The following is a 144179-nucleotide window of genomic DNA, read 5'->3' on the forward strand; positions in this document are numbered from 1 at the left end:
GCAATGGAAAGAACCTGATTCATGCCAGAGGCAAACTACCTTCCTGAAAATGCCTTGCTTGCCTTGATTCCACTTACTGTCAGGTAGGATAAAGCACCCTTTGGGAAGAGGATGCTGGTGCTAGAAGCAATGAGATAAGTGTGTATTTACCAATAATTTAGGATTTATATAGGATGAGAACCCTCTTGTCTGAGAATCTTCAAAAACATGAAGCTGAGAAACAGTCAAAGTTTTCCAATTACAGAAAACAAGACAGCGTTTGAAATGGATTGGTTTTTAACAAGAACACTTACAAATCTAGAATATAGAGACAAGGCAGACTGTGGGAACTCAGAAACCTCCTTCACTTCAGCTGAATTTATCTTTCTTTATAGAATTAGCTGCTTTTCTTTCCTCCTTGGCTTCTACATCCTTTGTCTCTTCAGGACTCTTCAGAAACATTTTGAGAGCCCAACTCACAGTCTGTGAACCACATAGCACAGTGAGCCCTCTTCTTGGTTCACCTATAGATGTTACTGGAAGGAAACAAAATATAGGCTCCTCATTAGCATATGAGTTATTCCTGGAAGGCTCAAAGATTTTCCCATCAAGCTTGGACTGTTTTGGTTTAAAAGGTTTCAGCAATGTTCTGCCAGCTTTTCTCCAGCCCAGTCACAACTTATTAAATGAAACTGCAAATCTACTTTAATTGCTGTTCCTTCCCCTCATTTCCTCCTCCTTAAGGGGTTTCAGAAAAATCATAAATTTGCTTTATTCTTGCTTAAAGCCTTAGAGCTGTTCTCTACCTTCCTGACATCAGAAATTCAGGTAAGCACAGTCAGCCTTCAGGAAACCATCTGAGATGGACACAGCTCTGTTTCCTCATCTTGGAAGATGCACAGAGCAGAGTAGGCAGGTTACCTCCACAGGACAGAGCTGCCCATGGTGTATAGCCTACAAGTCCTTGGCACACTGACCTCAGCAAATGCCAAACCCTGCCTCAGATTTAAAAAAAAAAAAAAAGAAAAAATCACCTCATTTATCAAGGAGATGCCTTGCAAACCCTGTGGTAAGGAGCAGGGGTGGCTGAAACCTTCCTCCCCCCTCAAATAAAGATCAATCCTGCAACAGGGTGCACACGTGGCATAGCTCTGTTGAGAGACCTGTGACAGAACTTGGGAAACAATTATCATGCAGGAGGAAATAGCTCTAGGAATATCATGCAGCTGTGAATACAGCAGCAGTCCTGACAGCCTGGGGAAGTGCTGCCATCCCTGCCTGTCCCAGTGCTCTGGAAGAGTTCCAGCCAAAACACACCCTGGTTGTTGTGCCTGCTGTGAGAGGACACCCAGGCACAGCTGCTTGTGACACCACTGCCACTACACCTAAATCAGGGTGGAAATTTCAGAAGATGGGACTGTTTTTAGACTTGCATTGTGTCTGGACTGTCCTAGGAGAAAGCCTTCACTCCTGTGGTAGACTTCCACATGAAGGTTCCATCCAATCTTTGGGTTCCCTGTGCTCAGGAAAATTCAGCTGCTGCGGCTGGGCTGGAGCTCAGTTGGCTGCAGCCAGACCTGGTTGTCAGAAACCACAAAAGGAGAGTTCTGGCCAGGGCCACTGTGCTTGAAAACACACAAACAGAGCCAAATTCTGGCACTCACACAAGTCTGTATTGTAAATGCAGGGTCACCTATGTGGGGAGAGAATGATGCATCTGACTCCATCTTATCAGAAAGATAATTTATTACTTTATTATACTATACTATATTAAAGAATACTATAAAGAATACAGAAAAGATACTCACTGAATGCTAAACAGATAATAATGAAAACTCCTGACTCTTTCCAGAGTCTGGACACAGCTTGGCCCTGATTGGCCAAAGAGTCAAAGCAACTCACAGCAGAATCCACTGAAACCATCACCTGTGGGTAAACAATCTTCAAACACATTCCACATGAGCAAAACACAGGAGAAACAAATGAGATTAGAATTGTTTTTCTTTTCTCTGAGGCCTCGCTGCCTTTCAGCTTCCCAGGAGAAAAATCCTGGGTGAAGAAATCGTGTTGGGAGAATGTGAATGCCACAGTCTGAAATTTGGTACACTGGCAAACCTGGCCTTGGAAACAATCATGGCTAATTAAAAATGAAGACACACTCCTGAGCCAGGTACTGAGGTGGGGAGACATTTCCATTGGATGTCTTACCCCTTCCTGCACCCAAAATAATTCCAAATTATTGGTTTAAAAGAAAAAAAAAAATCATCCATTTTCTCTCAGTTTACCATTAATTCTTCAATTTGTTTACAAGGCAGCAAGTGAAAGACTCTTTCTACAAGGAGCTAAAATGCTTACAGATCACTGTGAGTTCAAAGGATGTGTCATGGAAATACATTGGGGAGAATTACTATTTCTCATCAGTGGGATAATTGCAGGCAATCCATCTGAAGGTTAGAACACAATATTTGGAAGAAGTTATTGCTTCTACATTTCTTTATAGTCTGACATGAAAGATCTGAAACTTCTTCTGCATGTGACTCAAATATGAATAAAGCTCATAACAAAACATAATAGAGGAAAATGAAAAATTCCTGGCTGATATAAAGGCATCTGTGCTGTGGTTAAATTATATTTCAATTTTCAGCTCATTTGTTTATTCCTCCAGACAGCTACTGACCGTGTTCTAGAGAATCTTAACTTTGTTGAGGACCCCTTGACTTTGCTGACTTTTAATCACACATCAGGGAGACTTTATTTAAAGTAGCCATTGCTATTGGCCAGCAATGAAAAAACATTAAAAGAAGGTGCAAGCAGAACCCACAGATTACTAAGGATAAATACAGAGAGTTGTATCCCCCATCCATGGTGCAGGCAATTCCTCTGCAAAGTCAAAGCCTGTTGTCTTAGCTAGCACGAGTTCTAACATCATTATAGTGCAAGGATTTCATACCACCAGAGCTTCCTACCTCCTCGCTGTTCCTCGATGTTTCTCACAGGCAGCTCCTCTAAGCACTGCCTGTTCCTGATCCTTGCAGCAATCATCTGACTCCTGATTCACCAATCCACTCTTTTATACCCCTTGTTCTTATTGGCTACAGGTGTGGCTTGTTAGGATCAGGGCTGCTTCTAATCTTTAGTAACTGGTCCAGCTGCAACTCATTGGGGGATAAGATTGCCTTCTATACCACCTTCATTTACCCATACTGTATCCCCCTACAAAAGCCTCCCCAAGGGTCTTGGGCTACTTAGACCAGGTTTGCCAGAAGATCCCACAGCTTTTTCTGTGTGGGAGCTCCTGTGGTGACTGAGCCAGCAGAAACATGAGCAGATTGTTGTTTTGCCAGGGCACAAACTGAATTTACCTGGGAAGAAGAGTTAGACAGATTTTCCTTCTCACCCCCAAGATTTCACCCCTTACAGTTCAGGTCTAAAAGTCCCTCTCTGGAATCCACTAAAAACATTACTGGTACACATCTGAGCTTTTCTTCCTTCCTGCTTGGAGTATGTGTAAGAGATCTCTTCATCTTCAAGCCCAGAGTGATTTTTTTGCTCAGACCTGGTCTCTGAGCACAGAAGTCCTCTGGAGTTCAAGGTGTCTAGGAGCCAAAAAGCCAGGCCATGGGGAAAGAGCTCTCTTTCACTGTCCTATGTCCTGCTGAAGCCAGGATGGCAAACAACAGTCAATCACCTCAGAAATGCTGACCAAGGTTTTGTCGATCTCAAGGAATGCACGTCCAACACAAGTGTGTTGGAAGAGACTTAAACAATCTGACATCCTCCCCAGCCTTCATTCCTCAGCATTTACTGCTGGTAATTGGTGCAGATTCTTGCCTTCAGCAATTTCTCACCCAAGCACTGCAGCTGAAGACACTGACTCCCACCACGCTGGGGGAGCAGGAACAGCCTTGGGCACCAAACACTTCCCAAGAACACCCCCCAGCAGATGGCATAAATTTAGTGAACCCTGGATGGGAAAGGGAATCCCCAGGAGATGCAGTGACAGCACAGACACTGCAGAGAAGATCTTTCTTCTGTGTCCTCACAATCCATTTCCATACAGCCCTCAACTTCTCTCCACATAGTGTTTAGGACTTGAGCATCTCTAGGGAATCACACTTATTAGAGGCAGGGATGAGGAAGAGAGGAATAAACAGCATTTTCTGCTCTTGAAGAGAGATCACTGAGACACCAAAGGCCTCTCTCTACCACGTGGGGTGAGAGATGCTGCTTTGTGTCAGAGTGTAGGAGCACCAGCAGGGTTATATTAGCAGCAGCAGTGAAAAGCCCTGACTTCTGCTGCCTCCAGGCCTCAGTTGTTCCCTTGCTTAGCTCCAAGCTCTGCATCAGATACACAGCTGTCTCCTAACTCCTCTGGGCTGCTCCAAGGGCTGAGACACCTCCGGCAAACATCATGAAGTAACTCTCAAGTGCAGGATCACAGAGCAGGATCACAGCCATGGAAGAAAACAGCTTTCTGTGCCCAGCTGGAGTACATCAAACAACCTAGCTACATTTAAAAGGTGTTTTCTGCCCCTTTTCTGGAAAGCCATCTTCTCATACCTCCATGCTCATGGGCACAAAAAGCTTCAGGGTTTACAGACATGCAAGTTAGCTGCTGGACAGCAGAGCTCCAGTGCTGCAAGGTCTGCAAAGCTCTGCCCATCCTGGAGATGCACATCACCAGCACACCTTGGGTTATCACAGAACACACCTGGGCAGGTGTGACAGAGCAGGAAGAAACCTAACAGAAAACAATACAGCCCTCAGGAGTGAGAGGAGGAATCCTTTCTCTGTTGGAAATGTTCATGGCTTGGTTGCCAGACCAGCTTGGTGAGTCATGCCTTTAGGGAGCCTTTCACCTGAACCAAATGCTTCAGCATCCCACAGCACCAATAGCTCCATCCAGAGTGAAACCTGGAAAAATGACCAAAAGAGTGCTGGCATTAGAGGGGGCACACTGAAGTGAGCCACCCAATTATCAGCCTCTGTGCAGTGTTTAGTGGCCAGAGAAGGGCTGTCCTGTCTCCTAAGTGACTCACAACGTGAGAGAACTTCACACTGTAGTGATCAGTCACAAAGGTGAATAAGCAGCAGTGGTTTTGTCCAGAGGCTGAGTAACAACCCCAGCTACACACCAATGTGATCCATGCTCCTTTCCACTTCATTAAATGAGCACTACTGAGTGTAAGCCCATTGTACCAGGCAGGGTCTTGTGTAAAATGGGGAGATCAAAGAGCAGCAGAGGGAGAGGTTTTCACATACTCCTCTTAGCTTTACTATTGCCAAACCCCCATTGCAACACTTGTCTGACTCCAGACACACTTCAGAAGATCAGAGGAAAGGAACTGCACAAATTCCACCTGAACAGAGACTTGGATCAACTGGGAAAAGGTAACAAAATATTATTTTAATTCAATATAGCATTTTTTTACCATCTTTTCTGTAAATGAAGTCTGTCCTTTCTCCTACCCCTCTATGATAAATCCTGTTATAGAATAATAGGACAGTTTGGGTTAGAATGGACATTAAACACCATTTATTTCCAAGCCCCCTGCCATGGTCAAAGTGTCTTTTCACCAGACCAGGCTGCCCAGACCACATTTAGATGGGACTTGAACATTTCCACAGATGGGGCATCCACAGCTTCTCTGGTCAACCTGTGCCAGTGCCTCACCACCCTCACTGTCAAGAATTCCTATTTAACATCTCATCAAACTCTACCCACCTTCAGTTTAAAGCCATTGCTCCTTGCCTCTCAAACCTGCCCATGTCAAATTCTCTCTCCAGCTTTCTCCCCATGACCTCTTACTGTAACTCAAGAGCTGAGCAGCAGCAGGGACTTCAGAACAGCATAACCAGGGTGAGCAGGGAAAGCAGTAGAGTTTTTTCTCTTAAAAAGATAAAGCTGCCACACACCCTCCCACACTGCAGTTCTCTCAGAGGTCCTGAGAGCTGAGGAAGAGCTGGGTCTGCACAGCATCAGACAGGAACTCACCTGGCAGAGGGAGAGTTTGTGCTGTCAAGGCACCCTCCAGCTAAGCCATAAAATCCTCCTTTTTCTCTCATTATGAAGAGCAGAATGGCTTTAAGAAGCACCCAGCATAATGGAAAGGAGAGGGGTGTCTGGGCAGGTGGGCACTGCCTTGAGCAGAAACAAACTCCTTCTGTGGTGCTGCACGTGTTTGATGACTCCATGCAACATAGGAAGGCAGATATGGGCTCAGTGTGATGTCAGATCTCTGCTTTCTTGGTAAAGGAAAACTCAGAATTTCATACCACAGGCAATCAAATTCAGGAAAAAAACAAAAAGGGAAAAAGAAAAAAGAAAAGAAAAGCAGAACCCAGAGCCAAGTCCTTTAGCGCTGAAAGTTTTGACTCTACAACCTTAGTACCTTTACTTCCCCCTGTAAAGACATGCAAATACAGATAAAAATACTGCAGTGATGCTGATAGAACCTTTACAATGCTGTATCTGGGGTGATCACATTATTCAGAGGTTAGCAAGCTTTACATGAATAGTGCAACTCATTTGGTTGATTTTTTTATTCAACTTTTATACAGCAGCAGATAATGGCACAGCGTGTTATAAACCCTTTAGAATTCTATTTTAATGTCTTCCCCAAATATTTCTGACTTAGCATTACAACAGTTGCTTTCAACTCCAGAGACAAATTCTTTGGAATGCATGAAGGCAAATGGGCAGAACTCAGAAACAGCCTCAAGATAAACTAAGAAGCAAGAAAAATCCTTTTTTCACACTTACAGACTTAGAATTCACTCAGAATTTCCAAGGATAATGATGTTTTCTCCCCTTCAATGGCACACAAGAGCCAGATCCATCTGCAGAGATGCTATAATCCAAACCAGCTGATGTTGCAGTCTGGGGTTCAGGGGAAGACACCTCAAGGTCTCTTTTCCACTGACCCATCCTCATCTTATACATCCATTGAGAAGTGAAGGCACAAGATAAGGGCTTATTAGGCTTTTTTAATCAACACTTGAGGTGAATGAGAGTCTGTAAATCCCATTGTTTTGTTTTTAATGCAGGAGTATTTTCACATCCAGCACTATGTTAGATTGGAATTTAGCCTGAACTCTTCCATTCTACATCAGTGCCTTCAATCTATTAATTAGACAGGAAAGACCCTAACTATTCTCCTTTATCCAGACAAGCTCTCACTTTGATAGATTTCTGAGCTGACTTTAAAGAGGTGCACAAAAGGCAGCTCCAAGGAAGGCTTCCTGTCTGTCTCACCAGCAGCTCCCAGTGTGTGCTCCAGACAACACCTCACACAAAAATACAGGCAAAAGACTGAATTCCAAAGAGCTGCCATGACCTAGTTTCATGTCAACCTTCAAAAGACCCCAATGTGTGCGTGATTTCTACATTTTTACTTGATTCAGAGAAAACCAGCACTTTGTTTCTAACCCCAGCAGAGAGGGCAAGGCAGTTTTGGGTTACTACAATATGATCTCCCTATTAAGTGATGATCTGGGTTATTGATTTTAGGGCAGTCTATCCTTTGGCTGAGTGCAGAAGGAATCATGTCTACAACACTACAAACTCTCCTGTGCCTGTTCTGCTCAAACCCAGATTGCCCTCAGCCTTTGCATAAATCAAGTTCTCTTCCAGCTTTTCTCAGTGTAATGGAATCAAGCCCCAGAGATTTTCAGCAGACCATGCCTTATTGTATTCATGGGGTTCCCAGATGAAGGAAGGAATGATGGATGTGACTCCATGTTCTCAGAAGGCTAATTTATTATTTTATGGTACTATATTATATCAAAGAATACTATACTAAACTGTACAAAAGTATACAGAAAGGATACTTACAGAAGGCTAAAAAGATAATAATGAAAACTTGTGACTCTCCCCAGAGTCCTGACACAGCTTGGCCCTGAGTGGCCAATGAGCCAAAACAATTCACATGAAACAATCACCTGTTGGAAAAACAATCTCCAAACACATTCCACATGTGGGCACAACACAGGAGAAGCAATGAGATAATATTGTTTTCCTTTTACTCCGAGGCTTCTCAGCTTCTCAGGAGAAGAATCCCAGGCAAAGGGATTTTTCCAGAAAATATGACTGTGACAATGCCTGAAGACCACTTGTGTTAAAGCAGGATCTCCAGAGTCACACCATCCAAATTGTGTTTTGCCAGTTCTTATCCAGCACCATGTCAACTCTTCTGCATAACAAAACACAGGAGCACTTTCCATATTGCAGGATAATAAGGCAGATGAACAGAAAGTATATTTAAGCAGATTATCCTCAGATAGGAAGAGTTGCTCTGTTTTCAGGTTTTGTTGGCAAAAGCAACACTGTTCAGTTATGAAGCACACTCTTCCAATTCTTTCAACCAGAAACAAGATCATTTGGACCCCACATACCATTAGTCAGAGTATTAACAATCCCAAAAGAAGTCAAAGGGAGTGTAACACTTGTGAAACAGCAGTCAGGACCATAATGCACCAATTGCTCATTCAGCATGAGACAAAAGTATTTGAGTCTTTAATGATTTGGTTATGTTAATTCCACCTTCAAAAGATTCTTAAGCTACAAGGAGGAACACAGGGTACTCACATAATGCTGCAGCTTGAATCTTTAATCTCTTCCTTAACACAGGCCACATATTTACCAAAATGCAGTGCCAAGTTCAAAAAAAAAAAAAAAAAACAGTTTTGAGAAAAACCTTTTCAGAAAATGTTACTGACTTTACCATAAATATATACATTTTATAGGAAAAGGTTTGATTTAACAATTTTTTGTTTAACTAGTCCCAAGTATCTCAAATTTACACGTCCACTTAAACAGCTTCAGTCCTTATATCCTTTTATCTCAGATCTAACAATAACCTTTCATAATTGCTTTTCCTTTTTTAAAGATTCAAATAGGGAAAATAAGTGTCAAAGTCTGAAGACTAGTGTGAATGTATTTTTTGCAGTGGATGAAGCACAGAGAGAACCACGAGTTTGTGCATCACAAAAATAACCTGCCTCTTTAAAAGCCTTCATTACCTTGGCCACAGACTTCTTGAAGTTCCCACCATATTTTGAGTTGTTGCTTTGCCCAACTAATGTTCATTAGCTGGGAGGAGATCTCTGAGTCAGCTGAGAAAAAGAAAGAAAGAAAAAGGAAAGGAAAAGGAAAAGGAAAGAAAAGAAAGAAAATGCGAGTTTCAGCTTTCTGCAAATCTGATTGTTGAACATTTTCAGCTGATTGCATTATCCCCTGGCCTAAGCCAACTAATTGCTTTGGTTCAATTGAATGATAATTGGATTGTTCCCTACAGTTGTGGTTCAATGCCATGGCATTGTGCTGTCCATAATGCAGTAAAAGCCTATTAAATCCATGGCCTTGCTGTGGAGAATGGTACCTTTAAAACAGACATTTGCTTCTATTGCACATATCAATGCTAATTTTCTTCTTATTTAAATCATAGGAATAGGGCATTAAAAATGCTGCAGCAGAGTGAAAGAGCAGAAACTGTGCTCGAGTTTCCTTCCAGACAACAATTATAGAAGATCCTTTTGTAAAGCTTCAAAAGGCCTCAAAATCCCAAAGAGTTTCATAGTTGTAATTTAGACCCTTTGCCTGGAAAACTTGTATTTAAGGAATTGCATCTAATTTTTTTCCTGTTTCTTGTGACAACAGTCAAAAAATCCAAGGCAGAAAGGTCTCCACAGCTTTAACTCCTGCTCTCTCTTGAATGTTTACCATGAAAACACGAGTTTCCCTGAGTGCTCTGTAAAATGCAGCACACCCAGAGGGTAAACTATACTCCAGGTGAGCATTGATAATGGGGAGTTTTCCATTACAAAGGTGGAAAAACTGACTTTTTCCATATGGCAGTGATCCCAGCCATTGCAGAGCCCAGGTCCCCACCGAGGTGTGAGCAGGGGAGCTCTCAGGTGGGTGAGGGTGAAGCACCCCTTGGGAAGATGAGCTGTAACTCAAATGGAAGAGCCACAACTGTAGGTGGAAATTCACAGCCCAGATTCTGCAGAAATCCCCCCGTGGCCTTTCCAGCCTCCTCCCACAGGCTGCTTCTCCTTATCAAGACACTGAAAATTGGGGCTGAAGCACAAGCTCACAGCACCTGGTCCTGACAAAGCAATATTGATTCTGGCAAAAAAAGTTCTCAAATGCAGATCATTTGAATCAGAAATTGTTATAGATATCTGTGAGACAGCAGGCAGCCTGGTACAGCCTTTGTCATAAAGTTTAATATAAGTTCACCTCAGAAAAAGTCTCTAATGTTTTACCATTTTCAGGAATCCTCTCAGGGCAAACTGGGTTCATTTCGTGGTTGAGAAGTGTTTGCCTCTTTAATAAATGAGAACTTCAAACCCTCCTGCACCACCTGAGATGAAAACTACCTCCTCTCTGAATTTCTCTTGCCTCTTGTTAGCACGCTGCAGCACAACTGCACTTAAGCCTACACCTCTTCCAAGAGCAGACATTGAAGGTCTCTAAAACCCCTGCATGAGGTGATTAATTAGATGATTATCCACACACAGAGCTTAATCCCAAACCCAGGGAGACCTGTGGGAGTTTACTGACTAACGACCTGCAAGTTGCTACCTGGAGACTCCCCAGAGATTAATTATGTGCCAGATCTGCTCAGATTATGGGCCTGATTTACAACACTGCTTGGTATTAAGCTTGCCCAATTCTTTCTGGTTTTCAGTTTAAGACTAAATGTTTGTGCTGAAGGGTTCACGTTGTTGCTTCAAGGAGCACTTTTGGAGAATGTTCAAAGCCAACTAGCTTAGTGGTTTCCAAGGAGAAAAAAAAAAATTAAAACAAGAAAACAATGTGAAGATGATGGCTTGGTCCCTGGTGCCAGACCTTGGGGAAAGGAAGGGATTTTTATTTGAAAACCTTGAGTTGCAGAATGTCAGCGAATAGAAAGGGGGCTAAGAGACCAACACCTGTTCTTTCCTTCAAGATCCACAATTGTGATTTTTGGCATTTCAGCCCCTACAATACTGAAAGACCCTGTTCTCAGCTCCCATGGAAGGTGACACTTTCCCTGCCACTCCAAGTGGACAGCACTGTGGGCAGTTCCTGGTGTGGATGGGAGTGATGGACCTCTCAAACAACAACCTGCATCAGTATTTTCCTTCTGCCTGCATGGTGTGGCAGGACAGGAGGTAAAGCTACCTCTGAAGGCTCTCAATGGCACCTGGTGTCACACAGATACAGAAAGGACACAGAGGGATGGCCTGGAGCAGCAAAACTCCTCTGCATGAGCTATCTTCTCCTGTATAAACCACTTGAAGAGCTGTCATTAGAATATTTCTGAGGGTGTTTAACTTTCTGACTAGCCTTAATTGGGTAGGTACACCAGGAGCAGGATCAAAGCATTTGCTCATTTGGAACAGAATGGGTTCATGGTCCAGAGGTTTCTGTTTCAGCCTGTGCTTGGCTTCAGTCCACCAGCTGGACCATCAAATCCTTGCAGAGGGAGGATTCTGTTTCAGCAGTCCCTTGGGCTGGAATTTGTAAGTGAAGGTTGCCATAAGACCATTGGGAAAGGTAAAAGAGCATCTCTAGAACAGAGCCTGCTTCACAGCTGGCACAGATTACAGCCTGTGAGGCAGCCCTTCATCTCTTGGGAGTCTGCAGTAGGGAGAAGTCTGGAAAGGCAGAAATAAGTGTCAGGGATTTCCCTAATAATAGGGTTACTCATCAAAACAAAGGGCCCGAGCTGGCTTCCTCTCCCAGGCAGGAAAAGAGAAAAAGAAGGAGGTAGGGAGCACAGATAGGTACAAAACTGGGGCTCCACCAAAGCTGCTCTTTCCAGTTTCTGGAGGACTTGGATTTCATCAAGCATGCACTTGCACTCTTTAGCTCATGTCTGCAGAGCTAAGGGAGGCAAGGGGAGAACATCCAGGAGACAGATCTGTCCTTATCCCCAGGCAAGCCATTGTCCACCTCTGGTGCAAGGCAGAAGGAAAGGTCTTCCTGTAGAGCACCACTTACACTGGGGACAGGATTTATTTTGTTGTACAAGACAGTCATATTGGGTCTACATCCTCCCACCAGCCCCAGAAGGCACAAGACAAAATACTGAAATTATTAAATAGAAGATGCTGGAGCTGTACAGTTCACATCAGATACAGCAGAAAAATACAAGGATCTGAGTGTCCTTGCTCTTCCTTTGCTCTTCAGCCTAAATTGTCCACAAAGCCCTTTGGTGAGAAAGGATGGTTTCCCAGAAATATGCTGCAGCATTACCCACACAAGTGCCCTGCATTTTCTCACACCATTTTTCAGCCTCTGTTGAAGGCAGGCCACAGGCCTGGGCAGATTGTCCTTACCCAAGAAACAGGCATCCAGCCCTGCACAGGCTTCAAGTCCACAAATTAGAAACTGAATTGGGGGAAAGTGTCTTTCCTAGATTGTCTTGCTGCTCATCTCCCCGACTTCAAAGCTCACATCTGTCTCGTGAGGTGAGGATGGTTTCTAACTTTAGTTGACCCAAATTACTCCCAGCCTTCCTCTGCAGTCACACAGCAACACTGAGTCTCTGTATCATGCCTTTGATCACTGCATCTGGGAAATAAACTGGTGTCTCTGCAAAGGAAGCTTTACAGGCAAAGGCACAGAGGTGAAGCCCATGGTTGAGTCAGCTGTCATTAACAAAATGATTCTGCTTTGGAGAGGCAGCAGCACAAAACACAATTTACCTGGAAGGTGTTGAGCTTTTGGGCACTCCTATGACACCCAAGGGCAGATCCTCACTTTAGGGAAGAGTCATGCTCTGGTTTTCCATAAGGTGGTCCTGCAGGTAGCAGAGACAAGCTTTCCTGAAGTTCTAATTAGTAAAAAATGATGCAAAGACCTACAGCTGTTCTCAGTCCTGGAATAGCTTTTAACTTCCTCAGGGATGGAAAGCTGGGACATTCTTTCTTTGTATCCTGAAATCTTTCCCATCCCTCCTTGTTACAGTCCCCTCAACAAACACAAACACTATAAATACTGAATTAACATACCATTAATTCACTGTTCTGAAAGCCACATGGTGTCTGGTTCAGAACAGATCTATGAAAATGGTGCTTAGAATTAAAGAATTTATCATTAAATTTCATCATTACCTATGAAAATGATGCTTATAATCAAAGAATTTATGACAGTTTATCTATCATTCATTTTTTCCCTCTCAAATTATTTTCTAGTGTACTTTGCAGTTGTATTCCTGCTGAGCAGGGTGATTGTGGTGGTTGTCCTTCAGTATAAGGATGATTTTTGGTCATCCTCCACACTTAGAACTTTGCTGACTTAGCCACAATACCGAGAAAGTAGCTCAAATTCTCAGGGATACTTGTAAATTTCACTTCTGTTATTTCAAAGAAAAATTAAACTCAAGCTAAAAAAACACAGCATCTCGCAAAAGGGCAAGGCCATTTTTAAACACCACAGATTAGCAGAACATAGCACAATTCAAGCTTTTGCCTATTCATAGCCATGACCCTTCTAAAAAGTGAGAAAAGGAAGGAAAGAAATTTTTTGTTTTTAAAAAAAGTTTGAACTCTTAAACAGCAGGATATTATGTACCTGCTATTAAGCTCCATCTGGCACTAACCATGCAGGCAAGTGACAAGCAAAGACAACTTTTTTGGGGGGGAGTGGGGGGACAGACTGATTTTAGCAAAAGCTGTAGAACAAAAATTTGTTTGAAGTGCTTCTGCACAGCTTTTTGTCATGCACTTGCAATTCTTAAAACTATTTTAAGAGATGGTGGTAAATGTGTTAAATAGGTCACTGTCTGTGTCCAGCACAGAGATAAGAGGCTGTTTATAACTCCAACTGCAGAACTTTGGCTTTTGAGCTCAACTGGTAACTGCTTACATGGCAGGTCCCCAGTGCTTGTCCAGAAGGCAAAAGTTACAGTCAGAGAAAATAAATAAATCTGACTGCTGTCATGTTCAGCCTTGCTCCAGCTCACCAATATTTCTATATATGGCAGCCCTGGAGCTCTGGTGCACAGACACCACTGAGGAGCACATGATAGTGGGAAAAGCACTCCAAAAATGTTAAAAATCATTAGGCAAGGAGGCAAACTGGATGGTTTTCCAAAAAGATGATGAGAGAAAGTGGGTGACATTTCTGTCAAAGAGGACTCGGGGTCTGCAGCTGCTCCCAGAAGTGACACTTTTTGTTTGATTCAAACAGGAGCTGCAGGAGGGGCTCTGAAGGAGACAGACACCCAAGAGAAGGGTGAAGCAGCATCAGCATTGATCCAGCACTGCCTAGGCCAGGAGAAAACTGAAAGCAAGAGCAATGTGACCCATTGAACTGGTGCATTTCGGGGTGGGCACAGCCTTGGTATCCACCAAGGAAAATATTCTGGCCAAAGCAAACGATGGAGGAGCTGGCAGAGTGTAAATGTGTTAAATGGCCCAGCACAGAGATAAAAGTGTCAGGGATTTCCTGATTATAACCCCATCTGCAGAGCTCTAGAGCCCAGAGCCACATTTCAGAGGGTCCACTGTCCTGCCCAAGTGCTTTACATCCCACTGAGATTACTGCTAAAGCCTCACAGACTGTGAATGAGACATGTGGAGGGAGAATTATAAAACAAGCTCTCTACTTTCTCTCCCCTTCTGCCTCCCAGAGGATCCCTAAGTCCTGGTCTGGCCATGAGGAATCCATGACTCTCATGGCTTTACAAACTTCCAAGGCTTCACTGTGCTTGCTACCATCAGGCCAGTGGTGGACCATCAGCCCATCTGTGGGCTGCACTGCACCTTGTTTGCCATTCAAGAGCAGGGGTTTAATCACCTCTCTGATTGCACAGGAATTAGCTAAACCACTACCTGCCTCCTGTGTGGGCCAGGTGTAGCCACAAATGAAAGGAATCCAGGAGGTTGTGTTGCACCAAGGTTCTGAAAGCAACGTGGTGTCTGGTCCAGCAATGCCTCATTTAACAAATAAATCCTGTGGGAGTTATCAGGGAGCATGGCCAGAAACACTTCAGGCACTGAAACTGAAAAGTTGCAGCTGATGGCTGAAATAAGCTTGTGAGATGCTCCAGAGAAGTAGGAGACCAAAGGATGTGGTGACTATGCTGGAACAAGGAATTAGAGCCATAAATCCACTCATCACATGCAGCCCTCCCTGACATAAAAATATTACAAAAAAATACCCAAAAGTAAGGCCTGTGGGTGGTGAATGCTGTTCTGGGTCTTCACATTTCTGCTGCTCCTCTGCCCTTTTGTTCCTGCTTTTGGGCACAGCAAAAGAAGCGTGGAAACAAATCAAGAATCAGTCATACACAGGAGGAGAAAAATCTCTGACAGCAGCTAACAGGAAGCAGAACATATGTTTACTGTCATCTTCCTCCCCACATTTGAAAGGCCACCTCACTTCCAAGGGGGAGAAAAATCCTTTTGCTGAGTCCCTTGGAAGAGAGAGGAGCGCCTCATCAGCTGGCTGCTGGCTCAGCTCTCAGCAGTGGCTCGTTTTCCTTCTGTGCCACCCTCCCCAGGGCTCTGATGGAGCCTGTGATTAATTCAGCTCTTTACTCGAGTTTAATGCTGCTCCACAGCCATTTTGTGCCAGTCGTTTCTCTCCCGTGGCAGAAAGCATCCCCTTCTCATGCACGCCTGTGGGTTGTTGTTTCAGATTGATGGCTCGTTGTGCTGTCAGCGCTGAAACATCCCTTGCAGAATCCACATCCTGCCCCTGGCCAGGGGATGGCTCAGTCCCTGCTGCACAGGAGGGCCAAGAGCCCAGCAGAGGGGTGGCACTGATCCAGGCTGGTGCAGGGATATGGGACTGTTGGAACCCTGGATGCTGAGAATTTTAAACTTTCTGTGCTGAAAGGCACAGACCCCTCAGGAGAACACTGCTTTTGTTCTGGGGGTGTGGAGAGGGCTTCCAAAATTGATTAATAGCACTGAGATTACAGCTGTGTAGCTGCTCAGAAGTGTGTGATCTCACAGGGTGAAAAAAACTTAGATTTGGAGTTTTAGTAGATGGTGATATATGGGAGCTAAGATGGAGAATTTTAGGTGTGGGTTAGATGTCTTTTTTGCACATTCTTCACAAATTTGGGTGGTTTTCTCTAATTGGATGAAAGATGTCCACATTGCAGGTTTTGGGTGATCATAATTGGGTTAGAAGCATAAATAACATAGATCTCAACTGTTTATTGGGTAATTGGGACTTAAATAGCCTTGAACTTAAATAGGCACCATTTTAGGGCACTGTCTCAACTTGTTAGGGAGAGCTCACATCTCATGAGTTTGTAAAAGATAAGGATAATAAACTCAGAGTGAGACTTCAAAAACATTTCCTGAGTATTATTCACCCTGACCTTGGAGCAAGAAAGAGCCTGAAATTCCAACATGGGACAACCCAGCAGCCTAACCCCAGAGCCCACAGACCAGAGCACAGCTTGCAGTCACAAATCCACCTGCACATCACTGCCTGGGGAGGCAGAGGGAGGAAAAGGAGGAGTGAAGAGCAGAAGTTACAATTTTCACTTCTGACACTCTCATTTGAGCACAGACTGCTGTGTAATCTCTTTATTCCACAATCAAACACTATCAACAACCCCCAATTTACCCCACAGGGGTGAGCTCTCCTACCCAAGCACAGGGCATGCAGCCAGGTCATTGGCACAACCACCTTACTGGGGCACCATGAGGTTGTCCAGCTGTGGAACTGGACCCAGCTGGAATTCATTACAGGCTGCAGGACCAGGAGGATTAAAACTGGACCATGCACAAACCTCAAGCAAATGAAAAATTGCAGTTCTGGGGCTCCTGTGTATAACACAGCACCAGGCACACAAAGCAAGAAGCACTTTTATGTACTTAATTCTATCACCAAAAGTATAATAAACAGACCATGTATGCTCCCACCACTTGTTTCTCTGGTTTGTTTCAATTTTTCCCAAAAATTCCTTTGGCCACAAGATGAAGTTATCTGTGGAATTAATTATCCTGAGACAGCAGCACTGAGAAACAGAAGTGTAAAGCTCTAAAGTGCTTCAAAAATAGAAAAATATTAGGTCAATTTAAAAAGAAATATCAAACTTAAAATATTACATTTTAAGACAAGAGCTACCCTGTTCACTGTCACACACCAGTCACTTTGGAGAAGAACTCACTCCCACAAATGAAAGGAGACAATCTTTCTGAGGAGCCAACCTTTCCCAAATGTAGTCCATCCATGTTTTCTCCTGTCTGCTCCTAAGAGAATGAAGGCTTCCATTTTTTTACTTCATATTCTGGATACTGTTGTCTCCTGGACAGTCCCATTTAGCAGCTCCACAGCATTGCCCCAGTAATTTCTGTGTGAAATCAGAGCAGAAGGCACAAGGGACATTTGGCATCATCAGGATTATACAAAATTTCACACCTGAAAATTTATCTCAGCTGGGATAGGAACAACAGGATCATCAGGACATCTTTCTGTTGTTGCAGGAAGATTTAATGGCATTTCTTTTATTACAAGCTCAAATTGAACAGGTGCCTACAAGATTTTCAGAGAGAGTAAGAATACAGGATTAAAGGAAAAAAAAATCCCACCTTGAGCTGACAAATTAATGAAAGTATATGGAAACACAAAGCAAACCAATATTTAATGAGTTGTTATGGGACATTGTGTTTTGCAAATCATCCCTGGCCATGTGGTAACCATGAGATGTCACAGCCAACTCATTCACTTGTTATGGATGTTTGGCTTCAGCTGCTCACCAGAAAGATGGAAGGTGTTCTCATTGCTAGGAAATGGAAGCATGCTAACTATTACAACTCACCAAGAGAGCCTTTTTAGTAGTTTAAGGTGGTATTTATACATTTATTTCTGAACTGTTCACTTTCACCTCATCATTTCTATTGTTTCCATAGTATCCAGAAGGAAATATTTCTATTTGATTGACTTTCTACTAACAAACCACACATGCTTCCTTTACCCTCAGAAAAGCAATCACAGTGGCCAGGAGCACAGCTCTACCTTTGGTATCATAGATAGCCTTTATATATCTGGGGTTTGTTTTCAGTCCTTGACCTCTCCATAATTTGGAATTAAAAAAATAAGTTGGCAGTCACAGATTGTTTGATGGCTTTTCTCTCCCACACAAGTTTGGAGAGTTTATCTTTTTTTTTTTTTTTTTTCCCTAGTGGAAGGCAGGAGAGTTACCAGGAAAAAGGAAAAGGCTTTGTTTGTTATGTTTTTGCTGTGGTTATTAGAAATCTTGGAGCTTTATTGTTACTATATTTGATAAAAGATAAACAGGAACATAAACCAGTAACCATCTGGAATGAAAAGAACCCTACTGCTTCTCAGAGGGAACATTATATTCTTCCTTGCATCCTTAGATACTCTCTAGAGCATAACTAGACACACACCACATCTGTGTTATGTGCCACCATAATTCTTATTTTGGATGGAGCTTTTTCTCCCTCCCTGCATTTCTCCTTCATCCCCAGGAGGGAATCAGCCAGTGATGCCTTGTGAAGGCTGACCTAGAACAGAGGCTAGACTGAGTTAAAGAATGAAGAAGGGATTTATTAGAATAGTAGGGAGCTAAAGAAAAAAGTAGGGATTTATTAGGCTGTCACTGTCATATTAGCTGAAAAATCCCTTGGGCAGGATTTCTTCTCCTGGGAAGCTGAGAAGCCTCAGAGAAAAATGAAAATAATAATTATCTGATTGGTTCTCCTATGTTTTCCTGCTCTGGAAAGTGGTTGGAGATTGTTTATCCAACAGGTGGTTGTTTGGTTCCATGTGAATTGTTTTTACTTAATGACCAATCACCATCAGGCTGTGTTGGACTCTGAGGAGTCAGTCACAGGTTTTTCATTAGTATCTTGTTAAGCCTTCTGTCTGTATCCTTTCTCTATTCTTTAGTATAGTTTAGTATAGCACTCTTTAATAAAATATAATATCATGAAATAATAAATCAGCCTTCTAAGAACATGGAGTCAGATTCTCAATTCCTCCTTCATGCTGGGGACCCAGCAAATACCACAAAAGGCCTCAATGGATGCACCTTGGGCAGCACAAGAGCCCAGCCAGGGCTGCACCCAAGATGAACCAAAATAGTCACAAAATGGACAACCAGTCACGAGTTCTCTGACTTTTGGAAGTTCTGCTCCATTTGCATATTGGAGTTAATTGTCCAGTTACAGCTTTAATGTATGAAGTCCCATCCTGCTTGTTTTTCTCTCTTCAGTCCACATTGTTTGTTCTTGGGCCTGAGATTTGGATCATTTGTCCTTGGTCTCTGGCTAGAGAAGAAATTGTTTTGTCTCCCTACTCTGTGAAGAGAGCTCAGCATCCCCTCCTATGAAGCCCAGACCCACACACTAAAGCAGCACAGCATCTGAAAAATACAAAAGCTAAAACCTGAGGCATCACCAGCAGCAAACCCACCTGCACAAACCCATCCATCTGACAAGTCACCACTAAAATGGTTTCTGGCCCTCCCCTTGCATTCCCACCACACATCCCAGACCCCATCCCACCAGTTGCACTGTAAGTCTGCACTGCATCAGTGGAAGTTTGCTTGACAAAAAGGATCTAGCATGCCTTGACAGCTACTTGAAGTCATCTGGGCTTTACACACACCAGATTTTCCATACAGACATGTTCTGGACAGCATTAGTGCAATAAAGGGCATTCCAGGGGGAGCACAGCCAGCTCCTGCAGCAGGAATCAGGATGAATTTTAAGTATCAGCGTGAAGGCAGATTGTCTCCTCATCAGTCATAGCACTATAAATATTAATCTAATGTTGATTTAACAGGAATTTCTCCCAGTCTTGATCTGCAGTAGCAGCTCCTAGCATGCAGCTTCCAGCTACAGAAGCACTCAGGAGCTTCTGAAGTTCATATTACAGGGACAGAGTGTGATTTCCCAGGTTTGAGATTCCCTGATTTACACTGATCTGTACCACTTGGGTGGCCTCAGAGAGCTCTGCATTCCCTGTGAGGATGAGGTTTTTGGGACTTGCATGATCCCCTGAGCTCCAACACTACCACAACACTGGGGGTAGGATTACAGACAACAGCTGGAGCAACACTCAAGGGGACAACATAAACTATTTCATCTGCCTCTTTTCCTTCCTGTGTTGTCCATCCTTTTATATTTTTTCCCTTTTTATCTTTCAACATGCAGGTGTTTTTTTAATACCTTTGTGGTAGAGGGAAAACCAGATCTCTTATCTGTGAAGAATTTCATGTCAGAAATTCTATGCTAGGGTAACATCATGTAAGGCAATGAGGAGCTGTTATGAACCCCAACATTGGACCAGTATAACCTCAGCACCTCCTGTAGCCACCACACTAGCACTTGCAGCAGCCAGAAGGAGCATGAGGCTCTCCTGAGCCCAAAGTTGCACTTTGTCTCCCTGACCCTTTCAGGCAGATGTGTGTCCTTTCACCTCCTCTCTCCAAAATAACCTGGAATTAACCAGAACAGGAAATATTCTGGGTTTGACAAAGGGATCTGCACCTCAAGCCAACAACCTATCTCCTGGCACTGTGGGCTGGTATATCCAGAATCAATTTTGCATCATAGAATCCAAACCACTGAAACAAACATAAAAAGGCAAGAGTCAAGAAACTGGATTAAAAACAAAGACTACACTCCATTCAGGCCAAGAAATCCTTAATGCTTCATGTTATACTTTAGAAAATCACTTTAGCCCAGGACTCACTTAGTGATTACAGCCCCATTTCAGGCCCAGATACCCAAGTGAAGCTCTGATGGAAGGTTTAGAAAAGGCCTTTTAGCCACAGACAGGGAGATCAATCTGTTTAGTTTCAAAAGGGAGAGAGTGGGAGGCAACCTGATTACACTGTCTTCACATGGTGAAGATAACAGGCTCTTAAAAGGGATTTTTAATCTAGGAGAGCAGCTTAACAAAATGCTCCTGGCTAGGAGCTGAATCCAGACCATTCCCAATTAGAAACGAGACATTTAAAAAAACTAAATTTAAAAAAAAGTCACCTTTTTAAGTGTTTGTGACCACTGGGACAGTCCACTTGGAAAGGACAGTCTCCAGACAAAGACTGGATACTTTCTGGCAGTTGCCCTTCTGTCACCCCTTAAGGAGCTCAAAAGGGAAAGCCAGCTAAAATTTACCAAAATTTCACCTACCAACTCCTTCTGAGCTTATCTAAGCCCCTCAAAATAGCTCAATCTAAAAAAAAAAAAAAAAAAATAAAAATAAAAAAAAATATTAAATAATCCTTGCTAACAATGACAGTGCAGTGCCATCTAGGTTCACATTTACCTGGGCTTTAGCAGCATTTGTGCCGCCATCACAGCTGTCCTTGAAATGAAGAGACCACCCAAAAGAGCCAGCCCAATGCCTTTTCACTCTGTTAATACCTTATCCCAGCTGGTTCTTGCCTGCTGTCATCCCTTTTGGTCTATGTTTGAACTGGAAAAGAAGCTGCCTCTTGCAAAAAAACCACATTTACAGCCTGCTGCAATTCTGTCCTGCTCCCACCATGCCATGGGCAGGAAGGGCAGGAGGGGGTTAAATAAATGCATGCAACGTGGACAGACTTGTATTTCACTCCATTTATGTCCATTCATTGAACCATGGCTTGGAAAAAACCTCTTAGATCATTGACTGACACGTTCACCACTAAACCTTGACCCTAGACACCACCACCACACATTTTTTTGAGCACTTCCAGGGATGCTGATTCCTTGAACAGCCTGTTCCAATGCCTGCCTACCCTTTCAGTGAAAATCTTTCCTAATACACAGTCTAAATCTGCCCTGGCACAACTTGAGGCTGTTTCCTCTTGTCCTGTCACTTGTTACCTGGGAGCAGAGACTGACCCCCACCCTGGCTACAACCTCCTTTCAGGGAGCTGTAGGGAGTGATGAGGTCTCTTCTCAGCCTCCTTTACTCCAGGCTGAGCCCACCCCTCTCGGGCTCTCTAGCTGCTCAGAGTGACCCTGAGATGTGTTAGAAAGTCTCTTTTCCCAGCCTGGCACTTGATGAAGGAGTCAGAGCTCTTCATTTCTTGGTCTCAAGGTTGTTTATTGTATCTCATCTATAAAATTCTGTCTCCTGGCCTGCCAAGGTCTGCTCAGCAAGACAGCCCAGGACACTCTGCCTGCCCCTGGGGTGGTGTTATCTTTTTATACTAAAAATTACATTTACAATTACTTTTCAATACCTATCACCTATGTTAGACAGTGAGCTTCTACTCTAAACCAATCTAAAAGTGCCACCATCACAGCAGAAGATGGAGGCCAAGAAGAAGAAGGAGAAAGGCTGGACATGCCCAGATTCCTCCATCTTGCCCCCTGAACCCTCATTCTAAAAACCCTGAAAATCTATTTTTCACCCCCTGATAAATTCACTATCATTCTGCCTAATTTGTTGTGGCCTGCAGATCTTCATGAAAGGTTGGTAACTTGTTCCATGAGTCATGATCAAAACCACAAGCATCTTGGGCTCTGTGCCAGGGTCTCTGAGCCCCCTGGCAGAGGTCTTGGCCATCCAGGACAGCCAGAGGGATGTCCTGAGTTCCAACACACTCCCAGTTCCCTCAGCTCTTCCTCATGGACCTTGTGCTCCAGAACCTTCACCGCTCGTTTCTGCTGTTCAGCAGTGAGCACTGCTGGCATTCCTCACACCAGCACCACTTGGGATAGAGAGATGACAGCACCACTCACAGCTCTGTAAAGCTCTGTGTGACCCTCTGTGAAGGGGTTCAGCAGGAACCAACAGGGCTGCATGGCTGTTTCTCCTGGCACATTCCTCCTGTATGCCAAAAAGAAAATTATGCCATGGGTTCCCAGAGAAATGAGGCATCTCAAAGAATCACAGAATTGTTTCAGCTGTAAGGAATTTAAAGACCACCTGGTTCCAACCCCACTGCCATCAACAGGGACACCTTCCACTATTCCAGGCTGCTCAGAGCCCCATCCAACCTGGCCTGGAACACTCCCAGGGATGGGGCAGCTTCACTGGGCACCCTGGGCAAACAACTGAAAATACAAATGACAGAGGACACAAGATATCAGATACAACTGTCCCCCTTTCTGCAAGGGTTTCAAAGGGAGCCCTTGGGTGGCCAAGCAGTGTCAGATCCCATTAGAGATTCTGAAGCACAATGCTCTTTGATTTATTTATCAAAGCTTTTATTTTCAAAGGAATTTAAAGGGAACCCAGTCATCTGGGAGGGGAGGGAGAGAGACACAGAAAGGCGAGTTCACATCTAGAAAGGCCTTTCAGAATTTGAAGTTGCATGAAAGATTTCTCTAAGACATCCCCAAAAGCTTTCATTGAAGCAGTTACACACTTCCCTGCCCACTCTTAGCAAGGAGCACAAACACCAAGGTGTGGAGGGATTTGTGTGCACATGCAACACCTGCAATCAATGCAGAAAACTTTATCCATGGAGAACTTTGCTGTGGTTTTAACCTGGCAGCCCTTCCTTGCTTGCTCTTCTGTCTTTTCAGGGGAGAGCCCATAGCTACATGGGGGAAAAAACAACTTTAAATATCACACCATAGTCTGGAAAACATAAAGCACTATTTCCCACCCCCAGGGAGCTTCTACTGGCAAACACTTCCTCAGGAGTTTGTGGAGAAGAGCCACAGGCACAGCAGCCACCCTCGGCAAGGAAGGGACCCTGCTGTCACTTGGTCCCTTCGCTGGAGCCCCATTCCTCATCTCAGCTGCAGGGAACTTCTCCAGCAGAGTTGCAGCTGCAAAAAAAAGAAAACAAAAAAAAAAAAACAAACAAACAAACAAAAAAAAAAAACCCCTGGGATGAAGCCTTTTGTATTCTGACGATTTGCTGCCCTCTGTAGTCCAGGCAAAGGCTTTATTCAATCCACAGCAGGAACACTACTGCTTTTAGCTGAATTTCTCCAGCAGCCCTTGGAAGTGAGAGCCCAAAGTGGCAGGAGAAAAAGGTGATGGGACCAACTGGACGAGCAACAAAGTCACCCTGCCAAGAGTGAATCTTCACCAAGGCAGTCATCCCAAGGGTTTCCCATCCCCAAGGAAGCCCTGCCTGAGAATCAATCATCCAACTTCACCACCCTGCAGAGTGAGAAAGGGGACAGGCATTGCTTCAGGCCATGCCTGCCTTGCTGCTCCTCGTGCTGGGTCTCCAAGCTACAGCAGATCAAAGCTAGAATAGAAATCCACAAAATCTCTGTGAAGCTGAAAAAAAACCCCACAACAGTCTGAGCAGAGAGCCCTGGAAAGGCACAACTCTTCAGCACACTGTAACACACCTGCAGATAAAACAATTCACTCGTCAAGCTCCTGCTGCCCAGCTGCACCTTTCAGTCCTGGGAGTGAAGCAGGAAAAGGGAGCCCAGCCCATTGCCAGCCTCTGCAGAAAGCTGATCCCAAGGGGACTGAGAAGGGCTTGGGTTTGGAGACCAGAGGGGCTGAGCCTCAGGGAACCACTGACCAGCTCAGAAATAGATGGCTGGGAGTAAATTCAGGAGATCAAGGACCTCTTCATCTCCAATGGCACTAGTATTTAATTTATGAAAGAAGGAACACAGCACAAAACAAGCTAAAGCTTTATTTTCACAGCCCTGCTATCCTGAAAAAAATTCCCCCCCCCCCCCCCCCCAACTCACTGCCTTTATTAGAACTAACCACAAAGCTTCCAACAGGGAGAAAAAGCTTTCACTGCAAACCAGTGAAGTTTCCAGCAGATTTTTCCCAAAAGAAAACAGATTCTGCTGTTCAGCCTTCCCCAATTACGCTGGCACAACACATCTCAGGAAGTGACAGGTGCTCTGGGTTTAGTGTCACCCAAATAGAGCCTGCAGGTAGATGCAGCCCTCCAGTGGTGAAGAGAAAGACACACAGATATGCATTTTGTGTGTGTGTGGCTAGAGACAGAGGTACTGTAATGAGCAAAGAATTCTTCTCTCTCTTGGTGGCCTTTGGGGCTGCCAGTGCACAGAAAACTGCAAATCCAGACCCAGCTCAAGACAGCACTGCCAATTCACCCTAATTGCAGATGGTCTCCCATCACCTTTTTAATGTAACAGCCAAAGTTGATGGTCAGACAACGGGTCTGGGACACCTTGGCCATCCAGGAGTCAGGAAATTTCATCATTCCCCTACTGCAGGGTGTGATTCTTACCTGCACAATTTAGAGATCGTTTGCTGCTTCTTCGGGTCCTTCAAGAAGTGAAGGGTAAGGGGAGCAACAGCTCAGAAAAGACAATCAGACAACTTCATTCACACCTTTTGGCTCTGGCCACTGATGTTTTACTTGATGTGAGCACCTGGGCAGAGCCTGGGTCACACTCCATTCCATCTTCCAACCACCAGAGCAAGAAGAAGTTAACCCTTGTAAGTTAGAGCAGCTCCTTGCACTTTGTCCTGCTCACACAGGATCTCTGCAGAGCTCAGCCAACAAGACACGAGTTACAGCTTCTTAAGAGTGCAGAGGAGAGAGTTTGGTGTAAACTAGCAGGATTTGGACACTCTCTGGGGCCAAAAGCTAAGGAAAAACTCAGGATGATGTTGTAAAGAGGTACAGAGACAGCCTTGTTTGGGGGTGGCCTGTCAGTGGGCAACAGAGTCCTTGGAGCCCGACCCAGCCAGGACCCACCACGGCATCCTCACCTGAGCTCCCCTCACCTGCTCTGCCCGCCTGCTCTCCACGCGGCTCCACGACAGCAATTTTCCGGCAATCCTCCAATGTAGCAGTGCCATCTTCAGGCCCAAAACCTGCCCTGCACCACTGCGGGAACAGCGACCTGCCTGGGAAGGAGGGGACGAGGTGTCCTGGAGGGCAGGCTCAGTCCCCAGGGTAGCACCATTCGATTTACTACAGCCCTGTGCTGTCTGCAGCTTGCCCTCACTTTCCAGGTGATCCCAGCCCTGAGAACTGCAAATGCAAGATCCATGTGGGCTTTTCCAGCCTCATGACAAAGTCTCCCTTCCACCACTGATTTTTTATCCCACATGGAATGAGAGCAGACGCCTCTGAGCCAGTCTATGAGCCCCTGGTCATGTCTTCACTCAGACCCATCTCCCAGAACACAAACTGCCAGGTAAAACAGCCCCAGGAGAAGAGGAACTCCTCGGTAGCAAGTGCAAGACTTTTGGGAATTGAGAACTTCCAGACCAGGTTTTTTGTCCTATTTCAGGGGCTCCCAAACCTCTGCATTCTGCAAACCACCTGTCTGAGCAGAGCCAGACAATCTCTGGCTCTCCTCCAGGGCAGACTTGTCTTCCCCACAGCTATCTGCAGCTAGACCTGTCCTCCCAAAGGTACTAAGAGGCTCATTAGCCTTAAAAAAAAGCTATTTACACTAATGCTGTAAGCCAGTGACCCATCTCATTGGGACCCTCAGGGACAGCACTCTGATTCCATTATCAAAAGGTTGGTGGGATATCTTTGTGGGATATCACACTCTGCACCTGGCCATGCAGGACCTGCATTAATGCCTGCTAACACAGTGCAGGACCTTATGGCACTGTCACACTGGGTGCATTCACAGAATCCCACCCTGCACTTCCATCTACCTACCAAATCCCAATGTTTCTCTGGATAATATCACATTGAGATGCTTCCCCTGCCTTCACTAGAGAGCTCTGGGAGAGACCCTGTCTGCCTGGGGCATGGTGCATCCAGCCTTTTGGAATGCTTTCTGGGTGTGGGATTGATGATCCCAAAACTCCTGTGGCTCCCCCCAGCACGGGCTGTGGGCTTGTCAGGTGCCCAGGCTGTGCTGGGCTGCCCTACCCTGGCACTGCCAGCCCAGATTCATGGAGCAGCTGGCACAGAACCCAGGGAACCCTGAAATGGGATGGTCTCAGCAGACCTGAAATGCCTGCATGGTCCTCAGCCTCAAACACAGGAGGGCAATTACAGCTTCCCCACTAAGAACAGGGGATTCTGGCACCTTACAGGGAGAAGCCACCTTTTCCTTTCCAGCCATCCTTCCCCTCCCCTGACAGCAGGTGTCACACACAAACCTCCTTGCAGCAAATTGGCATTGATTTCCACTGAGCAGTTTATGTCACAAAAAAAAAAGACTCCTTCAGCCAGTAAGAGCCACAATTTGGCACCACTCAGCCTAACTGGGGACAATTTCCCAGCAGTGGCATATCAGCCTGTGGGCAGCAAGGCAGAGCAGAGCCCTGCACTGGACTGGGAGAGCTGGGAGGCTTCAGGGCTCTGCTCAGCATTCTGCAGCCAGAGGCTCAAAGCATCACCTGGTTTGGCCATCAGCACTGCTTATCTTGGGGCCTGGATTAATTAAGCCCTGAAATGCACCTAGGGTGGATGTAATGATGAGTTACAGCTCTCAGCTGGGCTCCCTGGGCCCTGTGCCAGCTGCTCCATGGGCTGGCAGTGCCAGGGTAGGGCAGCCCAGCAGCTACTTCAACTCAAAATTGCTGTAAAGAGCTAAAAAGAAAATACAGCTGAGTGCAGGGCAAGCCCACAATGGTCAGGCCATGGTATTTTCATCAGCTCCTTAAGCAGCAGAGGAACTGGCATAGAGGACCCTTCCTTAAGTCTGCAGCTGAATTTGCTTTGTGGCAGGATGAGCCACACGACCCTGAAAGGATCCATAGGGGGAAAGACTCTGCCTGTGTTGGACAGTGCCTCTGTTCTGGGAGGTGGGAAGCTGCTCCAGTGCCTTTGGCTTCCACACTAAGGCAGCTCTGCCCACAACTGGGCCAAGGAAGCCTCAGCACACCTTACCTGTGAGGTGAACCCTCAGAGGTGGCAGCTCCAACCAAGGTGCCCAGGTGTCACAGTTTGGACAGCCACAATACACAGAGCATCACCCTACAACTTCAGAAAGCTTCAACCCATACAGAACACAACTTCTTGAAGCAGAAGGCTTCAAGCATCTGCTCTTCTTGTTTCTTCGCCCCAACCTTTTATCCCCCTCCTGTTGATGCAGTGCACCTGTGTGCCCTCTGCTCCCTTTGGTGGTTGGTCAGTGCTCCTGGGCACTCCATGGCTCATTGCTGTCAGTGCTGCTCACCTGCTGCTCACAGCTGTGCCCACTGGGCATGAGGCTGGGCCACAGCCCCACTCCCAATCACCACAAACTGCATGCCTACATCCAGGAGGAATTTTGGGCATTTGGATCTATTTCTCTATGCCAGAGACCCTTGGTCAGTCACACAAAAGCAGGTTCAAACTGCAGACATGCAGCAAGCCCATTCCTCTAAGTCATGGACATCCCCAGGCCAAGGTCTAGGTATTGATTTTGGTTAGAAAGAAGAGTGGTTCAGAGACAGGTGAAGGACTGTGCCTGATAAGGAACACCCCAGGATCTGAGTGGTGGCTGCTAATCCTGGCAATGCCACATTCACATGAGGCATGTAGGGGACTCAGGATCAGTAGTTTCAGAGCTGCCCTCAGGTTGAAGCATCCAGGTCTTGTCTCCTGATGCAACAGCTTCAGAGGAGGTACTGGTGTGCTGCTGTGCCTATGGCACCTGGTTGGGTTGCTCAGTCTTTACAAAACTTGGACCTGCAGCCCAGGTGGTACCCAAGTCCTGGCTGACATGGGGCTGAAGCACCTAGCCCGAGAGGAAGTTTCCTTGTGACTGCCTCAAGAGGCTCTTGCCCACAGGGGAAATCCCATCCTTTGTAAAAATTTCTCCTTTTCAGTGTCTCTTTAATATGTTCAGTGTTTCATTTCAGCTTCTTCAAGAAAAGAATCCTAAAGAAAATTCCTGAGGATAAGGATGGTGGTGATATTTCCATGATAATCAGGATTTTTAGTAAAAAATCCCATTTTTCTGAAAGGCTTCAGAAGCTACCTATTTTAGCTTTGACCCTTTGGCAGCATCTGGAACATGCTCTGCAGAACATCATTAGGAAAATGGTTCCTTGGAGATTTTGAAATAAAATACATAAACAAGGAAAAGAAGAAGGGTCTTGCAAGTCCAGAGGCAAGTTGGGGTGCAGACAGGATCAGGGCAGAACAAGTGAATGACAGAGGAGTTACCCCAGGTTTGCTCTCTGATCCAAGTCCTGCAAAGAATTTGTGGTTATAAGTTTTTTAGGGGATTGGTGGAGTCAGAAACTTTTCTTTGGAAACATCACATGTTAACTTGTAAACCAAACATACAATCAACAAGAGTCCATCTGGTTCAATAGAAATAGATCTTTATTAATAACATGCACATCATACGTATATTTAAAATACATATACATTTTTTCTACTATTCACTTTAGAAAACAATTTCATAAAAACCTTAGTCAGGTCCCAGGTAATTTTAAACATTAAAAAGCTTTTTTTTTTTTTTGTTACAGAACCAGTAGGTATTATTCCAATTATTTGGTGTATAATCACCATGTATTTAACATAATGCAGGCTCATGCATTTCAATAGAAATAGGTGTTCCCTTCTCTGCTTTGTCAGTCGTGTCAAATATATGATGATATACTTGACAACACCTGCCACAGTTGCTATATGCAGCTGTGATTCCCTCCTGGGAGCATTCTACAGGTGGTGTTTAAAATCTGGAGACAACTTTTTTACAACTTTCTGAGTTCCTACGAGGGGCTCCTGGTGCTGCAGGTGGCCCAGAGCCCAGCTGTGGCAGAAACCAGAAAAACAGAATTTCATGAATGTCGGAGAGGAAAGCAATCTGAAAAAAGAAACGAGGGAATTGGCAAATCCCCTCTTGTGTCCATGGCAAACTGAGGTCAGGGCTGGGTTTCCCAAGGTCCTGCCAAGTACCAAATTAGATCTGGAGAGAGTGCACAGAGATACCAGCGATAGATGGTTTGCAGATTTACAGAACATTTACAGAGGCTCGTACGAGGGTGGGACTTTAAGGCACAATAGTCCATATACTCAACACATTCATTGGAAAACAGAATTCAATTTACAGTGCAAGAGAGATGTGTTGGAGAGCTGAAGCAGCAGCTCGGGGGTCACGGTCACCGATACCGCAGCGATTGAGGCGGGTGTGGCAGCCCCAGCCCCGCACAAGCTCATGCACATGCTGAGCATCAAGCACACAAGGAGCCTCTCAGGCTCCAGCAACAGGCTCTGAGTGAGGAAATCGGGTGATAACCCAAGCATTTACAGGATCAGGGCCCTAATGTCACAGAATCATGGAATCATGGAATGGTTTGAGTTGGAAGAGACCTCACAGACAGTCTGGTTCCAACCCTCCTGCCATGGGTGGGGACACCTGCACTAGAGCAGGCTGCTCAAACTCAGCCTTGGAGTTCTGCACCAGACCCCACCCACACCCACACCCACACTGTGGACCCCACCCATGTCCAGCCAGAAAAGCAGCACAAAGAAAACTCAACTCATAGAAACACTAATTACAGCCAAGTGTGCTGCTGTTCCCAGGTGAAAATGAAATGTCCTAGGCCAGTCATTTTCGAAATGATCAGCTCTCCTCACCAAGTCTGTCCTTGTTACCCAGCTCATCTATATTCTCTCTGATGAATATTCTATCTCCAAGGCAACTGAGTCAAAGGGAAGCAAGGACTTTCTTTACATCCAGTGCAAACATAGCCCATATGTAGGAGTTCCTAATGCAGTCACAATAGAACATATATATATATAAAAATCTATCTCACTGAAAGTTGACCACCTACAGACAGATTCTCACATCAGAAGCCAGAAGAGCTGAACTGTAGCTACAAACCCAAAAAAGAAAAATCACTGCATGTAGCTGTATTAAAATGCTGGTACCCAGTAACTTGGCAACTAAATGTTAAATTCAATATAAGTATATAATTCAAAACGTGTCAAATATTTCGGGAGTCACTTGCAATGTTATTGCACATTTGTACTTCTTTATCACCCCATAAACTATTTTTAAGCACTCAAACCAAAATTTTCAGACCCACTTTTCAGCAGCACCAATCACTGGGCAAAGCAGAAGGCAGTAAAAACTGAAGCAGACTTAAAGCATATAGAATAGTCAACCTTTGATTCAATTCCATATCAAAAAGTCAGCCATAAAATCTCAATTTGTTCTCTAGAAAGAAATAATCTATTTTAACAGCTCCTGGAGCAAGAGAAAATTAAAAAAAAAAAAGAGAGAATGTGTTTTCTCCAAGAAAACAGCACATGAGAAAAACATGAGTAAAATATCATTCTCTTTCCTAGGTAGCCCAAGGAGTTTTGTGACCTGATGCAGATTTTTGTCTTTTTTATCTGTTCAGCTATCACAATGCCTTCACAGAGAAGCTTTCAATAGGCAAGAAAGTATCTGCCTCTTTCAGCACCTCTTCAAAGGTGAATCTGACAGGGCCAATGTTTCTTGTTCAGGTGAGGTTAAAGACTTTGATCCTACTGAGCTTTTCTCATTTCATTGAAAGGTTTCTAATTTTAAGTTAAAAGATTTGTTTATTCAAGCCAGAGCCATCCTATGACTATAAAAAGTCAGTCAGCAAGAGAAAAAAAGCATTTAAGCATTTTCCTGTACATGCTAGATCGTTATGAAACCAAGTGAAAATGGACACGAAGAGAAAAAAAAAAAAGCATAAATCAAACCACTTCAGAGTGGAAAATTACATGGTTTGAAAAATCAGAAGACAGGAGCAATTTTCCTTCACCATTCCCCCAGCCCTGGGGTGGCACGAGGCGTTCCCGGTGCCACGGAGGCCAGGGAGCTCCTGGGGGATAATGCCACCTCTGACAAGAGCAAATGGGCTTCTCTGCCAGCTCTTACTGGTCATACTGGGGCTGTCCTACACCCCTGATCAGCAAACTGGGCTCTCCCAGCCCCCTGTTGAAGTGGGCATGGCCACTTCCCACTGGAAATTTCTCAAACCACATTGAAACCATTTCTCAAATCATGCAACTGCACCAGCTGCCTGATTTTGGGCTGGTGCAAGCCCAGGGACAGCAGGAATCAAACCATGCACAGCCAGGAAGCTCTGAGGCTGAACTGCACTGGCTGAGGATTGAAAGACATCCTTTTCTAGGAGATAGGCAAATATGACTTGTCTCAAAGCAAAAACAGATCTGAACATTCATCATGACTAGCAGCACCTCCCAAACAGTACTGCCCTGTTTTTTCAGCCTTCCCACAGTATCTGAGATGTTTATATTCTCCAGTTTGCAGGTTATCCTTGTTTTGAATTACACTGCTGACGTTATTTTTTTTTAATTAAAAAAAAAAAAATCTGGTTTTTACTGCTTCCTTCTGTCTCCTAAACCTGTACTGACTTCTAACTACTGATACCAGAGTCAACTTTGTTCTTCACACCTTTCTGCTTTTGCCTTTTCTCCAGCACTAACACGTGCCTGGGAGCTGTGATGATATGTGTGACACACGACCAGGGTGCTCTGAGCAGGGTGACAGGAGGAATCTGACACAAAAAGCACATTCCTGGCAAGCCACAGTATTTGTTCACACTATATAATGCTTCAGAAATAGCATCAGCCACATCTGCGAGAGCAAAGCCTTTCAAAACAAATAAAAAGTTTGGTTCTTAGATATATATGTATATATATATGTATATATATATATATCTGCCTCCAGCTGAGTGTGCACTATTATTTACTTTGTTTTAAAGCTTTAAAGTGGTGATAGCCAGCGAGGCAAAGCCAACAGACCTGTAGGACTTTGACAGGCTTTGAACCATCTTGTGTATTTGTTCAGCAGTTCTGGGATGCAAGTCCCTGACAGCTAATTTACAGGCTCATTAATCACATTCCCCCAAATTATAGTGCAATCTCTGCTTCTGACCCCATTGCTGGAGCTTCATCTTTTCCCCAATGTTACTCTTTGGTATTTTCATGACGTAGCTTTGGCAGCTGTGAAACTTTCCACTTGTAGTCATTCCATTTGCTGAACATCCCACATGCCATAGCTTGTGAAATATATATATTTACATATTTTAAAGTTAATTCCCAGATTGAAGTTAGACATTTCACTTAACCTGAAACACTTTTACTAATGCTGAGCAGTTTTATCAGGAGAGCCTCTGAGGTCTTACCATCATCTGTCAGATACATTCATTCTCTATCTATGAGAGTTATCATTGTTTTCTGCCTTTTATAGTCCACATAAAAAGAAATTGCTGTCTATTCCCTAGCACCAGTGTGAACCTCGGGCCAAACAGCGAATTAGCATGCAAAGAAGTATTCAGGGAAACAGCTAGGGAAAGAGGCAAATGAAGTTAAGGGAACACTGATGATGGGCTGAAGAAACAATCTTTCCTGTGAGTCATTCTGGTTTGTATTAAAGTAGCAAAGTAGATACCAGCTAAGAGATAATATAAGTAAAAAGTGAATGCAATTATTTTTTTAAAAAACCAACCCACAAACCCTTGCAAATCTCAGTACAGAGTGTCTGTAAGTAGCAAGCGAGTTCAGTCTCTGAAAATCCTAAGCTAAAGACTGATTCCTTTGGCACTGACTCCTTCATGGTCAAAGCAATTCTCAAAGAAACTTTCTGTCTATACCTTTACAGCAGATAACTTGTGTTCTACTCCTCACTGTTAGACTACTCCACTGCTTCGGGGGCTCCCCTTGCACCGGGGATGGCGGAATTTAACTGTGAAAGGGATTCGGAGCATCCGTATCTACACACAGGTAACTTTAAGTGCAGCTTTGTTTCTACAAACCGCCTTGCACGCAGTCTCTGCAGGTTTAGGACCTCTGTATTGCACCTCTCTGTGTGTACAGCAAGCTGCTTCACACCGGGGGGGTTAACAGAGCATTATCCAAAGCACCTTCCACTCAGCTCCCTCTCCGCCTCCCGATGGCAAACACATCTGCAATTAGTGCCTCACCTCAACACCTCAACAAGCAGTCCAAGCATTCAGAAACAAACATCAGTGGGTCTAACAGCTACTTTTAATTCATTTTATAAATAAGCAACTGAGAATTTTGCTCCAGGTGGCTGCCCGTGTAGCCCATGCCGTAGACGGCGCTCTCTGCGGAGTAAGGCACGATGCGATACGAGTGCAGCTCTTCATAATAGAGCGACTGGGAACAGCACTCCTGCACCATCAGCTTCAGCCGTTTTCGTGCGTCAGAGTAGGCAGTCCTATAGCACGGAGCCTCCTTAAAGTATTCATAGCTCTCCCTCTCTGTCTCTAGGTGGATCTTCCTCAACAGATTGTTAATTAATACAGACCTACGGAGATAGGCTTCGGGGTCGTCCAGGAAGCGGAGTTTCTGGAGAGACAGTTTTAGGATACAAGTCCGGTCCTCTGGTAGTATCAGGTGCTGGGGAGTAAATGGGTGGGTCTTTAGCATCAAGGAATGAAATTAGGGGGAGGGTGGGGGTCTGGAGTTAGGGAGATACTCTGTTTTGGACAATACTCATGGTATTCTTTCAAGGAATGAAATTAGGGGAAGGGTTGGGGTCTGGAGTGAGGGAGATACTCACTTTTGGACAATACTCATGGTAATCTTGATGTAAATGTTCTTCTTCTGCATATTTTCTCTTAAAGTAAGCTACTTTCGACGTCGTTAATGTCTTTGGTAGGCCCCGATCAGATCAGCTCTGCACAAAAGAGGAAAAGGAAAGTCAGTAATGGCCAAGGTGGCTGCAGCATCACAGTCTGGGGTGTGCAGGGCAAGGAGGGGTCCAGAGGGGGACAACACTCAGCCTGCAGCCCTCAACCAGCTGGAAAAACAGTTGAGAGGTTGGCAAATGTGAAGCTGCCTCTGAAACAGCCACCCTGAGGCTTGCCAGCACAGCCAGCCCCTCTCCCCTCTCTGGAGTGACCACCACAGCACTGGGCACAGGCTGGTCCTACAGCTGAGTGGGTGTCGGGGCCAGCCACAGCCCCACAGAGCAGGCAGGAGATGCCCGAGATGGGAATGTCACCGTGCACTGCAGGAGGGACCAGGATGGGGCCACCTGTGTGCAGGACAGGGGAGCCTGTGCCCTGCTGTGGGGTTTGTGGGCCGGGGATTGGGGTTTGATTTCCATTCAGAACGCACAGAGCTCTGTGGCTTCCCTGGAAAACCAATGCAGAGTGCATGCACTAGATGGTGGTGTTGGCTCAGAAGAGCAGGAGAGCCCCAGTTCAGTGGGAGGGTGATGGAGTGGGCTTGTTCTCCGGGGGGCTTCAGTTTTGCAGGGCACAGAGGACGGAGGGTCAACATTTGGGATAAGAAAAGGAATTATTGGGCTTTTGTCCTGTGGCAAGAGCCCAGGAGAGGTCTGTTCCTCCAGAGCTGAGCCCTGCAGAGGGCCAGGGCTCTCTGGGCTGCCTCATCTGAACCTGCTCATCTCCTTGGAAAGGTGACATGGTGCTAATTCAGCATCTTAATGAGGTCCATAATGGCAGTGGTACTCAGCCTGGAGAGCACTGGGTCCCTGTGAGAGCCAGGACTGGGCTTTGCTTGGCCATTCACCAGAAAACACTAGGAGCCCTGTGCATTTCTGGGAGGCACAATCTCCTCCCAAGCCCTGCTTTTTATAAGAAATATCTGTTATTTGCTTTTTAATGTACTTTAAAAAAACAAACAAACAAAAAGAAACAAAACAAAAAAACCCCACCAAAACTTTATTACACTGATATCTAAAGGCAATCCAGGAGAAGAAAGTATCCAGAGACACTTCACACAATAACTCAAAGTCAGGTGCTATGGAAAATATTTTCTTCCCCATATTGGCATCTCTTTATGGGAGCATTTGAAACTTAGATTTTCTGAAGAAATGAAGGGTTTGGTTCCCTGGCACAATAGAAAAGCAATAATGTATTGCACAGCCAGAACACAGACCTCATGTTGCTGGAAGGATCCTTCCATGTGGCATGAGGGGCTCCTTGATTCTCAGCTGCTGCTGGGGGTGCTGAGATACCCAGCATCATTCAACATACAACCATTCCAGGCACTGACAGCATCTCTCCTTCACTGGCAGGAAGGAGCAATGTGTCCTTCCTTCCTTCCTCTACATCAAAAACCCACAAGAAGGGGCTGAAGAAGAAATCCCTTCAGTGAGAGGATTCTTGCATTTTCTCACTGAATTTTAAGTCTGTGAGGATGGAGGTTTTCCATGAAGAATTCTGCAGGTCTGTGCAGAAAACTGACTGGTGGAGTAACACCCCATTTGGAGTCAAAGCCCCTCAGCCCTGCTCTGGGACCCATCAGCACATGGGCTGCACTTCAGAGCAGCATTTCTCCAGGAGAGGGATTATTGCTCTTACAGTGGGACCACACTGCCAAGGTTGTCAAGGTTCTATTTGCCCTGGACCATCACACACGTCAGAGATGCTCCCAGCACCCACCTCAGCTCTCAAGGGCAAGGGCAGGGCTGTGGTCTTCACCACTCCACTGGCATTGAGCAGCTGCAAACACAGGTTTGAATTCATGTGCAGCAACCTTCTCTGCTTGCAGGTTTCATTCCAATATTTGAGTTACACCAGAGCCTGGGCAGCCTGGATATTTAATTACTCTGATATCATGTTCTCCTAGGTGAAACCCCACTGTGCTGTGTTATCTGAGCACAACAACAAATGCTTTTATCTCCCAGTGCCACGGGATGGGAGAACATGACAGCTTTCCTCACACTGCTCTGAGGAAGACAAAGGTACAGACAGATGAAGTGACATTCCCTTAGCCACCCAGGCTGTCAGGGCTGGGAAAGGAGCCAAAGCCAGCCCACAGGTAGGTCCCTTCCCTCAAACCAAACCTCTAAATGCTAAAACACACTCCCTAGTGCTTTTCAGGGAAAAGGCTGGAAGCACAGCCCTACCACTGCCTGTATGCAGAGGAAGCAAAAAATCACCCTGAGTACAGACAACCACGGCATGCAGAGCATCTCAGCTGAGTTCTGCAGCTCCCCCAGCTCCATGCAAAACTCTCTCTTGCTGCTCCAGGCCACGGGAATTCTGCTCCCTGCCCCAGAGATGGAAAGTGACTGAAATTCAGCATCCCCTGAGCACAGCTGGTACAGGAGACATCAGGGAGCTGGGACAAGGGAAGGAGCTCTGGCAGCCTGTGGCTGGGAGGGAAGGAGAGCTGTGGGTTTGCACATGCCACAGGCTGGAGGCTGGTTCTGGCTGGCAGGAGCAGACAGAAAAATTGTATTTTGCTGAGGGACACATATGACCATCCTGGCAGAGGGTTCATTGAGCACCCAGCTGGCATCCCCTTTCTGGGGTTAGGTTCAGCACCAGCCTGGGACACGCCCTTGGTTGGCTGAATTTAAATTCCTAAAGATCTTTCATCAGCTAAAGCAGCAAAGTTGTCACAATCCCCTCACCCCAACACCCACAACTTAGTTTAGGAGCAAGGAAGGGAAACAACAACCAAGCAAACACTATGGGCATCTCTAGGCCATAAGTTTGGCTTGAAATGTGTTCCCAGTTTTAAATGAAAAACTACATTTGAGGAGCAAAGTCGCCCCAAGCTGCTCAACACCACACCATCTGTCAGCAAATCCCGGCAGCAGCTCCAAATCTGCAGAGCTTGGAGCACCCACTTCCCCAGCTCAGCAGCTCCCGGGGCTGTCGCAGGTGGCTCAGCTCCCCGGGAGGGAAGGGGTGCTGCCTGCACACCTGCAGGGTGAGACAGTGAGATGGAGGCACTCAAATCCCACCCCAGGGCTGCTCAAGAGAAGTTCAGGGTCTGCTCTTGTGGTCAGCGCAGCTGCCATCCCACCACTGCTCATTTCATCACCATCATGCTGCTGGTGCCCACAGATGTCTCTGCAGGTTCAGGGGAACGAGAGCACCAACTGCACCCTTGCACCATGCCCTCAACACCAGCAGCGATGCTGAAGCCCTCCAGGGACCCTTCTCCATGCAGGAGGCTCTCAAGGACCCAGCCTTTCTCTAACCCTCGTTGGAAGTCAGGCTCTGTGCGTGCCTGGGAGCTGCTTGGCTGGGGTTACAGCCACCCGAGGCTGTAGTAATGCCGCAGTGAATCAGACCCTTCGTGTTTTGTTTAAATATAAACATATTGAATCAGTGCTTTTCGTGTAGAAGGCTATTCTCGCGAGCCAAGTGTTTTGACAGCTCCAGCAAGGTGCTATGAGTCACTGCCTCTGCCTCACTCAAGCTCAGAGACAGATACATCTTAATCACATTACGTTTTCTCCAGCGCTACACCACAAGTCAAGGCACGGGGCCAAACCTCCCCACGGGGACCAACCAGCACAGCGCTGAGTCCCGAGCCTGAGCTTTGTCCTTCCAGCCTGGATGAGCGTCGGGAACGCTCACCCAGCACCCCGGCAGCGCTCAGCCCCCCGCCCTCCGCTGCTCCCCGAGGGCTCGCTGCAATTTGCACCGGCGGGCGGTGCTGGGGGGCTCGGCAGCCCCGGGGCGGGCTCTGCCGCTGCCCGATGTTTGCATCCCGCCGGTGCCTGCTCGGAATGCACAGCGCATCGGCTGGAGCTGCCATTAGCGCTAATGGAAGTTCGGAATAGAAATCCCACGCGCGGCAGTGGGGGAATAGACGCCTCTGTCTCAGGCTGGGAGCTCTCAGGGTCAGCTTCGCAAGGGTTTTAATTGTACTTTCAACAGAGCAAAATGGGTCCGTTCCTGTTTATTTCTCCGGGAATAATTATGGTGCTCTGTGGTGTGGTACTCGCAGAGTTATTAGGCGTGTTTGGACAGAGGGCTGTCTTATCTAAATTGGATTGGAAATAGATTTATATCATGGCAACTTCACATTTGAACTGCAAATTGCAGCAAAGTCGCTTCACCTGCGCTCCTGCATCGCCCCAGTGACAGCAGCCCCTCCTCGGTATGAAATAATGCCGGGCGATTTCCACCGGGCTGCAGCCTAGCCGAGACAGGAGCTAAGACGGAGTTTAAAAAATGATTGAACATCCAGGGAAAAAACCACCTAAGCTTGGGCTTTTGCATTTCAAACAACAGAGAAGGGTCTGCAAGCCCCGGCTCTGCGCAGCAGCCCCGTCACAGAACTTGCTACGTGAGCCCTTGGGAGCATCCCCTCACCTGCCTGCTCCCGCACCTCCCCTGCCTTTCCTCGGGAAGAAAATTCCTCCCTGCCTGCTCAGCGCTGCAGAGAAAGGGCTCGTGCGAATCGATGCTGTTTTGTTGTTGGTGCAGACATCTGCAGGGGGTGAGCGCGGAGCCGGCTGGCCGAGCCAGCCCCGCCGAGCTGCGCCCCGAGCTGGTGACTCAAATGTGCCGCTGCCCTGCAGGGCTCCTATCGCAGCCTGAAGGAGAGAGATCAATATGCGAGCTACAGCTGCCTGAGACGGAGACCTTCGCTGAGCATCCCTTGCGTGCTCAAACACAAAACCTGAGGCTTCTGAGCGCACAGAAACCGGCCTTTATTATCAGCGGGAGACGTGACTTTGACATGGCAGGACGTATCATCACGTCCTTGCTTCTGCTGTCAAAGTGCGGTGATAAACTCCCCCGTCTCAACCTTCAGTGCACTCGCAATTAGGGGGTGCTCAGCTGAAACGTGCTCCTGGTTTCACATGCTCTTCTGCTGCTTTTCTCCTCTCCTAGGGCAGCATCAGCAGCTGGTCCCACTGTGGGATTCCCAACTGATAATGCAAAGCTACCAGACCACAGGCAGATGAACATGTGGATCGAAAACACATGCCAGCCCCAGGATTTCATGCGGCTGCCAATCGATGGCAGCCCTTCTAGCACATCGAGCCTTATCAGCCAGAGCAAGCCCCCTTTCATTGCCTCACGGGGAGCTGGGGACCCCCAGCCGCACTCCTGTCTGCTGGCTTTGCACTTTAAAACCGCCTTTTAGTTTGCTGATTGCTCTGCAGACCTCCCTAATTGCAGATTCTCCCTGGGCACACATGTGTACAAGGCACAAGCATCTAAATAGCTCTCGTGAGGGCATGAAGGCATGAGATTAATGGCTGAGTGACTATTCCTGTCTCCCTCCTCAGAGTCCCGCTGCTTTCCCCAGTAGAATGCAATAATAATTCCAGGTACACCCCCTTTCGACATTAATCCCGGTAATTTCCCTCACTCAGCCCAACCAGCTGAAGTTTGCAAACTTGTTAGTTACCTGAGGATGCGGAGTCAGTCTGCAAAGGGTCGTTCTGGGGTAATCTCAGCAGTTCTGGTAAGATTTCCCCCTCGCACGGGCTCAGCGAGCATTTCTGGCAGCACGGCACTGCTGAACGGTCACCTGCCGTGGTGGATCAAGGAGAAACACACATGGCTCAGGTGGCAAAATCAGGACAAGCACGGCGAGCAGCTGGACCACAAGAGGACAAAGTGCTATTTCAGCATCCCCACAGGGCTTACTAACAGGGATAAATAAGACTTCTGATGTTACACCCAATTCTCTAACTTTGACCTTGCTTTCTGGAGTCCCTTTCACACACCAGGGAAACAGATAAAACATTAAGAAAAAAACCCCACATTTCAGTCTCTCAGTGGTGTAGCTCTAATCCACTCAGAGCAAATGCTGCAAAAATACAGCTTGCTCCTCTAAAATAAATATCCGGATGTTTCTGGAGCTAGAACATTAATTCTGTCCCAATCACCTCTTAAAATGGCACATTATTTTCTCCATTAATTCTTGTCAACCTCAGAGGAAAGCTAAAGGGCTACTATTAAAACCATGCCATTATTTTGAGTAGCAGCATTAATTTTCTATCATAGACACTCAACAGTGCCTGCAGAGCAGTACGGGTCTGGGGAAAGTCAGATTCCCATTTCTCTTTAACAGGGTACACATTTCAGTTTGCCTGACATACATTTTCCAGGCTGATGCCTTGCCTTCCGGGTGAAGTATTTGGCACGCTGTAGTAAGAACATCTCCCACTCTCATGGGGGAAAAAACCCATAACAGATACATGTATACCTAAACTCTGCACTTTTACACTTGTGTGCCAGAGACATTCAGACTTTTTGAATACATGAACGAAATTAGACATGTCTAAATCCTGCAAGAGAGAAAGGAAGGGAGAGCTGGTATGTGTGTGTACTCGTGTCTCGCAGCTATAAGACAACTAAATTTAGACAGCTGTGTCATCCCAGAGGATGACAGCATTAACAGGCGATGGAAAGAGGAGCTATGGTTACTTTTCAGAGTCCAGCTCTGACTGTAAAAAGAGGACTCTGATCAAAATGACCTTTTCTAGAGTCCGGCAGAGCAGCAGCACCTCTGCCCGTGGCACTGCGGGACGCGCGGAGCCTCCCTCTTGGCTCTTCCCTCTCCCACGCTGCAGCAAAGCCACGAGAGCTCCCAAACAAACGCAAAACTTACTCCACGCCGGCAGCCGCCTGCTCAACCCTTTGGAGCAGATCCCACCAGCAAAGCCCCGCACCACCTCGCTGACACGGGCAACCCCGCCGCTCGCTGGCCCCGGGCACCGCCGGCTCAGTGGCACTCACCCAGCGAGCCCCGGCTCCAGAGGGAGGGCTGCTCCGTCCTTCCCTCGCTGCTCCTGGAGGAGGTGGCGGCGGTGCTGCTGGCGGCGGCGGCGGCGGTGGTGGCAGCTCCTGCGGGTCCCTGCAGCCACTGAGGAGCGCATCACCTCCCGGCCGCAGCCCGCGGAGGTGGGTGCCCAGATGTTCCCCGCGCGGATTGGTCCAGCGGGAGCAGATGTTGCCCGGTTGCTAGGAGCGTTGCTAGGAGCGTTGCTAGGAGACGGTGACGCTCTCTCCATCACTGGCGCGACTCGAGGCCGCGGGGAGGAAGGGAGGGAGAGAGGGAGGAGGAAGAGGGGAGGAGGGAGGAGCGGGTCCCGCCACCGGGACGCTCCGCGCCGGGCCGCGCCGGGCCGGGCTGCGGGGTGAGCCGGAGGATGGAGCGGGCGCCGCTGCTCAGAGCTGGACAGGCGGTGAGGAGCTGCAGAGGATGGGGACGTGAAAGGGCAGAACCGGGAGGGGGGAGCAGCCCGGGGAGGGGGCGGGCAAGGGGGACCATAAAACCTCCCGTCAGGGCGGGCTGAGGGATGCGCGGAGCGGGCCGGCAGCCGTGGAGGTGCCCGGCGCTCGTTGCGGCGCTGAGAGGGAGAGAGCTCTGCTCGCTTCTGAGCAAGACCGGGAGAAATACAACCGAATGCCTGGAAGGGCTGGAGGGAGAGGAGTCCAGTTTGGTTCTTCTGGCAGAGAGCCGAGCTCTTCTGCTCTCTTACTGGGTCATGTTCCTCTTCCCTCCTTATTTATGATTCTCCCTTTTCCCTCCATCAGATCCTGGCCCACTTTTTCCCCTGAGCTTTTGGGATGTTCCACCACGGTGCCCTGGGTCCCACCCTGGCACTTACACCCATGATCCCATGGCCAGAAATTGGATTGCTTTGGAATAAAAAGCTGCACAGCAATACAGCCCAGACTTCTTCTCAAATGAAAGAGCAGGTCACTGTGGGGTAGGATAGCTCCTGCATCTCAGACAGATTTTACTGCTGAGCACACTCCTTAGGGCAGTGGGTGGGATACCAGGCTCTGTCTTTCCTCACAACCAAGGGTCCACCCAGAAAAAGATTAAAAGGAGTCAGCAAAATCTTACCTGTATAATACAGTGTGCAGAAAGAGGGGAAATCCCTTTTACTGAAAGCCTAGTTCTGTATGTAAATACTGGCAGACAGGAAAGTAAAAAAAAATAAAAAGAATTATTTTTTAAAACATACACCAGCTATGTGTAGTGACCTTCCCTGGAAGAAGTGGGTCACTCCCAGAATGAAAAGGAGTTGCACAAGACAAGCTTTTCTGGACAGCCAGATTGGTGCCAATGGCTGCACTGGCACAACACTGGCTTAGGTCAGCCCCAGCACCAAGCCTGGGCTTTGATCAGGGCTTTTCTGCAAGAAGAAACGTCTCTAGACAATAAATTTTCCTCTGCACCTGTCAGCTGTGCCTATTTCCTCACAACTACCACGGAGGACACTGCTGCTCCTGACAGACTCACGTTCATGCCACAGCCTCCCTATCCAAGCAGTCACTCAGTCCAGCCCAGAGAATCTCAGAATGGTTTGGGTTGGAAGGGACCTTAAAGATCCTCTTGTTCCACCCCCTGCCATGGGCAGGGACACTTCTCACTACACCAAGTTGCTCCAAGCCCCATCCAGCCTTACCTTGAACACTTCCAAAACAACTACTGCCACCTCCCATCCTGGTACTAAAGGTGACTCAAAGGCTTAAACAGTGCCAAAAACAAGGCAAGGTGCAATGGAACATATTAATTTTGACATATTCATGGAGCCTTTGGAGCTCCTGAGCAATTCCCTGTTCCCCTGTGATCTGTAAGATGTCTAATGCATATTCTATCAGGTCATGTCACTGCTGGAAGGACACAGGGAGTTCCCCTCCCTCTGATTGCACCATGAAGGTTCTGCGGAGGATTTTGCAGCAGGCTTTGTCCTCTTCCATCTTAGACAGTGGGAATAGAGGCACACTGCATTTGGCATCCACCTGGATCAATATCTCACCCAAACTTTAACAAACTGGGTCTTGGCAAGCCTGAGACTCAGCTAGCACATGTCAGTGCAGCAGCCTCAGATCAGTTATTCCCTTGACTTGGATCCTCTGGCTGCATTTGGTACTCAGTGTGCACAAACATGGGCACACATGGTTCCCCTGGTCTTTGCAGCTTGAGGAAAGATCACTCAGGGCCACATATTTACTTCAAATTATCTCTGAAGCTCTGCTTCTTTTATTGAGAAGTCAAATGAAACTCCAACCAATTTCAAATTTGAATTTTCTAGGACAATAGGAAGGCACTAGAATTTAATTGATTTTGATTACCTGCCTTATTATTATGCTGTCAGTAGCAGTAGTTCAGGTTGGTGTAATGTTAAATTTACTGTGAGGTGAATCTGACATTTCTCTACTGCTGAATGGAGGACTTGAGCAATTCTTCAGCTCTTCACAAAGATGTTGTAATTAATTCAGTAACATCCCTTCTGTAGCAGAGATAGAAAAGGAAGACACAGAAGCACCTACTCCATGCCTAAGAGCTGAATGAACGACAGCATCACTCACTCCAATCTCTGTGGAATTTACTGCATTTTTTTCTAACTATCAAGACAATTTCTACTGCAAAGACACATCTTCCCCTCTCCTGTCAGCACAAAAGCAGGACTTGCTAGCAGGCAGTACACAGCCAAAAGGGCAGCTGTGTTTCCTCAGCTGGATCCAAGCAGTGTTTCCATCCCCTGATCAGCCCTGAGGAAATTCTTCCACAATCCAAGTGTAGCTGCTTTTCTTTGCCCACTTCCCAAGGGGGCAGAGAGTGCAGGGAAGCAGATCCCCTGCCAGTGTAGACCAGCTCTGTTCCGCTGGCTCAAAGGGACCTCCATCAGGAAGAAGAGAAGATGCTCCATCTCACCCTGTCCCAGCTCCTTCCTCCTGCCATGGAAGCTCAAGAAATCACCCCCTCTCCTTGTCTGGAGAGTTTTCCCCTCTGCCAGGGATTCCTGGTCACTGCCCAGCTGACTCACACAGTGTTTTAGTGCAGCAGAAATTAAACAGACCCATGAACTGGGACCAAAGTCTCTATTGACAGGGATAATATTTGAGAAGATAAGATTTTAAATGTGTGCTGCACAAGATAAAGCCTGGACAGGCAGACAATAGAAGTGCAGCTTTTTCCTTTCATTTTAGTTTTTCGAAAGCAGGATTGCCTGACATATTCAGTGCTATAACAAATACATGTTTTTAAATGGTTTAGAGCAGTTGGAAATATAAAACCCTAGAACATTTGCATTTACTTTAACTGTCTCACAGAATTAGAAAAAAAAAAAAATCAGTTCCTTCATTTCAAAGCAGTTATGTCTTCTCAAGTCAAGTGTTTAAAAAACTGAAATGAATTAAATTAATGTGCACTTTTGAATTCAAGCACCAAACATTCAAAAGATGTGTGTAGAAAAGCACCAGCCCTCCCAGGCTGCATATACCTACACAGGTGCTGCATTTCTAAACACAGCATGCAGAAGGTATTTTCAAAAGATAAAATGCACCCAAAATGTTCTTCATTTGTACCTGAGAAGTTTTCAGGTGTGAGGAGCTGCATCCTGGGCTAGGTTTTATCCTTGGCCTGGCCCACTCAGACACAGGCCCTCAAAAGCTCTCCCAGCCATTGGCTTGTCACAGCAAATGAAGATGAGTAGCTCCAGTTTCTGGACCCTGTTCAAGCCTCCCAGTGGTTGGCCAGCCTCAGAAGGACCAGATGCCTTCAGAGGCTAATCCTGCCTCCATCTAAAATGCAGACAGCTCTTTCTCTTTCTGTTCTTTCTATACTAGAACACTATTTTTCACCTCTCTTTTCCAAATCATTGTACAAGAAAATTTGTTGTTATTTTAATTTTTTTCTTTTACCTTTTAACATTTGAGAAAAAACTTTTTTAAACCTTCCGAAACAAGCCGGGGAAGAGCAGGAAAAATGAAATTCATTTTCCTACATATCTGTCTTCTTTACCCCTATACTCTCCCCACATCCCCAACCAAATTCCACCATGTTCCCTTGGACACCCCCAGCTCGACCAGAGGCAGCACATGCTGGAGCTGTCACAATGAGCCAGCTCACTGACCCTTGGCCATCAAACCCACTCCTTTCTGCTTCTCTGGAAATGATCCTCTGCCAGCTGACAAAATCTGTGGAAGCATAACTGCCTTTGAGACAGTTACCCTGCTCTCAAATGTGATTGAAATTGGCCAACCTGTTAAAAAGTGATGGTGGTGGAAGAGAGGCTGGCGAGGAGACAGATGGCAGACAGCTCAGCTTTAGCCTCCACTGAGCTGATTGAGAAGTGGGAATGCTTTCACCCTCTCGTGAAAAATGATATCACTCTTTCGCTGAAATTCAAAACTTAGTTTCCTGACATTAAAAATGTGACTTTGCCAAGTGGTCAAAATTGGGATGAAAAAAAAAAAAAAAAGAAAAAAAGATGTCTTGACAAAACAGCACTTGGTGCTTTGCCAAGGGGTGAAGTCATTCTAAAGAATTAAAATGCAGCTGGAGGAAAGACAGGATAATCAGAGCGATAAAACACAACACAGCCGGGGCCCACACGTGCTCGTGCTGAGCAGTGCTGTCCCAGCAGGAGCAGCAAGTGGAGTGCTGAGCCCCTGCATTTGCATGGTGGTGCTGTACACAGAGCACAAACCTGAGGTTTTACTCCCAAATTCATGGGCAGCCTCATTTGGGCCAAGCTGACCAAGTGCTGGCACCAAGCCGCCTCTCCCTGAGCTCAGTGCCAGCAGCTCCATCCTGGTGTGTGCTGGGCTCACACAGGGTCACAGGCAAGTCTGCCTGCAGGAATGAAACCAGGCCTGGGCTGGTTAGCCCTGAACTGGGAATCAGCCTGGGAAAACCCTCCTGAGGCTGAGGACACTCCCACAAGGACAGGGTGAGGCTGTAGGAGCAGCAATGTGAGCATGGTGTTCCCAGCAGTGCCCGAGCCCTCCAGAGCCATCACTGGCATCCCTCAGCACTGGGGTGTGGGATTGACATTCTCTGAACCTGAGAGAAGCAGTGAGAGAAGCAGAGAAAAGAATGATCAAAACAATTCTCACCTCATTTACTGCTCCTGTGTTTTGGAACACGTGGTATGTGTTGGAAGATTATTTACCTGAAGGAATTTGCTTGATTAGAATCTGGTGTGAGTGTTTTGTTTTCTTGACCAGTCTCTGCAAACTGTGTCCTGATGGTCAGTCAGGAGATTTGTTTGAGTTGAGTGCTTGTGCAGTTTCAGTTTAGATGCAGTGTAATATAGTATAGAATAATATAGCATAATAAAGTAATTAATTATCCTTCTGATATCAATGGAGTCAGATGCATCATTTCTTCCTGCCACAGGGGTCACCTTGAATCCCATCCTGGGGTTACTGGGGAGGAAGGAGTAGGGTGAGATGGTGGGAGAGCTGAGGCTGGTTGATTGGGCAGGGAGAATTTTAAGTGGTTTTTCAGAAGATGCATGGGGTGAAGCAGTGTTAGCACACCCAAGCCAGGAAAACGCTGTCCTGGTACTGGCTCAGACCCTGGCAGCAGCACCCACCTGAGCTCCCAAACCCCAGGGCAACCTGCAGACAGTGCCTGGCTCTGTGGATCCCCCTCTGTGCCTGGAGGAGCTGCTAGGGGACTGCTGCAGCCCAGAGCAGACCCCAGCCCACCCTGCAAACCCCACCAGCCCTCTCAGCTGAGCCTGGTCACCCACAAACATCAGCCCTTAGCAAAACATGTATTTCATCCCCAGCTCACACCAAGGAGGGTGAGTTTTTCCAAACTCTCTAGTTTCTCTGAGCCTCCCAGCATATCCCATTTCTCCCATGTCTTTAAGATGAAGGGCCCTGGGCTGGGTTTTCTGTGTCCTCAGACATGTCTTGTATCAGCTGCTTTTGCTAAGATTTCCAAGCTACCAACTGTTGCCAGAAAAAGAAACTCTATTTCAGGGCTGGTCCTGGAAAGCCAACCCTGTGGGTGCCAGCAGGGCTGCAGAAATCGTGGTTTCTCATGTCTCCCTCAAATCTGGCACTGCTATTCTGAGAGGAACAAACTAACCCCAGTTCAAAGTCATCAATCTGGGAATTTTTCAGCTTCTATCGCTCTCCATCTTAGTGTGGGCAGGGATTACAACTGCAACCTGCAGAAGTAAACCAGGCACAAACACATCCTGACCAAAGGGAGATGCAAACAAAAGCAGCCACCAGACCCTAACACACCCTCTGTTGGCCCAGTTTCACCTCTCCAGCTCATCATTTGAACTCTTACCTTCTTTTCCACCAAGTGGCCACCCCAGCTTCCATGGGGACATCCCTCCACGCCCCAGGCACACAGCCAGGATGGCAGCAAGGCTGGTGCCTACACACAGCAGGGACACTGGGGACACTGACTCCCTGTGCCCACACATCCCTGGTGTGCAGCAGAAATGCTGAGCCCAGGGTGCCACCACAGAGGGGGCTGGAGGGGCATCTCCCCCAACTCCTGCCAGGGCTGGATGGGACAGCAGGGAAGAGCAGATGTCAAAGGCACAGCCAGCACTTCTCCTTCCCCACACAGAGCTGGCTGAATGGTTCTATGCAGAGGGAAGCAGAGACATGATGGTGATGCCTTAGGATTTAAGTTTTATATGTTTCAGGTCCTGTACTCCTTTAGTGTGTAACTCTAAAATCCACAGCCTGTCAGCTGCTGTTCTCCCCTTTTATTCAGACAAAACAATTCCTCTCTGGGCCTGGAACCCAAGGACACCTCATTGTCCCAGGCCCCAAGAGATGCAAACAACAGTGAGTGGGGGGGCAAACTTGGAGTAAATTACTTCATTACCTGAAACTGTAATTGGAGGATTAACCCCTGATATGGAAATGCACCAAACTTGTAACTGTATGAAAAACTTGTGACTGTTGTCCACCTTGGGTGTGGCCCCTCAGAGGCTTTGACTGCCCAAGGTGTCCCTAGTGAAGGCCTTCAACAAATACCCACTTTATTCTCTTAATTTGGTCTAGCCTCTGTTTCAGACAGCCACTCCAAGTCATCAGTGGGACATGGGAATCTCTTCAGCCCCTGAAATGCCACAGAGCCCCTGTGTCCATGTGGAGGGACAGGGGGACCAGGGGCAGGGCAGACACTTCCCATTCCTGCCAGTCCTGCATTATGCACCAGGCACCTGCATCCCTGCTCTGAACCAAGCACATCTCCCTCTCCTGGATGCATATTCACTCCTTTCTGCCACAGAGAGAACAAAAAGGAAGAGAGGCTGGGTTTGCATGTCTACATGAGCCATCTGCTTCTATTTTATTGATAAAACCTGTAACAGCAGCATTCTCCATAACAAAATAAGACTGTTTCTAAGGTGTGGACAGCTGTGTGTGTGCAGGGGTAGTTTCAGCCCAGAATTCTGCAGAAGCTGGGTTTAATGCTGATTTTTTTTTCCCAGTCAGACATCATCCAGGCATTAATATTCCTAACACAGCATATAATTAGCAAGAGGCAATATATTGTATGATCATGCACGTTAGCACTTAAGTAAAATAAGAAATGTTTCATTGTCAAATACATGAAAAGCTAAGAATAAACCCACACCAGTTTTCCAGTTGAATATCTAAACATCTTTTCCTTGTACTTTCCAGCTCTTTCAATCACATACCTAGCAGGTGAACAATGCTCACACCATCCCAGTGGCCCCTCACCAGTCAATGCCAACCATTAACTAGATTCAAGGTACAATTTTCAGTGCAAATCTTTGAGCTTTACAAAAGTGAAAAGGACATATAAATTTGTTTCTTATAACTTTCACAGTAGGAAAAGTTTTCCCTTTGTAGATTTATTTACCATAAAAATAATTCATCAATAAATGCAAGCTCTAGAAGCCATTCCTTTGCACCAACAGAAGTTAAGGATGTGGAGTTTTTATTAATTTGTCTGTATTTTTGTTTTTTAAAGTAAACAATTTATAGATAAATTTTGTGCTTTTCCAGAGTGGTTGTGGATGTGGAAGTGCTCAGGGTTGAATTGGGCTCTGAGGAACCTGGTCTAGTGGGAGATTGCACATGGCAGGGGTTGGATGAGATGGTCTTTAAGGTCCCTTCCAACCCAAAGCATTCAGTGGTTCTGTGATCTCAGGCTGGGAAAGGGGAGCTGAGATCTCCATGGTGCTCCTGGTGCTCCCTCAGCCACGGGGCTGAATCACTCCAAACACCAAGCAGCTCTCTGTGCTGAGGAGATGGCAGCAGAGAAAGGAGAAATATGAAATGTTCTACTGAACACCGGGGAGAGGTGCAGCAGGAGGCTCACAACTCTGGCCTGTGGCAACAAACCCCAGGAGGGACATCTGTCCACCCACAAAGCTCCTGAAGGGAATGACTCCCACCTCATGGAAAACAAGGAGGAAACAGGACAAGGACACATTTCAGTGTCCAGCTGTGCCCACAACAGAGACAACAAAACCCTGCCAGACATGGTATATTGTTCCAATATAGAAAGAAGTCAAAAAATACACACTAAAAATAACTTATTACATACTGTGTATTTAAATCAACAGTCAAATATACATTGAGATGTGCTTCATGCAAATGCCCCGTGGCACTCTGCCATAAAAACCATTTTTTATATATACACACACATATAAATGTCACACAGTATTTAAATCCTAAGTCTACCAAATGATTACTTCATTTACTCTTCTTGACAAACAAAACTCTCTGCTGGGAAAAGTCAATGAAGTTACAGCTGAGAACAAAGCCCAGCAAGACACAAACCACAGCAATGCCAGCAGAGGAACACAGCAGAGATGTGATACCAGTTTAATTGGAAAACTTGTGCTTGAGGTGCCACAAAGTGACAAGGGATTGGAGGACAGGTTTTATCCTGAGCACCATGAACATAAAATATTGCTACCAGGCACTGACCTGCCTTGGACCAGACCTCTGTAGATACTAATGAGAGGATGGGAGATGCAGTGATGGAGACAGCATGAAGGAAAAACACCTGGAAAGTGCTAACAAGACATAACAGGGATGAGGAAAGCTGGCAAATTTATATGATTTTTTTCCTGGTTGTTAATGAAGAGAGAAATTTGCAATGTTACCCTAAGAGAAATGAAGGGAGAGGAAGTATTTGGCATGATGAAGTGCCTTCCCTGGAGGTCACAGCTAATTAATGGTTGTGGGGCTTAGGAAGACTCCTGCTTTTGTGTGAACCCTGAATCCTTGTTCCTCACCCATGGCCAATATCAGCTTTTTGTCTCTTGTTTCTCAGTAAGATCAGCTCACACTGGGAATGACACAAACACCTCCAGAGTATTTGGTGTCTATTGGATGTCCCCCACCACAGCCAGAGGAAATACAAAAGCAAGGAGGAAACATCCTTAGCTCCTCACACCTGCAGCTGCCAAAGCAGCTGTGATTTCTGTTACAGCAAAAAAAAAAATTGCTTTCCAATTTCCTTGAGAGATGAGCAAGTAACAATTCTGAATGGAGTTTCACAGCTCCCATTTGGCTTTTGTGTTTCTTCCTTAACTATTTCCAACCCCAGCTGCCCAAAACTGACTGTGACCCAATGACCATACAGGTTTTTGGTGTGAGATCAGACTCTTGCAGCCTACCTCCATCACTGTCTGCAGTTTCCTTCTGCTCCACCAGTGATTCCTCAGAGGATTCAGGGGTTTATGCCCCTGTGATAGGCAACACCCTAATCCTATGCAGGTTCCCAAATTAAGACCAAAAAAAAGTCCCATCACTGGAATTTTGCCTGCCTTCTGCCAGAATTAGGTTTTCCCTGCTCTAGGTGTAAAGACCTGCCTAGTGACAGAGCTTTGCTAAGCTTGTTCAGCTTTGCAGAGAGACCTCAAAATTCATCCACCCAGGACAAACTCAGGAGCAGAGAAAAGGGGGGGAACTCTCACCTTCAGCCTTCTGTTTTGGGGGAGCAGCACAGGGAGAGCCCAGCCCAGAGCTGTCCTCTTACCCCTTCATTTGTTTAGAGGGTTTGTGTGGAGAAGAGAGGGATTGTAATGCCCAAAGAGATGAATGGCATCTACCAAGTTTTTTATTGAGGCTACAATATTGACCTATATCTGCTTTACAAAGGTGAAAAAACATGGATAGCTGTGTGGGTTGAGCAGGAGCATCTTCCTGCTGCCAGCTGGCAAACAGCTTGGGGATTACAGCATGAGGATTAATAGCCTTTGTCATTTGTAAGTGCAGATGCTAACCTTACTCATATGACAGACTGATCTTCTTTGGATTCTGTGCCTGTTTGCTGTTCCAGAAAGATGACCTTGGGCTGCTGTGAGAGACAAAATATTTACACATTCATTTCTTAGGGCCCACAGCGTAGGCTGCAGGGAGACACAAGCTCACTCTGCACTGAATAAAAAAGCTGTGTGCCTTCAGCAGAGCTGGAGCTCAAGAGTCATGCAGAGAAACTGGGTTTCAGCTCAGGCTTGATGCCACTGCAGCCTGGCTGTGCTGCTTTCTGGAGTAAGGAGTGAGCAAATTCCCAGCTCTAAGCAGCACAAGCACACCAAGAACCTTCCCCTCCTGCCTCTCTCCCCCGCCACCACCTTCCCACCACTGCCTGGGGTTTTCATTTCTTGCATGACAGCTTGTTAAATCCTCACCAGATCCCAAATAAACACCCAGACCAGCTCTGTGGAATTATCTTGGATGCCTTTCCAAGCTTTAGGATCTGTCATCTTCTGGCTGCTTGTATCACAGAAGCAGATGAGCTCAGAGCCAGCACTGCTTCCTGGGATATGAGAATGTATTTGTTGGGGTATCACATGCTGGAGGGAAAAACCTGCCTCGTTCAAAGTGTGAGCTTCTCTACAAACCCTGGCTGCTTTGTTTCTTCCCCTCAAACCATAGCTGCAAACATCACACTTAGCACATTTTAAATGGAAAGAGGATGTTCCTGCATACTAATTCCTGCAGGCTCCCTTGTCCTTTTGCAGAGCACAATGCCCATGAGAAAAGGAAGAAAGCAAACACAAACCAGGATCTTTCTTCTGTCATTAACTTGGTCCACATGGAGGTGAACAGGTGTCACTCTGTAAATATTTAAGGGTCACAGCCCAACCAACAAACTTCAAACTCCACAAGTGGACAAGAGGGCAGGGAGGCAAGGTCTTGATCAGGAACGTCACAGCTTTGGGATGAGCCCTCTGGGGGGGGATAATATGATGGAGAAGGCCATATTCTTTGCTCAGCCTTTCAGTCCACCTTTCATGCTGAAGGGCAGAAGGCAGGAGAGATGAGAGAGAGAGGCAGAGAGATGAAGTGCTGTGATCACACAGATTAAAAATGATGATAAATATGGGAGTGGAAAGCAAGCACTGCAGGCACGCCAGCTCCAAGGTCACTGCCAGCTCCAGCTGAAGGGGAAAACGAAATGCCACCAGAGGAAAAGCCTGCTCCTCTGCCAAGCTGCCACCTTCAGCTTTATGCTGGGAAAATGATCAATAGCAGCTGGCAGCCTTTGGATCTGTGCATCCAGGAACTTCTAAGGCCATCCATGACTGAAGATCAGTCAGCTGTGTAAAGCACCAAATAACTCCTCGGGATCTGCAGCTGCTAAAAATACACCCAAGCATTGTCCACCTACCCAGGAGCTGCACAGCCCTCACTGCCCCTGGAGGGAAAGGAGACAAGGCAGAGCAACAGGAACAGGCAGGCCACAGCAGGGTCCAGCTAATTAAAGACACTGGCAAAAAGGAAACCCAGACAAATCAAAGGATGTGGAAGATCATCCAGATAAAGCCTTTGCAAATGGGCACTTCACAAAGTGAGCCACTGCTGCAGCTCAGTGGGCTAAAAAAGGAGCTCATTTCTGTGGGCATCAGCTGAAGATCACCGTTATCATGGGGAGTAGAAACACGGTGAGATCACTCTGTTCTGTTGTCAATAAACATTAAAAAGGAAAAAATAAAATAGCAGCAGAGAGCTGGGCAGGATGAGGGCATGGTGGCTGGGGAGAGAACAGGGAAAGAACAGGCTGCAATCAGCTGAACAATGCTGCTCAAGATACAGAGATGTATCCAGGGCACTTGCCCATAATACTCTGGGCCAATGCAGTTAATCCCTTTCCACATTTTCAGGCCTCTTTTTTTTTAAGAAAATTCAAATTAACTATAAAGGGATTACAAACAGTGGTGTCAAAAGGGAACAAATTATCTTGGAAAACATGCATGCATTAGGAAACATCCATAATCTAGACCTGTAAGTTCCCAAGCATCCCAGAACCACCCCAGAAGGGTTATCCATTCCTATCCTGCTGCCTGAAATCCCCATGGCCTTCTCAGAGCTGTTCTCCCCACCTGGAGCCCCACAGGAGCAGAGAGCACCAGCCTCCACATGGAGAAGGCCAGGGGAGCACAGGGTCCACCAGCCTATCTGCAAGTCACATGAGAGGCAGGATTCCCAAGGAATGGAAAACCTCCTGGAAATTCAGTCTTGTCAGCCACTTCCAAAGGAAACAAGGGGTTAAAGCAGTGACTAAAAGGGCAGTGGTGCTTACATAAGAAAGACCATGAGCACAAGCCCAGCCTGTATCAATATTAGCAATGACTAATTCAATCTGTCAATGGGAAGAATTTACAGGAGCTTTGGAATATGCCAGAGCTGCTGCAAAGCCTCCATTTCACAGACAGTCAATAATGGCAGGAAAAATAAACCACAAAAGCAATAAAAAAGCCAAAATATAGCTAGCAAACACAAGTACCCTACAAGCACCTTGTTTATCCCAAGATTCCTAAATTTCTGCATTGCTTTAGTAGCAACATAAAGGACCCCACAAAAGCACTTCTCAAGGCAGGGATGTGCCAAGAGTTTTGGCAGTAGCTCTAAAAACCCAGTGGTCCCCCTGCCACAGCCCTTGCCTCCTCCCTCCAACATTTTCTGACAAAATAGAAGGGTAAAATGTGGCAGCAAGGATGCATCACCTTCTTCCCTTGGACAGTAAAGTTTTAACACGTGCTTAGGTATTGACTTACTTAGAGTAAACCATTTTCACTTGCTTTTCTCTGCCTCCAAAAAACTCTACAATTGAAATTATATATTAAAATTCAATTCCCTTAATGCCATATCTTCAGAAAAGATCTTAATGTGAAAACAGCATGGAAGTCCAAACCCAGTGTACTTCATTTTTTTTTTTTAAATTATCTTTTTCATTAGATTTTTTTTTTTTTAATCATGCTGTTATAAATCTGGGTTATCTCCAGTTCACTGCTGAAATGTATTATGAACTTACACTTTTTCCTTAGCTAATCATGAAGCATAGGCAGGGCTTTGCAGGTTCAAGAAGTTCTGAAGAAAATCTCAGTAAGTTTATTACACCCACACATTCCAGGTAATACAAATTAATTATAAACACTTGCATATACATTTTGTGTAGTTCAGAACAAAAGATGGAGAGATTGGAAAACAACTAGAGTCAGCAAATGCACCTTTTGAATTGGGCTGTTTCCTCTACTTTTTTATTTTTCCCCAGCAGAAAAGTGTGTGATAAATGAAATTCTACTCTGCTGGTTATCACTCAGATGTTCACATTTTCTTGCATTGATAACACAGCAGCTTTAACAGTGCAGTCAAGAACACATTTGCTGGATGAGCTGCATTTGGGTTACACCCTGTTTTGTGTTTCAAAGCCCCAGTAGTGCAAAGCAGACATGCCAGCTTATCTAGACAGTGGAGGAAAACCCTCCTGCATAGGATACCCACCAGTCTCCCTGGAAAAATGATGCTCAGACAGGTGATAAGAAGATACAAGAGCGTGGTCTGTAGAATAGCTTGTATCACCTGTACCAGAAGTGCTTTTCTGTGCAGATTATTCTGTCTGCCTCCTGAGGCCAGACAGAGCCTCTGTGACACCAAGTGATAACCTGTGAGTGTCACAGCAGTGCCCTCAGGGCCTGCCTAGCCTGGATGTGACAAAAACCAGCACCAAGGACCAATTTTGGTCAAACAGCCAGTGCCAAAATTTGCATTAGTTAGATTTGCACAGCACCATTGAAGCAAAGGAAGTGGCTGTGGTGCAGGAGGAGGCAGAATTTGGTGCCAGGTCTCTGTAAATGGCAAAAACAAACCATGAAGTGACTCAGTACAGACAAACCTCTTCAGCAAAATATTTGCAGTGTCTTGCTGTCATCAGCAGGAATGGAGAAAAGACAGTCCTCTCCTAGAGAGTGTGGGGAATGGGAGATTGGGCAGCTGATAGCATTTGGAGACCTCAGCAGCTCACTGCCTACGTTCCACTGAGGAGGAACACACTCCTTTGTGTCACACACAGCACTGCAACAGCAGCCACTTAGCCAAGAAGCAGACTGAGACACATCCTCCATCCATCATCTCCATGACTTCAGCTCCCAGAGACAGGAAAAGAGATTAAAATGGAAAAGGACAGTGTAGTCTGAAAAGGAACCATGTGACAGTGTCATCACCTCATCCAGCAAGGCTGCTCCTTGCATTGCTTTCAGCTGGAGGCAGGAAGCACAATTCTTTTCTCCAGGGATAGTTCAGCAGAGCCAGCAGCCCCTCTGGATCCTATTCCTGGCCTGCAAGAGAGCTCCTTCCCCAGGTTAGGTGACATGGTCTGGCCTCCTCTACTGCTCAGCATGCCAAAACCAGTCCCCATCCATATCCCAAGGAGATATTACAGGAGATTTGAAGAAGAGCCCTCAGCAAACTGAGAAGTGCTTTGCTGAATCACAGAAAAACCACGGGTCTGAAGGCCTCTCCTGTAATGCTCACAGGAATGCTTTCCTGAATGAACCTCACTTCTGAAAATCACATTAACACATGGGCAAAACAATGCAGAGAGGACTGATTCAGGCACAAAGGTGGCTGTGCAGTTTGTACTGGTCTTTTTTTGGTATTTGTGATGACAGAAGCCATAACTTCAAGTAAACATCCAAACATGCATTGTATAATGCAATATAAAACTGATGTTTGTTATCTCTTGTGCAAAGCTATGTCAATGCAGGCTAACAAGTGCACAGGGTGCCTAATTAAAAATACCAGTAGCATTTAGTCCTTATATCAATTGTTAGTAGAGGAGAACAGTAGGAATGTCTAGGCACTTAAAAGTTGACAGAGAATTCAAGAGTGCTTTCTCATGCTGCCTGAAAAATATATCATCCAGTCTACAGTGGTATCAAATGCTTTTTTCTAGGACTTAGAAACACGATAATAGAAGGGAGAGGATGTGATCTGCATGCAGGTTAGCTTTTCTGTGAGCTATCTGCGTGGCAAGAATATTTGCAAACTTCATTAATACAAATAAGGGAGAAGAGGGAAGTGAGAGTTTACCCCAGAAGAAAACAGCATCACATCAGAATCAGTCTGTAGTGATTAAGTCTATGGAAAAGTGAGCAAGGCAATGTCCAAGGAAAGGATTTTCCAAGAATTCCCACTGCTTCTCACTAGGGTTGATTATGTGGATGCAGAAAATGCAGGGCAAGCTGGTAGGGCAAGAACTAAACTTGCTTCCCAGGCCTTGCCACCTTTGATACCCACGGCTCCAGCCACTGAGGGGCAGGTTAAGCTGTGTGCCCTGCTGGCAGAGAACCAGGGGAGACAGCCCTTTGTGCCCACTAGGACTCCAGCAGCATGTGCCACCTGCAGACCTGTGTCCCCTGGGACTCCCTCATCTCCTGCCAGTGGCTCTGCTCCTCCTCCCCGCTGCTGCTGTGGCCCATGGAGATCCAGCCCAGCATCTCCTTGCGCTTCAGGCTGCGCCTGCTGTAGATGGAGATCAGCAGGGTGACCTCAGAGAGCTGGAAAAGGGCGACCTGTGTTGGGGGAGATGAAACAGGAAAGCCTTATAAATATGATTGTCTGGCAAAAGATTTTGAGAATATGGAAACTGTAAGCGAGATTGAAATGAAAGCAAGCTTTGAGATACCTTAGTTACTGAACAACTGGAAAACAATGGTGTGGCTGGACTGAAGGTAATCCCCTTTGGATGAAACAATGCTCTCTGCTTGCAGACAGCTCCAAGGGTCAGAGCAGACCCTACTAGCTTGTCAGAAGGGCTCCAAAGAGTAGTTTTTAAGGTTTAAAATGTAGCACAGTATGGTAATGTAATGATTCTTATAGGCTGGATGTAAATGCTATAGGTTTGTATCTTGTACTAGATTGGTTAGCGAGAATTAGAATATTCAACACAGAAGATTTATTGCATTGTAATGGGAACCTCAGTCTCTGATCCTCTCTTTTACTCTCTCATCCTCTTTACCACACTCTTGCCTTCTCTCTCTGTACCACTGCTCCAGATTGCAAGTCAAGACTATTCTATTACCATCTGTATGGCAGTTGTCTTTTGTCAGGTGGGCAGTTTGCCTTATCTCTCTCTCTGAGTGATCACAACCACTCCTCCCTGGCAGGGGACATCTGCTGATAACAGGCTAGTGAATGTCACTGCATGGCTGAGAAGAACTACGGCATCCCATTGGGAGATGTGAGCCCAGAGGGAGGAGCCAAGCATTCCTACCTGGATATAATCTGAAAATTCTGGGAAAACTGCATGGCTTCCCACTGGATTTCCCAGAGGAACAGCAGCTGCCTCTTCTTCCACTGAATCTTCAGAGGAAGACTCACCCTTCTACAGGATCCCTGCTCCATCAGAACTACCCCTGACACTGCAGGAGGGCTGCAGCCACAATTCCAATTGGACTGCTACCAGCACCCTGACCAACAGGGTGTCAGGTTGAGTTCTGACTGTCAGTGTTGTTCTACTGTACTGCATTGTTTATTTTATCCTTTTATTTTTCTTCCCTATTAAAGAACTGTTATTTCCTGCTCCCATATTTTGTGCCCGAGAGCCCCCTAATTTAACATTTACAGCAATTCAGAGGGGTGGGGAGGGTTTACATTCTCCATTTCAGGGGAGGACTCCTGTCTTTTTAAACCAAGACAACCACTCTCTTAACTTCTCTTGGGCCTGCCCAGAGCTGTGGCTGCAGCTCCCAGCAGGGCCCTGCACCCCGGCCCTTTGCAATAAACCCCAAGTTCCACCACCTGGCTTCAGAGATCTCTCATCTCCATCTGTCCTGACTGTCCTACCCCCCGTGACTCCTACAGACCTGGAAGATGAAAGTCTCCTTGTAGACAGGGTTGGGCTGTGCCCGGCGGAGGGAGGTCTTGCAGCGAGACATCTCCTGACCCACCGAGTTGCGCAGGCAGAGCTTCCCATAGGTGTCTAAGACAAAAAAAAAAGAGGAAATTACATATTTGGGACAGAGTGAGAGGCTGAATGAAAGTCCCAGGCAGTCAAAAAACACCCCCAAAAACCATCCAACCACAGCAGTTTAGTCTGCATTGAACAGCAGATGAGGGCTGGATGGTGCTCATGGTAAAATCCATGGAATGAGAAGCAGAAGATGAAAGCACCTCTTGGATTTTCTCATCTTCAGCTGGGAAGATAAGAAAACTGATGCATGTTTCAGCCCCACTCTGTTGCAATATATATCACAGTTGAGACAGCCACCATACACAGAGCATTCCCATACAGTTTCAGAAGGCTTTAAGCATTCCCCCCAAACAGAATAACACCAAACCACATCAGAAGGCTTCAAGCATCTGCCCATACAGAATAACATCATATCACTTCAGAAGGCTGCAAGGGTCTGCCCTTTCTTGTTCTTCAGCCCAACCTTTTATCCCCCTCCTGTTCATGCAGTGCACCTGTGTGCCCTCTGTTCCCTTTGGTGCTTGGTCAGTGCCCCTGGGCACTCCATGGCTCATTGCTGTCAGTGCTGCTCACCTGCTGCTCACAGCTGTACCCATTGGGGATGGGGCTGGGCCACAGCCCCACTCCCAATTATCACAAACTGTGTGCCTACACCACTCTCTTGGAAAGAACAGGATATCAGGTATCCAGTCCTAGCAAACCTGTCTAACCAAGACTATGAGCATCTCTATGAATTCAAATGGTATCTCCACCTTCCCTTTCTCTCCCTCACAGTCAAGCTTCATTGGGGCTGTCTTACCCAGGCTTCCCTCAGTTGCCCTTGCCTCTCCACCACTCTATGATCTATTGCTTGAGATACCAAAAAATAAGGGTCTGGAAAAGGAGGGGAAAAAATCCTGCATAAACAGTGAAATTATTTGATCTCCCATAATAGTTTCATATTTTTTTCCAAATTCTCATAATTCTTTTCTGGTGGGTCAATTTTATTTACAATTTAAGCCCATACAAGGAGCAAAACATGCTTAGCAAATGCAAGGAAGGGATGGTCCAATTTAGTGCTCCTGTAAATCTACTCTTTAAATTCCTGCTGCCTCCTGTATTAATCAGTTCTCCCCTGCTACATGGTTGCTAATACTGTGGTGTCAGAGCTCCCAGTGCTCCACAGACCCAGCTCAGTGTAAGTTTTCACCTCGCTCCGCACATGACAGTGACAGATTGCTTGGCTAGACAAGTCCTCTGCTAACCTCTTCATAATCTGTGCCTGGGTTCCTGCAAGTGAGTATTATTTCAGAGTGTGCTGAAGATAGGAAATAAATAACAAGCCTCCATCTCTTGTCTGCAGCATTTCTATCCTCTCCTGTTCCCGTTTGATGTGCTATTTTACGCACTTATCTACTGAGCAACACAAGGTGTGAAATTGCACTTCAGGTGTGAAAACACTTCCACGTCTCCAAAGAAGGGCTTCCCGCTCCTCTCAAACTGTTCCACTGAAAAAGCTGTCAGGAGGCTGACAATCAAGGAGCAAATTGTGAGCCTGCACAGCTGTACAGCTATCAAGTTACTGCGGGGAAAGTTCAGCCCAGTCATTAGCTGGGGGTGCCAGCTTGGCTCCCAGCACAGCACTGGGGATGGAGAGGATCTTGCTAGCAAAGACCAACTTGTCACACAGAAAGGGAAAGCTTTAATTCCATTTCCTGATTGTGTCTGGGAAGGAAAAAACCCACTTTATTGAAAGGTGTAATTTCCACTACTTTCCACTGTAATATTCAGTGTTGAGGGACAGAAATCTGTAACAACTTCAGGCTCATCAGGAACACAAAGCCCAAGAAAGGACCCTCTGTTCCAGCTTGACTCAATGTGAAAGCAGACACAACTCCTACAGTATTTGTAGGGGTGTCACTGTACTTGGCACTGACAAACCACAATGTGCACTGAAGCATTCCTCATGTGTAAGTCCTGGCTGCTGGTCTAGACTGCAGGCATCTCCCTGAAAATAAAGATAAGTAGGGGTTTTATGGATTTTTTTAAATGTATTCGTCGTGGGGTTTTTTTGTTTTTTCTGAGAAGGGGATTTCGAAATTTTGGAAGGACTCCACCAGGCTGATTTTTAAATATAAACAAGCAGGTAATTAGTACAATTCTCTGTTTGAACTTCAAAATTTTTTCTTTCTTTTCTCAACCAACCCAGCGTTACCTTCCCATGCTACTTTAGGAAAAGATGTCCCACACATGCCTGTGTCTCTTTTTCTAAGAAGACAGGGAAAGCACTGAGGTCTAGATTTTACTTCTAGTATTCCTTGCTGTCATACTTCCTTATGACTTTCACCAGTACTGGCAGCTCAGGTGGGATTCATCACACCTAACTGCAGGCACATCCATATGAACAGTGCCCAAAGGAGTCAACCAATTCATAATCCAAAAAGCAGATGCCATAATTCAGCACTGATCTAGCTGACAGTGATACCAGTACAGATGATTTAGGTGTTAACACAAAAGCAAGTGCCACAGCTAAAGCACCTCATGGGATATGGTTTCAGCATGTCCCAGTTAATTTTGTAAGCAATGAATGAATGAGAGTCTTACAGCATAAATTCCAGGATGTCACATCCCTGACTGAGGCCTCAGCTTCTGCAAGTGTGGGATAACACAGCTGGCTTTGAGGGAAAATGACCAGCACACCACCAATGAGTTAAAGTCAGAAAAGTTGGCTTTTTCTTTAATAAATGTCAGATTTCTACATAATTCTACACCAAGACCCTGTCTGTTCAGTACCAAAGTGGGTGGGGATTCTGCATGTATCCTCTGGATCAGGCTGGAAGGAGGCTGTGCTTGAGGCAGAGCTAATACCAGGAGCCCTATTCACCCCCAAGAAAACACAGGCACAAAGCCAGTGCAAGTCACAACTAAATCAGGCTGCTAATTCTCCTCAGGTTTATTCCACTGGGTGTATTTTACCAGCCAAACGAATCAAGCTTGCCTGAACAGAAATAAAAGAGTAGGTGTGGATCATATATTTAGCATCTGAAATTTGCTTTGCAGAGTTGGTACATACGAGGCTGAGCTGTTTTTCTGCTTCACTAAATTTTAAGATTGTAGTTTTGCCTTCCTGCATTGTGCTCTTTGCAGATTCTTTTTAGGTCTCTCATCAGAAAACACAGCTTTTCTTGTGATCCAGTCTGGTCCTCTGGGATGGAAAGTTCTCCCCTCCTGTTGACTTTGCCAAAGAAAATCCATCCCCAGTTACACAGTGAAATTAGTGTAGCTACAGCAAGGATGAACTTGACGATTTACTGAGGAATGTATGTGTAAGAGCATCTATTCATTATGAAAGCAAACATTTTCCACCTAATTACATGCTCAGGTTCAGTAATGGCCTCATTACCGTGTGTCTCAGCACTCTGTGCTCTTCAGAGTGTTTACTTTTGTGCCACCTCCATCAAGCACAAAAGGAAAAGAGATTAGGGCTGACACTCTTTAAAATGCCTAAGTGCTCACCTTCTGCTTAGGCACCCATCTCACTGACACGAGGAAGAGTGAGACCTCTAAATATCTGGGAGTGTCTGAGACTGCAGCTTGCCCACGGTTACACAGAAGTCTGTGAAGATTCAAGAACAAAGTCTAATTTTGCCAAGACCAATTTTAGCACAGCATCTACCAGGCTCTCCTTTCCATACAGGTTTTGGAAGAGTTCTTGCTGCATTCAGAGCATTTTTACTCTGAACTCATCTTGCCTCTCTGGTGTGAGTGGACAGCACAATGTCCACGTATTCATAAAATACCAACATCTCAGCATTTAATACCAGACTGAAAAGCACTAAATCAAGGAATGCTGTAATAAGCCAGACACATTTTGGGCTAGTGCTGCATCTTCTTACTCCAGAGGATTGGGCAAACCTCTCCTCGTGCAGACTGCTCTGTCTCCATCAACCATCAAACACCTCTGGAGAGCTCATCTGCAAAGGCAATCAGTTTTTCCAGGATTCTTCTAATGACCCATTTCTGTCATGATTCTTCTGAGGGAACTAACTGATAATGACAACTCTGGGGAATAATCAACTGTAATTTATGCATTCCTGTTTTTGGAGCAGGGACCATGGCGAGCAGCGTTCTGCTTTCACTTACACTAAGCACCACCATTATTAGTAAAGCTGACCCGTGAGCAACAGCACTGCAAACACAAAAGCATCCAACCCCCCTGCTTGAATTTATATTTAGAAAGGAAGTAAACAACCAAAGACTCCTGACCCCTCACGTCTGAGGACTGCAGGGTACCGCACAGCGCCGCGCGGACTTTCCCACCCGCGCTCCAGGCAAGCTAGCTCATTTCCAAAAGCAGGATAACCATGTCAGCATGCTGCAATCCAGACTAATAACAGCCACAGCAGAAGAAAGCCTTGGGCCTGGAGCTTAATTTCCCCCAGCTGGCAAGCCCACGCTCCCAGCCTACATAATAGATGGCAGCGCCGTGTGGCAGAGCAGCCCCAGAGCTCCACTCTGAGCTGCTCTGTACAGGCAGCCTGACGTGAGGTCTCAGTCTGAGGCCCAGAAGACCATTAGTGCTGGCTTTGCCTCCCCTTTCAACCAGCAGTGGGGCAGAACACTCAACATTCACACTCTGAGCCGGGCTCACTGCAGCTGGATCCGTCAAATAGCAGGGAGGAGGATTAGACCCAAGCTTTTGATCCCAACCCCACGCCATGAAAGTCTGGATTAAGGCAGTTTATGGCCTACTGTATAAATCATACAGGAGCTGGGAGCTGCCTACTACATTGCTGAGAAGCCAACTTTCCTTTCCCTCTTCCACCAAGCCTCTTCCCAGGTTCCCTCTCCTGAGGCTGGCAGCTCTCTCACAAGGGAGAAGCTGGGATCTGGCAACCTTCACAACATGTGAGTCATCAGAGAACAGACCAGCAGTGCCTTTAATTTCAAATGCAGCAGAAAAGAATGCCCTGGTCCCTGGAAGCACTGTTCCAGAGGAGGGAATTGCTGGCATCAGTGACATGCAAGAGGGGCAGGAGATGAGGGCTCCCTGGAAGAAACTGCACAGGTCTCTCAGGAAGGGATGCTGCTTCTGGAGCACCTAGGAGCTCAGTTCTTCAGTGATCCTCCTCTGCTGCCTCAACACCCCATGTCCACTCCATTTCACAGCTCCTGCCCTCTCCTCGGACAGGCGGCAGGCTGCAGAGCCAGTTCACCACCTGCCTGCACTCCCCAGCCCTGAGGAGGTGCAGCTCCAGCCCGGGCTGACACAGCTGAAGCAGAGCACAGACATCTCTCGGGATGCACGGCGTGACTCTCCTCTAATAAGGGCATTTCTACTCCTTCCCACATTAGTGCATTGCTGCTGCCTCAGAGAGGGGTTGGGGCTTTACCAGAGAAAGCAGGGATGCACAGCCGAGCAGATCAGGAAGGATACACACCTGCCCAGCAACGGCAGCGGGATGTAAGGATGCTTAAGCCCGGCTTTTGTCACCTCCAGCAGCAGTGCCCAGGGGCATGGCTGGATTACACAGCCTGTGATCAGATCTCCTGCAAACGCTGCTGCTGCTCGGCAGCGCCACTGCAGATTCCCACTAAACACTCAGCTCCAGATGAAATTTGGAATTAGGATGGTTCCACTCTGGTAGAAATGGCTTTTTTTTCTGCCTGTTTTGGGAAGGGAAGAATTTTCTTGTTCACAACCACGGGAGTGAGAGAGCATCACCATCCATCCCCTTTGTCCTTTGATTCAGAAAGATCTTGATTTCAATACCCAGCAACTGTATCAAGGACTCTGCTTTTCACAGACCTTTTTGAAACCTAAAGCTATTGAAAACATTACTGGATAACCACACACTATCCCAGGATGCCTAATTATTATGGAATATCCCCCTCAAAACTCTCACAGTTGCTCCTTGAAAGTCCCTTTTTCACTTGTTTTGACTGTGACACCTGTTCTCCCAAGCCTAACCAGTCCCAGGTCCCACATGTGGTGGGGAGAGCTGTACCCAGCCAGCCCATCCACCCAACAGCCCCCAGGACCACACACAGAGAAATCCATGAAAATATGGCATGTGCTGGTTCTCTCACAAATACTCTCAAATCTCCAGAGATTTGTGACTCAGGAACTTCCTCAGCCAGAGGCTTTGTATTTAACAATCCTCTGTGGATTTCTCCTGTGCTGCACAGAACTGGAGCAGGCTTCCAGCATCCATGGCATTCTCTAGTGAAGAATTTGACAGCTCAGGTGAAGAGCTGTCTCCTCTTCAGAACCTGCTCCCTCCTCACTTCCTTTTACCATCCTTTGGTTTTGTATTCGGAGAAGACAGCGAATTTCTGCTGTTAATTCACTTTCTCAATGACACTTAGAGACCTCTGTGAGTCCTCCCCCACCTCCTTTTGTTGAAGCATTGTAGGAGGCACAGTCTATTCAGCTGGAAGCTGTTCTCATTCCCCTGATTGTCTCCAACACTCCTCACCCCATCTTTCCATCCTGCCATATTCTGTTTGAACAGAGGAAGACAAAACTGTGCATGGTGTTCATTACACCAGTGAATGTGTATTTACAATCAAACACCAATTTTCCATTTTGTCCACCTTAACTTGGGGGTTTTTTTCACTACTATTGGTGACCCTTGAGTTGACATTTTCCTGCAGCTATTTACCATAAGCCTAATATTTCACTCCCAAGTGGCTCTGAGTCCATCCAGATCACATTTGAATTCCACCTGTGTCCCCATGCAATATCTTACACTCATCCACACTTCCTCTTCCACCTCACTGCCCAGCTGCTCATTACTGGGACATCCTCCTGGGGCTCCTTGCATCTGGCCTCATCTTTTTCACCCAGAACAAAGCTTCCTCAGCTGTTCTTATTATAAGCTTATTCCAGCTATATTCATGGATGGGCAACAAGAATGTGCAGAAAGAGAGGTGCTTTTCTACAATCTTACAGTCACTGACTGGCAAGCACTCAGCAGCAAGAAGCTTCCCAGCACATCTACTGCTCTGTTATCCAGAGTCTGGAGGACTGAATCCATCCCAGCTTGCCCTGGCGCAGATCCCTCTTCTTTTACTGATGACATGGGAACATGAATCACTAAGCTTTAGGAGCTCAAGCAAGTTCCCTGTTCAGAGCAAGATATGCAGGTTAAAAGTTAATTTATTTTATTCAGCTTCCTGGCCTGCTTTGAAGTAATTAAAGGAATTAACCTGTGCCTTTGTTCTCCAGGAATGTAACAGGGATAATAACTTTTCTTCCCTCAAAAATAAGCTGATAAAATAAAATCCACTACTGGCTTTCAAGCACTCTGATCCCAGAGCAAAATATGATCCTAATTTAAAGATCCTAATTTTCCTATGGGAACGTTTTCTGTACTTGTTGGCTTTGTTACCTGTGGCTCAGGTAGAAGTTTGTTTTCAGACAAGTCTTTACTTCAAGAATTTCTCCTGTTCCCCACAGAAATCCTGATAGCTTGTTCTCTCCCCTCCTGTCTTTTCCAGCATCAGTGCATTGTATTTGTTTAATGGGGTTAATATTCTGCTGGTATAAAAATGATCATGCACGGATGCAATTATTATGTGTGATTAGTTCTGCAGCTGCCAAAAAGCTTGGAGGACTTTTCTTAGGCGAGGGAATAACTTCACAATAGTTCTTCTCACACTGCATTACACACAGATATAAACCCCAAAAGAAGTGCAGAAGGGAACACAAGGAAGGCTGGATTAGAGGAGACAGAGCTGCCCCCAGCAGAGCAGCTGATGAAGGTTTAGCATCACATGGGCAGACACATTTCTATGCTTTGTGTTTGTGCACTGGCTAGCTCAAATGATTCCTGGTCCATCACTGTGATCCCAAGGTATTACTCCCATGCACATAGTATGTAACTGGTTATAAATTTTTAAAGACATTTCTGCCAGTGGTGTAGCCTTCCCTTGCTATTTTTTTTAATAATAAACACCCTTTAAACGAACACACTGCATTTTGTTCTAAGAAGATACAAGACCACAGACCAAAATATGAACTCCTACAAAATGCCAGCCCAGGTTAATGATTTTTACAAGAAGCAAGGAGAATGAGGTGCACAGCACACAAACCATTAGCACTAAAACACCAACACTGTCCACATCTGACAAAGCTGTGGATGCTTTTCTGCACGAGGCTTTTTGGCACACCCAGATAATTTACGGTCCGATGCTGGAGCCACACTCTTGAGTGCTCTTAAGTGCTCTGAGTGATAATGGATCTATTTCTGTGATCAGGGAATGTAAGCATAGGCCTGTAACTCAGCATGCTCCCCAGAACAATACCTGGACACTTATCTTTGACCAAACTATTCTTAAATCCCACATATGTGTCCTGAAGAGAAGACACTGCCTGCACAATTCAAGTTTCTGTAAGCTGCCCAGTTGTTTTCTACTCCATTTATTACCCACATAAGCACCCATGACTTTGACATTTACCTGACTCAGTGAAAAGGTTTAAGTGAAGGAGAAAATATGCCCAGGAAACACTGAGACATGCACCATCTCCTTTTTCTTCTCTATAAAAACATCTGTTTCAGCCTCTGCAGTCTTCAACACCTAAAATCACCAATGCCCCAGTCCAGTTCCTTGTTCTACACACAGAAAAATCCCTCTGCTTGTATGCCAAGAAGGCAGCACACACGGTGTGGGTCTACAGGAGGCAGAGAAGAGGGTCAAGGTGGGCAAAAAGCACAGCTGGAGACTTTGCTGTTGTTCAAAACTCATTTGCCACTCCTAAAAGCTGACAGGACCACATATGGGTCCTGCACAGGGTCTGTGTATCCAGGGCTGGGAATGGTGAGGAATTCTGCCCCTTCAGTCTCACCATAAATGGCTGCCCTGAACAGCAGTTTAGGCTGGTTAAGTGTTCCACAGTGCTATTATATCCAAAATTTCCATGATGCTTTAAAGAAATCACTCCCTTTGAGCCTTGAACAGCAGAACTCCAAATAGCACCTATTTAAGAAAACACAAGGGCTCTTTGCTCACCCTCCAGAAAGGGGCTCAGCAGTTTTAGCTTCACTTTGTGAAGGACTTATTGAGCATCTCATCCAGCCAGCAGCATGTTTGAGACAGCAACAAACTGCTCTGCAGTGCCTGGGGGGTTATCAGTGAAGTGCTGCTCCAGCACCGAGACAAGGGCTGGTTTCCTTCCTTCTTTTTAATTTCTTTCAGTTTCTGCTTCACTGGGTTTTCTTTTTCTCACCACACTACTGGGGGCTTTACAGGCACAGAAGAACAATTCAGAAGGCAGAAGCAACAATGTGACTTGGAATAAAAGAAGCAGATTTTTATAGGTTCAGAGTTTGCCTATAATAATTTATGGATTTCCATGTTTCACCTAAAAGTGAATCTAGCACTGAGAGACATTGGTCTGACACCAGTCTGTATCATCTGGATACAAAAAGGATGAAATTTCCTTTATGGGAAAAAGAAGTGGGCATTACAGTTGCCTGAAAATTAATTTGGACCTATATTGGGACTACTTTAATTTCATTTCTGAGAGTAAAACTTTAGGATGCATCTATTCTGCAGCACATATAAACAGGAGAGTTTTCTGCAGGGGCATGATTGCCTTAGTCTACCTTTTTATTCCTTCCAAAAACCTTTTATTAAAACAGGTACATGCAAACAAGAACATGCCTTGAAGTAACCCATGTGGAGAGGTATCCTGTCACAGCTAATAAAAGACAGTGAGGGCTGCACAGGCTGGGGTCAGGGGTTTTACTGTTGCACAGAATTGCCCTTAATTCAAAAGGGACTGACTGATGACAGACTATTTCTGTAATCTACTTAAGTATAGTTTAGTGTAAAACCTGAGTTTTCACATCCATGTACTGAAATATTTCATAAATATTTTGCTAGATCTGAACCAAAGAGCAGAGCATCTTGCAAAAGCCATTTCAGTGTTTTGCAGCTCAGGATACTCTGTCAAATCCAGAGAAGGCAAGGAACTGCCAAAGGTTTACCTACTTTGACAAGCAGGCACACATCACAGACAGCAAACAAAAAGGTTGTTTCACAGTGCCATTAGCTGCTGGTTTCAGACAGGAGGCAAAAGGACAGCAGGAGATGAATGAAGCCCTGCTGTTCAACCCCTGAATGAGGCAACCAGCAGCAAACTCTGGCTGTGACTCCATCTCTATCATGGGCATTACCAGCACCATCCTTCTCCAGGACTTATGCAGCTCAGGCACCAACTAAACCTACTTTAGGTAATTTCCATTTTTTCCTTTGGGAGTGGAGGAAGAGAACTCAGCTGTTGCAACAACTTTTAAATCTTCTTTCTGCAGAAGATTTCCTAGTGCAGCAATGGGGAATTCACAGCAGGAGGGTCCCCAAAGGGCCCAGAGCACCAGCTCACCCAGCACTCAGCAGCACAGCAAGGGAACTAAACCAAGTGCAGCCTTGGGAAACACTTAATGGCACCAGGCAGGGCCTCTGTGGGTCACATGGTAACATTCAAACACTTGGAAAGTGGTTTTTTATGGAAAAACACTTGGAAAGTGGGTTTTTATTCACTTTTTTTAATGGATCTGCCGAGAATTCTGTGCTTTGGGTACAGCAGCACTTTTGCCATGATCAGATGCTGTAAAGGTATGAGGAATAAAGAAGATATTCAGGTATTCTTGTCCCATCAGCTGAGCCTTCAGATGATTCCCTCCAATTGCCCTGTACTATTTATAAGCACATGGATCTGAAATAATACTTAATTTTCAATCAGGTTCTCTGCAAGGGAGCCCGGCTCTAGTTGAGTACCTTGAGGAAGAAAATAAAAAAGCAAATTTTGGCTCAAGGGTGCTATTGAATAGCAGTGAAAGTACTTACCAGGTGGCCTATTAATTGCAAGGTTTCTGAAATGGCTGCCTTTGATCATCTCCACTGCCAGCCTCCCTGTAGTGGCATTGTATGACAGTCCCACGAGCAGCTCTGGCACCCCTCCATGCGACAGGGACTGTGTTGAGGAAGCACTATCACTGTGAGAGATTGCTGACAGACTCAGCTGAGAATCTGCACTCTGCAGGGAAAGAGCACGGAGAGAATCATCAGGACATTCACCACACCTCCCCCCCCTTAATTTGTGTCTTGTGGCCTTGTTTAGTAAGATCTCTCTTAAGAAATTACAATAACTGAGAATTAATTATGCTGGGGCACCAGAAGAATCAGGGTGTCACTTTTACAAACACACAGCTCTGAACTTTCTCTTTAAAGATGAGGAACTCTGAGTGAAGTGTTATCACAAGTGTAAATCAAAGACTCTGAGATAGGCAAACATCCTGCTACACTCACCCTCTGTACATCTCCTTTATAATGGCTTTTGGATGGAATACACTTTTCAGTTTGGCAGTTTCTGGCCATGTACTGTGCATTTTCTTACTTTCCTTGCTACCACAATGTGGTGGTTCTTTCCTCACTTGGGGTCACTATTTGTGACAGTGATTGCAGGGGTCCCAGGACCAGGGAAGAGATGAGAATCTTGACTCCATGTTCAGAAGGCTTGATTTATTATTTTATGATATATATCATACTAAAACTATACTAAAAGAATAGAAGAAAGGATTTCATCAGAAGGCTTGCTAAGAATAGAAAAGGAATTAATAACAAAGGTTTATCTCTGACTGAGACAGTCTGGACAGCTGGACTGTAGTTGACCATTAATTAGAAACAACAAGATGAGACCAACCCCAGATCCACCTGCTGCATTCCACAGCAGCAGATAATTGTTGCTTATATTTTGTTCCTGAGGCCTCTCAGCTTCTCAGGAGAAAAAAATCCTAAGGAAAGGATTTTTCATAAAACATGTTGGTGACACCACAACTCTTTCACTATTCTCCACTTCATCAGAAGTAGGATGTTTTATTCATCTCACGTGCACAACCTCTCTCCAAGCTTTTGTAGACAATGAATCATGACAGAGCTCATCTACACCAATTGATTGGCATAGCCAGAGCTGGATACAACTGTGATGTGCATGGAAAATTAAGAAGCAGCACAGCCAGTTCCTCTTCACATGACCCAGCTCTCCACTTCCATCTGTCATGTAGAAGAACATTACTAAGCATTTCTGGCAAGATGGAAACTGCACTGAGGAGATCCACAAGCTGGTATCTAGGGCCAAATGAGGTAACTTCTGCACTCTGGCAGTACCCACACAGTGGTGCACAAGAACCACTGCCCTTATTGGAATTAAGCCTAATTATGCCTTGGTGGTTCCCAGACCAACCTGCTGTATCTGAGTGGCACAGCATGTGGTGACTCGTGCAGATGCAGTAGATCCACACAATTCTGTGTAAGCTTGCTAGCTGAGCTGTTAATAAAACACAGCTTTGCACAGGGAAGAAATGCCCTGAGCTTCCCCTTCCTGATAATTTTTTAAGTGACAGCAGGTCAGATCCACCAGTCACACACTGACAGCCCTGAATGAATTAAAGACTCCAGGAACACCATATTCACCAAAAACCAAACAGTTTTAGGGACTCCACCTGTCCTTCATCAAACTTACACTCAGGTTACTCCGTGGCTCCAAGAGCAGTGTCACCTTCACCTCCCCTTCCTGGCTGATGCCTCTCAGGTAGAACAGCTGCTCCCCCATCATCTTCTCCCCAACCACCTTGTGCACGGCGTAGAGGCGGAAGCGAACAGCGTGGCTGCTCAGCTCCTGTGGTTCCAGCTTGCTGAAGGTGATTTTGTCCTGGAAGGTGGGGATGGGTCCTCTCTGCACACTTGTCTTGCCCCTCTGCTTCTTGCCCGGCATCAGAACCGCGTGCACCTGCCAGGTGCTCACTCCGCTGCGGTCCTTGTCTGGGATGTCCCTGGCCTCCAGGACAGTGGCTATCAGCTTTTGGCTTGAGGATTTGTAGGTGAAGATGACATCCAGGTCACCACATTTGCAGATGGGCTCGTGGGCACCATGGTGAGCTGGCACACTGTTCACTTCATTGTGCTCCTGCAAAGGGAAGGAAGAAGGAAAACCTCCAGTGGAGTTCAACTGCCTCTATGATTCCAATTCCAATTAAGAAGAAATTGTTCTCCTCACTTGTGCCTGCAAGTATAGGCAATTGCTGTGTGAAATATGGATCCAAACTGTTTCTGGAAAGGCCAATGATAGTTAATTGCCTGATTTTGTGTAATAGTCCCCGTACGCTCTAGTAAGCAACAGCACTTGTTGAAACATTTCCAACAAAAAGTTTCATCAATATTTAAGTGTTTTGCAGGAGATGGTTAACTTGGCAAACATTCTACATAGAGAAAAACTAAACAAAGGGATTTTTACATTTCATTCATATCAATATTGAGGCACTAGCAAAACAATTTGACCTACATAACCTGTTACTTTGAACATACACTGGAATTGCTTTTCAAGGTGGATTTCTTTTTTACATTATTAAAATCAAACAGTTCAGCCAAACCTGCTGCCTTTTTTGATATATTGTTCTGCTAGAAATTAAAAAAAAATTAGGCACTATGTTTAATATGAAGAGGAAATCACATGTCAGAATTTCTTGTGGAATGGAAATTCCCTTTCTAGATGCTAACCCATAATTCAATACTTTTCCTACAGATAAAGCAATGATAATGGGGATAAGCAGTCTGATTAAATACAAATTGATTCTTTATACCCTTCTAAAATCTCCCAAGAGAAGCATCTGTTCCTTCTGTTCAGTTTGGGTACTAATAAATTCAGAATAAAAATTCAAAATAAACAATCACAGCATGTGCAGACCAGTTCATACACAATCTTTTACCTACTTTTAAAACAAAAACCATCTTGATAAAGCAAGATAAAACCATGGATGCTCACCTTACCTTTTGCTGAGTGGGTGTGTGGGTTTCTGTTCAACAGTGCTTTTTTATCTTAGAGCTAGAATGTGCTTCATATGATAAAGGGGTTGCTATAGTGATCAATGGTTTGTATTTAAACACGAGTATACACTGTACTAGGGAAAGATTTTCAGTTAATAGCCAGAAGGTGAATTAAGGCCTGTCACCAGCATCTGAGTCACCCTCCTCCTCAAACATTTATCTTCTTTTCACATTTCAAGTAACACTTCTCTCCAGCACAGGAGTCTTTTTGTTCAGAGAACAGATGATGGGCCACGGGACGTCTGGTGTTAGGTCCCTTCAGAAGTGTCTGGGTGTCTCAAACAGAGCCTCAGATAAACATCAAAATTTTTGTTTACTTCCTGTCAATCTACTTTTGAAGTGCCCAGATTCATCTGCCATGACATGCAAAGCTCCAGATTTTCACATTTTCAGAGGTGTTTAAGTCTTGTGCACATGAAAACAAAAGTCCAAGGGTGCAGATTATGGATCTGTGTTGCATGTCTTGCAGAAGTAATGTCAAAGGGAGAACAACACACAAAATTACTTGCTTGGCTACAGAAACACCTTTCTGTATGAACAGCAGGCTGCTAAAAACAAAAATGCAAGGCAGGTCAGGTTGCCTGGAGAGAGCATGGTGTTACAAAAATGTTAAGTGCTCCTGTGTAGCAGTCAAGTTATTTCTGTCTGGTTGATGAAATAATATTCAATACGTGATGGGGTTGTGCTTGACTCATGTTTCCCTCCACACTTTTACCTGTGCATTTTCTGTTGAAGAGATGGAATCAAGGCACATTTAAGGGCTGCTGCTAAGGTCTGGAGACAACCATGCTTGAGGCCAAACTTGGCTTTCATCTACATGTCTGAGCTGGAAAATATGAACTCCAGTGCATCAGGAAAAACCCACAGGAATGAAAATCCAAGAGACACTTTCCTGCCCCAGCAGGGCTGATATCATCACCTTCTGGCAGCGTGTAAGGCAGACTGAAGGTCAGATATCTGCATTTTGAATGAACAGCTAGAGAAGATTTGGATTTCAGGAAAGCTCAAATTGTGCTACTGGAGCAGTGGCCAGACCCACTGCAGAGAAAACTGCATGAACTGGAGGCAAAGAGGGAAAGAGAAATGCCAAACTCCTTGGCAGTAAGCTTTCCATGGGAAACCAAGCTTTGGAGACATGGAGCCTGGCCCTTTCTGAGAGCATTGTGCTATCCAGGACTCACCCCCACACAGGTTTGCTACCCACCTACAAATCTCCTTCTGTGGAAGTCATTGACAGAATTTCCCCCTGCTTTCGGAGCCCAGCTGGGCTGCAAGTGATTTGTGAATGTGTTGGTTATACAGACCCTTGAACAGAAATCCAAGGAAAGACTGGGGTTTGGGTACTTCATCTGAATTTCTTTCTTTCTTTCCCTCTTCCCAGCACAGTTATTGAGAGGCTAAGCCAAGAACCCTGATTGATACTGCACGTCTAACCCGGTCATTCAGGACAGCCAACATCCACTTCACTAAGTAAAATGAGTCCATTTCTGCCAGAGAAACCTGAAAGAGCAGCTAATTATGGACAAGGCTTGAAATGGTACTTGTGGTTCCACTGCAGGGGCATAAAATTACCATTTCTGTCTGTAAAGAGAGGTCCTTTGAGCGGAGCATAATAACACTTGGACATTTCTGGCATGTCAGAACATTTAGTTCCTGCAATAAAAAGTCTTTCATTAATCCACACAATACCTTTGAATGAGAAGCTGCTTGTAAGAGATAAACTGTGTCTTGGGCATTTCTGCTCCAGTATGCTGGAACCCTTCTTTGCATTTTTAAAATGTAGACACCAGGAATAAAATGAAAATTCCAAAGAAACACAAGAGGACACTGGAGACACTGCAGCACACGTGAACCGTGGCAAGGCAAATCAAACACGGAAAAGGAGAAACGAGCCTCAGATGGGCAGACAAACAATGTGTGTCAGAAACACAGCAAAGAGTGGGCAGGGCTGCTGCCACACACAGCTCCCATGTGGTGTGTAGTGTTTTGTGAGATTGGGTTGTGCAGAAAGCCAAAATGCTGCTCCAGACACCCCTTAGGGCTGGAGCATCTGCACCAAGGAGCTGCCCTCCAGCTTTGAAGTGGCTGCAGGCAGCCTGCTCCAAGGATAGGGACCTTCCCTCAAAGCCTTGTTGCTCACAGTCTGATGGAGGTATGGATTTCCACAGCTGTCTTTGAACTCAGGCAGAAGATATGACCTTTGTGCTGTTCTTTTAATATGTCTGATGCAAGCTGATATTTTTCCAGAAATTTAATCCTGTGGTAAGATAATGAAAATCAACACATCATGCAGAGAGATTAGGAGAGAAAAGGGGGATGTGAAGTCATCAGGTGTTCATAATGCCTTAAAATCTGAAATGTTTCCTTGAGGATTCAAAATAAAAGTGCAGAACTAAGGGAAAGCAGACTCAGGTTCTCTCCTTCCCTAAAAGTTTGCCTGGTATCAATGGGGACATGATTATGGTCACTTGGACAGGTCACAGGCCACCCCCACCAGCTGCCTCCAGCTTTTCAGATTATTCCCATTGTCTAAGTCACAGAAAATACCTGGAAACAGACACAGCTCTGGCCCAGTGACCACATACCCTGTCCTGGCACACACACACCTGCACGTACAGCCAGTGACCAAACCCTGGGCCACCACAGATTGCTCCTTGCTAAATGTCAGTAAATGCTGCTGGGTAGCTAAAGTTCCAATTTCAGTTCAGAGACTGCAGTCAGAAATCAAGCAAGGAAAGCCTTTCTGTGAATTAGTGTTAGCAGCAAGAGCTAGAATACCAGAAAAAAGGGGAAGCACAAAGAAGTGGTGTATGGTCATGCACACAAGCATGTTGGAGAACCATTATCTTGTGCTGTGCTGATCAATTTTTCACTTCATTTCTCCTCTAACCTTTTTTGGCCCCCAGTATCCTTCAAAAGCTTTCAGTGGGTGTAATAAATGACAATCCACCATACCTCAGGGCTCCAAGCCGATGAGCTGTCAGTAGCATCATTTACTTCCAATCCCTGGCTGGCAAATGCTGTCTCCATTTCCAGGCATCCTTCCTTGTGTGAGTGGCTGACACCATCCCCAGTTCTGGGCTCCATCCTGGGCCCTTTCTGCTGCCCAGTGCCCCTACTCCTGGTTGTTGTTCTTGAATCAACCGATGCATGGTCATCTTCACGACAGGAGAGGTTGTCTTGGCAACTCAGTTGGCTTAGTCCATCCAGATCTAACAATTTTCAGCAAGAAAATAATTTCAGAGGGATTAGAACAAATTCCTCCCCCTTCCAAAATGTGCCTTTCTCTCCATTCTTCTATTTTTTTTTTAACTTTTCTCTAATCCCCAGTGTTTACAATAGACAGTCTCTGTTTTCTGCAGCACTGAACCTTTAAAGAAACCAATCCTGTTTAAATCAGCATTTGATGGAGGGGACATGGCTGTTTCTCACCCCTTATTGAACTGAGAAACCCATTGCCTTTACTTGAAAGAGTTATCTACAAAATTCAAGTGGCGTGTTTGGGACATGCAAATGCAGCCCCATAGCAATCTCTTCTATGAAAACACAAATCAAACCACAGAAAGGCACAGCAGAGGCCTGATGAACAGGTATCACAATTTCCTCCTGAGCAGGAGGAGGAGATGACAGGAGTTAGCATTGTCCTCAAGAGCATGGTGCTGGTGAGGAAGGCAGCTTCACAGACAGAGCAGAGGGCCAGCATTATCCTCCCACCCATCCCTGAGAGCTCAGGTGAGCAGCTCCAAAAACCAACTAGGGATCTCTAAATCCCATGCTTGGGCTGAATTTTCCTCCCAAGGACAGCAGAGGGGAGATGTGTTACCTAATTTCCTAACTGCTTCTATTAGTTTTAATTCATCTTGTCCTACACACACGTGCTCCATGGGCTAGAGGAAGCTTCATTAATTAGAATAAAATAATTCACACCACAGATTCCTTTTCTACACCATTGAAATCTCTGTTGTGAACACAGGGCATTTTTCTCTACTTGAAAGCACCAGTGAGAGGTCTCTGGATAGAGAAGCACAGATAATTACATGTCCAGGGATACAGATGAAAATAACATCATGATTTGGCCTTGGATGTGTTCTGCAAGCACTTTCAGAAGACCAGGGACATTCTTCCTCCTAATGCACCTCATGATGAGCCTTGCTTCAGGAGCAGGGAAAGAAAATTCTGCCTCCATCTTTTTCAAATAAGCAAAAAGCAGTGAAAGCAGTGAAAGAATCAATTGTGCTTCTGGACAGCTGATGACAGCTATGAAAACATAACAATTTCCTCTGCAAACAGAGCTATTTGAGGTTTGAAGGCTTCACAGAAGGAGGAGCCTCTGGAAATCATCTTGTCCACTCCCTTGCTCAAGAAGGGCCATGTCTTTGTTCCTATGAAGGTCACTACTAAAGAACAATAATTTGTTCCAAATTTGGTCTCAAATTCAAATTTTAAAAGATAGTATTAATTACAGTGTTTAATAGGAGAGTATTAGTTTGCTTTTGTTAAATGAATCAATGCTTTTATTCCCTTTCTGATAATTGAGACCAAGAATCTGGTGGCAACTGACATGGAGGAGACTGAGGTGCCCAACAACTTTTTCTGTCTCAGTTTTCACTGTCAGCTGCTTGTCTCACATCTCTCAAGTCCATGAATCTCCAGGCAGGGGCAGGAGGAATGAAGTCCCACCCATCTTAGGAGAAGATCAGGTTTGAGACCCTCTGAAGGACTTGAACATCCACAAATCTGTGGAACCTGAAGAGATGCATTCCAGGATCTTGAGGGAGCTCACTCATGCAGGAGAGACATGGACCTGTTAGAGCAGGTCCAAAACCAAAAAAAATTGTCTGAGGGCTGAAACACCTTTTGCATGAAGACAGGCTGAGAGACTTGGGGTTGTTCATCCTGGAGAACAGAAGGTGTCAAGAAGACCTTATTGCTGCTTTTCAGTACTTGAAGAGAGATTACAAGAAAGATGGAGAGACACTTTTTGCCAAGGCCTGTAGTGACAGGATGAGGGTAATGTTTTGAACTGAAACAGATGAATTTAAACTGGATATAAGGCAGAAATTCTTTACTGTGAGGTGGTGAGACCACTGGCCCAGGCTGATCAGAGGAGCTGTGGGTACCCCAGCCTTGGATATGTTCAAAGCCAGGCTGGATGGGGCTCTGAATAACTTAATCAAGATAGGGGGGATTGGACTAGATAAATTTCAAAAGTCCCTTCCAGCCTGAGCCTATGATCCTCTACACATCCCTCTGTCTTAGAACAAAAAGCCCAAATCTTTCTGAGTAGAAGAAATTCTATGTTTGGCCTTAGCAGCAAATGTACTGTTTCTGATGCTTATCTGCTCCACACACACAAAATTCCAAAGAGAGGAGTGGGGATTATACTCAGGAAACATTTCCTGCAGGTGAACAGAAGTCCTTGTTCCTGTCCTTGCCTGCTCTTTATCAATTTAAGAACTCAGAAATTAGGAGAATAACTTTATCCCCTCTCTTCAGCTATGAATGATCTCCACTCTCCCTCCCAGTAAAATGCTTCAAGCACAGGCACTTCAACCAACAAGTCTGAGAGCATCTCACAGCTTCATAATTATGGTCCTCTTCCTCATGGGAGATGGTCCTTCAGGGGCAAAGAGGGATCCAAATTCATCTCTCTCAAATTCCAGGTGAGTGCTCTTCTCACTTCCTTCTGAAATGCAGAACCCATCTCTTCTCCTCCTCCTCATCCTCCCATCTGCAGACCTAGTTCTGAACTGAGAGCCCTCATTGTCTCACCTCTGCCCTGAGCAAAAAGTCTTGAGTGAGGGTAGAAAGTAATTTTATTTTTTTTGCCATTACTCCCTTCTTCTCTACAAAGTCAGAGAACAGAAAGAACTCAACATAGGAGCATGAGCAAGAAATAAAATAACAGAAATTCCATGCATTTACTGAGACTGAATGGATACAGGCACTCCTTAAGGCATTTAATTAGCAAGCCAATGTCTAATACACATTTAAACAGTGGGTCATCCATCAAAGCACACACCACACAGCAGGCTTTCAGAATAAAATGCTTCTGTAGTAAGAAATCATCCTCACACAATTGTCTTGTGGGTTTGACTCCTGCTGGGATAATATCTAGATCAATAATAGAGGAATTTTCAAAAACTACATTAAAGCCATAAAAGTCTACCCGTAACAGGAGAACTCCAGAAATATATTAATAGAGCAAGCCATCTCCCTGAGACTCAGGCACAAAATGAATGTGTTAGGAAAGCAAAAAATGTAGTATTCAGGGGAAGTAAAGAAAAAGGTGATTCACCCAAACCAATCAGTGAAACAGTCTGGCTTTTTCTTTAAATTTAAAGCAGTTTTGGTAAAAGATAATCACGTATAAATACCAGTATTAGATGATCATTACAGGTAATAGACCAACTATACAGACTAGAACAACTACACCTCTCCAATTACATCCCTTCCAACATTATATTCACAAAATAAACGTCGAAAACAAAAGTTCCTCCCGTAAAGGAAAAGGTCAGAGCAGTAAAATGCCTGTAATTTACCTGAGAGATCTTTAAGGAAGAAAATGTCAACCGTCTTATGAATACCTGACGTGAATAAACAGCACAGCATCAGGGACAGAGGTTGAGACAGCATTATCTGAACTTTAATTAGCCAAGAGTCCCTGCAGAGCAATAGCAGACAGTTCTGAGATTAAGGGCAGATAGTCCTGCACAATGGAAAAGTGTGATTTTTCTTAAGAACCCCGCCTCCCAAACTTTCCCTTTCAGGTCCCACGTTCACAATCCAGGAAGGAGGCAAGGGGGATACTGGGTAGCAGAAATCACCAATAAATCAGAAAAATCTGTGCTCAGGGTTGGAGAACTGGCTGTGAAAAAACTGTCAGATGGAAGGATGAGCATGACCTCCCAGTAGAACCCAAACAGGAACTGGGGTATAGAAGCCTCTCTCCAAAGATACAAGGAATGCTTGGCACATCAAACACTGAAAACCAGGCTGGGAAAATATTGTGCAGTGTCTCCTCACACTGCCAGGCAAACGTTCTGGCAAATTGACTGTGTCTTTCTTTTTTTTTTTTTTTTCAATGACACACAATCTCTCAGTTCTATGAATCATTGTAATGTGCCAAAGGAATGTCCTGAGAGGTCTCATCACTTCCTAAAGCCCACTGCCAGAGTTAAAAGATGGGGACTAGTAGGTCTTGCTAAATTAACACCACATAGTTCATTAACCAGCAAGAAACACAGATGTAGAATTTATGTGTGCCTGTTACCTGTGCTGACCAAGGGAGTGTTTGCTATACAAACTCTAAGGAATGACTTTGCTTCCATGCCAAAAAAAAAAAAAAATTAAAATTACAAAAAAAAAGCATGTCTTTTCTTTGAAAGAAATTAGAACCCTTCTTTAAACTGTATAAAAACTCATTATAAAAATTAAGAACCTGTTTAAATTTAGTCCAGAGGAAGAAAGGATTTCAGTATTGACCAGGGTACCTCTGGACTTGAAATCCTCCAAGCTACAAGCAGTGATTTTTCAAATTCCTCTTCCCATAAGACAGCAGAGCTATGGCTAAGTAAGCCTGAGGAATATTTGCCCTCCCACAGCAGCAATTCTCTTGCCTGGCCCCTGCAACTGCCCCAGTTCCAAACCACTCTGCAGTACCTCTGCACCCCTTGCACTGAGACAACCCCACAGGGAGACCAAGCAGGGCTCCTGCCCCTGGTAATTTGGAGATTAGCCACCAAAAGAGTGCTAAAAAACTTCCTAGAAGAGCCTCAAAGGAGCAGAATCATTATGTAATTACAATAAATCTAAACAAAAATGGCCTGTAAATTTTAGGGGTTAAGGAGAAAAAGGATCTTAAATTTCAAGTGACATTATGCAATCAGGCCAAGATTGTTTAATTTACCACATGCTGGGTAATAGCCTGAGAAGGCTCCATGTTTCCAGAGCTGAAATAGGCTCTTTATTAACAGGGTGATTTGCAGAGAGGCTGTGGGCAGAGCTGGCATTGCAGCCTGTTCCACTCCCCAGAGCATCCTCCAGACACTTCCTTCATGCTGTGTGCACTCCAGGATCTATTCAGGTTACCACAAAGATTTTTCAACAGGTGAAAAGTTAAAGCTAAATGAGTCCTAAGTGCAGACTGTCACAACAGTGAAAACAGAACCAGAGGGTCAAGGAAACTTTCCTGTAAGAACACAGGGTGAGAAGACTCTGCCCTATGCCAAGTCTGAGAGGGAGAGAAGTTCAGGGCTCTCCAAGATGCTCAGCTTTGCTCTGTGCCCGAGTTTGCTAGAGATTTTGGATTATGTAAGAAAACTACCAGCATTATGTGTAAAAGGTCTGTCAAGAGTACACAAGGAGAAGAGAAGCCTCAGGCAAAGTCTGAACATGCCATGATCCCTTCCTAAAGGTTCTTCATCCTTCCCACCCACTGAGAGGATCTGCTCAGCTGGAGCAGTGTGTGATACACCCTTGGGGCACAGGGATGGCTTTACATCCACAGATCTTTGTTTTGTGGTCGTGGCACCAGCTAGGTTTCTCTGAAAATAAAAGTAAGAGCAACTCTGCACCATGTTGTACCAGAAGAGGTAGATGGAGAGATCTTCAAATGATCTAATTGGAGGGTGCATTAAATTCAAGCAATTATATTTCAGAATTAAAACACTCCATTGAAGTAAAAACAAAGGGCACTTTTATGACTCTTCCCTCTAATGAACTTCTCTGGATTTTAGAATGTGTTCAGGCCAATTTTCTAAATAGCTATGTTTTTAAATGCATTTCATCTCTGTTTGTATAAAAGAGTCATTACATTAGTCCATGGAAGATCATAAAATTCTTCCCTTCTGTGCCATAAATTTTTAGTTTCTGTCATTGCCTGACATTTGGCGTATGTGCTGGCAAATGATCCAGCATAATTCATTCAATGTTCACCTTGTGTTTGTGAAGTTGTTACAAAAGGAGACATTCAGCTTCTGCTAAAAGGCTTGCTAAAGAGATGACTTATGTGGCACAGAAAAAAAATAATTACAACCAAGTCCTGCAGTCTTTACTCTGGAAAAATTTCCAATAAAAATCCATGAGAATGGGTTAAGGAAACAGAATTCAATAACAATTTGCAATTAACGGAAAGATCTTAATGGACTTCAGTAAGTCTTGGACCTGGATGCTTCTCTCTAAGTATTTTAGCTGCAGGTAACATCAGGAGATCAAGTTTAGTAAGAGAGAATGGAAGAACTAGGACTTGTTCTCCCCAGCAAAAGAACCTCTCTGTGTTGAGACAACAGATCTCAGACTCCAGCTCTTGAACCTTTTTCCATGCAAGCAGCACCTCTGCATCCAGACACCTCTGTCCTGTGCTCCTCGTGGCTGGAGGGCAGGGGGCTGAATTTGGGTCTACACTCCACACCTACTTTTTATTCAGACACTTCTGATCAATAACTATGTGACCACGACACAGAGGTCTCAAACTGCCTAACCACATCGTGGTTACTGCCTGAAGATGCTGCCTGCTCATCCTCCTCCCTGTATCTGCTCACAGGGAGAAAAACACAGCTCAGGCTTTAGCCAGCCTGCTGCTCCTGGCCAAGAAGCCAGAGGACACTTCTGCCTCTCAGGTGCATCCTCTGGGGAGAAAAAGTGACCAAGGATTTAGGGAGGACTGGGACATGAACATGAGAATCACCTGCTTCTTCAAACCTCTGGAAAGCTTGATGGTGTCATATTGTCTCCGCAACATATACATGTTATTAGACCCTGCTCAACTCTGTTAACCTTTTTTTTTTTAATGAAGATACTTAACAGAGCAAAACACAAAGTCACAACACACAAAGAACCTTGTAAAATCATTTGCATGTGCTAAAACGAAGAAGAAAACAAATGACTTGAAAACTTTTTCCTGCTTCCATGCCCCTGCAGCCCCTGCTAAGGTGGGGAGAGAACTTTTGTGCAAAAAAAGCAGCCCAGATGTAACCTGCTCATGGTAGCACCACCAACACATAAATATGGCATGTGGCTAACAGGCACTGCTGGCTCCAAATGCCAGCAGCAGACATGCTCTGGAGACCAATGTAAATTACAACCTTTAAAAGTGAAGATTACATAGTTGAGCACATCCCCATGCTGCCATCATGTGCATGGGGCATGGGTGTATGCTCAGCAGTGCTCAGCACCCTGCAGGTGGGAGGAGTGTGGTGTTTGTGAGGGTCCCCAGGACGAGGCAAGAGATGAATCTGACTCCATGTCTCAGAAGGCTGATTGTTATTATATTATTATATTATATTATATTATATTATATTATATTATATTATATTATATTATATTATATTATATTATATTATATTATATTATATTATATTATATTATATTATATTATATTATATTATATTATATTATATTATATTATATTATATTATATTATATTATATTATATTATATTAATACTATACTAAAGAAAGAGAAAGGATACATCAGAAGGCTTTAACAAGAATGAATAATAAAAACCTGTGACTGCCTCAGAGAGTCCCACACAGCTGGCCATGATTGGTCATCAAGTAAAAACAATTCACATGGAACCAATCAAAGATGCACCTGTTGGTAAACAATCTCCAGACCACATTCCAAAGCAATCAGACAATTATTGCTTTTATTCTTTTCTGGGGCTTCTCATCTTCCCAGGAGAAGAAATCCTGGCGAAGAGACTTTTCAGAGAATATGACAGTGACAAAGGAGGGCTCAGGACATGCTCTGTGTTCTTGGCCTGGCTTGGTCAGGATGGAAACACAGAGACATTTTGCTGATGTCCCTGCCAGCAGCACCAGGGGAGCACAGCAGGATGCTGGGAGCAGTGGGACACAGCAGTCACTGTGCACACTTGGGTTTGTGTGTGAAGAGCCCAGCTGGGAGTGGGGTCAGGGCACAGCTCCTTCTGCAGCACCAAGGGCATGATTTGGTTGCCAAGACTCGCTCTGATAATCTCCATGGCAAACCCCAGCAGCTGAGCAAACAGGTGGACAGGGAGACTCTCCTGTTTTGGGAGGGAAAGCACCTTCCTCCACCTCAAACCTGACATCAGCCTCAGGTGAGGAAACAGGGACCTGCTTTTACACACTCTGCTTGGTCTATTAAAAATCTGCAGGATAAACCTAATGGCCAGTGCTGTCAGAGCTCCATAAATGTGCCTGCTGCTGCACAGGAGGCAGCACTCCCCTCCCAGGACACAGCACCAAGCAGGAGCCAGCTCCTTTCATGCCACCCCACGGGTAGGTTTGACCCTCTGGTGTGCCACAGTTTGACTACAAGCCTGCTCTTCCTGCTGGGAAACTGCTCTCAACTGGAGAAAAAAAAGCTGTGCTCCTACTCTGATAGAAGTGAAAAACTTTTAAACATTAGTTAGTAAATGGTCGGTGAACAGCTGACATAAAATTTGATTACTTTTATGTAAGATATTAAAAATAACCTTCTTTGAAATTTTCTTGGATAAAAATTATTTCAAGCTGTAACAACACCATGGCCTAAATGTGATCCAGTCAAATAATCAAAACACATAAAAATAAACATTCCTTTTCAGCCTAATACCTGCATTTCTGCCCACAGCTCATGTAAGCTCTACCAAATGTATCTAATTGCTCAGCAAATATTATAAAATCCTATTAATATGTGTATGTCTTTTGGGTGATTAGGATAAAAATAAAAAGTTATCCCAGTTTAACCAAAGGTCCACATTTCAACTTTCATTCTCACATTTCAACACATTCTCAACTTTTCTAAAAATGCTGAGTAAAATAACATCTTTAGTAATTAAACCACACCTTTCACCATTTCCTCAAACAAATGTAGCATTAAAATCCTGCATCCATGGGCATGACCCAGTCAAATAATCAAAACACATAAAAATAAATATTCCTTTTCAGCCTAATACCTGCATTTCTACCTGCAGCTCTACCAAATGTAGCTAATTGCTCAGCAAATGCTATAAAATCCTTTTAATATGTGTATATCTTTTAGATGATTAGGATAAAAAAAAAAAATTATCCCAGCTTAACCAGAAGTCCACATTTACTCAACTATCTAAAAATCCTAAATAAAATAACACCTTTAGTAATTAATCCACACCTTTCACCATTTTCTCAAAAACTGTACCATTAAAATCCTGCCTCCATGGGCATGAGGCTGCAAACTCAGATAAACGTGCCTTAACATAATGTGAAATTCTGAATATTACAGGAAATTGTGCAAAGGCCACGTGGATGCAGGACTCCTGGACAGCTCCTGCCAGGGCACTGAGCCACCTGCAGCAGCCCCCTACAAAACACAGCAGAGCCCTTTTTCCAAGAGAGGAGGAGAAGGGTGCAGGGATGGAGGAGAGAAACTTGGCATGGGGTGATATTTTATTGGCTGCTTGACTTTGATTTCAACTTCCCCAGTCCCCAAGGCACGAGAGCATCACTTGTTATGACAGAGGCTGCTATTCCTCACAAACATTTGGAAGCACACAGGCTAATTAAACTGTGGCACTGGGGAATCTGCAGCAAATGCCTGATGTGCCTGCTGCTGCTGAATCGCTGCCTGAGCAGCGACAGCTCCCTGTCAACTTAATATCTCTGTATTAATAACAGTAACTTAACCCAGGGGAGAGGAAAAGGAACACCATTCAAACACACAAGTGGCCTGATTAGCAAAGGACAAGGGGGAAGCATTTTCTACATCACCATGGAAACTTAAATAAAAGGCCTGTAATTGCAATCTAAATTCTGGAAAGATAATGAATACATCTTGAGATCTGCAGATGTTGTGTAGCATATACATATTTCTAGCAACTTCAACTCAATTACTTCTATGCAGCATCTGTTTTACAAATCAACTTCCCACTGCTCATAACGAGGCATGTGGGATTTTTAATTTTTTTTTTCTCCCAGAGGAGACAGTGGGGGAAGAAGAAGGGTGACCTCTTTTTTCTCCAAGGTATTTCAAACCACCACTACTTATTTAGACATTTCAAACACCCAGTCAGTTACAAAGTTAGCTTACAGGCATCCAAATACACCAAGCTAAAATGCATGAAATAAATAATTCAAGAATTTGCTGCAGTGTTACCAAGTAGAAAGAATAACTTATAATTTGCTCCAAGCTTACCCAAGGAAAAAAAAAATTACAGAATAAAATACATCATGTAGGTGTGAAATATAGAGGTACTGCACACATCCTGTCTGCCTGCTTGTTAAAAAACAACAACAACAAACAAGAATCATTTTGTCTGAACAATAGAAACTTCCCAAATGCCAAATTTCTGGTTTTCCTCTACATTTCATGCTGCCTTTGTGCACCCACTTTTTCTTAGAGATTTTTGATTCTGCTCTATGGAAGTCAGTGAGAGTTTCAATGGGAACATCACCAAGCCCTGAAAGGAGCAGGGGTAGTAACAAAAAAATGCATTTGATCTCATAACCAAGACAATATCAGTACATCTATGCATAATGCAAACACTCAGAGCATCCCAGGAGCACTCACTGCTGTGTTCTTTGCTTCTACAGAAGCAGTCACACAGGCCTGGCCTTAAAATTTTCATGATCAGGATGACAGAGAGGAACAGTGATCTGCAGCAGCTCCTACCTCAGCAAAAACCCAGAACTGTGCACAGAAAGAAAAGCTTTTCTTTGGAAAACTGGAAAGGTCTGTGGCAAACAAGGGACTTGTTAAAGCTTCTCAGAAAAAGGAGGAACATTGTGTGCAGGGAACACCCAGCAGCACACATGGAGCTGCTCCTACCAATTCCTGGGTGGCTGCAGCTCTGTAGGAGTTGTCAGTCTGGAGCCTTCATCCTGCTCTTGCTGTCAGCCACTTGAACTGGGAATTCAAGAGCACAAAGTACCAACCTGCCTGATTTAGGCTTGACTAAGGAGCAGGGCACCCAATCCAAGCCATTCCCTTAGATCCCAAATGTGTTAAAAAATGCTGGAGCAGACCCAAGCTCCTACACACTGGCAGGACACCCCTGACCAGCACCCAGTGGTCATTTACTGCTGAGCAGGATTTCTCCTGGCACCATCCCTGTGTGTTTTCACCCCTTCCTGCAGGTCTAACAGCCAGGGAATATTTGGTGTCCAGTGCTGAAGGTGAGGATTTCCCCTCTCTGCTGAGTGCCAACAGTCAGTGCCCTGCTTCTGCCTCTCCATCTGTCCTCACTCCATGACCAAACCAACTAGCAAGCTCCCCAAGGTGGGTTTATTGGGGTGTTTGCATGTGATACAGCTGGAGAGAATCACAACTTGGGAGCCTTTGCTCTAGGGGATATTTACAACAAAAATAATTTTCAAGAAAAGAGAACAAAACAGCAAAAAAGAGAGTAATCAGGAAAAATAAGGACATTTTTTGTCTCTAACCACCTCTACAGTGAAACAATACAGCAGTCAGAGCACTACACCTCATTCTGTGCACACAGCTGTGCAAAGAAACAGAGGACTGCCCACAGAAAATTGCATGAAAAACAGCATATTTTCCTGTTGTTTCTTTCCTACTCCCAAAATTGGATTTTAAAAATAGGAACATGGGATTCCACGTCAAACTGGCTCTCACTGTGCTGCCTGAGGTTCTTTCAGAGCTGTAAGAAATGGCAGCCAAGAGACTGAACCACAATCATCCCTGATTTTCCCAATCACCTACTTTACATCTTACATGTGGAGCAAAAATGAGTCAGTCTTCATTTATTCTACTGGGTTCTATTAGCACAGGCCCAGGATTTGTGCAGAAATGGAAGAAAAAAAGAGATTAGACACTGTAGGAGACAGTGCTAAGCCAGGAAAACCCCTGGTGTGGATGCAGTTACATCCATGAGTCAGCCTGCGCCTCCCTGACAGCTCAGGTTGGGTTGTGTGCAGGAAACTTGCAGCTGCAGAGGCAGAGAAGCACCTTCTGTCAGCAGATGTGCTACACTGGGGACTCTGCAGGGCTCTGAGTGTGCTCTGGGGTGTGGGGCTGGAAACTCAACAAACTGCTGGATGACAATGGCTGGGGAAGTAGAAAGCACTGTCCTTTCCTTCCAACCAGAAAAAAAAAAACCTTTCCCCTCACTATTATTATTTCCATAAGCATTTTCCTGGTGGTTTTCATACCACAATGGGTTGAATTCCTTCAAGTTACCCATCAATCATTTCTTCATTTTGTTTGTTTGGCTTGGATGTGAACTGCCTCTAATGCATGGCAGTCAGTTCCTAAACCCCCTCCAGTATGTTTAAGGAAGTTTCTCTGCATTAGGACTCATTGCTTTCAGCTAGCAGAAATCAAACTGGCCAAAGAAACATCCAGAAAACTCAGGCCACTGACCTTGCTCCTCTTTAAAGCAGTTTCACCACTCCACACGAGACCCAGGGTATGCACACACCATTTGAACCATCAGCTTCACACCCACAGGGCTTTGTTTGCTGATCAACAGTGTGGAAATGAACTCCCTCCAAAAGATATTTGTTTGGATTTGATGCAGAAAACAACTGCACTGCAACAAGGCAGATCTTTATTTTCCCACTGATTTGTCTAATTGAAACTTTGTTTGCTGCCAGAGGGTTGATTCACCACAGTCCCCCCTTTACTGTAACACCACAGCACTCCTGGGAAAATCACCAGCTTTGGGAGCAGCAGTGGGTGGGGATGTGGTGCAGCAAGGCTCACATGGCTCAGGACTGAAGCTGCCACCCAGAAGGGACATCCCTGTCCTCCTGCCCTTCCCCTCTTCCCTTTGTTTTGGTTTTAGCAATCACATGGCCAACTCACCTGGCTCAGAAGTAACAGGAAAGGAGCTGCTGGCTCCTGTAGGAAGCAAGAGGCTGGGCTGAGTCATGGCAAACAGCTCAGCTGTGTGATAGGGGAAGGATGCTGTATTTCAGCTGCAGTTTTACTTCAGTAAGTGGCAATTGCAAAACTCAGGCCCAAGGGGTTTGTAGCTACATTATTTATGGCAGTGATTCTAACCCCCAAACTGACCTTGAGACACAGAACTCTAGCAAACCACAGGGCTCTCATTAATCCAAACTCAGGGCTCTCTCTCCAGCACCACCAGTCTCATTATTTGTTAGAGAATACTCCCACAACAATTATGCTGTATAGACTGTACAAGTTTAAATCCCTCTCAGCCTGAGGAGGTAAATTCCTCCAAACACCCAGCCTGGGGGGGCAAGTCCTCATGAGTCCCTCCAGGGATGCTTCACCTCACAGGGGTTCTGAGTTCTTGAGTCAGAGAAGCACCTGCCTGGACATGAGGGAACTTTCAGGTGGTGCAGTGATGCCATGAGAGCATTTTCATGGTCATGGGAAGGGATTTTCTACAGATTTTCCTATGGACTGATTTGAGATTCAACCCAAGCCATTCTTGGTGGTCTGCAAATAGGTACTGATGAAGTGTCCCTAAGTCCATCTGTGGAAACTGCATGAGAATCACACAAACAGCATTGTGGAGGTACAGCCCAACCACACCTTCCCCATCACCTGCCAGATCCCCAAAGCCCAGCAGGGACATTCCCTGTCTTTAAAACTACATAGTTTTACCTCCATGACTGTAATCTCCATATTTGCTTTCATTGCAGAAAATTAAGTTTCCTCTTGGTTACTAAAGCTACTTGAGGAGTCTGGGAGGCCACTCAAAATGATGGCTGCTGCCACCAGGTCATTGCAGCAGCCAAAAATTACCTGGGCACAGGGAAGTGATATCCACACCCCTGTGCCCAGGTAATTTGTCTGGCAAAGGGTGAAGATCAACACCAGCTCACCTTCTGGCAGAGTGATCCCATCTTATATAAGCTTACATTAGTGGGTTTTGTGCTGTTAAGCATTGCAAGGAGGGAACAGGGACAGATTACTTGTGCTTCCACCCAGCCCCTGTGTGGCATTCACATTCTCTGAAAAAATCCCTTCGCCCAGGATTTTTCTCCTGGGAAGCTGAGAAGCCTCAGAGAAAAGGAAAACAGTTCTTATCTCATTTGCTTCTGCTGTGTTTTGCTCATGTGGAATGTGTTTGGAGATTGTTTACCCACAGGTGATTGTTCCATTGGGCTCTGGTGTGAGTTGTTTTGACTCTTTGGCCAACTGGGGCCAAGCTGTGTCAGGACTCTGGAAAGAGTCACGAGTTTTCATTGTTATCTTTTTAGCATTGAGTGAGTATCCTTTCTGTATTCTTTAGTATAGTATAGCATTCTTTAATAAAATATAATATAATATAATAACATGAAGTAATAAATTAGCCTTCTGAGAACATGGAGTCAGATTCATCATTCCTCCCTGAAAACACAACACCCCTGCAGGCCAAGCTGGCAACAACTGCAACAGAAAAGAAAAACCACACACACACACACACAAAAAGAAGGACAAACAGTAGTACTGTTTGTGTCAGCACACAGAAATACTATGTTCCAGCTCTGCACAGTGCTGCTAGTATTGCCTGCATGTCACCTCCACCACAACACAATGAGATCATTCACACCTGCCTCGCCTGTAGTAGGAGAGGGAAGGTGAGGAGGCAGGGTTTCTAGGAGAAAGGCAGCATTTCCCAGATGCTGCCAAGATGCTGTTTATTGGTAAATGAAGTCTCTTGAGTCCTAAACAACCTTCCCAGAGGAAGATAGAGTCGCAACTGCCATATGGAGAGTGGGAAGAGGATGTCACTTAGCGAAATGGATCAGAAAATACATGCACAAACACACACGCTCACACACAATTTGTTCTGTAACTGCACAGAATGGCAAAAGCCATTTCATCCTCTCAAATAAATCCTTCTCTATACAGCTTATGCAACCTTCTAGATGACAAGAGCAGATGACAAGTGCTCCTGAACACAGCATCCTTCCCCATGCCCCAAGGGAGATGGGCACGAGGAAGCTCTGCCCACCAGACAAGGAACTTGGTAAAAACCCAAACCCCTGATCTACTGTGGCCTGACAAAGACACTGTGTCTAAAATCACTGACTGAGGATGAACAGCAATGCTGACAGGCCCAAGACAGAGCTGGCAGTGGTACCACCTTTGAGAAACTGTGGTTTGAAGCACTGTTTGGCTTCACTTCCCCAGCTGTAAAGCTGACATGCCACAATCCACCCTCCTTCTGGGGCTGTTGTGTTCTTTCATCCCCACTCACATGTGACATCCTGCAAGAAGATCCCTCATAATCTGAAAATTTGAAGAGACAGAACTGCAAAGGAATACTCTAAATCCAAGTAGGAACATTGCACCACCTTCTCAAGGACAAAAGTCTGTGCACAAACACTTGGAGTGGTTCTGAATTTCCCAGAGAGAAAGAATTCAATGCAAACTCACGTCTGCACTTCACTTCAGAAAGCCACGGGCTGGCATCACATTCTTCAGAGACCAGATGCTGTCCCCAGTCACGTTTGTGCTTCATCCCTCTTGAGCTGCCAAGGAGCATTTTCTCTGAAGTGTTTTTGTCCACTGTCTGCCTTTGCTTTCACCCCCTTTGTCTTCCTGGTGGTATTGATTCACTGTAGCCTCTTTGAATGTCCTTCTTGGAGTACAGGCAGTGATTTTTATAGGGTTACATCCTGGCTAGAACACTGGCTGGCTCCATACCCAGACAGGTGATAAAATTCATAAACACTTCACTTCTCAACGTGGAGACTGGCCATCTATCTATTTTAGTCTCAAGTTCAAGCAAAAATTTAATTTATCACATAATCAACATCTTCTTCTTAAGGGTATTCTTTGCTATATGGGTTTAGAGAACCTAATGAAAAACTCACTTCTTGCCTAGGATTTCCTGCCTCTATGAAGGGTCATTTACTGAGGTCAGGAGTATTCATATAGAGCAGAAAGAATAATTTCCTTTACTACCGAAATTACTGGCAGAAATCAATGACCCCTGTTAAGCTGGAGGCCAAGGTAAGTAAATGCAATAGTGCTCTGTAGATTTAAAAACTCCCAGAGCCTCAGAGGTGTGCTTCCCCTCACACACGTGCTGAGGAACACCAGCCAGCCATCCAGACAGGGCTGTCACACTTCCTAGCATGCCAAGGCCACGAAAATTATTTAAGTGCAACTGGAATGCAGCCTTCAGCTGGCACTGAGGTGTTCCAGTTGATGGAGGAGAAGAAATCTCGAAGGACTTTTTGCAGTGGGAGTGCTGTGCTCACCTATCCATTACAGCAGCGCTGTGAGCAGTGCCAGACAGCCTGGGAGACTTCCACCCCAGCACTCACTCCTGCAAAAATAGTTCAGCTCTCACTCAGAAGGCTCAGCTCTGCTGCTGTGCCTGTCCCTGTGCCTCTTCAGGGCAGTGTCTGGTGAAAATGAGAGCTTCATGGTAATTTGGTTTTTTGTTTGCAAAGGACAGCAGCCCAGGGGAAGTGGGCTAAAGCCCTTTCACTGCACACTCACTGCTGTTCTTCACTTTTCTCATTATTGCTGGTTTTCCCCTTTAGATTCATGCTGGGAAGCAGAAGCACTGGCCACCTCTACCCTTCCACTTGCAGTGCACTTCTTTCTTTCAGATGTGGTTTCTTGCTCCTCTGTTTGTCGGTCTGGAATTTTTTTTCAATTCTCAAGCCAACTGTGCAATGATGGATCTGGCAGCCACCCCCAGTCAGCTGAGCAGCAGCATCCCAGCCATGGGGGGATGCAAAGGCTGCTCTCTCCCTGCTCTGTGCTGGAAGACAGCTCCTCTGCCACAAACACTGAGGTTAAACAATGGACATGGCTCTGAGAGAGCGAGTTCATCTGTTTCTGCAAAAATCACAAATACACCATTTGCCACTGGTGGCAGCAATCTGTACACACAGAAGGCTCTGCTTTGCCATCTTTAACTTCTTAAGCCAAACACCTGGCACTGCAATAACTCCTGCTGAGCTACCTTCCCAGTATTAAACTGTGGATCAAAAGCATACAAAGTAAAACAACAAAAAAAACCCCACCAACTTTTCCTTGCATTTGTTTGAAAACTTGCTACAACTTCACTACCATCATTTAATTCCAGAGCAGCACTGGCCAGCAGCCAAACCTGCACCCTGTGATTAACCTGCCTCATGGTTTCTGATGGACATCTGACTAAAAACCCAAGAATTTCCTTGCTCAAACAATTTATTAGATTTCTAAGCCTAAAATAGGTTTTCAGTAATATGTGTGCTGCTTCAGAGCCTAAGAAAATCTACTCTGGGAGCCAGGAAACATTTCCTAAGAGGCAAAAATGGGATCAAAAACATATTTGATAAAAAGGAGAAGGAGTAATGATGGTTTTTAACTACAGTGTTATTTTATTTCCTCTCAGAAGCATGCTGTCAGTTTAAGAGAAGGGAACATCTATTGGATTTTGTTTGCATCCTTTTTAACACAAAATTATTCTCACCTAGGGTTGCAGGGCTTTCCCCCCCTAAACTAAATAAACTATATATTGGAATGACCTTGTAACAGGTTTCTGTGGCTCTTTAATCACCAGTGGCTGCTAAATGAAGCATATCTATTTTCTCTGCTACATTACTATTGGCAACCAGGTCTTCAGTAAGTGCCCAGAAATATTTCCATGGCAACAAAAAGCATTCAGCATTGCTACTGTTTTGTGCCAATTTAACTTTAAAATATTCTATTGTGGAGAGAAATATGGAACATTAAGTGAAATGAAGTCAAGATGCAATGTTCTGAAAAGAATACCAGGATAAACAGGAAATACGTATTTTGCAGAAATGGGGGGGGGGAGAAACCTGCCAAATGGAAGGAAAAATGTTCAAACCACATTTTGGTGCTACTGACCAGCTTTGCTGAATGTCAGCAAGTCCATGTGTCACTTACATTGTCACTTAGGGTTAGGTAAAAAGCTAACAGAAATAAGGATACCTCAAACATCTTCTCTTGATCATTTTAGTCCATGACTGAAATTTTAAGTTGCCAGGGTATTACAGCCTCTCTGCATGTCTAGGTTACCATCAGAAGAGTTCACACTCTTGATGTTAGAGAATGAATCTAAAGGAAAAAGAGGAAATAAAGAGCTGAAAAATAAAACACAAAGAACATGTGTGTTTTGGAAGTGAAAGTTCACTTAGAAGAGCAAAACGAGTTCTTCCACATCAAAGGGTCTGTGGAAGACATTTTCAAATCACAGTTCAGCACTTTCTCTCCCATTATACCACTTAGTTCTGAGAGAAAAAGGTATGAGTTCCCAGCCCTGTAACCCTCAAACAGCCAACTTCTGTGACTATGAAGCCTTGAGACCATTGCCTGGCCCTTTGTGCAGCACATTGCAGAGATAAAAAGATTAAAGTCTGTCTGAGACCATTTGGAATGACATTCCCTAAGGTGCAAAAGGCTGTGCAGTGCTCCCTGAAGTGCCTGGTGTGCAAGCAGAGGGCTCTAGGAAGCAGCACTGTAGGTGCTGGGAGCTCCATGGGACTCCAGCCCACAATGGCTCCAGGAAGGTTAGGGAGAAGGAAAGCCAAAAAAAAATGGAGAGAGTCAAACAGCAGCTTGAGCAGGACCTGCTCTCATCTGGGAGAGATGTCCAGAGGGACTCTCCCTTGAGCTGCAGGGCTGGGTCACTCTGGCATCTGTCTGTCACGAAGTCCCTCACCAGGACACTCCGACTGGTGCATCACCCACTCCTCAGAACTCCTCTTCCTCAGAGGTCCCTGCAGGTGACAAAAGCTCTGGCCAGGACAGCAGCTCCTTCCTGGGCTCCATTTCCCTGAGAGCTCACCAGCTTTCCTCCAGCCACTCTGAGCAAGGCTCCTGTGGCCCAGGGACAGGGAGCTGCCCTGGGAATGCTGCCTTTGGACCTGGCTGAGCCCCAGGATTTGCTGTGAGTTGCTCCAACAGCCCCTCCTGAGGCTCAGGGCTGCAGGCTCTGCAGGAGCCAGGTTGTGCCCTGGGACAGTGTCACTGTCATATTCTCTGAAAAATCCCTGCACCAGGATTTCCTCTCCTGGGAAGCTGAGAAGCCTCAGAGAAGAATAAAAACAAAAATTATCTGATTGTTTCTCCTGTGTTTTGCTGCTTTGGAATGTGGTTGGAGATTGTTTATCCAACAGGTGGTTGGTTGATTGGTTTCATGTGAATTGTTTTTACTTAAGGACCAATCACTGTCAGGCTGTGTCAGGACCCTGGAAGAGGTCACAAGTTTGTCATTAGTATCTTGTTAAGCCTTCTGTTTGCATCCTTTCTCTGTTCTTTAGTATAGTTTATAGTATAGTATTCTTTAATATAATATAATATTGTATCATAAAATAATAGATTAGCCTTAATAGTATTCTTTAGTACAGTATTCTTTACTATAATATAATATCATAAAATAATAAATTAGCCTTCTCAGAACATGGAGTCAGATTCACCAATTCCTCCTTCGTCCTGGAGACCCCAAAAATACCACAGGACAGCCCTTTTCCAGGAGGATCCACAGCCACAGCACCCCCTGAAGGGACACTTTGTGCCCTGCTCCATGACTTCTGTGCCCACACTGGTCACACAGTCCAAGCACACACACAAACCCAGCCCTGCAGCACTGGCTCAGTGCCTGGACAAACCTGGGGGCAGGAGATTGCTCAGGCAATGCACAGAGGTACCAGAAGGGAGGGGCTGGCCTCCAAGAGATACAAGTCTGAGATCTTTAATCTGAGAACTGGCAATCTTTCATTTGGAATACAAAACAAGCAGTCCCAGTTTGGGAGGCAGAACAGCTAGACCAAAAGAGCTTTTTAATTATTTACTCCCTGGCCATAACAGAGTGAGAAATAGCAATAAAGAAAAGAGCTAATTTTACAGTCATTAAAGAGCACCATCAAGGTTTATACCCTCTCAGTCTGATATTCCTGTTAAATACAAAAACAAACAGGCTGATCTTCCACAGTCTGCACAGAAAAGGCTAAAGATGTAAGACTTCCCTAAAAGCCAAGAGTGAAGAAAAGCTCCTGGTCATAATAAAACAGACATTTTCAAGAGCATTTACCACCTGCTTAAAAAAAAAGAAATAGATATTTGAAGCCAAATTCCGTAAATCCTCAGTGAGCCTCAAGTTCTTCATCAGCTCCATATCGTAGAGCCCAATCCCCCCATCCTCTTTTCACCCTCATTCCCTTCCTAGGAGGTTTGCTAAGAGCAGCTGTGAGACCCAAGGATGGTGTCAGCAGGACTGCAGCTTTCCTGGGTGCAGTCAGGACCTGTGTCTCCATCAGACCTCTGTGAGCCAGGAAAGCTCCAGCCACACTCGTGGTGACACTGAGCACAAGTCATGTGGCTGAAACTCAGTCCTGGGCACAATCCCCTGAAAGCAATCCTGCTGTCATTTAAAGATCAGAAGTCATAGTTAGGCCTATTTAAAACTGAAAATATCAAACTCAGTTCTCCTTCCCATAATCTCCTGCCTGCTGTCTCTTCAGTCTTGTTTGAAAAGCCTGTGGGGGCGGTGGGAGGGGAGGAAAGTGATTTGGGAGCCTTTCATCCATAAAATCATGAGATACGGCTGGCTTTTTAGTGCAGCATTTCACAGCACATGGCACAGTAACATCTTGAGATTCCTGGCACAAAGAAACAAGGTTTGAGATTACATATATATATATATAAATATATATATGCATATTATATATATATATCTTTAATAGCAATGACGCAAAGGCAGATGGTTCTCAAAGCAAAGGCTTAAGGCTAAACATTCCCTTTGAAGGGTCCTGCTACCAGAAACTGAACAGGGAGGGAAGAAAAACACTCCTTGCTCCAGCAGCAGGGCCTGATTGCCCCCTAATACACAGAATTGCCTTCTAATACACAGATTTCACCCTGGAGATCTCCAATTCTTTCAATGAGATTAGTCTCACAAATGAGGGAAGGATTGGGAAGGTCAGATTTTTTTTTTTTTTCCTTTGGGATTTGGGGAGTTTTATTTTAGCTGTGGGAAACAGAGACAATACAGAACATACTGAGCAGATTAGCAGCTAAATGAAACCAACAGCAGAAAGGAAAGCCTGGGTGATGCAGTCAGGGTGGTGCCAGCTGCTTACCTGCACAGCGTGCCGTGCCATTAGCACTGCCTAAGGAGCCACCCAAGCTGAGGCTGTGCCCATGAGCTCCCATCCTCCAAGAGGGCTCACCTTCTTCCTCAGCAATGGGAGGAAGCCGATCAGGAGGCTGGAGATCTTCACTCATCCAGTAGGATCCATTGGCTGTCAAGGTCCTGCTGCTCTCTACGCCCTGCTCTGGCAAGGTGCTGGTGGTTTTAACCCGTTTGTGCCTCTGTGGAGCCGTGTCAGAGCCTTGAGGGAGGTTTTGTGAAGTGAGATCAGGGCCTCCAATGTAGCTGTCATCTCTAGGATAGAAATAGTCCTCATCCCAAAGGTCCAGGTCTTGTTCATCATCTGATTCCTCAGAATAATCCTCATAAACTCCTCCATTATTCTCCAAGTCCTGGGTCCTTTCTCCATCTGGCTTTCGACCCACTCCACTCAGATTCAGCAGAGAGGCAGATATGGAGTCCCCTGCTTGTTGGATTGCTTCGTATACTTGAGACATCCAAGAAGACAGTGGCTGGAGGAAATTGTGAGCAGCCTCAGAAGCCATGTTTAACACTGTGCCAGTGTCTGGTGATCAGTTCTTCAGCTTTGCCAGCATGTCACTTACAATTCAGGGAGCTACAGAATAAGAAATTACTGTAAATTGCTTGTCCATCAACACCTGTCGACACACTATCTATGTGAGATGACTAGACCTGAGAGGGGGAAATGGAAAAAGCACTTCTACCCATTGAGAACACTACCAGAAATCCAGCAATGATGGACAAATTGCACATGTTCCTGCAGAGATCTGGAAAGCTTTTATTCAATTGCTAAACCTTAGATAAAAATATGAACACAGAACCTTGGAACACAAGTAACTTTTTGAAGTGCACACACTCTGGTTACAGGTGTCAACAGACCTGGGGGAAAAAAGGTAAAAAACAATAAATAACGTCTCAAATAACCTCCTGCCCCAATTTCCTTAGCATTAGCATGAGCAGGTGAGAAAAATGAAGGGAGGAGAATCTGGGGAGAATTCTGTTTTGAATGAAGAAAATGACAGGCCTAAAGCTTGCAGTAGCAGCCCATGGCAGACAAGGATCTCAAGTGCTTTGCTCCAGAAAAGCTAAGAAGAAACTCTCTCTGCCCATAGCCCAGAGCTGTTTTGCCATTCACAGAAATAAATTAAAAAAAAAAAAAAAAAGCCAAACAGAGGAGGTGTAATATTACAGGTACAAAATTGCTGGGAACAGAAGCAAGTTAACCAAAGCACTGGTGTCATCTCTATATGATGCTTTCTCAAAATTCATCTAAACTCTAAATAAAAACATAACTTGCAGAAAGTTAGCATGCCTTTTTGCCCAATATACATCTTCCCACAGGATCACAAGACAGATACTTTTTAGGAACTCTGAGAAGGAGAAACCCACAAATAGGATGATGGGTTTAGGACGAAAGAATTAAATAGGTGCAGATTTTAGATTAAAAGACAACTAAAAAGAAGCTTCAAAATAAATATAAATGTCTTGCTGAATTGAGAGGTCTAAAAGCAATCAAAGTCTAAAAGGGTAAATACAGTGTAACAGCAAGAAAATAAGCTCAGCAGCAGTGTGTATTACCTTGTGAAATGATCTCCAGAGAAATGTAGTGGGAATCTCAGTGTTGTGGATTTGAGCATGGACTAAGGAGATCCTGCTTTTCTTGGTGAGCAGCTCCTTTGGACATGAGATCAGTGACTTAAGAAGACTTTAGCTTTTAAAACAGTGACTTAAGAAGAAGACCTTAGCTTTTAAAGCACCTGTGCCAAATAATTTTGTTCAGTGATGTTGATTTATGCTGCAGACACTTCCAACAGGTTTATTGTCAGCTTCAGCTTGTGCTGTGAATTGCAGCCCTAACAAGGGCAGTAAATGAATGTGGGTTACTAAAGGCATTTTAAGAGCTGTGGCTGTCATAAACTCCCTGGGCTCAGGGCACACACTGTTCCAGAATCCATCTGGCAGCCTCCAGCCCTCAGCTCAGCCCCTGGGATCCAGGTAAAGCTCCCTGCCATGCATTAAATCTTTGGCAAGGAACAGACAGTGCTGTAGCCTCACCTCCCAGGTGAGCTGTTCCCTTCCCTGACTCTCCTCTTTCCAACCCTGCCCTTGGCAAAGCCTCTCTGCTTTGTGCAATTGATTTTCTCATAGACCAAGAGAGATTACAGGCTCCAAACAAGCCATTTGCTGTATCATGTGGATTGGCTGCTGGCAAATCACAGCACCAGAGAAGTCACTGGGAGGAGATGGTGCTTTAAACAGGGAGATTCTCCCAGGCATGGAGGAGCTCTGGTGGGTAAGGGCTGCACCCATCCAGATCCTGGATACATTTTTAACATGGCATTTATTTACAGGCAAGAGCAAATGCATCTCTGGTTTCTGATGAAAAGAGAACCTCACAGTGCTCTCCCTCTGTCTCATGGCAGCAGTGGCCCTCAGAGGGATGCAGGCATCCAGCAGTGATAGCTAACTGATGGAGATAAAACACATGGGTGCTGAAATGAAGTGCTGATCTGTTCTAAAAATCAACAGAACCTGGCCCTGTGATATTTACATGGGGAATAATTAGCTCCTCTTGTTATTAGGTTTTGGAGCTAACACCTTGGTCCAACAGAGCTACCCCACTTCTGGGTGCTGTGGCTGGCTACATCACAGACTGACACAGGGAGGTTGGCACCACAACCATAAAGATGGAGGGAGCTTTCAAGGCAAGATTTTGCTTCAGTAAGGGAAGTAAAGCAGTGATCTAGACCCACCTGCAGGGCTTGGATGTGGTCACTCAGTCATCTGAAGCAACAAACAGAACTTGAAAGTGAACTTTCATACAGCAAACAGCTGCCTGTATGCTGTGGGGAAACATGACACACGCACAGGAATGCACATGCACAACTCTACCCAAGCCTGGGACATTTCCTTGAACCCCAACAAGTGGTTTCATTTCAGTTTATAGATAATAGACAAACTGATGGTATTTCACCCAAAAAATCTAAACCATTTTGCAGTAACACCTGCAACTCACACGTGCAGCTTGAACCCCAGTGCCTACATAATCTCTAGAGGCAAAAGCAATGTCTTTCCTAGGGTGCCTGACTCTGCTTCACCTTTGCTTTGCTTTTCCTACCATCCTCTTACTAAAGACTCCACAGTCAGTGATCTGCTGAACAACTGGAGTTCAGCTGAATTATAAATGGTTTATTTTCGTTCTTGCAGCAGATGGATAAAATGTGTAACAAGCTGCAGACAAGTTTAGGCGGGCAACAATTTTACAAAGTCACCAGAGGATCAAAGGGGGCTGAGCTCTGTTACAGGCTTGCTGTTTCCCAGGAGCTCTCTCCCTTAATTAGGAGACACTGCTCTAACAGCATGTTTATGATATATTTCACAACGTGGCCTTTTCAACATAACGGATTTTTACTTTTGATTTCTCTAACAGTTTTGACTTGCATTAGAAGAAAAAAAGAAAAAAAACTAAAAGGAACTGAGAGAAGCATAAAATGTGTGGGAAATAGGAAAAAAAAATCCATTTCTTTTTAAAAGTATTCATCAAACAAGAGAGAGGGAAAAAGCAGTTTAGCAAATTTACTTCAAGTTCCATCTTCTAAAACCACCCATAAGAATTTTCACACCGAATCACATGCTAAACTCAAAGTGGTTAGGGTTTTTTTTTTTTCCTCTCCTGGAAAATCAGATAGCTAAAAGGATCAATGTTAAGCCTCTCACAGAAACCATCATAACCTTTACTACAATCTATATTTCCTTGTCTTGATAAGATCATTATTCCTGAGTAGCATTCCCATTGAGAGGTGCAATTACTACATTGCTAAAAAAAGTAGACTATTACCAGAATTTCAGACACGACCACAATGCAGAGGTTTGTAATATTCCCAAAGTGTCTTTCAATCTTCTTGATAGGTAGGTTCCTAAAAAAGTGCCATCAGTTGTGCATTTCTTAATGTTTCCCTTATTCAAGCTGTTGCAGAATGTAGGCACAAACTTCCTTTTCTTCACTCACTTTTTGTGTGGCCCTTGGAGAAGTTTTCTACCAAACCCCTCCCTCACAGGCAGAGCACAAGTTGAAAATGGATTATATCCATGAGCAGGAGCTTTATTTGTGTGGATGTGGAAGAAGAAGAGTCACTGACCCAGCATGAAGTTCTGCCCCAAGTTTAGGGGGAAAACATAAAACAAAGTGTCACGGACACATTTTATGAAAAATCCTCTTGTTAGCATCTTTTCTTCCGAGAAGCTGAGAGGCCTTGGAAATGAAATGTAAACAATAATTACCTGCTGCTGTGGAATGCAACAGGTGCATCTTTGATTGGTCTCATGTCGTTGTTTTTAATTATTGGCTAATCACAGTCCAGCTGTCTCAGATTCTCTGGTCAGTCACAAGATTTTATTATCACTCCATTCTTTTTCTTTGCTAGCTTTCTGAAGTCACAAGATTTTATTATCACTCTATTCTGTTTTCTTGCTAGCCTTCTGATTAAATCCTTCCTTCTATTCTTTTAGTATAGTTTTATTATAGAATTTTCTTCTAATAGAATATATCATAAAATAGTAAATCAGCCTTCTGAAGCGTGGAGTCAAGAGCCTCATCTCTTCCTTTGTCCTGGGAACACCACCACAAACAAGGTGTGAATCTAAGCTGATGCCCAGAACATCAAGGATCTGTGCTAAAGGTAAATCCATTTTGCTGTTCACAGAAGGGGGAAATAAGGAAGCCTTGGAGAGAGAAGATTTTTTGAGCTACTGAAAACTGTAATGAGCCTGATCTTCCTTTCAGGCTAGAACCCAATTAAAATACACGTATAAAATAACAGAGGGTAGATTAGAAATGCACTCAGATGAAGGCAGGCAGCAGCAACACTGGGCCAAGAAATCCTCTATCCCGGTTCTGGGAACAATCTGGACTCTTCTCCTTTTGCAGTGCCAGAATTGTATCTAACAAGATGCTTGCAAAGCCCTTACACTCTCACCAAACATTACTATGATGAAAATGTATTTCCAGCTGAAATTGTCACTGTGCCAGGCCCAGCCTGTGCACTTGAAACTGTTCAGAGGGTTGGAGTTTCTTGCAGAAGTGTTATGAGGGAAGTTCACAGACAGTGCCCAAGGTTCACATTAGCTGTGAGCATCACTACTGACCAAACTGCCCGAAGGGAAAAGCAAAACAGAAATACAGAACATCTGGTACCTTTTTGGCCTATTTTGTGCTATAAAAATGCTATTTATGTGGTTGAATTTAGCACACAAAGAAAGAGAAGGCAGAGGCACTTTCCAAGTGATTCTGTGCTCTGTGATAATAGTTTTCAGCTGGTGAATCAGAAACTCCAGGGCGCTGAAGGAAAATCTAATGGTTGATGCCAATAAATTAGACACATCTCATTGGAAACATTCACGGGTTACAAATCAACACAGCAATAAAGCCACTGCTGCAGAGCCCTGGTCCTGCAAGCCCCAGAACGGTGAAGAGAAAACAAAGATGAGCTCAGGCAGACAGCAATGTACCCGGCTGCACGGGGCTCAGCCCACGCACAGGAAGCCTGCAGACTTATTTCTCACTCCCAAATCATCTCATGTCTTTGCAGGCAGCTCGCTAGTGATGCTGTGCCAAATTAGTTGTAAAAATTGATGCCCAAATGACAAAAGCGGTTTTGATCAGGATATTTAGCCCCACGTTGTCTCCTACTTTCTTCTCATTCCTTTGTTCCTGCTCTCCTTTTGCCAATAGCAATGGCAAAAATTTACTGATCTTCACTGCTTCAGTGGGATGGGGAGAAGAGGAAAGAGGTAGAAGAAAAAAAGGAATTATGCAAATGTGACATTTATCGTTCAGAATTGTGGAGCTTTTTTCAAAAACCGAAATCCCTCTATCATACAGAGTATGTGATGACAAATTCAAGCAAAAAAAAAAAAAAAAGTTCCTGGAAGACCAGGATTCAAATATTGTGCTGAGAAGCTCCAGCAGCAGTGGGGCTGAGGAGCTGATGGTGATTTCCTATGCTGACCTCTTCATAACTCTGTTTTGCCTAGATTGTAAGCACTACTGAAATCAGAGGTGTTCATTTCATGTAAGTCCAGGGCACCCAGTAAGCAGAGGATCTGTGAATGCACAGATGACAGAAATTATTGCCACCAAAATATTAACACAAAACCTCGGGGAATTTCAGGAGAGAGAAGGTGGCAACACCTCCCTGGGCACAATATCTGGTTTGGATATTCAGGTGAGCCAGATTCTGACTTGGCACTGGTGTTAAATCCAGAGTCACTCCACCGAAGGCAGTCACATCCTTCAAATCAAAATAAAGCCCTTTGCATTTGAAGAGCCACTTGTCACCAGAGGCACAAAAAAGCCCCTAACTGTTCCATGCCAAATGGCTGCACAAAAAAGCAGCAATGAATAACTTCATTTATACTTCTCCAGCCGAGGGTTACATAAAGGGCATAAAGAAATTCACAAATCATTGGAGTATTAGAAAAGTGGTGTTAGGAGTGGCAACTGTGCTCTTTCAGGCTGAAAGAGTGGGAAACATCTGTAATTACTGGATTAGGGGAATGAAAGAAGAAACCTGCAGTCAGAAATTACAGCAAGTTCTGTAATTGAGCTGCTGCCATTCTCCAGCTTGCATGAAGACAGAATAGCCAAAAGGAAATCACAAGCTCAAAGGGCTGGAGAAACACCAATTTACACCAGCACTCCAACCCACCCACCTGTGCTGTCAAGCTGCTCCCTAGAGCAGATCCCATAGACTCCACCCTGCCTGCAATTGTGCTACCCAGTTTGCAGCAAGTGAACAAACCAGGGTCAATCAGAGCAATTACTTGCATGGAAATGAGCAGTGGGAGAGCATGTCTAGCTGTTTAACAAAATGAAGTTATTTTAGAAACATTTAGAGGAGTCACCCAGTTCCTGTTACTCCTTCCCCCACGCATACTCCATCCTTACAGAGCCTGTGGGAATTGCTCTGTGTGGACCACCAGAGCACTGCAGGCAGGGCTGTTTGGGAGACAAAAACACAGTGGAGGATTCCTGGTGATCCATCTTTGTGTGTACACATGGCTCAGTCTGTGGTTTCCCTCTGCTCTCACTTTTAAGTGAACCACCAGTCGAGCCAGAAATGCTGGGAGGATGAGGGGTCACTGGGAAAACCAGACCTCGACTCAAGGGATTTAAAGGGATTTGGAGCCACAGATCTGAGCAGGCAGTTGTCCCTACTGACTTAGGAACTGCTCCCTCAGCTACTCTAATCCTCCATTTAATTCAGCTTGTTGCAAATCAGGCTCATCCAACACCAACAGCAGCAATCCCACTGTCCCATGTCCACTCACTCTTCCTACGTGCCTCTGTCGAAGCAGTTGAGAGAAAAAGCAACTTCGAAGAGCAGCTTCATGTGGGCACTGAGAAACTTCCCTTTCACAACCTTCTCTCCTTCCTGCCACAGGTTGCTCAAGGAATCTGAGCTACATACCCCATCTGGGTGACAGGCACAGCCTCAGGCTCGCCCTCAATCTGCCCTTGCTGAGCACAGTGGAGCTACTCAGCACTAGAAAAGGGCCAACCACAGCTGTGTTTCTTTGGAGAAGTACACCCCTGGGTTTTCCACGACTTTGGAGGAAGCCAGACTGGTGCTGTCACACTCACCCACGTTTCTTATTTCTAAACATGAATCTCTGCCTCTGCTGCATGTGACAGTCCCACTCACTGCATGTGACAGGTCCCCAGGGCCCGCCTGGCCCCGGGCAGCACTGACAAGGAAAGGCAGCACCCAGGCAGCCCTGCTAACATTCCAGCCCTGGGTGAGTGTTAGAGGTGTTGATGCCTTCCTCAAAGCCTTGGCTAAGGGAGATGAGTGGTTTATATAAGAACTGCATCTCCATTTATTCATTTTAAGTGTGCAGCTAGCCCTAGAGGCTGGAACAGCGGCTGTGCAGAACAGTTTGAGAACATGAACTGAAAGTGCTCTTGAGGCTGATAAAACAGAAGGAAAAATGAAAAAAAGAAAAACCTTCCTTCCAACCTCATCATATTTATGCTGTTTTCACGCATCAAGAGTACATCTTCAACAAGAGTTCAAGGCAAGGTACAACTGGAATATTTTCATATAAAGCACAGTGTACTAAGCTACAATTTCTTTCCCAGTCTCAGGTGACATCATTATGAAAAGATTACTGTGCAGAACAAAGAGGAACCTTCACTCTCTTGAGCCACAGCACTGAAGCCCATGGTTGGTTACAGCTCTTTGCACTAAGGTTTGCCCAGCATTGTCACAGGTACCTGTGAAATTCACTTCACCCATGAACCTTTGAAGTAAAGGGTTCCCCAACTCTATAACACCATGTGTAGGAACGTCACCACCTCCTCTTGGTCCCAAAATCCACACTACACACAAGGACACCAAACTATCACAGGATCAAAAGGTCTCACATGAGACCTCACTGACTTCTCTCAAGCCTCTGCTCAAGGGAAGCTCCTCCTTCCTTGTGGAGAGATGATTCAAGGGGCAATTTCCCATACACACTCTCTCAGTGCCTGAAAGACCACCAGTGCTGTGAAGAACCACTCCAGCTGACCCTAGAGGTAGGGCAGTTAATCTTTCCCTCACCAAGGAGTTCTGCACATGACCTCTATAAAGGCTCTACATCACTCTGGAAAGACCAGGACTGCTTCATGTCACCCCCTCTTCCTTCTGCACATGCTTGGGCATAGCCAAGCAAGCCTGATATGCTCTGTGCTACCTTCCTACCAGGTTACCAGCTTCTCTACCTTTGCAGCCTGCCCTGAGCAGGGCCAAGTGTCACAGACACATTTTATGAAAAATCCTTTCCTTAGGATTTTTTCTCCTGAGAAGCTGAGAGGCCTCAGGAACAAAATGTAAACAATAATTATGTGCTGCTTTGGAATGCAGCAGGTGGATCTGGGATTGGTCTCATGTGGCTGTTTCTAATTAATGGCCAACCACAGTCCAGCTGTCCAGACTGTCTCGTTCAGACACAAGCTTTTGTTATCATTCCATTCTCTGCTTTCCTTTCAAGCCTTCTGATGAAATCCTTTCTTCTATTCTTTTAGTATAGTTTTAGTATAATATATATCATAAAAAAATAAATCAAGCCTTCTGAAACATGGAGTCAGATCCTCATCTCTTCCCTCTTCCTAGGACCCCTGTGAACACCACACCAAGTGCATCCTAAATAGAGGCTGGCTGTGTCCAGATGAGCTCCAGCCCTCCCAGCGAAGGAACTCCTGCAGCTGAGTGAGAAGAAACCAAGGCAGCACATCCCTGCTCCAGAGATGGACTCATCATTGAGATCAACAAACCAGTCAAGAACAGATCCATAGAAGTCTAAAGTACTAAAAATCTGCCATCCATTTTGTCCCAGTAATTAAGAGTCTTTGTCCTGAAGTCTCCTAAAAGGTTTCCAATGAAATCTTCATTTTCACGATGATCTTTTCCTTATCTTTCTCCCTCCATAGAGACACAAACTGTGCAATTAAAATTAAATCAGGAACAAACCAGCCAGATGTATCCTAGAGCCATGTTGATGGGAGCACCTGTTTCATTCTGTCACTTGCCTTGTTCTGGGGTCAGGCTCTATACAGGAAAGCAAAAACAACAACAAAAAAAGAGGCTCTGACATTTTACAGTAAATTTTCTAAATGTCACCCAGCACACCTGCAAAGTAGACAGATTTCCTCATGCTTCTCTACCAACTCTCTCCTTCATTGGCAAATAACTCAAAACTCAGCTGGATCCAAGGGCAAGAGGGGCAGCTCATGAACTGACCCATGCTGCCCTTCCCAGGCCACAGCCTTCATTCACCTGTGCTATTGCATGTGGGGGGTTCATCCTACAGCAGATGTCACAAAAAGTCATGCAAAATGCCTTCTCTCCTAATTACATAGATATGTTCTAAGCACTCTTAATTCCAGACGTGGAGAACCTAAAATCTTTCCACAATTTGAGAACTTAGAACTGGGAAGAGCAACCATCAGTGGGCTGCATGTTAAAGAGCAGCAGAGTCCTTGGAATCAGGATCTCCTTGCAACATACACAGCTCAGAAGAAAAGAGTTGAAAAGAGGAAAAGTCAATGCTAACCAATGAACTGCATGTTGCAAATGCTCCCCCATCCTGCTCCTTCCTACCCACCAAAGCCATATTCCAAATTTGAAGCAAACTCTTGCTTGTCAACACTCTTCTTGGGAGAGCTCCCTCACGGTGCTGGAAACAGCCTTCCCTGGCTTCCCTGCCCGAGCTCAGCCTCCAGGTTTCTACATTCGCCATATGACACACTGAGTTAGCCCAGGGTTTAATATATTCCCTCATGCTGCTGTCCTTTAAAAGCATTGGCATTTCCTACACACAGATTCCATATTGACTTTACAAGTACCAAGACACCACGGTGAAATTTAAACTAAATATAGAGGTGATATTTTTAAATAACTCTCAGCTCCAACTCGCCAAGCCGATTTTATTTGAAGGGGAAAAGCAGACTCCAGCTTTAAGCTTCCATTGTAATTAATGATTACAACACATTCCTCTGCCTTATCAGATTTAGCACCTCATTAAGGTACTTGGTATTTTTCTTGCACGGCACAGCTGTAGTTAAAGTTGACTTAGTGTTTCCATTATAAGCCCATGTTTTCAAAGGTTTATCACTCCGACACATGAGATTTAGTCTGAAATGAAAATTGCCATCCAGAGTGTCAGCTGGGAAGCAATTTCCTTGTCCTTCAAAACCTGGAAGCAACAAACACCAAAAAAAAAAAAAAAAAAAAAAGAGGCAAGCCACTCTGTTTATTAATAATTCACATTTTAAAAAGCATTGCAAATACATGTTTACATGATAGCCTGTGACAGCTCCATAGAATGTCAACACCCACACGCTCCTGGGAGATGTGTCATCTTAAAAACTGAAATAAAAGCCACATTTTTACACCACTTGATGGGAGGCGAAGAGAAGGGGGAAAAGACTTTAAAGTAATATTGATGAAGGAAACTTATTTAAAAAAACCATAGTCTTTGTTTAGAAACACTGAAGTTAGGACTTTCAGTCGAGAAGGGTGTGGGTGGGAATCGTTTCAAGTACCTTTTGTACTTGTACCTTTTTGGTGCCTGTCCCTGGCTCACTAATGAATTTAGCAAGAATTAGTCCCACTGAGTTCCCACCACAGATGGCATCCAAGCCTTCAACTGTCCATGAGCCCTTGGAGTCTCAAAATACAGCCAGATCATGTCCTCAGCCAGGCTGAGGCACAAGGCAAAATGAACAGCAAAGCAGCCTTGTATGAGCTCTGTGTTTTGGGATTGTGTTCTTCTGCCATTAGATTTAAGACTGAATCACTGGGAAGCAGACCCTTCAGCTGGGAGACTTCTGACTTGGCTGACTGTCTCAGTGATTGTACACTTCTGACATGCAAATTTACCAATAAATACAATAAGACATTACCAAATTCACAGTGACCACCACTACCAGAACAGATGCATTTTTGAAAGCTGAGAAAAATTAAAATGTTGTTTCTCTAACATAGTAAAATTCCCAGCTGTTTTGACTTCAGGACTTGCGCGTTTACCCAAGACATAACATTTCCAGAACACAACAAACACGTGAAGGAGCACGTAATAGCTACTACAAGGAAATCAGGACAGGGACATTCTTTGTGAGCAGGAAGGCACAGTTGTTACTCAGAAACACATTTTGCTCTTCACTGGATAAACAAAACACTCCCACAACAGACAGAGCAGGGAATGGGCTTCTTTCCCCAGTGTTGACTTTCATGTTTCAAGACATTACTCCAGACAACAAGGATAATGGGAACATGGCAGTAATTGCATATCCCTATGATCAAATTTGGGAGGTTATTACCCAAAACCCTACTGTTTGCTGCACCAACAACCTGAGAAACACCAAGTGGGCTTGTGTCTGTCCTCCCAGCAGTCAAAGCCTCCAGAAGACTCTGTACATCAAAGGCAATGTGATAAATACTGTGACACTCACCAAGGCCTTCATGAGCTCTAGACTTTTCTTTGCAGAGTTTTCTTTGCCCTCGTTGTTCCAGGCATGGGAGCTCACCTCTCCCTTCACAGCAGAGCTTCGTGTTGATGAAGTGGAAGAGGACTGCAGGGAGGATAATGAAGGCTCCACCAGGGGCATCAGGAGTAACTAAGGACAGAAAGTCAAAAAATAAATCATTGGCACAACCAGGAAAAACTGCCAAGGGAAAATGTGGTTTAAGCACAGCTGTATCCATGGCTCTGCTTCCCCATCCTCTCTGCAGAAGAAATGGAACTGAAATCCAGCAGAACTTGGGCGTGGATATAACATCCATTTAACACATTGATCAGGTCTGCTAAGGATGTAGATCTCACAGACTTGGTTCCAATTTAGGTCTTCATTTCTGTCACAGGATGAATTACAACACAGGAAAGACACCAGCTGATTTTAATAAACTTTTCTAGGAATCCAGAATTCCACCACCTCTAAGAAAAGCACTCTCCATCTGTACTACAACAGGGATCCAGCCAAGAAAGGGTTGTTGGTCATTAAGGCCCCAACACTTCCTTTGCAATTGATGTTTTTTCTTTAAAACAATCAGATTGCACATAATGGTACTCACTAACTTCATTACATCTACTAAGAGCCAGGTTAATGTATAGCCTATGATCCTCATTCAACAGCTACTTCACCCCTGAGTAAGAAGTATATTACTGTACCACATAATTCCCATTATTTTCTGGGGGAAAAAAAATCATCAGCCTCCAGCTCAGGTAATTCAGTTTAGCCCCCTGGGTGTCAGACTTGGCCACAGGTGATAAGCACAGTGGTTTTGCACTAGCAGATGTCCCAGCCCTGCACATCACCATCCCTATGTCAAACTGTAAAGGAACAGGCTGGTTTCAATTTATCATGTTCTGCCTGGACCACTGGGTCTGCAACAAACCACAGGCGCCAGCAAAAAGCTTTTAAAGCCATTTCACCTCTCTCACACATATCAAAATGCCAAAACAAAGGACAAACACTACATACATCATTTGATGTGGATGGCAAGGGCACACATGTCAAAAACTTTCAGTGTCATCTGCAAAAAAAATTGGTTTGTTATTCTGGTAATTACTTCACCGAGAAGGGGTGAGGTTCAGCTGCTCAATTCAAGTCAAAGACCCCATAAAAATGAAACATCAGCAGCATCAGTGGCACACCAGGGATGCCTGTGATTACAAAGCTGCAGCTCACAGATGAGATGAGCAGGATGAAAGGATGTAAACAGAGCCCTGCCTGTGGAACATCCAGCAGGGAATTTATAATACTTGACTCAGCAAAAGACTTGGGCTAGAAGAGCTACACTGCCCCCAGTCACAGGCTTGATAGGGAACTGTATGACTGCTACCAAGGAGATTTAAAAAACTTAAATTAATACAAGCCAACATGTCTCAACTGGAAGCAAAAATCAGCAGTGCATAGCAGCAGCCCACATGCAAAACAAACGAGTGGCTGGGGCTGAACCCAGAGGAACACGTGTTACACAAACTCTGGAGGTGGCTCTGACCTCCTCATCCCAGCCTGAGGAAGGAGCAGAAATGTGCACTGAATCACAGCAGCTGAAGGGACAACAAGGTGAAGTCTTCACTTCCCTTGCTCTATTCTGCATGGGCACAGACAATTCACAGAATGGTTTGGGTTGGAAGGCACTTTAAAGACCATCTAGTTCCAGTCTCCCTGCTATGGACAGGGACACCTTCCCCACCCAACCTGTCCCTGAGCCTGCCAGCACTGCATTTGGTGCCACAATTCCCCTGGATAATTTGGCCAGCACATCTCAGATCCATTTTCCCCTCACACCTCAACCCAGGGAGCAGGGCTGGGGAGGTGAGAGTGGCTGAGTGAGACATTGACTCTGGCTATTTTCAGCTGCTGAAGTCACCATCAAATGGCTGCTGGAGCCAAGGATAAATCAAAGGAGATGAGTATAAATCAAAGCAGCCATAACCCCAGAATATACATGAAAGCTTGGCTGCATCCCATCACAGACTTACCCTGTTCTTGAGCATAGAATAAGCAGGAAAAAAAAAGGATAATGCTCTACCTTATATATCAAACACATGGGATCCCCACCTCTCAGCACACAAGAGGGTGTGTGCAGTGAGGACACCACTGTTACCAATAATTTTATTTCATAAAAAATCTCAGTGAGCCCAAGAAGACCAGTTTCCCTCTCTCAGACAGGGCACAAGCAAGCCACCAGTATTTTTAAATATAAATTATTCAACACATGCTCTTAAATGCTACACAAGCCCCATCTAGAGAAAATCCTCAAAGTGCCCTTTTTCCCCAAGAGACCTTCAAGTACCTTGCAAAATCACAGAAGAAAAAGCAGATCTTTGACCAGACAGGCATCCTGAAGGAAAGCTTGGAGACAAATGATCACTACTATATATTTGCTCTAAAGTAACTCAGACTGGCACAACAGTGTCATTGCCCTTCCAGTTCTTTCCTGATCAGATCCAGAGGAACAAGAAAGTAGCAGCTCAGTGACACAGGGCTTTGGACAACTCTTCTGGCTTCCCCCACTCCTTGGGGCAAAAATATAAAAGGCACCACCTGTCAGAGCTCACCAAAGGTCCAGCGTCAGCTTCCAGGAGGAAGTTTTCAAAGCCAAGTACTAAAAACTGCCCACACAGAGGCAGAGTTTTTGGGAGCACAGGCAAGAAGGGACTGCACAGACTCTTCCTGCATGGAGAAGAACCAACAAGGCCTCAGATCCCTCACCTCCCTTCAACATGGGCACCTATCCCTCCCAAAGACAGTCTCTCCACGTGCAAGGACGTGACTGGGACATCTACAGGACAAGGCAACACAGCTCATGTATCCTCATGTACCATAAAGCCCCGTGGCTTTATGCACAGATTTCCTCTTTTCTCAGCCACAATATCCATGCCAGATACCAGAAGTTTGTGCCACAATGTCTGTGAGGGAGGGCTGAGTTTGCACCTGAGCACTGCCTCACATGCTGCAGCTGGCTCCAGCTGGAAGCTCAAATCCCTCTTGGGGGGGGGAATGCTGGCAGTTTGCTTCTCCATCATCAACAGGGAAACATCCTGCACCTGCCTACAGTCCTGATGATACCTCCCAGCTCTCCTCCCAGCCCTCAGCTGAGGGGCTTTCTCTGCAGATTTCAAACTCCCAGCTAAGGCTGTGCCTGGGAAATGGCTGTAAAGCTGATTTGGAGCAGAGCTCTGCTCTGGCTTGTGGTGCTGTCTGGGCCTGAGAGATGCTGAGGAGGAAAGGTGGCAGAAATGCACACACATCCCTTGTGCTGCAGAATAGCTGGAATTTTCACAGGTAGAATGTCACACCAGTGCATGACAGACTGTGCCTGGAGTGACAAAATGTGACACACTAAGGCATTCAGCTCTTGGTCCAGCCCCTGGGATGTGCTGACCACCACATGCTTTGGGACACTCAGCCAGGATCCTCCCCCATTAACCCATTTTTAAGCCAAGAAATTACTGCCATGGACACCTTTGTGCAGTGCCACAGTGGGTCCTCTCATTCTGCTGCTCTGGTGGAGAGCACAAGGCAAGAAATGGTGTTTGTGCTCCTGGCAGGTTGAGTCACACACTCCTGCTCTAGAACAAACCAGAGGTGCAGCGTGAAGGCCCCCAAGGTGAAAAAGAGATCAGAAATGGAGGTGAGGGCAGCAGAAGAAATCTGAGAGAGGACACAGAGAGCACAAGGTGTTACAATGCTGCTCCTGCTCCAACCTCTCCTCAAAACCACATCCACACTACAGGATGACTTCAGGGAGAGTCTGTCCAGAAGAACAAGAGAGAAGTGCTGGCCACAGTGTCAGATGCATGGAATCCAGCTGGGTTTTGGGTTTGTAGCTGGTTTCACAGCAATCCTGCAACCAGAGCTGGCCTCTCCTGATGGACCAGGGCCAGGGGAATGAACACAAGAAGCTCCACAGTAGATTCACTTAGAGAACCTGCAAGTATCAAGATCTTAATCCATTTGGCCATGCAAGGGTTAAATTCTGCTTAAAATACTATTCCAGACAATAGTTCTTTAATTTCATTTGATTCCAAACTTCCTGAAAAAGGAATGTTTACTGGTACTTTTTAATTACGAAAAATAAAAGAAACCATAAATTGTCTGTTTTGCTGTCTGTGCTAATTACATCTCATTATATATTTGGAGTAAGCTATGATTTTCCTGCTGGTTCCCATGACATTTTTCATTATCAGCCACTAATTGTCTAGCATGCACACTGCATTGTGAACCAAGTAGGCTGGTGCGTGGGCAGAAGTTCCAGCAAAAGCTGCAAGGCAGTACAAGTGTACATTATTATTATTACTATTATGATGTATTAGAGAGTTTCCACCTACTTGCATATCTCCATATCCTCATCCCTATCAGCAGTGTCACAGCAAAGCCCAGGAGTCCATCCTTGTGCTTGGCAAGGCTCAGCAAATACTGAGGGGAAGTAATGTGGGATGGAGTGATGGCAGCAGCCCCTCTGCAAGGACAAGTTCCCTGCTGGGTGTGATGGAAACACCAAGCAGCTTTCTCAGTCACTTCCTCTACTCTGTGCCCAAAGCACGTGGGGATCAGAATCTTGTCACTTTGCCCACCCACAAGCTGAGGCCAAGGTTATCAAGGAAAGCAGTGCCATATGTGGATTCCTGAAGGAGCAGGATAACTAATGGGATCTTTCTGAGACAGCAGGGCAGAAGGAAAAGGTAAGGGGCTTTCAGAAGTCATGGCTAACACTGCATTCATTATAGAAATTCCTCCAACAAATCCCCATCTATGCAAACCCAGAAAGTGCCACAAATGGTGAAGCAGCTCCTTGCACTCAGCATTTCATAAACTCAGACTGAGGGGAGCTGTAGGTGCCAATTCTTCACACAGCAAACAGCAAGAACATGACCACTGCTTGTCCTTATCAGCCTTGGACAGGTGGCAGTTCTATTCATGTGCACCACACACACAATACACAAACACTTCAGAAATAAATGTGTGCTTTCACAGGATTGCAGCTCTCTCCTGATATCTATTTCAAAGGAGACAAAGCCCGACCCTTTCCCACAGCACTGTGAGGGAACAGTTGTATAACTCCCCCTCTTCTCCTCAAGGTGATCCACAAATATATTGTCAGAAATGCAATCAGACCACATTCCCTGCTGTAGCAGGAGTGAAATTCCCATCCCAGGCAGGAGGACTTGCCCTGCATAGAGGCTGGGTTTCACACACTTTATTTTTATATGCTGATTTACAGATAGCAAGAATGAGGAGGTTCACCACTCCTTTTATATAAGGAATATGAAGAACAGAAAGGCACTTATGACCTGACTATGCCTCTCTCTACTTTGACTGCCAATTTTGTCTGATCAAAGAGTGGAGGAGTGGACCCACTTGTAGCTGCTGCTGATGTATTTTCAGGTCATCTTCAAAGATTTAAGCTGTCCTTATGGCCTCTGACATAGGCATGCAATTTCAGAGGTCTCAAAGACAGTAAATCAACTTCATTTCCCTCTCTTCTACCACCCCCAGAGCCACCCAAACACCTTGCAGGTTTCAATGCATTTATCCCCCCAGCAGGTCTCTGAAGCAGGGAAACACCAACACAGCTTCCCCACAGAACAGGAGCCATGGCACAGGCACAACCCCAAAGGGTGGAAGTTAGACCCAAAAGAACAATCTAGAAAAGTTACATCCATCTATACAGGCATTTCAGTGCTTAGAATTGCCTCATGTTCCACCCCAAAGCTGAGGCTTCATCTAGAGATGACATCATGGTGACAGTCACAGGACTCCAGGCACCTCTCCTCAGTCTCATTGGGTCACACAAAAGCCAAAACTGAGGAGCTACATCCTCTGATTCTCTAAGGGATGCAGTCCAGTAGAGGTGCTCAAAACCTTCAGGGCACACTGAATTGAAGGCACAGCAGGCACAGCAGGAGACACAGTGCTACTGAGCAAGTGCTCTCCCCTTAGAAGTGGAAGGCCTGGGATGAATTCTGCCTTAAACCCACATTTTCCTTTTCCCAGTACCATGTCTAAGGTGCAGGACTAGAGGAGGGCAGCCTCTACCCTTCAGGCTCAGCTTGGCTCACTGTGCAGCCTGTTTTGGGGCCAGAAGTAGCAGCAGATTTGATTTTTCTCAGCCTGCTCATAAAAGCCAGACTCAGACTCGAATTCTCAGGATGCAGTCTGGATTTCACTTAGAACCTGCTATAGATAAATGACCAAAACACAGACACTGGGAGGGCAAACCTCAAAGCACCCAGCAGCCAACCTGTGAGAGCCACAGGCCCAGTTTCAAAAAGGCTTTCCCTGAGGCCAGATTTTCCACCTGACAGAGTCTAGAGGCTGCTCTGTGTTTTGCTATGCATGACCCTGTGGCAGCACTTTTTTCCCAGCAGCAAAAAACCCATCCTGGTCTTGAGCAGTGCTCTTGATGACACTCGTAAGTGAGCACACAGGGTTCTGTGAAACATTCTGCCTTCAACAAAAGGCACTTTTCAACTAGAAAAGATGAAGTATTCGTTTTGCTGGGTGTGTTTCAAACAAGTGTGGGGCACTAGTTCAAGTCCACAGCCTCTGCAAACAATGACACCTGAAATTCTGCATCCTGAAGAGTCCTGGCTCTCTCATTCCTCCATCTGTGAGCAAACACACCACAAACACAGAGGGAAGAAGGGAACAGAAATGTGTCCTGATGGACAGGGACAATTCACACTCTCTGGTGGAGGTCACTCTCAAGGGTGATCCAGAGGTTCCACCATCAGTTTTAGTAATAACCATAAAAATGCTTCCAGTTCAGCACAGAACTCAAAATTCTTTGAAGTTAACAGGGCCAGGTAGACTGAGAATTTGAGCAGCACAGAACTTGAATTGTCATTCATGAGCTGAAAGCTGGTCCCCTCCATGTCAGGGCTGGACAGGTTCGATGGGAACAGCACAAGGAACTTTTGTATTTGTGGGGTTCCCCAGACAAAGGAAGGAATGATGGATCTGACTCCATGTTCTTGGAGGCTAATTTATTATTTTATGATTCTATATTATACTAAAGAATACTAAACTAAACCATACTAAAGAACACAGAAAGGATACTTACAGAAGGCTAAAAAGCTAATAATGAAAACTCGTGACTCTTTCCAGAGCCCTGACACAGCTTGACCCTGATTGGGCAATGAGTCAAAACAATTCACATGAAACCAATGAAACAATCACCTGTTGGTAAATAATGTCCAAACACATTCCAAAGCAGCAAAACACAGGAGAAGCAAATCAGATAATTATTATTTTCATTTTTCTCTGAGGCTTCCTAGCTTCCCAGGAGAATAATCCTGGGCAAAGAGATTTTCAGAAAATATGACTGACACAAGGAACCTCACACCCATCCAAGCCTTGGTCCTCCTGGCCCAAGGTCCCTGCCAGGATTGTTCCCAGGGCTGAGCCCACAGCTGAGGCAATCAAAGTGAAACCTGCAGCCTTGGAACTGTTCATCGTAGTTCTTCTCCAGACCAAGGAAAAAAACTTAGAACCAGGTAGAAAATTACTTTCCCAGCCCACAATCTATGGCCTCACACTCAAAAGTTTGCTCTGCCATTTCTTCTCCATCACAACATTCACTCTAATCTCTAAGCTGTGCCAAAATTCTCAGTTTTGCACTCTGGAGCTATTTTCCATTGTAAAAGCAGCTATCACACAAAGCAGTGAGCTTTGACCTAAGGCATAGAAAAGCAAGAAATGGCTGTAGTGATAATGATAAATACAACTTGAATTAGAGCAAATGAAACAATCTAGTCCCTAAAAGCCAGTCTCCAGCTGCTCAGGGCTCTCGTGTTAGAGATGAGAGCAGTACTCAAATGCAAATAAATCAGACAGGACAGAGGTCTCAACTTGCCCCTTCCAGATATCCTTTGACTTTCCAGCCTCTGGAAAAACTACACAGTAGCAGGGGACAGGCTGGTTTTTCTCACAGGCTGCTCAGACGAGAATTCCATCCTGAAAGAGGACACAACCTGGGTCTAAGAAAGTTTTTTCAAGATTATGCACTTCTCAGGAAAATTTATAATTTAAACAGAATTTAATTGTCCAACAAGAGCCCCTTTTCTCAGAAGGTCCTCAGCCTGCTCTCCCTGGAGTAGGTTTGTCTTTGATCATGTCCCGGGTTTGTTTTCAGTCACAGTACAACACAGAGATGATAATCTGAAACCTTTTGTCACAGCTGACACCAAGACTGCCTTACTGGTAGGAAGGGAAGACTGGGGCTGTCAGTCTGCCACCTTTCTTGAACACTGAAGTCACGCTTTTTTTTTTTTTCCTTTTCCTAAAGACAACTTCTTTGTTGCCATGGTATCACTAATGCAGTATTTTGAGACAGGGAAAGAAGATAACTGTGCAGCATCACAGTGACACATCTATCAGCTGCCATCCTCTCAAAAAGGATAAATAAATAAGGATGCCAATGCAGACTTTTAAAGGCTCCTCCACCCTTTAAATTTTTCCCCTCTCACATACAAGTCACTGTCTATAAAGTTCATGCCTCAGTTTTATTACAGAGAAGGTCAGAATTTTTCTCACAGCAAGGAGTGTCTAGAGTTATTTTTCAATTCCTTCTCTTCTCCCTATGCTACATGACACCAGCTGAGGTCCACACTCAAAAGAGAACAGCACCTGCATGTTCAGAAAATGCCAGCCTGGCTCCCCATGTTAAACCATGCAGGGACTCTTTGCTTGTACAGTGATTTCTCCCTGAACTAACAGGGTATCCACTGGTGAGAATAACTCTCATTTATCTCAACAGTGAGAGAAACAAAAAGGAGCACTCTGATGGTGTCTCCTACACAACCACCTTTAGCTCCCTGTGATCCTGTTATCCTTGTAGCCTTGGAGTCTTTCCTGTCAGAATTATTTCAAACCAGAAACCTTTACTAACTTAGCAAATTAAGGCCTGACACTCAGCACAATGGCACTTCCCTCCTTGGCTTGTGAGAGCACTGAATCAGGTCCTTTTCAAAATTTCAGAGGTGGCTGTGCCCACCACTGGCACAATTCTGCTGTGTGAGCAAATCCAGGGGACAGCCACAGTGAGAGATGCTCCTGTCCCCATGCACTCCCTGATTTGGGATCCAGATCAGTTAAAAGGCAACAGGAGACACAGTGGCTTGATGAGATTTTCATCTCCCAGCTGATACAAAAGGAGGAATAATGTAATGAAATGGGAACTTTCACCAGCTGAATTTGCCAGGGCTTCTGTAACAGAGAAGGGAGCAGAGAGCAACAAGCAAAGCAGTGACAAAAGGTGAAACTGGAAGGACCTCTGATATGAGTCAAGAATTAAACAGTGAGCACAGAGTCCTCTAGAGAATAAAAATAAGTATTTTACATTTGGGAGAGAGAGGAGATGGGAGGAGAGGGGGGAGAAAGGAGGATCTCAGTTGCTGTTTCACTTACTTGGGGGGATAAAAAAGAACAAGTTGTCTCCACTCACAATTGAAGTGCTCCCACCTCTTCAAAGAGGAACCTAATTGGGACCTTTATGCTCTCATGTTCTTATTTCTCTCATCCACAAAACCTTGCTCTTAGTTTCACCAATTTGACCCAAGGCACAATGACTCATCACAGCAAAAGGCTGGACAGCAGCTTTGGGTTTTTTTCAGAGACCTAAATAAACCCTACTCCATCAATTGACCAAGGACAGCACCACAGCAAACCTCTCACTGAAGGCTGTGTGTTGCCTTGGCAACCTGTCTGATCTCCACTGCTCCAGGGACTGGAAATGTGCTGCCAACAGGAGAATTTAGCTAATCAAACCAAATCTCTTAATATTTAGACGACTTCCCATCTGTGGAGAGTGGGCCAGGTGCCAATGGAAAGCAGGGCACCCTCTGAACACAGCCCTGGCTCCTCCTTGACCTGTTATTTGTTGGACCCTTGTAGGCCACAGACATCTCCTGGCAGGTACCAAAGGAGCAGAAAGGTGGCAAGAGACCACAACCTCACCCCTGCACTCAGCACATCCTGGCAGGGTGCAGGACCCTCAAAGTATCCACTCCTCAACCCCTGACCTTGGGAATTAAAGTGAATTTTCCAATATTGGCCTCACACACCCCCTTGGTGGTACATGTTTTGAGCCTTCTGAAGCTGCTCTGTCCCTTTTCCAGCTCCCATTAAATACATCCAGGCAGCAGCAGTGGCAGACTGCTGACCAAAAAGAAAAAGTGAGACAAGCATGTGCCTCTCAACCTTCCTTGATCAGGGGCTGCTGTCAAACTGCAGCACAGAACACCTACTTTTTTCTAAAACTTCTAATTGGCAGTGCTAAAGGGGCAGCTTTGGTGGCTAATTTTGTCTTGAAAGCATGACCAGCCATTGATTTTTTTTTATTTTTTTTAAGGAGTAGCCAGGTCAACCTTTATAAAGTTCCACTAAAGGTTTCTGGCCCCTGCATTTAAGCCCAGCAACAAATCCAGATGATCAGTCTGGCATTTAGCAAGCCAGGGGGACACAAAGAGAGGCATGGGCAGCAGGGGGGAGAGAGGAGTGCTCCACAGTCCTGCTGAGACAGGAAATTCTCTGTGGTGGTGATGAGATTCACACCCATGAACAACTAAACCAGTGTCCATCTAACAACCACCAGAGCTGCATCACCAAAGAGATGGCCCTGACTGTGACCTTTCCATGCAATTGCCAAAAGAAATCAGGGTGTTTGAGCAGCAGGTGTGGCTTTGGCATTCAGGTTCTCCTTTCCTTCCTGGATCATTCTTTACAGCATCTCAGAGGACACGAACCCACAACTCTCCAAACCCAAAAGCCACAGATCCTGCATGGAGCTTCATTCCACACAGGTTGTCTGCTGCCAAGTTAACTTCTGCTGTAGCTACAGTTGGCATGAGGGATCCTCAGGTGGTTTTTGAGCTGCTACAGAGGATGTAGAGGATGTCTGCCCAGCAGAAGCTGCCCCACCACAGCTTCCTGGGACCTTGCTGGGACCTAGCCAGCAGCCTGGTTCTGGCTTTTGAGGAGCAGGATGGAGGAATTGTTGGCATTTAACAGGGAGGCCTGAAGCAGAAGGCTGCTGCTCACAAAGCAGGGTGTGATTTCAAAGACAGAGAGTGTTGTGGAAGACTTCTAGGCCTCTGGTATCAACCAAGTGACCCACACCCTGAGAAAATATGTTCTAACAATAACAAAAGCCATTAAACAAATGCTTGTGGGGGGAAAAAATGTCAGCAGTTTCTAGAGTCATGTATTTAATTGAGTGAAGAGCTGAGCAATTACTGCCACCTTTTACCATGGCCCTGGGAATATTTCTCATGTTTCTCTCTCCACATGGGTATAAACCAGTTAACCAGTTACTAGGGCTGCATGGAGAAAGGAAGGAACTGAAATCATTGCTCAGCTCACCCAGGGCTCTGTGACAGAGGAGAGGCAATGAAATCCTGCAGGCATAAGGAAGAGGGAAGCAGAGCTCATTTTAAATGGCCAGGAGAACAGCTCATTCCCTGTGTGTGCCTTCCCAGTTTATTCTTTCCTACATCACACCTTCTTCTAGTCCAGGCACTCCTCAGTTTTACTGAACCTGAGTTCAACCAAAACTGAAAAGCTCAGCCAAACTGACTGAAAGATGAACTCTGGTACTTATGCCTGAAATATCTCTACAGGACATGGAAATCAAAAGGAGAGTGGTCACTGATTTAATGGGGAGCAGGAATGATCTGAGGTCAAACAGCTGTTGTAAGTCACCCTCCATAATTCCCTTGTAAAAACAACATGCAGGGCAGGACCCCAGCACTTCAAAACCTGGGAGAAGGGTCTTCTCCAGATGGAAGGGCCTTCTCCAGATGGAAGCAGCCACAAAGTTGTTTCAGAGGTTGTTTCAGAGTTGTTTCATTTGCATTAACATGTTTCAAAGCATCTACCCAGATTTTCTTTGAGGCGAAAGCTGTGGTGTCCAGCCATTCTCAGGGATACATGGAGAGCTGTGCCACTTCAGAGCCAGGAGAAGGGACGAGGGGAGGCAGATAGAGCAGCTCTTAGCCAGAACAGATGCCATGGAGATGGGCTAAAATAGATTCTGTGCACTCCAAGGGCCTCTGCAGCACCGGCGCTCCAGCCCAGCCCACGTGAGCAAACATCCACACACACACTCTGCAGAACACTTGACATAAAGGACCACAAGAATAAAGTGCAGCCTGTACCTGGGATATTTGCAGCCACACTGAGCCAAGCTATGGAATCTATTTATTATTTTATTGGGATCCCTTCAGCTGTTTTCTCCCCCAGCCACCATGCCCCTGTAAGTTCCTTTTATTCTTTGAACCTGTCTCAGCCACAAACACCTGCAAGCACCCATGGCTTCCCTTGCACAGCAATCAGATGTGCCCTCTGCTTAACAGGAATGCAAATACTTTGCACTTTTGTTACTCATTATGGATCTAGAATAACAGTCTACTACTGCCTTAAAATAAAATCTGGAATGACAGTAGGAAACAGAATTATGTCAAAGCAGAAAACAGGAGAAAAAGATTCACTCCTATTTAATTCCTTGCAATTTCCAAATTCTTTGTGTTTTAAGAAAACCAAAGCAGCATGCAAATCCAAAGTTAGAAGTGAGGGTAGCATAGGATTTTCTTTTCAAACTGCAATTGTCTCAAAAGTAACAAACTAGGGAAGCCATCTTCTCACCAAGAAATAGTCCCAAAGCATTCCAAACACGAGACTTACCTAATCACACTTACATAAAGCAGCAAGATGAGTCAAACCAGAAGTGGAATTTCCCAAAAAAGCTTTGAAATGTGTTGTTTATGAGGAAAGTTTTCTTCCTGGGACAGTCAGCTAAATCCTTAGAATCCGTAGTACTCACACAAGCTGGGCAAAGCTGAAGAGAGGCACAGTCCTGAGTTTGAGAAACAGGAGTGGTGCTGGTGTTCTTGCCCTTTCCTCTGCTTGTGCTTGTTGATTTAACATCCCAAGGAAGAAGGAACGCTGCTGGTTGGTAAACATGTGACAGCCACCAAAGGAATGTGAGCCAGGGAAATGAGATAAAGCAGCCTATGCCACTTCCTAAAGGGGACATTTAAATACTACTGCCTCACCTTTCCTACTGCTCTCACCTTATGAGTGCTAGGTCTTTATTCAAACAATCATCTTGCTAACAAAATTGCCTTAAAAAATATATATCAGGAAATTGGAAATTATAAGTGATTTTCTCTCCTCTACAGAGTTATCATTTATTACTTGGCTGAAATTCACAGTCTGGAAATAAGTATTTTGGATCCACTTTGGAAATGAACCTTTCCCATCCTGGATTCCCACAGATTTGCAGTAAAAGGGTCAGGTAAGGATCTTTCATCCAAAGCCAAGAGAGCAGCCTGCCCTGGCACTTGCCATGCTCAGCCAGTCATTAGTTCCCTGAACCCTGCTCACCCTGGGGCCAGGCCCTGCTCCATCTCTGGGGCATCCCAGGCTGGAAGGGCAAAGCTGTGCCAGCAGCTCTGTGCTTCCCAATGGGTTTTTACACAGAGGTAAAAGCTGGTTTTGGAGCAAAAGGTGTAAGCACAGCACTGATCCCAGTGCATCCCTTGTTAACCTTAATTTTGAGGAAGGCTCTGTGTAAGCCTCAGATACCATGAGGGCACTTTATCTCTCTTCACTCTCCACACAACTGCTACTTTGAATGTGTATTTTGGATGTAATTTTGAATCCCAGCATGAGAAGGGTCATTTTCCCCCAACATTCAGAGCAAATCTCTGCAGTGAAACTGAAGCTCTTCCCAACGATTCATTTATTGGTGTAAAAAAATTGTTTCCAGCTTCTAGAATACCTGATGTTCCTCAAAAACAGCATGGAAAAGCCATAAAATAAAACCACACATCTGAATCCAGCTGCTCACAATGCTCAAAACAAGAGAAAGGGTGGGAAAGGTGGACAGAAAATGAGGGGAAGGAAGGGAGGGAGTACACAGAGGTGGCTGCTCACAACCAAAAGTCTTCTGGCCTCACTGCCTGCAGCAATTTGTAAGCTGGCTCTAATCTGCTCTCAGCAGTATCTTGGTTTTCTAAGGCAAACTGCTTCCTGAGGCAATTTTCTGCAGGTGTTCCTAATGCAGCACCTTTTTTTCCCCCCACAAAAAAAAAAGAAAAGAAAAAGAAAAAAAAAAGAAAAAGGAAAAGGTGTTCTGATGATCTTGTTGCTAAAAGCTGTTGCCTGGCAGATCCCCCAAAAGCATACCAGATTGGCATTTTCAAAATAAAAGCTACTTAGAAAGAGCTCAAGAGGAGGAAGAAAAGGGAAGAAAAGTCCTTGTTGGGCAGACCTCAATCCCCTGGACTTACATGGGTCTGGCCATGGCAGAATCCCAGTGGATCCCAGCTGGAGAGGGTGTCTGGCTCCCTGGGCAGAGCCCTGGTGAGGAGCCACATGTGCCTCCAGCAGGGCTGTTCCCAGACTCTCAGGCTGTCCCCTGTCCCTGTGGTGACACTCAGGCCTGGCTGATGAGCCAGAGCAGGAGGCAGCCCTGGACTTGTTATTGGTGCTATAATGCCCGAGTCTGGGAGGAATAATTGGCATCTGACTCCATGATATCAGAGGGCTAATTAATTACTTTATTATACTATAACTATATTACACTAACAAGAGCTATCACTAACTGACTAACCAAAAAACTCGTGGCTCTCTGCCCGAGAGTCCCAACACACCCACGTGGATCCAATTGGTCAGTGACTCCAAAACACCATCACCAGAGTCCAACCAAGCAATCACCTTGGGTAAACAATCTCCAGAACACATTCCACATGGCCACAAACACAGGAGCAGCAAATGAGATAAGAACTGTTTTGATCATTCTTTTCTCTGCTTCTCTCACAGCTTCTCTCTGTTCAGAGGAAGTGTGAATACCACAAGTTGTGGCTAAAAATATGTTGGAAACACCAAATCTGGTTATGGGAGACTCATCACTGGAGCCAGATGAGTGAGCCACTTCATCCATCCATTGCCCAGGAGACAGCTGAGTGAGCCCCTTCCATCCATCCATCGCCCAGGAGACAGCTGAGTGAGCCCCTTCCACCCATCCATCCATCCATCCATCCATCCATCCATCCATCCATCCATCCATCCATCCATTGCCCAGGAGGCAGCTGAGTGAGCCCCTTCCACCCATCCATCCACCCATCCATCCACCCATCCATCCATCCATTGCCCAGGAGGCAGCTGAGTTAGCCCCTTCCACCCATCCACCCATCCATCCACCCATCCATCCATCCATCGCCCAGGAGACAGCTGAGTGAGCCCCTTCCACCCATCCATCCATCCATCCATCCATCCCCCAGGAGACAGCTGAGTGAGCCCCTTCCATCCATCCATTGCCCAGGAGACAGCTGAGTGAGGCCCTTCCACCCATCCATCCATCCATTCATCCATCCATCCATCCATCCCCCAGGAGGCAGCTAAGTGAGCCTCTTCCACCCATCCATTGCCCAGGAGACAGCTGAGTGAGCCACTTCCACCCATCCACCCATCCATCCATCCATCCATCCATCGCCCAGGAGACAGCTGAGTGAGCCCCTTCCACTCATCCATCCACCCATCCATCCATTGCCCAGGAGGCAGCTGAGTGAACCCCTTCCACCCATCCATCCACCCATCCATCCATCCATCCATCCATCCATCCATTGCCCAGGAGGAAGCTGAGTGAGCCACTTCCATCCACCCATCCATCGCCAGGAGACTTGTCTCATCTGCTAGTCCAAGGGGAAATTCCCCTGCTGATTTAGAATGAAGGTGTGCAGAGCCAGCTGCCTGCACAGTTGGGCACACAGGTCTGTGGGTGCCTCATTCCCTGTGTTTCCAATGCTGCATGATTGAAAATAAGTGTCCAGCTAGCAGCTCCAGAAGGGAGGCTGTGAAATGAGTTGCCAAAGAGAAAATAAGGTCTCAAGTTCAATAAGGTTGTCGCAGGTTTACTGCACCAAAGGAGTTGCTTACTCCAGACTTCTTCCCAATGATTGTTCTGTTAATCCCTTACTTTTGAACTCTTCCCTGTGCAATTTTCTCTGGCGCCCCTAACATGTTTCCTGTGGAAATAATATGCTTATCTACTTCCATTCAAATTTCTCCAGAATTCATCAGGAGTCATGAATTCATCAGGTCACATTTATGGAAGGAAATGAGAGACCATACAAGTCTCCCACTCTGATTCCCATGTGCTCAGCTGCCTTTCTTCATCTCCCACATCAAGTTCTTACTCAAATTTGTTCTTGAAACCTTCCTTTACAAGGTTGCAATGGGGGAAAAATGTAATCCAGAAATAATAGCACAATGATGTTAAGAGAATAAACTCTCATCCTTGTCACCACAACGCTGCCCTTTCTATGGTTGTTTTTTTCCAGAACTGGTTGTGCTAAAAGAGCTAGAGCACAATTGGCAGGAATTCAAATACATTTTCAGATGTAGTCAGCTTTTATTATTCTTTGTCAACCACCAGCTAAACTGTAGCTATATTCCCTTTATGTCCCACTAAATGTCAAGCTGGTATTTTTAAAACCCAGGAAATGTATTTCACATAAACCTTTACACCATTATTCCAAAGATCAAGCATCCTTTCACCTGGGAGTCACAGGAATGGCTGTTCCCCCAGCAGCAGGATGTGCTTCTGGCTTGGCCAAGCACTGAGATCCCTCTCAGGCATCTCCTGCCCTGGGCCTGGATGAGAGATCAACCCTGACACAGCACAGTTATGCCAAGAAAAAGAGTTTTTATGCTGGTGTGGCTGATTTAATTCCCTCACAGAGCAGCAGCCATGGGATACCTGCCCCCTACCTGATATTTAGCAGGCACCACTCTCATTGTAGTTCTTTGCAAAACAATTATTGCTGCAGCATTTGCTGGAGGTAAACTTGGCTGAACAAAGCATGAATGTGCAGGGAAGGCAGAATGGCAATAAAACTGCACACAAGCAGCAGCAACTCACACTTCCACTTTGTTCAGTATATTAAGCCTTTCTCAACATTCTCTAGGCTTGCAAAAAACAAATACATCTCCTGCTGCTTGAACTTGAAGTCCAGTTATTCTCCCTTCTCAGGCCCAAGTCTTATTCAAAAGAAATATAAGACTAAAAAGCAAACTGCAGGCAACAGAGTCAGGTCCCTGAGTCAAGAGCCCCAAAACTAGAAAAGTTTATGAAATAGAGCTCAGGGCAGTGAGCTCCTCTTGCCAAGGCATGAATGTCTGAGTGAAACATCTCTGGCACATCTTGCTGAGGTCAGACAGGGTCTCCCAGCACTCCACTCCTCTGGGCCAGCTGGAAGGAATGTGCCTGTGCTGGATAGGTGTGGAGGCAGAAATATTTGCACAACACATTTCTGCCCAAGTCACATCCACCTGCTGTCTGCTGGCAGGTACAGGTGACAAGGCCCTGAACTCCAGAGGAGGAGGAAACTGTCTTAGCAGAAGCAGTTTCAATTAAACATTTGTATGGACACCACAGCATTTCCTCACTAAAATTTCCATGAAGCAGCACAGACCAAGTGCCTGAAACCACACCTGAAAACCAGCTGAAATGAGGCTGTGAGCCATTAGCCACAAAGAAAAGGGTTAGCTTCACCTAGAGTTGAAAACATCCAAAAAAATCCATGTAGCCACTAAGCCTGTAGTAGAGAAATCTGACCTGGCTTGCTGAAGTGTGCAAATAAAGAAGTTGTAGATTATCAAGCAGTAATTTGGTCAAATAATTTCCCTGTGGCTATTCCAGTTGGTGCTGCCTGATGGCCAGGCAGTCACTGTCCTGTATTCCTCTACACTTCACAAATGGGTTTTTGGATCCAATTCTGACTTTCACCCCAGACTAGGACCTCACAGCTCACTTATTCCAATCAAACAGTATCCCACTAATTTAACAACCTCTGAATTGGATCTGAGAGGTCCAGTTCACAGGAATTTGGAGAAGTTTCAGGAGAACCCCAGGGTCTCTCTTGCAACCTGCATTTACTCTGCTGGTGGGAAGAAGGAAAGCCTGGAGCAGCACTCAGTCTAGTAGGATGCCCAGGAATTACAACTGAGTAGGCAAATCAACCCCTAAAACCTAAGCAAGCAGACAGGCCAATTCAAATTCCACATGAGGTGGATTTCCAAAGAAATGTCAGTGTACACAAGGGTGATTCAAGTCTACTTAGAGACTTCAAAATCAGTGGCAAGGATTTTGACTTTCTAAGCAAAGCTGGGTGATTATTTTTTATATATGTAAAAGAAAAATCCAGCATTAAAAGAGATTATTGACAGAAATGAACCAAAACCATTCCAGTTGCAAAGGAGACGAAGGAAGACTGGAATTCTCCAGGAAAATGGTAGGATGTGATCAGAAATCAAGAAAGAAATGATCAATGCTCTTCACCTTGCAGCTGAGTCCACAAACGACTGTGTCAACATCAAACTAAAGAGAAACATTGTGGGTTACACAAGACCAGCTTGCAAGCAAAAGTATGGACAAGAGCAGATCTAAATGTCCAAAAATGCAAGCAAAGCCACAGGCAATGGCTGTGTTTAGAGAAGGAACCCAACAGGAGCACAAATACTGAGTCAGTGCATGGGTTAAAGCAATGTAGCTTGACAGCTGTGACCAACAGAGCTGGAATACAGCAAAAGCCACCACTCCACCATGGAAAGTGATACAAGAGGGAAATACCTTCCTGACAGCTCTCTTGACAGAGATGAGACAGACAGACCCAAATACCCCAGGAACTGAAAAACAAAAAGAGGAACCAGCAAACAGCAACACGTGCACCAATTGGGAACATTACCAAATAAGAGAAAAATGCCTCTAGAGTGGCTTTAGCTAATTAGAACCCTTGCCTTGTACAAACACTGCAGCCTAATCCCAGCCACACTGATAAGCAGCAGTATCAGACTGGAGGAGAAGAAGCAGCTGCTCCAATACACAGTGAAGCCATTTGGAGATGCAAGAGCAAGGACAGGCTGCCAAGAAGGAGCTCAGAGAACCAGCACAGTTATTGCAAAACCTGACATGGCACAAGCATTGTCACCTGTCCATGCTCAGCACTCCTGGATGGCAGCCTGGGATCTGCCTGGGGCACACCCTGGGTGCTGGAGCTCTGGATACTGAGAATTTTAGACTTTCTGTGCTGACAGACTCTGACTCCCAGGAGAGCACTGCATTTGACCTGAGGCCATGGAGAAGGCTTCAAAAATTGAATGATAGCACTGGGATTGTGGGTGTGGAGTTGATTGGAAGTGTGTAATATCACAGGGTGGAAAACTTAAGAGTTTGGGGTTTTAAAATACAGTAATATATATGGAGCAAGATGGAGGTTTTAGGGTGGCTGGTCCTTCTTCTTCACCTTTGTCTTCATGGGTTTGGGTGGTTTTGTGTAATAGGACAGAAAATCCCCATTGTGGGACATGAGGGATCAGCTATTGGGTTAAAAGTGAAAGTAATTTAGGTGCCATTTCTTTATTGGACAGTTTAGCCTTAAAAGACCTTGTAACAAGAGATAGTTGGCCACTTTGTGCCTTGTTAGTGAAAGACTGCAGAACTCACTGCTGTGAGACTGTAACATAGATAAGAAAAAATAAACATCTAAGCCTGAATGTGAACTATCGTCTCAAGTGCCTTCAATCCCAATCTGGACAGAGGCAGAATAAAGAAGTGGAAAACTGGCACCTGGGGTGCTGGGGAAAGGAGGATGCCAACCCAGCCCAGCTTCAGCCTGCCCTGGAACCAGACAGGAAGAGGGCAGGGAAATAAATACCTTAACAATGGCTTTTAGAAGAATGATCCTTGAAAACTTTCAGGAATGCTGAAGAGAAACTCAGATGCATTGGGGAATGCTCACACCCCAGAAAATGCTGGGAGTCCTTGTGGAATTCATATTTTCTGAAAAGTCCCTTTGCCCAGGATTTTCTCCTGGGAAGCTGAGAAGCCTCAGAGAAAAGGAAAACAATTCTTGTCTCATTTGCTTCCCCTGTGTTTTGCCCATGTGGAATGTGTCTGGAGATTGTTTACCCACAGGTGATTGTTTCACTGGTTTTCTGTGAATTGTTTTGACTCTTTGGCCAATCAGGATCAAGCTGTGTTGAGGCCCTGGAAAGAGTCACGAGTTTTCAATATTATCTTTTTAGGCTTCTGTAAGTATCCTTTCTGGATTCTTCAGTATAGTATAGTTTAGTATTCTTTAATATAATACAGTATCATAAAATAATAAATTAGCCTTCTGAGAACATGGAGTCAGAGTCATCATTGCTTCTTTTGTCTGGGGGAACCCAAACACAATAAGTCCTCACTTTAGAGAGACCAACTACTCTTCCAGAGCTGGTGCACCTCCTCTTATATTGAGCTGGTGCAACATTATTATCTGACATCATTGAAAAGAAAATAAAACAGTGAAAAGACAGACAGAACACTAACAGTGCAGAAAAATGTGCAGGGGAGATTCACCAGCAGTTGCACAGGTAGTTCCGTTCAGGATTTGACTGGAGGGCAAATAAAGGTTGTATTTTCAGTGCTAGCAACATGCTTTAGGTCATTGAAATGACAGAAAGGACACAAAAGTCTTTAAGAGAAAGCCAAGCAAAGCAGGCAGTTTCAGCAATACAGGCACCAAGGAACATAAACAACAAACACAGCAGAGGTGAATGTGTCTGGGCTCCAAATACCAAACCATGTGGAAGCAATGGAAAACATCAGCAGATGATATCCAGGGTGGTGAGAAAAGGAGCTAAAAGAAAGTTTGGGTACCTTAAGAGACAGTCAACATTGCCCACAGCAATTTGGTTTATTTAATTGAGTTAACACTGGTAAATAGGAGGTTTGAACACTTGTTAAAAGAAAGGGAACAGATGTGGTTTTCTGGAGCATCAGAAAAACTCAGCATCAACCAAACAAGAAAAGTGCAGTTTGCTTACCTCCTTCCTGCAGAAAAATGAAGTCAGAGTGAGGCTCAGAGGACCAGCAGGGAGCTCATAAATAGGCCTGGCTGGAGAAAAAGAAAAAAACAATCATCCCCATGTCACTCCTGACAGGATGGCAGCAGTGGCTTTGTTGCCCTTGGGACAGTGCCACAATCTCCAACTGCATCCTTGCACTGCCCTTTGCTTCAAAACACCCCAGCACAAAACACACTCACTTTAATGAGTTTGGCTGGGCAGGAGGAGTAAGTGCTTGCTGATGTTTATTCTGCTTTAATTTTATCTTATTTCACAGTGCATCTTCAATTTAAAGCCCCTAATAGATGTCAGTCAACACCACTGAATGGCTGTTAACTGCTGCAGCTTGGCAAATGAGAACCTCAGCTCAAAAATCAGGCCCTGCATTCCAGCAGTATCAAACTTCAGAAGTTATCTAGATCAAAATTAAGTCTTTGAAAAGAAAATACTTTTAAATGCTGAAAAATAAGTTTAAACTCCATTGCTTAGCCAATCAGTTTTCAAGGTATTTAAATCCAAGGAAAGAAGACAGATTTCAGCTAAATTTTAATACCATGGTCAAACTCCTGAGTGTAATTAGTTACAGCAGCTACAAAACTTAGTTTTTAAATTACCATTTAATGCAGCTAAGTAAAGGAATTTTTATTATGTTTCAGAGATTATAATAATTGAAGTTTACAGCAAATCCACAGAGTTCAATAGAATTAACTGGCTGTAAATCTCAGAGCCCAAAACTGGTTTGCAGAGTAGCATGTAAGTGATTCCCAGACTCTCTGCAAGGTGCCAGCCATGGAGAGAGCTGATTAGTCAGCCTTTGATTAATTGCCTGTTACATTAGAGCCAGGGTCAATCTACTCAATTAGGTGAATGTCTGGTGGAGATCAGAGATGTGAATCAAAACCTGCAGCAAAGGCTTCAGCACAAGAGGAGAATGTTCCAGCAGCTTTCCTTCCCTGCAAGGACCTGTGTACCCCAGGCAGCTGGCTCTCCAGCCACAGCTGTGGACCATGGAGTCCCAGACTGGTTTGGGTTTGAAGGGGCATCAAAGGTCATCCCATTCCAACCTTTTCCATGAGCAGGGACACCTTCTACAAGACCAGGCTGCTCAAAGATCCATCCAGCCCTTAACACTTCCAGGGGTGAAGGGGCATCCACATCTTCTGTCAGCAACCTCTGCCAGGGCCTCACCACCCTGACAGTCAAAAATTTCTTCCTAAATCTGCTTTCTCTCAGTTTGAAGCCATTCCTCTCCTGTCCTGTCACATCCAAGGCTGCACCCACTGTGCTGCCACCTCCAAACAGGCGAGGCTGGAGCTGCTGTGGGATAGGAGAGACAAAGGGGGGACGCAGCAAGAAGAGGCTCAGTAGAAGACAAAACCCAGTGGGAAGCTGTAAATCCCTGAATATGAGAAGCAGGAGAATGTCAGAAATGGTGCAATGTGTTAAAAAAACTCCACAGATTAAGATTAGTTTAAAACCTACCAGATTGTGACACTGTCCACAGGGTGACTGGGTATGGAGACAGAAATAAGGAATGATTTGGAACTAAAGTTATACCACAGAGACTGGGAAACTGTCTTGACAGGGTGCTGAAAACACTGCATTTTTATACATTATAAATAACTAGTTAAAAACCTGCAATAGAGGAGCAACTCGTCCCCAGCAACACATGAGAATGGCTATTCTTCAACAACCAGAAGCCCACAGAAATCTAAGTAATAAACCTGGATTTGAAAGAGGAGAACTCCATAAAAATCAGTGTAGCATTACAATGAAGTAGATAGAAAGGCAGAAATAATTCAGAAGACCATGTACAGGTAATATAGGAAAGCATCAAGACACTTATTAATTCAAAATATTATAAAAGGACCAAAAAAATCAATTTGTTGATGGGGATTGAATGGTTACTTAAGGCAATTACTGGTAGCAAAGCCAAAAATTGGGAAAAACTATCTTTCAGAATGTGAACATCATGTTCAGAGGAGGAAAAGAAAAACAGATGGTGAACTTCTGTCAAGTTCAACGTGGAATCATAGGAGGACAGACCAAAAAACAACTGTGGCCAGCAACTTTCTAGTGGCATAAAAAATTAACTACAGCTCCTTTTCAAGAGCAGCAGAAATTGGAGTCTTCTAAAATCTGGTGGGATCACCAGTGATAGTGGACAGGGAACATTGAAGATGATAAGCCTAGAGTACCAATTTTTGCACCAGTGTTACCTGCAGAGAAGCTGAAGGATGTAATTCAAGACTATTTTCACTCAGAAAAGGGATCTTAGTGACTGCCCAAATAGTTCCCTGAAAATAGCTCAGTGCTCAGGAACAAGGCAAATAAAGAAACATTATGAAAACTAGTAAGACCACAAAAAGCATTGCCATTACAAATTCACACTGCTCCCCTTTCTTCACTGGAGAGTAGAAGTCTTAAAAGACTTCCTAAAAAACTTCCTAAAAGACTTAATAGACATTGTAGCACCATGCTGGTACAGGCAACTTGGGTAATGAGGGGTCTGCAAGATCTTCTGCTCAAGGAAAAAACTTCATGGTGTCAAATAAAGAGGTAATCATGGGATCAGAGCAGATGGAGGGGTAATAAAACAGGGGCAATAAGTGTTAAGGAGGTGGCAAATTAGGAATGAATTGTAGCTACACCTTTCTAGAAAACAGCTAGAGGGCACACAACAAAAGGGACAGGTATCAGGTACAAACCACAATGCACAGAAATAATGTTTCATGCAACACAGAACTATGGAGCTCACTGCTGCAGGTGTTGCACGGCCTGGAAGCATAAGTATTTCAAAAACCAAACAGATAAATGGGTTCATTGTAGGCCATCAAACATAACCTCTGGGTTAGAAAGTCCCAAGCTGCTGATTGGGTGAAACTGGGAGCACAAAGCCAGACTCTGCTCTTAAATATTCTCCCCAGGTACTTGCTACCAGCCAGCATCAGGGATCTTTGCTTGGACACAGCACAACCACTCTTCTGGCACTGCACCACAGATTGCTTTCTTGTTACATTTTTTAATTTATTTTTAAATTTAAAAATAATCTGAACCCAGAGGATTGCAAGCTGTTAACAAACTGTAAAAAAAAAAATGAACTGCCTGGTTTGCAGCTTTCTCTCAGTAAATCGAAGAAAATAACTTTCTTCAGTAGCTTTACCTGTCCAATAAACCTTTCTGATCATTTGCTTTAGGTTCAGGGGCAGCAGTCCCAGCAGGAATGGTGTCTGGAAGGTAATTTCCACCACTAATCACCCAGCAATTAACAGAGGGCCACACCACCCAACTGGTGTGCAGTTAGTCAGTAGCAGTCCCCTGCTCCTGCAACTCACCTTTACAAGATTATCACAGATATTTCATTGTCACTGTCATATTTTATTAAAAATCCCTTCACCAGGATCTCCTGGGAAGCTTCAGCTTCTCCACGTTGTGCTCCTTTGGAATGTGATTTGGAGAATTGCTTTTAATTAATGGCCAATCACAGCCAGCTGTGCTGGACTCTCTGAGTCTGTCACGAGTTTTTATTTCTCATTCTTTTCCAGCCTTCTGATGTCTCCTTTCTCCTTCTTTAGTATAGTTTTAGTATAGCATTTTCTTTTAATATTATATATATCATAATATAATAAATCACCCTTCTGAGAACTTGGAGTCAATTCTCATCTCTCACCTCATCCTGGGCCCCACAACAACATGGCAACGATTGGCAACCACATTCCATAATTCCAGATCACCCCTAAACTAGGGTGAGGCATTAATCTGGAGCATTATCTTGATTCATCCTGGTTTTCCTGAGGTGCTCTCAGTTTCTGCCAGGCAGCACAGGGACAGGTCACCACCCTGGTCATGGATCCTGTGCCAGGAGGGCAGAGCCAGCTCTGGGCTCTTCAGCACAGGAGAGAGAAGGAGCTCCTGGGGTGGTTCCAGCAGGGGCTGCAAGGATGATCAAGGGACTGGAGCTTCTCTCTCCTGAGGAAAGGCTGAGGGAGCTGGGCCTGTTCAGCCTCAAGAAGAGATGACTGAGAGGGGGCTTCATCACTGCATTTAAATATCTTTAGGGTGGGTTTCAAGAGCATGGGCCAGGCTCTTCTCAGAGCTGAGCAACAGGACAGAGGCAACAGGCAGGAGCTGATGCACAGGAGTTCTACCTGAACATGGGGAAGAATTTCTCTCCTGTGCAGTGACTGAGCACTGGAAGAGGTTGCCCAGAAAGAGTGTGGAGATATTCCAGAACCATCTGGACACAATTCCGTGCTGTGTGCTCTGGGATGGCCCTGCTGGGACAAGATGACCCCCTGAGGTCCCTTCCAACCTGACCCATCCTGTGCTCCCATCTACCAGGACACCAGAATCCTCTCCTCCAGCCTGGGGTCTCCTCCATCCCAAGGATAAACACTTAATTTGGTGTTCTCCTGGCCAGGTAATGTCACTCCAGCTCTGGCAAAACAACTTCCTTCTTCCAGGCCCCCATGTGCCTGTGAGCACTGGGACACTCTGGAGACACAGAGGGTTTCCTGGATGGGCTTTGCAGCCTGATGGAGAGGTCTGGGAACCAGTGCATGGAGCACCAGCCTGTCAGAACCCAGGACATTCCTCTGGCTGCCCTGGAGGACTCGAGACCCTGGCAGGGGACTCAGAGACTTTGGCATGGAGTCAAAAACACCTGTGCCTTCCATTTCAGCCCATGGAAACAATTACCAACTCTGTGTGAAGAGTTAAAAGCCACAAGAGTTTGAGTAGCATGACAGTGAATTTGTCACAGGGTGAAAAAGTAGAATTTTGGGGATTTAGAATGGGGGTTCAAGGGGCAAGATGGAGGAATCTGGGTGAGTCCTGTCCTTCTCCTTCTTCTTGGCCTCCATCTTCTGCTGTGATGGTGACACTTTTGGGTTGGCTTAGAGTAGAGACAGACTGTCTGACATAGGTGATAGATATTGGAAAATTATTGTAAATAAAGTACACGCAGTTCTTCGTATAAAAAGACAGCACCACCTCTGAAGGTGGTCAGTGTTCCAAAAACCAACCTGCTGGACAGATCTCAGCGGGTCAGAGAACGAATGTAACAGATAAGAGAAAATAAACAACCTTGAGAACGAGAGCCAAGGAATCTCAGCTTCTTCTTCTTCAGTCTCGGGGCTGGGAAAAAGAGACTTTCTAACACCTTGGGGTCATCTCGACACCAGAGACCTGATCACCAGCCCTGCCCTGCCCCACTGGCTGTTACTTGCCCTGATGGGCATGGAAACCACAGAAGCCTTGGTCCATCTTCACTGATCCTTTGTGGGTCTCTTCCATCTTGTGTCATTCTGTGATTCTATCTGAGGCAGAAACCAGCCCAAGAATAGCCATTGAATTTGGGGGGGAAGGGAAGCTGGAAAACATCTGATTTTTTTTTTGAATGAAAAACACTCAACTTGGAGAGAAAGTCTTTGTGTCAGCCTAGATTCGTTTGACCTTTCTGGCACAAGTAGGGAAATGCAGCCAAGTAGGGAAAAAAGATGGGGAGGGGAATAAGGATGGAAGGAAAAAGGGTGAGAAGGTGAATGAGAAAAGGAAAAGCAATTGGCAATGTATTCCCCCTCAACTGGGTGACAACAGTTCAGCTTCCAGCTTTTAAAAGAGAATTTCTCCCAGAAAAATGACAGCGTATTTTATTTATCCTTTTCTTTGATGCTGCCAAGCTTGCCTGCCAGCAAAATAAGTTTTGAATAAAAATGTTTTGACCAGCTTTCCCTGAAACACTCAATTAGTGGTGAAGGGCAGAGCAGGAATTGGTGGGGGAAAGAAAAGAGGCCAGCAGCTGGGCAGCAAACCAAGCCAGGCTGACAGAGAAGCTGGCAGCACTCAGGCCACCAGACACCTGACAAACCTGTGTTCAAGCTAAAAAATCACCCTTTATCTCAAGCAAAGCTTATCCTTTGAAGGATGTCCTGTACCATCGTCTCCAGGGAACTCCCCCTGGGTGCCAAGGTCCCTCAGACCCTGCTGGGTGCCACGGTGAAGTCTGCAGGGCCTGGGTTTAGCAACAGGGATGCACAGCGCTGAAAATAAATCAGGAGGCTCCTTAGGAACCAGTCATCACAAAGACAGTCACCAGGCTGGCTTAATATGACTCCAGCAACGCTCCATGCACTCAAGTAACAGCTCAGATATAGCAGCAGGTCAGACTCTTTTCAGTCCTCAGATTCACCCTCTTCCTTTTTCTAATTCTCTCTTTTGTTATATAGTACATCTTTCAGGCATCTCTAACTCAATGCTCCGTTTGCTGGCTGCCTGACAGGTCTCAAAAAAGCACATCGTTCCCCTTCCAGAGCAGCTCTGTTTAATCTTGTATGAAGAAGGTGTAGTGCTTAAGTAACTTTTTCCACCCCTCCTTTTCTGCAGGAAAAAAGGGAAGAAGTTGGAAAGAAGAATGACAGAAATGTTTCAACCTAAACGGGAGCAATTTGCATGCAAATCAGGTTTTTCAGGTGCCACAAAAGATGTGGGTGCCCTGACAATCTGAAGGGAAGGAATAAAAGGAAGGGTGAATTTGACACAAACACTGTCAAGTGATGAACCTGAAACTTTTAGTTTCCTCACTGGGGCAAAGTCTCCTGGAGAGAGAGTTTCTTCCATACCACCCACGTATTTATTTTCATTCTCATTGGCACTACCGTTGTAAGAAGAAAAACCTATTTCTTCTCGTGTTTATGCACCTTCTCAAAGCTCCTTGCATGCAAGAGCTACAAACACAGTCAGCATGAGAGCAGGTACAACCGGAGGTAAACCCAAGTGGGAAGTGGTTTAGTTGCAGAACTTGATGAGAAAATGAGTTATACAATCCATAAACCAGCACCGGGCTGCAGAGGAAGAGAGAATCTCATGATGTGCTAAACAGCAGCCAGGCATTATCAGCAATAAATCACAAAACTGTGGGGGCTAGCAGGGGCACAACAGGGGTGCTGAAGCTGCTGGACACAGAGGAGCTGCAGGAAAGACAGCCAGCAGCACTTTAGCTCAGCCAGCTCCTCCCAAGGGAGTTTCTCCCCCCACAGGTAGCATTTGCTGTCCATACAGAAAAATCTTTGTGCCCCAGAGCTGGCACTCCTTGCTCTAAGTATGGTTATTTGTACTTTTCAGACAGAAGCCCTTCAGGGACTGACTCCCATGGACATTTATATTCTCCTGGCAGTACTTAAAGTATTCTTTTGGGGAACCTGAAGGCACCAAGCCCTGTGGCAAGGGATACCACAGCACCCCACGTTTGGGACCCCACATTTGCTGCACAGCAGCAATGCAGTCATACCATCAGAGACTGGGTTAGCTTGGAATGGAATTCAGAGATGATCTTGTTCAAACCCCCCTGCCTTGGCCAAGGAATCTTTCACTAGACCAGCTCACTCAGAGCCCCACTCAGCCTGGTCCTGAACGTTTCCAGGGATGGGGAGTTCACCGCTGCTCTGGGAAACCTGTGCCAGTGCCTCACCACACAGAGGAAAAATTTCCTAATTACATTTATTCTATTCTCAGCCTAGCCTCCTGCTCTTAAAATCCATTCCCCCTTGTCATGTCACCCATGCCTTTACAAAAATTCCCTCTCCAGCTCTCTTGGAGCCCCTTTAGACTGGAAGGGCCCCAAAGGTCTCCCTGGAGCCTTTTCTACTCCAAACTGAGCAGCTCCAACTCCCTCAGCCTGTCTTGATGTGCTCCGGCCCTGTGATCAACTTCGTGGCTTCCTCTGAGCTTATTCCAAGAGATCAGCACCTTTCTTGTGTTGGGATCATTCAAACCAGGTCTGTAGCACCGCCATACAAAGGCAGACAACATTTTCACTGGAGCCTCAACATGACATTTAGCAGTTTTAAGTTATACCTGAAAACACACAGAGAGCAACAGAAGAAAACTCCCTGGCTTTGCCTTCCCATAGATTCTGCACCAGGAGACCAGCAATCAGGTTTGCTAACATGCCACAGCTGCCCTTCACTAAAACAGACACACATCTGCTCTTGGAAAACTTTTACTGACCGCATGTTTTGCAAGTGTTCATTTTTCCAGGCTCTACTTCCATGTTCCCGGTATTCTAACGCAATTTACCATCACTGCTCTCACAAAAGAATTACACCCTTTCTAAAATAATACCAGGGCTATGTGACAGATCAAAACCAGCAAAATGCATCAGAGCAATTAGTGGTTCTGCTGCCTTTATGGCTCTGATTGGAATTCAGAGCTCCAGTGAGGAAATAGGGTGGCTCTGCATGCGGGCTCCATCTGCCGGCACTCCGCTCTCCCGGCTCTGCTCAGAACATAGTAAACTGAAACAAAAACCTACACAGCCATCAATTACATTTTCTTCCCTCAGCCTATGAATTTCAATAAATACACCATCTGTTCATCTTCTGTGTGGGAGTTCAGTCATCTTCTTGGCAGCAATATTATTCTAGAGCAATTACCTGTGTCTTTATCACCTATCATTGTGCTTCATCATCTTTTCATCATGTGTAAAAACCAACCACTTTATTACTACAATTTCTGTAGGCAGCCCGGTCCTGTTAGTTACCATGGAGATGATCTGTCAAAAGAAGTCTACATTTAAAGAAGCAAAAGCTGTGAAAAGGAGGAGGAGAGAAGCACAAAGAGCCTGAGATGAACTTGTTTCTCTAAGTCAGAGTTTAAACACAAAAGGCACATCTCAGGCAGCAAGGCTGAGATGCCACTAACAACCTAGTTAGGGATCCATCAACCTGCCAATAAAGAGGATGAGTCAATGGCTCACAAGCATTACAATATGCCCAGAGGTCGGAGACTTGGCTTTAATCCCTGAGCCCAGCCCCATGACCCGCTCTTAGCAAGGCTGATTTCTTATTAAGATAAATCAAAAGATAAAGCCGGGGGAGGGAGGACAGGCTGGGACGACAGGCAGGCGGCAGTGGCAATTCCCCCCTCACCACTGGCAGGCACAGCACGACAGTGACTCTTACATCAGCCTCACTACACTTTATACCCATTCCTGAAATCTCTTGGAATTAATCTCTTCCTTCCCCAACTTCACTCTGATTTTGCCCCGCTTTCTCTCACCCCTTCCACAGATTCCTGCTTAGCTCTGCTCTTTTGCTCCATCCCTCACAGGCTGCACATTGCTCTCCTCTTTCCATAAACCATACACACACTTGCAGCTGTTCCACCTCTCTCTTTCCAGATTCCCACATATTTTTTAAAAGCAGCTGTCAGTGCCAACTATTTACAGATGCTTGCTCCCTCGCCCACCCACATACACTCCCTGCCTTCACTTCATGAAATCCTGCTCTTCCCTTTGGATTTTTTCATCTCCTCCAGCCTTCTGACTCCCATCCTTCCAAGCTGTAATTGCTCTCGTGTTACTGCAGGAAAAATATTAGCAAAGTACAAAGGACTTGCTGATGCTCTGTGTTTCCAGGATGCGTCATTAGCAGCCCTGAGCTGAGACACGCCGGGCTGCAAAACTGCTTTGGCTCAATTCATCCTCCTATCCCTGGAAGAAATAAGCAATCTCAGAGCCATCCAATTTGTTTAATATCAAGAACACATGCACTGAGTTTTAATGGTGGGGATTGTCATTCTGAATTGCAAGGGAACAAAAAGTGACCACCTGTATTCGCTGTGCTCACAGCTAACTCCTGTAATTGAATTTCCACAGTCTTGCAAATCACAGAAAGACAGCTAGGGAGGGAGACAGCGTTTTCCAGAAGTTCTCCAGACTTAAAAGCACTTTAATTTCTGTCTGCCCACCTCGAGACTCAAGTTTCCTACGTTCTAAGTGCCCATACTTCCCATGGATTTCTGCCTGCAGAAAGCTTTCTATGTTAGGTAGCTGAGTCTAAAGAGCCTCAAATTAAGGTGCTGTAAAATAGGAGGGGGGATTACAATAAAACATTAATCAGGAAAAGAGTGATGAAAATAAATAAAAAAAAAAAAAACCAAACCAAAACAAACCACACCTAAGGCTGTATAAGGAATGTGTTCCCAGAGTTCAAAGGAGAAACCTCATGGACAAAACCAAAAATATCAAATCTGAAAAAATCAGCATATGGTGACAAAATATGAACTAAACAATAAAAAAACCATTCTGATCTCGTATCTAATCTCCCTTGAAAATCGATTATGGAGCAAAAGTTCTTCCCAGCTGCCCCCTTAGCAGAAATGCTGGTGAAGAGAGACTGAAACCACAGGCAGATCAGACACTGCTTCAGTTGCTGAGTACATGGCACCCACACACTCTGCTTTATCTTTAAAGATGTGGGCCCTGTGCTTCCTCTCTCTTCAGATACCTTTTGCAGGCAGGTTGAGCCATCAGCTCCCATATGGTGCTTTACCTTCTACAAGACAGGTCCAGGGAAAGTCACATTCCTGCTCTTTAGCTGTGTTGCTGCACAGATTGGATGGAGATGGAGAAGTGCCCAGGCTAAAAAGTGGTTTCCAGCATCCCGGGCCAACTCGGGCCGTCGCTTGGTAGGCAAGCTGTAGAAACTTCTGCTTCTGCTAACCTCATTTCCTCCAGCCAAACCTTGCAGACAGGCTCAGTGGGTGCTGCACAGGATCTCTGTGCCCTTCCAAAGCAGATGCCTTCCACCATTGGCATCTGTGCTGCCTCTGCCCTTGGCAGGTGCTGGCAGGAATCCCGGACAGGCGCTGGCTCTGCTCTTCCCTCTGCTTCCCCCACAGGTCTGCAGGGACAGCCAGGAGCTGTGCCCACAGGGAATGCTGCCTGCCCTGCTGGGGCTGCTCTGCCTGGGGCAGTGACACCCCAGAGCACCTCACACAGCCCCCATGGGACACGGAGGGCAAGGTCCTCATCTGCCACTCCCATTCTCCTAAACCCTCAGCAGCTTTGCAAAAATTGCTGTTTCTGCTTACTCTTTGCTTGAGCAGATGTCCCCAGTCAGGGCTGTGTGCTTGCACAGTGATTCTCCCTCTCCAGGGCTCTTACAAGGGCAGGCAGGAGAGGGACAAAGGAAAGCAATGTGGGGATTGAGGTCTCAGCCTGGCCACCCATGACTTGTGAAAGACACGTGGAGTGAACAGCAGATGATGACAGACAGGCAAGAATAAAAAGAGAGCATTGGATAAAGGAGAATTTCTTCTCCGCTTCCCATTAAATCAAATACACCTGAGCCAACCCATTGCACACCTGGCTCCTTACAATGGCCAAGACACCCCCAGGAATGGGCCTTGCAGCTCCCTTGACAGGGCAGAAGAGGAGGAACCAGTGTGACCCCTCTCCCTCCCCTGCAGGGAGCCAAAAGCCAGATTGCCCAGTGACACCAGGAGCTGCTGCTGCAGTGACAGGCCAGGTCACTGCTCAGACCAGGCAGGACTTGCTCTGCTGGCCGGGGTGACACAGCTCAGGGTGGGGGGCTTGCCAAGGGAATCGCTGTCATCTCCAGCAACCCCAATAACAGCAGCAGGCCCTGCACCTTCCCAGAGCAGTCTGCTACAGCCTGGAGCACTGCAGAGCCCTCACCACTGCTCCTGACAGGGGGCAGAAGTTATCAGTTCACCCCTCAGCAGCAGCAGCAGCACACATCTACAACCCGCCTTCGAGCCAGTGTGTCCCTCCTGCTGCATGCACTGCCATCACCTCCCCAGGCTGGCAGGGCAGCAGGCAGAACCTGGGGTTTGGCTGCCTTCAGGTGACACCTGCAGCCCAGCACTGCCACGTCCTGCAGGACCAGCCCTTGGCACGGGAACTGACACGGGCTCAGCAGATATTCATGGTCTGGGCTGTGTTTGGCAATCCCAGTGTAAAACAAGCAGTGGCTGCACAAAGGGATGGGAGGGCACGTGGCATGCCAGATGCTCATCCAGCACAGGGTCACTGTTTCTTGATTTTTCTTCACCAGGACCACCTAAGCTGTGCTTTGAACTTCATGAATTCATTCCACCCAGTGATCCAACATCACTCATTTCCAAACCAAAAGGTAGCAGGAGCAGTGGGAAAGGCACAGGTGGAGGCTACACACCAACGCTGATGGCAGGGAGAGAAACCAGGACCTAATTTGCCAGTCTGGAGGTTCAGGTTAATGAAGAGGTACCATTAACACCTTTCACTTTTCCCTTTAACTTTGTAAAAAGCCTAGACAAAGCAGTGCCTACTTCTGCAATCAAAGCTGTGTTAATTATTTCAGTTCACAGCAAGTTTCTGCCCTCAGTTCAGCAACAGCCTTGACTTGTTCCTTAAAAACTTAACAATTCCTGGCTCATCCCAGGGCAGCGATTTCCTGGCAGTGCTGGGTAGAGTGTACAGTCAGCACTACCCACAGCAGCCTGCCTGGCAGAGGAGCAGAGCTGGGCTGGACTGGATTCAAAGGCTGAGGAGATGGTGAGACAGAAACCATCAATTCTGCCAACAGCCAGGTGGAGAAACAGGAGTTCCCACAGAGATTTGGGGGTAAAAAGGTCAGAAGATGTCAGGTTATCACATCCCCTGTTGTTCTCCTGCCACTTTGGGAGTGCACACGCTTTTTAAATTTTCCATACACATTGCTGATTTATTGGCTGTTCCACAGGGTTTTACAGCTTTTTCATTAAACAGCAATTAGAGCAGGCAGCCAAAGTCAAGTCAGACCTGTGCTCTGAAGAGGCACAAAGTCCTGAGCAAACAGTTTTTCCTTCCTCATTTTAGGCTCGGGGAAGAAAGTGACACGGCATCTAGCTGATGCTTCACCTTGTGTCTGCAGGCAGCTGCATGCAATCCTAGTGAAAATTCTTGAAAATATCATTGTCAATTCCCTTCATGGCTTCGTGCCCTTGTTACACACAGACATTTCAAGAACAGAGTAAGCTCTGTGCTGACTTTTGCTGACATTGGTGCACAGGGCCAGCAGAGCACCTCAGGGACACCTTGCTTTGTACCCCTCACAGAAAGGCAGGCACACAGCATCTGACTTTCAGCCAAACACACCAGCAATCCATTTGCACACTTCATCACATGGCCTCCTGCACCAGGCACATCTGGAGTCCTTCAGCCCTAATTTGTCTTTTTTTTTTCCTTCTGCTTTAAAGCCCAGACTCAAGTTGAGATTCCCAGACAAGAGGCTGCAAGTCCTTGGGAAGCTCAGAGCATTTATCCTCTCCAGGGAACAGCTCATCACATGAGTTGCTGCCAGCATTGAAAGACAGTTAGGATTCTCCTGACCAGTACAAAAGTACCAGAGTAGCATATAAATACTTCCATCAAAAAACCACTGGGTTTTATTCTCTAGACTGGGAGGAATCAAAGTACTGGGACTGCATCTCATGTCTGGTAGCTTACTGGGACTAAAAAAAGGGACAGTTTACAGGCCTAGTAAAAAAAAAAAAAAAAAAAAAAGAAACAAAAAAAACCAAAACCCAAACAAAACAAAAAAGTCTATAGAAAGCATGTGACACAAGGAGATACAAAGAAAGGGGAAATAAAAAATCACTGTGGATAGAATGGAGATTATCTGATCTCCTTGCTTAAATTACAACAAGAAAATCTGTCAGCAGTGAGTTAGATACAATTCATCTGGGTGTGGGGCAAAGTGATGGATCTGTGGTCCTGCCCAGCTTTATTTTCTGTGGTTATCTGTGCTCCTCAGCACTCATCATTCAGGACACACTCCTGGTGCTTAGTGTACAAAGCCAGCCAAAACAGGACTTGTTTCCTATTTTGCTTAAACTATAGAGTTTCCTCACGAAAATAATAATGTCTCCATTTAACCTGGGGTCCTAAACATCCAAACAAATAAGAGTAAAAAATAACCACAACTAAACAATAAAAAAAGAGAGCAATTCTACAAAAATAATGTCAGTATTAAAACCCATTTGGCAGAGAAACACAGCATCTATCAAATTTATTGCTTGGTTTCAGGACTTGGGAAGAGTCTCTTCATTTCCTGTACCTCTGGAGTATTTACTATGTCCCCTATGAGCTAAGTCTCCCAGAGTCATTTTAATGTCATGTTCTAAGCACTTCAGTGTTGTAAATCATCGATTTTTATCTTCTTCTCCCAATCAATGCAAAGATATTTATGCTGAACACATAAAAGCACTTGACACTCTAGAGAAACCAATTACACCCTGCGAGACGTTTGCTTCTGGTCGTTGACATCATGGAATTATCCATTACACTTTGCACATGCCTGCCACTTACAGGAAAGCAGTGTGACCTTGCCTGCCTGCAGTTTGCATCCCTGCATCCTGGTGGAGCAGCAGGAGCTGGAAGGTGCTCATCCCTGAACTGCAGGCTGTGAAAGTTGGGTGGAATCACAAAATCCCAGCAGTTCTCATGCTAGCCCTGCTCCTGTGCTCCTACCAGGCACTGCTGGCTGTCAGAGGTGCTGACCAGACTGTCACCATCACATTTCCTGAAAAATCCCTTCTCCAGGATTTCTTCTCCTGGGAAGCCTCAGACAAAAGCAAAAACAATAATTATCTCATTTGCTTCTCCTGTGGTTTGCTGGTTTGGAATGTGATTTGGAAATTTTTTATCCAACAGGTGGTTGTTTCATTGGTCTCATGTGAATTGCTTTGACTTAATGACCCATCACCATCAGCTGTGTCAGGACTCTCTCCAGAGTCACAGGTTTTTCATTAGTATCTTGTTAAGCCTTCTGTAAGTATCCATTCTCTATTCTTTAGTATAGTTTAGTATAGCATTCTATAATATCATATCATGTAATAAAATAATAAATTAGCCTTCTAAGAACATGGAGTCAGATTCATTCCTTCCTGCCATGGGGGACCCCAGAAAATACCACACCAGACAGATTCACTTCAGGCTGCAGTCACCCTTCCCTCCACCGCCCCATGGACAGACGGGAAAAATCCATCTGTGTTTGCCTGTGCTCCAAGGATGGCTCCCACATCCCCCTTCTGCTGAGTGCCAGGCAGGTCCTTCTGTCTTTCCCCACTCCCACACACCCGGCTAGCA

The 144179-nt window shown here is 45.3% G+C and overlaps 1 protein-coding gene and 1 long non-coding RNA gene across 2 annotated transcripts; both read right to left on the reverse strand.

The window, feature by feature from the left end:
* Positions 1–32696: 32696 nt before the first annotated feature.
* On the reverse strand, positions 32697–40001 carry LOC132329421 (uncharacterized). Its single transcript, XR_009487067.1, has 3 exons — positions 39885–40001; positions 34309–34425; positions 32697–34145 (listed from the first exon to the last, which is right to left on the reverse strand). It is a non-coding gene; the product is annotated as an uncharacterized LOC132329421 (long non-coding RNA).
* Positions 40002–49769: 9768 nt separating this feature from the next.
* SYT16 (synaptotagmin 16) lies at positions 49770–75525 on the reverse strand. The gene is made up of 5 exons (XM_059850516.1): positions 75273–75525; positions 70957–71400; positions 69282–69471; positions 58342–58457; positions 49770–57048 (listed from the first exon to the last, which is right to left on the reverse strand). Exons 1-5 carry the CDS (start codon positions 75402–75404, stop codon positions 56851–56853), a joined length of 1080 nt encoding a protein of 359 aa, XP_059706499.1. The 5' UTR covers positions 75405–75525; the 3' UTR covers positions 49770–56850.
* Between the last annotated feature and the right edge of the window lie 68654 nt (positions 75526–144179).

This window comes from Haemorhous mexicanus, chromosome 6 (genome assembly GCF_027477595.1).
Source record: "Haemorhous mexicanus isolate bHaeMex1 chromosome 6, bHaeMex1.pri, whole genome shotgun sequence".
NCBI lineage: Eukaryota > Metazoa > Chordata > Aves > Passeriformes > Fringillidae > Haemorhous > Haemorhous mexicanus.

Bases quoted from the DNA above. Each gene is read 5' to 3' on its own strand.
- SYT16 (XM_059850516.1), bottom strand. From the start codon at position 75,404: ATGGAGCCCAGAACTGGGGATGGTGTCAGCCACTCACACAAGGAAGGA. The intron at 69,472-70,956 runs GTAAGTTTGATG...CTTTCCCTGCAG, and splicing joins AGCCACGGAGTAACCTGAGT to AGTGCAGATTCTCAGCTGAG. The intron at 58,458-69,281 runs GTAAGTACTTTC...TTTTTGTCTTAG, and splicing joins TGCAATTAATAGGCCACCTG to ACACCTATGGGAAGCTCTGC.